Source organism: Notolepis coatsorum, assembly GCF_963971535.1.
Source record: "Notolepis coatsorum genome assembly, chromosome: 3".
NCBI lineage: Eukaryota > Metazoa > Chordata > Actinopteri > Aulopiformes > Paralepididae > Notolepis > Notolepis coatsorum.
The window spans coordinates 25,438,736-25,582,914 of NC_140167.1; the positions used below are offsets into that span (position 1 = coordinate 25,438,736).

The following is a 144,179-nucleotide window of genomic DNA, read 5'->3' on the forward strand; positions in this document are numbered from 1 at the left end:
GAGACGCGTGAGGAGAAGAGGTGGTGGAAACAAACATGTTAGAAGAAATGGAAAGTCCTTGTTCACTGACATTTTAAAGGGATTTGTGGGAAGAGCTCTTTTGGATTTGGGGGCGAGAGTTGTTAATCTTCACTAATATCTTTGTACTGTCTTAGACTATAGGAATAACATGTATAAATTCTGAAATGCGGTGTACTGTAGTTCCCCTTTTAAAGGCACACAGACACTACCTCCCAGTAGTATCATCGGAAGACACTGTCATGTTAACAGCTCAATGAAGTGATTGCAATCCCTCCTTTGCGCAACATGTCACTCGACTTGAGTGGCAGCTGTGATGTACTTAGTTGGATTAATCTGTCTATCATGCACATTAGTCACGGCAGGTGTGGAGGACTGGAAGGCTGCCGACCGCGACACGGTGTGCAATAATAATTACGTTGTACCTGCATCGTGTCAAGTACGAGTCAAATGTCTAGAGACATCTTTTTATTTTTTCCTAACAAGAAAATGGAGTGGTACTACTATTGCATCATCATCGCTGACATCTTGGCAGGCAAACAACAGGTGATACTCATTAAACGGCAACCTTGGCCAGCGAGCTGCTTACAGCATTATGCCATATTTAGGAAAGGTGTGACATGTGATGCGATTACCATGAATTCAGCACGACTAATAATTATATATATATCCGATGAGAGGGAGGCGTTTGTCAGCCCTGCCTCTGTGTGGTGTCCTTACTTAAAGACAACATGTTTTTTTTTATTATCTTTTCCCCCCCTCCTTTTTCCGATTTTTCTCCCATCCCACTGTTTAGTCGTTATGCCAATTCCCAACCCCCTTCCTGGTTGTTGCGCACTCCCCCCTACTGTTGGTCCGGGAGGCCGGCGACTGTCACATGCTTTCCTCCGACACATGTGCAGCCAGCCGGCAGCCAGCGCAGATTCTCACCGGGAGAGTGTAACGTGTGGAAGGTCACACTACCTCTCTCCAGATCCTACCCTCGCTGTGCAGGCGCCCTGACCGAACTGTAGGGGTCACTGTCCACAACGCCCAGGACCCACCCATCAGCTTTCCCACCCCTAACACTGCCAATTGTGTTAGTATGAACGACCAGCCAAGCTGATAGCAACGCCGAGAGCTGGATTCGAACCCAGCGTCTCCAGCGTTGATGGCGAGCGCCTTGCCCACTACACCACCTAGCCGCCCTAAAGACAACATGTTGATAGGGTGGCAGGTGAGGGGTGGCAGGCTCTCTCCAGTCAAATTTGATCCATTGTTTAATAATGATCTTGATTGATCACTACCCTCTCCTTCCTAGACGTGGCTATTCTATACTTCACTGGCTAGCCATTTCTTTGTGGCACGTCTAAAGCTTCCCCCCCTCTTCGATGTTTTTCAGGGCCACTGGAAGCTTGTTCGGACCTGTATTTTGAACTATCTTGTGTGTAAGACCTAATTTGATATGAATTACCCTTTTATTGACCGGACGCCAGTTTAGTTGCCTAAAGAAGGTTGGCCCTAGGTGAGTGCGTGGAGGTAGCTTAAGGACTACTCTCATTAATTTGAGCGCAGGGAGCAGTGGGGGAAAGTAACTAAAGTGTGTTGACTCAAGCACTGTACTTCAGTACAATTTTGACAATTGAATTGAATTGAATTATTATTTTGGCTTCCCACGATCAGGAAAACAAGATACAACTATTATTGTGCCGTGCCGCATGCCATGTTGCTCTAATTTTGTCCTGTGTTGTAAATGCAGCGCACCCTTCCTTCACAGCGGTGCACCACACCCCTCAAACAGTAGTTTCAGCTTGTGTTGAGAGGGAGGATGGTTTCTATATTGTTTTTGTATTATATATTGTACCTCTCGACGTCATTGTAAACGAGAGCTTGCTCTCAATGATCTTTTGAGATTAAATAAAGATTGAATTGAATATCCGACATCAGTGTAAGCAGATCTCTGCTCTGAAAGGCCCTGCATCCTGCGCTCATCCTGTGACATCAGGGCAGTGTTATGTTTGTACGCGATGTATTTTTACAATGATCACGTTGGCGGTGTAGTGAACGTGTGAGTGAATGTGAGGAACGCAAATTGTAAAAGCGCTACATAAATGCACCATTTACCGTTTAAGTAGCAATTAGGGCTAGGGTTCCAAAAATCTGAACTATCCCTTTTAAGGTAACCAAAGTGAGCAACATAAGCAATGTCTGATACACCGCGTGTGTACGTGATACATGATATGATACACCGCGTGTGTATGTGCTGTGAGTGATATTCCGCACGTGTCCCGTCACAAACAAAACAAACAGCACTGTCACTGTCTTGTCGCGTCGCCTCCTTGGAACGCCTGCCGTGCTTTGAGACAAGAGGGACGCTGCGGAGAGACTCTCAGTGAAACTCTTGGGAGTGTCTGCAGACGTGCTTTTCTCCAGGCAAACAAAGGCACTGCCGTCAACGCGGCTCCGCAAGCTTTGATCGGGCCGGGCGGCCGCGAGGCATCGGCTCCTAAGTGAACAGAAGTGTAACACGTCTCAAAGCGATTTGGAAGAAGATAAATCTCCTTTGAACATTTATAGACTCAAAAGAAACTGTATAAACGTTTCTAAAAGACTCGAGCAAATCTCTGCTATTACCCATCCCCCCCCCCCTCCCTGTACACACACACCCCTCCCCCCAAAAGAATAAGAGGGATACATGGTGAAATTAGAATATAATCTTTATTTTGTATTTTACAAATACAAATACTGTTCTTAAATGCATCACACCAAAAACCCTCACACGAAACGCACACACAATTCCAAATATACACGTGGGAAATTAACACAGGGAACTTCTTTATCCGCACAAAAACGCAGCCTCAAAATGGCATGGAGTCCCCTGCAGCGTTCCAGTGCGACTTCGAGAGCGAGAGAGAGAGAGAGAGAGAGAGAGAGCGAGAGCGATCACTCATACTGTGAAAATGACGTGGGTGTAGCTGGGTGGGGCAGGGGGCCTGTGATATGTGACCGCACTACATCTCCACTGATGTGGAATATGATGAGTGGGGGGCACTGTGATAGAAGTGCCCACAAAAAAAAGAGAAAAAAATAAATAGATCACAGAATGATATACAGCCACTATGTAAATGAGAGGATCCCTATGAAACGGGGGTGCCGTCAAAGGGAGAGAGGCGTCAGACGGAGACGTCTCAGGAAGGAGCTATGAAGACATTGATCCTATACTTTCATTGCATTCCTCTCCCCCTTTCATCTCGGAGGGGGGAAAAAAAACGGCTCAGTATATTGAGTTCTGTCTATTGGTGCTCTTCAATCACGTAGGCCCCGCGGACCAAACGGATCAATGGGCAAGGATCGCGTTGGGAATTCTGAGCCATGTTTTTTTTGGGGGGTGTACTGTTGTAGTCTGCCTCCCCTAATTGGGTGGTACATGAATGTTTTACTAAAGCACCAGGGGGGGTCCTCTTGTTTGCCACATGCACAGTCGATGGGCTGCAACCAACATTCCCCCTCCACCCTCCTCCTCCGCCACCACCACCACCACCCCACCCGCCAACAGCCATAATAAAAAAAAGTTAACTGTACCCTTGAAACTTCTTAGGGCTGCTAACCTGTTTCCGGTGAGAAATTGCTTTTATGAAGTGCTCGGCACAGTCACGCCACATCCAATTGCTTTTCGAGCTTGCCGTCTTATGTGGGTTTTGAACCAATGGGGATACCCCCGCGCTGTAGTGTCATGCCGCGCTCGGACCTCGTCGATCCTCGGCCGGTGTACTTAACACATGGATCAAAACAAACTGAAGATGCTCGCAGATCAATACGTCCTCTATTCACCGTGGCCCAACAACCAACGTGTTTCGGCTAAAAGACATCATCAGCGCTTTTTGGCAGAAACCGCATCTGCTGTTGACCACGGCGAATAGAGGACTTATTGATCTGCGAGCGCCAGGTATTCAGTTTGGTCTGATCGTTACTACAGCCGTGCACCCAATAAACGTGCACACTCCACTTTAATCACAGGAGGGCCACTTTGAGAAATTTATTGGATGTCGGGGGGGGGGGGGGGGGACCAGAGCATAGTGACACAGGGGTCTGTATACACGCTTGTTTCTGCGCTGCATCTTGTTTCTGTGCTGCATCTGGTTTCTGCGCTGCATCTGGTTTCTGCGCTGCATCTTGTTTCTGCGCTGCATCTTGTTTCTGCGCTGCATCTTGTTTCTGCTGCATCTTGTTTCTGCTGCATCTTGTTTCTGTGCTGCATCTTGTTTCTGCGCTGCATCTTGTTTCTGCATCTTGTTGCTGCATCTCGTTTCTGCACTGCATCTTGTTTCTGCGCTGCATCTTGTTTCTGCACTGCATCTCGTTTCTGTGCTACACCTTGATTCTGTGCTGCATCGTTTCTTTAAGACCCAAATTGTGACTTTATGGTGATATGGTTCGTTATATAAATGAGGGTATATGAATTGCAGTCTCGGCTTTAAGTGTGAAAACCACATATTTGTACTCCATGGTTTCTACCCTCAACTACCACCCCTTAACTGGCTACATCAGCTATGGCCGTAGCTGAAAAAACGCTACGCTTCCAATGTGCCCCGATTACATTGAAATATCTTAAGGCGAGAGGTCGTTGGAATTGGGCTCAGCGGTTTCTTTCCTCCTCAAAACTTTCCCAGTGGCTTTGAGTGGCATGTCTGGATTCCTCGAGGCCTCCAGTTTCACGCGATGCCTACAGTATATCTCCGATCTAGCCTTAAGACTCGAGATACTTCGGAAAAACGGCTCGTCTTCAGAGGGTTTCAATCGAAATGTTAAGTGATGCGATAGATGACCCAGTCCATTCAAACGGTTGCCGCGGGCCGTAGTCACGGTGATACAGTGTTCAAAGATTTGGAGCTGTGCAGCGCTTTTCTACTTTTCACCACACGTGGTACATGGAACCTTACATCTCAGGACATAATATTGTCATTATTATACACTTAGCACTGACATGTTACAACATACCACCGCCGTCTTGGAAAACGGTACCAAACCGCCACTTAAGCAGAATAGTCAAATGTTGATTCATGCGCAGTGACTACATGAACACGCAGGCTACTGATCCCTTCAAAGGACTTGTTTAAATACAATTCCAAAATGGAAATGAACACATTCCATCATATTAGAGTATAACCCTGTTACTGGCCTCAAATCCAATTGTTAGAAATTGACTGTGCTTTTCTCGCACACAAATGTGAGCATGTTAATCCCACGCTAACGGTCCGATAACTCTTTTCCAGGCGGTTTGGGGATGTATCCTGTGTAGATCCTATCGGCAGCCTGCGTGTAGACGTCATCACCCGGTTGTGATTTGGTCAAGTCGTTGCACCGCGAGTAACGCGGTGAACCCGTATACCCTGTGAAATACATCTCTCTCCTCACTCACTCGTTCCAAAGTGCTCGTCTTTTTAAAAGTCGCCTGTAAACTCAACTCCTGCTGGCTGGGGGGGATTTCTTGAACTAAGAGGGATAAGCTGCGTTCGCTGCCTGGTACGTCTCATCTGACGAAGAAAGATCTATTTCCTTAGTTACGCGCTTCTCCGCGCTCGTGTCAATGCCTCTCGTCTGTCGATGCAGACTATTAGTAGTGCAGTGCGTCTTATAAAGACTTATGATATAAAGACTTATGACATAAAGACTTATGATATACTTCTCACCACGCTCCCCGACACACTCATTTTAAGTTAGGCGGACTAGGGCTGTACGAATAATCAAAGGAAGTATGCGAATTAAGCTTTAAATATTTGCATTGTTTCATATGACAGTTGCATCACTATTACCAGTCTACTTTTACATTAAAACAAGTGCTGTTGCTCGTCTTTGTGATTATCACCTCGTTTTAAAAAGGGTCTGAATAGGATTTTTTAAGACATCAGGTTTGAGAGATGCTCGCTCTCGCTCTCTCTCTCTCTCTCTCTCTCTCTCTCTCTCTCTAATCGGAGGAAGGAGGGGCTGGATGTCAGAAGAGCAACTTGCCAAGACTGATCTGCTTGACACACACACTTAACCCAGTTGAAGATGACTTGATGAGGTGCTGTGCAGGTGCTTTCTGACTCCCTCACTGGCAAAATAATCTGTCCTAGTTCACAACAATAATGTCATTATTATTATTATTATTATTATATAATTTTTTATTATAAATTTCTAAAAGACATTTTTGTATTAGAGAAGCCTATACTTTTCACATACAGGAAGACAAATGAACATGTGCCACATCCAAATGTTAATTCAATATACAGGTTAGAAAGTATGGAGTTATGTGGACTCATTCGGTACAGCCCTGTACTTATGACCCTTCAAGGTGATTCTTTAGTAAAGTGCTTCTTAGCCTCCCAGCGCTTTGTTAATACAAATCTAGTCGTCTCATTTCAAAAACCTTAATAACAAGTGTACATTAGTGTTAACTCCAACACCGTTTACCAAGGAGCACAGAGGACAAAACAAAAATGCAAGGATGGAGGGATGCACCGCAAATACTGACAAGATAACTGATCCAATGCGCTACTTTTGACCAACAGTATAGCCTCTTGGACCATTCGCTTGGGGTCATTGGACAAAATTATGATATAATACAGTCGTCACCGATCTTACAGAAAATCAAGGTCCTTTGCTTTTGATGTCTGCCATGTTACACATGGATCTTGCTATGGGATGTCACTATGGTGGAAGGACCCTCTTTAAGCTTCTGTACAGTGCATCCCTGGTATGGAGGATGAGATAAAATGCATAATACAAAGATATGACTGAAATAGCTCCTACTTGAGATAAATCAACTGAAAACATGAACTAGTCTTGTAGATAAACTAATTTAGGTAGTCGATTTGAGGATATTCAGTAGATCAGAAATAAGGAAAGAAGCAACGCGGTGCAAATTTCCTCAGTTCAGGCCTGCTGTATCATCGCCATTACAAACCCTCCCCACTCAGCTGTTCGCTGAGCGCCACCCCTTAGCTGTTCTCGCTCGCCGAGCGCCCACACCCCTCAGCTGTCCTCGCTCACCAAGCGTGCCCCGTTGATGCCGCGGTACGTGACGCGGCTGGGCCGGACCAGCACGCCGTGGCCTGCCTTGCAGCTGAAGTAGCGCCGGCCGCCCACCGAGCCGTCGTTCTTGCCCTTGGCGCCGCGCAGCTCCAGGCCCAGCCACAGGCCCGGCGCAAACTCCGCCGCGCCCAGGTAGCGGATCAGCGCCATCTCGTTGGCGCTGCTCAGCAGGACCTGCATGCCCAGGTGGAGGCGCACCTGGCTGTCCGACCCGGAGGAGGCGGTGGTGGTGGTGCTGGGGGGGAGCGGGCCACCTCCACCTCCGCCGCTCAGGGTGCTCCACCGTCGACGGTGAGGGCTGGAACGGGTCCTTTTGGGAGGAGAATGGGCAGAGGTTAAAGGTCCAATTTATTTATTCATTCATTTATTTTTATATTTGCCAAGTCCACCAAGGTAAATTTTTTTAAACCAAGCGTAACAACTTTACGTTCCACAAAACTTGGGAAACCAAACTTCTCTCCAATGCGATGATTTAAGCGTCGATATGGAGTACAGATTGCCTCTTGAATATAAGGAAGGTCCGTGTAATAAGGAGGCAGACAGTAGGCTGATTATAGGAGGGGGCAGGAGGAGGAGGAGGAGGGAGCAGGAGGAAGAGGAGGGGGTGGGAGGAAGATGAGGAGGGGGATTAACCTTGAATTTCCTCGTCGCTTCTCATTAGAAAAACGCGGCCATGCCGTCGGTCATTTACCCCAAACGCAGCGTTTCGCTGACTAACACCATCGGGTTGTCATTGGTATCGACTGCGCTCCTGCTCTGAGGGATTAGGATACAGCTGGACAGCGGAAGCGAAGAGGGGGAGAAGCGAGAGGAGAGGCAGAGGGATGGAGAGAGAGAAGAAGAGAGAGACCACAGACCTGTTAATAGGGCTCTTTCTGCTGCTCTCCTTCGGGGGAGCGATGGCCGACGACGTGCTGAAACTGCGCCTGATGCTCCCTGTTGTGCAAGGAGCGTAAAGAGCCTTAACAGAGCGCGACAGGTGCCGCCACACACACACACACCAATGTAACCCACAAAACCACGAGCGACACACAATAGGCACTCGCAGCACGATACCGTATACACAACCCCCCCCCCCCAGACAACACATCTCAGATCACTCATCCCCGACGTCAGAGTAAACGGAGGCAGGGAGACTCACCGCTGAAAGGACGATTCAGACGAGACGAAGAGAGCTCCGAGAGGCAATCCACAGACCCATGGATCCTGTGATGTGAAGAGAAAACAAAGGAGAGAGAGAGAGAGAGAGAGAGAGAGAGAGATTATTGATCCCCTTGGGGAAATTCGGTGCGTCACAGCAGTGTGGGGGAGGGGGGTACAGTATGGGCAGGGTGTTATATGTATGGAAGACATACATATAGGAGATACATTTTTTATCCGAATGTAAAAATACGAGAAAGTAAATAGTGTAAACAAAAGGTGCAGATGAGGGTCTGTATGCCCCATCGGTTATATTATGTTACATAATAGTATAATAGCATATAATACATAGAGGCAATCAATAATTTGAATCAGAATACGTATACACAAAGTACCCTTCGTGCAGTTTTCATGAAAGCAAACCCTAGTGTGAGACCCTCGGTTGCAAAATTACAACATCACTTTTAGCTTTTATTTATATTTTTTGTCTGTAAATGTAAATATTTTATTTTTAAAGTACATTTACATAGTCAATGGGTCCTGTTAGCATAGTCTCACAATGCTATTGGATAGTAAATGTGTTTATAGGTACCACCCTCTGGCTAATGCCTTTTTAATTTGGGACTCATAATTTGTGAGCGTCAAAAGAAGATTTGTACAAAATACATTTAATTGTGAAAACCCTGTGGTTGAATCAAGCAGAATGGGCTAAATAAAGAGCTAAATTGTAGGTTTACATACTTTAAATTTTTTACTATTTGTTCAAGTTGTACAATGTTCTGCTCCTTGTCATTTTTGGTGAGAACTTTAACTGCCTTTCTAAACTACCAGCTGACGAGTAGCCACGCCATTCTGTCAAAGACAGAAAGACAAGGACAAAGACATTTCTATATGGTTTTTGGGTGCAGGACAGAAAGGGAATTCCTCTCGATCATCCAGCTGGATTTTGATGGTTGCTCGCATAAAGAAACGCTGCACCAAGTTCATGAAAATGTAAGAAAATTATTCAGATAATGCTACACTGGCTCTTCACATGCAAAGAAACAATGCAACTTGTGTTCTTCCTTCTGACAAATTCAATTATGCTGCTGTTGGGCTAAACATGGAAAGGAATCACGTCTCTACGTGATATTTCCCTCCTGTCTCTCAAACTCTGTCCGTCTCTTCTGGCCCTGGTTTTAACGCTCCTGAAAATTGTCCAATACCCAGGCTTCCCACACATCTTCACAGACAACATTTCACAAATGTTCCAGGACCTTTTTTTTATCCACTTTTTCTCCTCTTTTTCTATTTTCCTCCCATCCCAATTTCGCTGTGCCAATTCTCCCCTCCCCTGTCTTGAACGTTGCTCGCATATGCCCCCCACTGGCCGGTTGTAGGGAAGATAGAAGCCTTGCATCACGTGTCCCCTCCGATACACGAGGAGGCAGCCTGTCACATCTTTTCATCTGCCAGCGCGGACTCTCATTGGCGAGGTGTAACGTGTGGGAGGCTCACACTACCGCCTCCATTTCCTGTCTCTGCTGTGCAGGCGTCCCCCAACCGACCTGTAGGAGTCGCTGTCTACAACGTACAGATTACCACCCATCGACTTCCACCCGCTAACTCTGCCAATTGAGTTAGTATGACAGCCGGCCCAAGCCGGGGGCAACGCCGACAGCCGGATTCGAACCCGGTGTCTCTTGCGTTGGTGACGAGCGCAATATCCGACCGTTCACAATCTTGAAGTATTGATTGATTGATTGAAAAGTTTATTAACAGATTGCAGAATGGGTACAGTACAGTACAGCTCAATACATACAATTGTTAAGGGGATGCAGACCAGAGAAAGACTTTCGACTTGTTTACATCAGGGTCCCCCATTTTCAATTCATCATAACATATATGACATACATGACATACAGATAGACAGTACTGCTACATCTATACATTTATGACATGTCAGATTTGCAAATACAGTACTGTTTGTGATACAAAAGTGTCCAGAAAAGGAGTGTATATACATTTGGCATAGAAACTGTACATTGGAGGAGGTTGGTTGGGTGGGGTGGGGTTGGGTGGGTTGGGTGAGGGCTGTACATTGGAGGTGGGGGGGGGGGGGGGGGGGGGTTGGGAAGGGGACACACACACATTTTACACTGTACATTGGAATATTGACAAAGCCTTACTTGGTCATTTACTGTACAACTAGGTTAGGACATTTGTAGGGGCCAGTTTCGAATTGCAGTCTCACGTAGGTGTTTTTTGAGAGTGTTTTTGAAGGTGGGTAGTGATTCACATTCCTTTACAGCTTTAGGCAGGGCGTTCCACATTGATGTGGCATAATTGCGAAACGTGTTTAGTCCCTTGTTTGATCCGAATCTGGGTTTTACATGATTTGTGGAGCTCCCTCTGGTGTTGTGATCGTGGTATTCACTGACCTTTGGGAAGTATTTTGACATGTACATGGGTACCTTGGTCGTGTAGTGTATCTTGTAGACCAGGCCCATTGGAAGTTGCTGTACTCTGTCGTCTACTCTAAGCCATCCTAGGTTGTCAAAGTGGGCAGGGGTGAGGTGGGTTCTAGGAGTCAGGTCAAGTAGTAGTCTGACTAGCTTGTTTTGAGATGTTTGTAATTTGTTTTTTAGTGCCTTTGAGGTGCTTTGGTACCATGAGGTGCAAGCATAGTCGTAGTACCCTTGAATGAGTGCTCCTGCTAGAGTCTTCAGGGTATTCTTGTTTACCAGAGCGGAGATCCGGTACAAGAATCGCGTTCGTTGGTTGACTTTTTTTATTACATTGGATGCCATTTTGTCACAGGAAAGATTAGCCTCTAGGATGGAACCCAGGTAGGTAATTTCATCTTTCCTTGTGATAATATTGTCACCCACTGTAACCGAGAAGCCGTCGGTCTTGCTGAGTTTGTTATTTGAACCGAAGATAATGGACTCTGTTTTGCCCATGTGTAATGATAGTTTGTTGTCGGCGAGCCATATGCAGATTTTGCCTAGTTCCGAGCTGAGGGCTTTTTCAACCTGTAACTTGTTCTTGTCAGAGACCAGCAGGGCTGAGTCGTCCGCAAACAGGAACAAGTTGCAGTCACAAGCTGACGACATGTCATTTGCATAAATTAGGAATAGTAGCGGTCCTAGTATGCTTCCTTGTGGAACACCACAGCTCACTGTGAGGGGGGGGGATAGTGTACCGTTTACTTCCACCATCTGTTCCCTCCCCTCCAGGTAGGATTGTATCCAGCTCACTGATAAACTATCAAAACCAATTGCTTTTAGCTTGTCAATCAGAATGGTGTGATTGACAGTGTCGAAGGCCTTTTGTAGGTCCAGCATGACCATGCCGCAGTATTTGCCCGCGTCCACCTCTTGTTTGATGTGGTCGTTCAAGTAGAGAAGGCATGTGTCAGTGGAGTGGGATGTTCTGAAGCCAGATTGGAATTCGTAGATTAGATTTTTTTCCGCGAGGTACTTTTCGATCTGTTCGTATACTATTTTTTCCATGACTTTCGAGATGGATGTAAGGATAGAAACAGGGCGGTAGTTACCCGGGTCTAATTTGCTGCCCTTTTTGTGCAGGGGTGTTACTCTCGCAATTTTGAAGTCCTTGGGGACGTGTCCCTGTTTTATGGAGAGGTTTATTATGTGTGTGATGACTGGGGTGATGGCTGCTGCTGAGTCTCTGAGGAATTTGGAGGGGATGTTGTCATGGCCAGTGGCCTTGTTTGGTTGGAGGGCGCTCAGTTTTTTGAGTACCTCATCTGTAGTTACTATTTCCAGTTTGAAGTCGTCTTTGTGGACGCCTAGGTTCTTGTAGTATGCTACTATGTGTTCTACCCCATACTGCCCTGAGTGGGAGGGTAGTTTGTTTACCAGTGTTGTGGCTATGTTTGTGAAGAAAGTGTTTAAGTAATTGGCTACATCCAGCTTGTCTGTGATGAGCGTGTTGTCCGTCTTTATGTTTATGTTTGAGAACCTGGTTGAGTTTTTTACTGCAGCCTAGTTGATTGTTGAGTAATTTCCAAAGTTCACGTGGTTTATTTTTGTTTTCCTCGGTTTTGTCATTGATGAAATTTTTTTTAGCAGTTTTGATCATGGAGTTTACGTCATTTCTTAGTCTGTTTCTTTCTAGTTTGAGTTCAGTCACGTGGTCTTGGAGTTCACTGCTCGTGCTTTTGGTAAGCTTTGACTGACTTTTACGAAACTCAGAGCATTTTTTGTCTCTGGCTTTCATAGCGGTCAGTATTTCAGTGTGCATCCATGGCTCAGCGCGATTTTTTACCCTGGTGGTTCTTAGGGGGGCCATGTTGTTTAGTATTGATGAAAATTTGGTTTTGAAGCCAAGCCAAGTTTCTTCAACCAGTGTACCATTGAGTTCATCTGACCAGTCCAGACTCTCCAGTTCAAGGTTAAAGGCCTCGCTAGAGTAGGTTTTGAGGTCTCTAGATGTGACTGTTTTGTGACAGCCAGCCTTTAGTTTTAGCTTTTTGCGGGTACAGAATATCATATAATGATCACTTAACCCGCATGCTATAACCCCTTTATTGGATATCTTGGACTTGTCAGAGGTCAGTATGAGGTCAATGGTAGTCTGAGTTGATTCACATATCCTTGTGGGTTGGGTGATTAGTTGGCTGAGGCCGTGCAGATCACAAAACCTATTGAAGGATTTGAAGACGGTGCATCTTTTTGTTGCATATCCGTGTTCCAATCCCCAATAAGAATTTTTTCCGCATCCTCAGCTCCAGCTAAGCACACATCCATAGTATCATAAAAGCCAGTTTGATCTGGCGGTCTGTATATTGTGCCGACTAGAACAGATTTTGCCCTTTCAAATAAAATTTCCACCCATACGGTTTCAATTGTCTCATGATGAAGGTCAGTACGGGTAATGAATTTGGTGTCCTTATGTATGTACATACAAACACCACCTCCATACTGGTTTCTGTCATTACGGACTATAGTATAGTTCTCTTGAGTGCACTTGAGTTAATTAAACGGCAAGCTTTGTCATTATCTAATTATCTTTTATTTTCATATTCACTTCAAACACTCCAAACTGTCATTACATTGCCCTTTATTACAGAAATAGCTTTACGGGGAATTAGGATAACAAAGGCTGCCACTGGCTTTCCGCCATCAGGGAAAACGGAACTGACTTGCTAATACACAATTAAAATTGTATTATCAACTCAAAAAAGGGCTTCAACAGAAAATACCTCTTGCCCCACAAGATGTGACATGACTCCTCAAACATGCTACTGTATAGTGTATTTCAATAATTTACTGTACCAGCATGGCTTTCCTTTGAAGTTATGATGATCCTTTTGGCACAAGGAGGCCGCACTGCATGCACACATTTACAACAGGGACGATTTTGAGCTCCACAATGTGCTCTTAGTACACGCTTCACATGAATGGCATTTTTTTCCCCATATAAAACCATAATTGGAGATTGTCCAAATGACAATACTTCATTATTGGAATGGACCTTAAAGTGCCTAGAGTTTACACTGAACTTGGTAGATCTGCCTTTGGCTTCTGTGCTCCTGAATCATGGGTCGATTTAGAGCACTGGTGACCAAGCAGGTCGCCACAATCTGAAATAGTTTTTGGACAGTAGGGCAGACCAGGAAGGGAATTGGCAGAACGACTAAATTGGGGGATGGGAGGAAAGATAGAAAGATTGGCCCCAAAGTGCCCAATAGTGCAAATCTACACAAAGTGCCCAAAGTAACTTAGTAGTCAAAGTCACAATTGGTGCTGCTGTTGAAACGTATGCTCTGCAGCCGCAGCACCGACCATACACCGCTGGTCAGACTGGAGGCAGCCGCAGCACCGACCATACACCGCTGGTCAGACTGGAGGCAGCCGCAGCACCGACGAGTGGGCCATCTGGACGCGCTTCGCTCTCTTAGCATGACTTGTGAGCTGCCTCCCCCATTTTGCTAACATCCAAGATATTTCCGAAAAGCTTGTATGTAGCATGTCCAGCATCTTTTTCAGCCACTTGCCCGGCACGTCGCAGATCTTTGGATGCTCGTGCAGGCAAGGAAAGAACACGTTTTATATCAACAGGCTACAATCCTTTTTTTCCCCCGTCACCCCTGGTTTCTGGTACCGGCTCACAGTAACGTTAACCTGATGAGGAGGAAGGGACGTGTTTTGCCCTAAAATATGGCACAATGCCACACTTTATATATTCACAATAAAATAAATAGGTATATACTGTATATACTACATCATTTTGAACTAAACAAAGTTGTTCTTTATTAATTGTGCCAAGTGTCCCGGCGATAAAATAACTAGATAGAATTTGAATCAGCAAGTGATTATGTGCATTCATTATGCCCAGAGATGGCAATTTCCACTGGCACACGTTGAGACTGGTCTTTGTTGTATGATTCGCTGTATAAGCGTTGACGTGACGGCGGTGTAGATTGGGGTGCGTGCGGCTGAGCTTTGAAAGCCATTAACGAGGAAAGGACAGCTGAGATAGAGGAAAAAATAAGTAGACAGTCTTATCTTGTTTGCTAAGGGGTTTGTGTGTGCGGAAGGGGTAAGACAAGTGCCTGGATGTGAGAGATTCTCATTAGAGGGAATGGAGGCCTGTGCTAGGGCTGAACGTCCCCTGAATGCCCCCCGGGTTAACTGGTAAAACAAAAGGATGTTCGCGTCGAACAAGGAATAATAAAAAAAAAAAAAAAAAAAACTAAGAAAAGGTAAGGAAAGAGTGCTATCCTTTATCTGGCGGTGAGGGTAAAGAGTGTGTGGGTGGGAGATGGGGTCAGAGACGGTTGAAGCGGAGAGGTCGAGATGAGAAGGAGAGAAAAACTCTCAAGAGTGAAGAGATTCTGTCAAGCTACGCTAAAGTGCCACTACTTTCCAACACACAAACGTGCCACCTGCAGAAGTTCTCCGATGACTCTTCCCTCGTCAGCTACATCGTGGATGACGATGAGGCCGAGTACAGGGCTCTGGTGGAGAGCTTCGTAGGGTGGTCCGACAGTAACCACCTCCAACTCAACGTCAGCAAGACAAAGGAGCTGGGGTCATGAAATGTTTCGAGAGGCTGGTCAAGGACCACATTTGTGCCTCCCTCCCCAGTGATATGGACCCTATGCAATTTGCATACAGGACAAACAGGTCCACCGACGACGCGGTCTCCCAGGTACTGCACAGCACCCTCTCGCACCTTGACCGTCAGAAGGGGGGCTATGTGAGACTGTTGTTCATTGACTACAGCTCAGCGTTCAACACCATAGTCCCCACCAGACTGGTGGACAAGCTGATCGAGCTAGGTCTGAGCTCCGCCCTGAGCGCCTGGGTACTGGACTTTGAGCGAAAGACCCCAGGCGGTCAGGGTGGGGGGTCAGACCTCCAACACCATCACCCTGAGCATCGGGTCCCCCCAGGGCTGTGTTCTGAGCCCCCTGCTGTACTCACTCTACACACACGACTGTGTGGCCAAGTTCAGCTCCAACTCCATAGTGAAGTTCGCAGATGACACGGTGGTGGTGGGGCTGATCTCGGACAACGACGAGAAGGACTACCGGGAGGAGGTGGAGGTACTGGAACGCTGGTGCCAGGACAACAGCCTGCTCCTGAACATTGGCAAAACCAAGGAACTGATCGTGGATTATAGGAGAGGACAGCGGGAGACACACACACCACTGATGATAAACGGGGCTACCGTGGACAGGGTGAGCAGCTTCAAGTACCTGGGGGTCCACATCTCAGAGGACCTGACATGGTCAACACACATAGGCACAGTAGTAAATAAGGCGAAACAGCGTCTCTACCACCTGAGACAGTTAAGGAAGTTCAGAGTATCGGGGAAGATACTCCAGTCCTTCTACTCAGGAGCTGTAGAGAGCATCCTGACCGGAAACATCACTGCCTGGTATGGAAACAGCACGGCACAGGACAAGAAGGCCCTACAGAAAGTGGTGCGCTCAGCCGAGCGTACCACGGGTATTGCACTACCCCCCCTGCAGGTTCTATACAACAAGAGGTGCAAATCCAGAGCCTGCAGGATAATGAAAGACCCTCACCACCCCAATAACAGCCTGTTTCAGCTGCTGAGGTCAGGCAGACGCCTGCAAATCTCAGCTACTAGGACAGAGCGGTTTAGGCTCAGCTTCTTCCCCCAGGCCATCAGAGCCATGAACAATGTACATTGAGTGCTCAGAACATTGAACTGTCCACACACAAGCACACATGAACACACACACGACACGCACACTGTGCACGCTCACACACGAGCAGCCACTTAACACTTTAACATGAGCGGGCACACACTCATGTCGCACACACGCACACTTATGGCCAAAGGAAAGGTCACTTTAAATTAGAATAACAGGAACAGTGTATTGCACTACCAAAGCTAACTAGCATGTCACACATGCGCTGTAAATAACTATGTACAGATATCGAGATGTCACTCCATGTTACCTGCTATCTGTTACTGCACAATGTTGTTTCTTCTTTTGATTCTATTATATGTACCACTGTATTGCACATCGTTGCGGGCAAGACCACCCGCATTTCATTGTATACCTGTATGCCGTGACAATTAAAACTCTTGACTTGACTTGACTTGACTGGTGGTCCCCCTTCTCCCATAATCCTCGGAGGGGAGGAGGTAGAGATGGTGGAGTCCTACAAGTTCCTTGGAGTTCACCTGAACAAAAAACTGGACTGGTCGGACAACACTGAGGCCCACTACCGGAAGGGACAGAGCAGGCTGTTCATCCTGAGGAGACTCAGGTCGTTCGACGTGTGCAACCGACTGCTCCTGTCTTTCTAACAGTCGGTTGTAGCCAGCGTCCTCTTTTTTTGCTGTGGTGTGCTGGGAGGGGCAACATCAGCTCGATGTTGAACAAGTTGGTGAAGAAGGCTAGCTCCGTAGTGGGTGGTGAGCTGGATAATCTAGAACTCCAGAAGCCATCCTGGAGAACCCCTCCCACACCCTCTATGAGAAGCTAGCCAGAATGAAGAGCATGTTCAGCCAAAGACCCCCCCCCCCCCCCCCCCCCGACACACCACAAACTGCCTGGGCCGGTCCTTTATACCGGCAGCCATCAGGCTCTACAACCAAGGGCTCAGACGGCCGGCTCTGCGGCCAGGAGAACTATCATTGTCAGAACTTGGGACGTGAGAACTAGAGACTCATATCCATGTGCACTCACTGGACTATCTTGTACTTTTTATATTGCATTTGTATTTATTTTTTATATTGTATCTATAGTGTATATAGGCACTAGACTGTATAGGACAGTGAAGCTCTGTATCCCCCCCCCATGCTGCTTTGACACCTGAATTTCCCCAAGGGGTTTAATAAAGGATCATCTTATCTTATCTTATTCAACAGGCAGCCTTGTGGACGTAAACGAGACACACGAAGCAGTCAAAGATGTAAGGAAAATGTCAAGGTACTGGATGAATGCATTTAAGCTCACAGGGCATCAACCCATTACAAAAACAAGGTGGAAAGGATTTGTCTCCTTTGCAGAGAATAGTTGAACAACAAAAAGATCAGTTTCCTCCCCGTCCCTCCCTCCAGGCTTGTGAATATGTCAGACGCCGCTTTTTCCATATCGAGGGATTAAGACGCTGTTGACTCAGCACTTCTGTGTCTGGGTAGATATTGCACGAGACTCCCGACTCGAATCTGATGAAATAATAATAAGGCCTCCAGCGGACTTCGCCTTTGTCCTGCATACTGTTTTATTCGGGCCGGCGAGGGTGCCGTGCTGGAAACAAGCGGATGAAAGTATCTTATCGTATAAAGTGAACAATGGGGCGGAACACACTGTGGCACAGTGTACGACTAGGCCTCACTGTTGCTTCCTGCCCCGTGCAGAGCGGGGTAGAGTGTCTGTGTGCTTACAAAGTGATGGAAAGCCCTTTTGATCCGACTCCCGGATGGGAGTTGCACCGAATGCGTTTTCTTTTCTGCCCAGAATGTTTCAACAGTAAATCCTTGTATATAAAAGACCCATCCTGCTGTATCCCAGACACGGTAGCGGCGAAGAAGGAAAAACCCAGCCGTTATACCGTTCAAGGATGGCTCCTCGTTTTTCTGATGTAAATAAACACAACGTGATGGGGGAGAAGCGGAAACGTTTGGTCTTACCTGTTCAAAACTCACACACTTCATCTCTTTCCTGGATACAGATTCATAACGTCCTATCTTAGCAGGTGATGGATACAGATTCATAACGTCCTACCTTAGCAGGTGATGGACACAGATTCATAAGGTGGATTTATTATCGGGGTTCCATGTGCGCTCGTTATTGGGTTGTGGACAATGCTCCAGGGCTTCACGTCTGACGACTCTGGTTAATCACACACATGGAGAGGGGGACTATTTGCAGAGTGGAAGGGGGATCAAATATGTGTCACTGCTGCTGCTCGCACACATGACACTGTCAACCAGTTCATTACTGCCATCGCACAATATGGATGTCAGCCATGAAACGCCACAACACCAGATGGACTAACACACTGGCTTCCTCGGGCAAGTTGTTGAGGTTTTACAATTATTTTATAAAACAAACATTTTATAATGAGTGACCAGACATCCCCTGAATGGCTTATTTCATTATACATCGTTTCTGAACTGACTTTTGGATCAAACCAGGTTGTTTTTAACAATGCAGTGATTTTCTTCCCACCAAGCAACAAATATCACGTACACAGGTCGAGCTACGCTACGCTAGCTAGCAGTGTTGTTAACAGATTGTCCGAAGGTTGTTGTTAGATCAGAGATCAAATTAATTCACAAAATGGATCACCATTCAACGTTATTGAAGATTCATGTACTTATATGATTACTTCCCTGACTGTTTTTTCATGAATTTCTTTATGACCGCAGTCCCTACAAATGCAATTGGCTACATACATTTATTTTATTCTGGTTAATCGTGATTAACTCATTGACCGCCACGCTCATATGACCAAATTAGGGCTACCACGCCACCGCTTTAATCAATGGGAGGACGGGGAAATTTGCGAGTGCTTAAAATATATCTTAAATTATGGCTATGGGTCTAATACACCCGTCGCTTATCAATGACTTGCTTGCAGTAAACATGTACGAAACGGATTGTTTTTTCATCTGTACATTTCTGTTTTATACCGTTTATACCAAAACTGGTAACATAGAGTCCTTACCTCACATCAGATGTTCTGCAAAAAGATTCATCCAATTCCTGATCGCCATTCCAAATATCCAACGTTATAGTCCAAAACACATAATCCACGCTGCTCCCAGTCCCCCCAGTCAACGTGGTACAACGATACTGCATGCCCGAGAAGCAAAACCCGGACCAGACTTTTTTTCTTGATGCACATCCCCAGCCAATCCAATGATGTGCAATACCATCCGGGAGACGATAGGCTGCGGTATTTGCCCTTTTGCGAGCTCAGACCCATTCCCAACGATAACATCAGGTTGGATGGATGAAAATGAACGGATATCGCTAATAAAAGAAATAACGATTAAAACCCGACTATACTCGTGATTGGCGCTGAGCGGTTGGCTAGTTAACCCGACTATACTTGTGACTGGCATTGAATGAGTTAATCACAGCCTATCACAAGATTAACACAGTAAAACATGTGAATTATTCGACAACGCTAGAATTAAACTTGTGAGAGTTCATTAAAGGTGCTGTAAGTGGTATTTTGTTGTTTGTTAAAATATGTGGTCTACATAATAATAGTAGCTCTACACTCCGACAGCCATCACTGATATAGAGTGTGTGGTCAGTAACATGGGTCTCCCTGCTCTGCAGTAAAAACAAAATACATTTCTGGTATCGCATTTCCCACTTTATCCAATCAAGAGAGAAAGAACTCCACACTGCAAAAATTGTCTGACAAACATAAGAATTATAGACTAGTTTTAAGCAAATGTGTAAATGTTTGTAAAATTATCTCCCAGTGCAGTAAGCAAATTTGGCTTGGCAAGATTTCTTGAAATAAGTAAAACTATCTAGGGTTCTGTCTCCTGGAAGGGATACCAGAAAATGTATTTTGTGTTTACTGCAGAGCGGAGGGACTGGGAGACCCATGTTACTGACCAAACATGTTATATCAGTGATGGCTGTCTGAATTTAGAGCTATCCAACACTTACTTTAACAAAGAAATACCACTTACAGCTCCTTTAAGGACAGTGGTTCCTACAGACCAGCAATGGGTCATAACACGGAAACAAAAAGGACCATAAACGTGAGACAAACAGACTCCTAACGGGATGGCCACTCACCTCTGAACGCGCGTCGGAGGGGCGAAGACGCCGTGTTTAGGTGGGCAGGCGAAGTACCTCGCCCCTCCCACCGATCCGTCGTTCTTACCGCTGGGCATGTCCAGCTCCACGCCCAGCCAGAACCCTGGACAGACAAGAAAGGACAGACCTGGAGTAAGACAGGATAGCCAAAAAGACAGCTCAGAGGCAGCTGCTGGCAACTAGCGGCTGGTTTCAACGTGGAATGCTAACAGTGCTAAAGGAAGCCGCTTTTCACATAACTTTACTGACAGAATGACGTGTTGCAAGTAGGGATGTCCGATATTATCGGCCTACCGATAATATCGGACATATATATATATATATCATCCTGTGAGTTATATTATTATTTATTTTCTATATATTTTTTTAAGTTATTCATCCAACTTAGTCAGCTATGACAATGACATTAAAAAAACTAATTCATCCAACTTATTAAGTCTTAGTCAGCTATGACAATGACATTAAAGACTAATTCATCCAATTTATTAAAGTCTTAGTGGGCTATGACAATAACAACTACAGTAATTCATCCAGCGTATTAAAGTCTTAGTCGGCCATGACAATGATGGGGGAGCATGTCTATGTTCCCCGGGTTCTATGTTCCCCGCTTTGATTGATTGATTGATTGAAAATTTTAGACCACCAGCCCTGATTCCAAACTCTAACCATAACCAGTTCGAAAGAGGGCCTAAGCTTAACCAGTTCGAAACAAGCGGACATTAATAATTAATAAAATAATAAAAACTCTTTCATGTTAGTGGTGTGAGCTAGTTTAACAGCTGTAATACACTCAAGATGGAGCTGTCTCATGTTAGTGGTGTGAGTTAGTTTAACAGCTGTAATACTCAAGATGGAGCTGTCTCATGTTAGTGGTGTGGGTTAGTTTAACAGCTGTAATACACTCAAGATGGAGCCGTCTCATATTAGTGGTGTGAGTTAGTTTAACAGCTGTAATACACTGAAGATGGAGCTGTCTCATGTTAGTGGTGTGAGTTAGTTTAACAGCTGTAATACACTCAAGATGGAGCTGTCTCATGTTAGTGGTGTGAGTTAGTTTAACAGCTGTAATACACTGAAGATGGAGCTGTCTCGTGTTAGTGGTGTGAGCTAGTTTAACAGCTGTAATACTCAAGATGGAGCCGTCTCATGTTAGTGGAGTGAGTTAGTTTAACAGCTGTAATACTCAAGATGGAGCTCTCTCATGTTAGTGGAGTGAGTTAGTTTAACAGCTGTAAGACACTGACGATGGAGCTGTCTCATGTTAGCATTAGAGTGAGTTAGTATAACGGAACCCGTGTACTGAAGAACCATAAGTCCATTTTGAAATATTTTAGACAGCCCAAGAATTTGCGGTTGTAAAATAAATCCAAGTCACTTGGAGTGTGAATGTGACACATCACCAGAAAGTACTCTACTGTATTAAACTATGAATGAACACAATACTCTAACTTACCATCTTTAGATAATAAAGTTTGAAAACAGTGGGCTGTCCATTCCACCTTCATTATTCTCTCTCTCTGGAGACAGCAGGAAGGATAAGAGCAGGGCTGTGGTTAGATTTGAACACAGCAGGGGTACGTGTAGTTCCAGAGGGGATTGAAGCACCTCAGATCCATCTCTGTCGCATTAATCTAACAACCCTTTAGAACGACGAGAGCTTTAAAGACGGGACCCATAATGGTGTCTTTCCTCTCTCTCCATAATCATTTAGAGACATTTTACGATTGTCGTAAGAACAGAGTGCATTTACTGTGGAAAGAGAGAGGAGAACGCTACTGTACCTCGCCGTGTTCACCTTGAACAAATAAAATAAATCAATGTTGGCGAGAATTTGTTTAAGAACTGGGCACTGCACTGCACTAGTATGGGACTGAGCCAACATTGATTTAAAAGAGCGGGGGCTTAAGTACAGCATAAAGACATCGCCTTAAAAAGATCATCTCCCGATCTCTGACGTGAACCACAGACTGAACATGAACAGACGTGGACTGCGTGGCGCCGTATGGCTTTATATGGCTTCTACCTCTGTAAAACATCTCGGCTCTCTTTCATTGTAGCTCTAACGCAAGTATGAACATACTCCCATATGCCCCTCTATAAAGACCACCCTGTGCTCTCTTGCTAGTCCCAGGTTGTAATAATGTGTAACACATGCTAGGATAGTGAGATGAACAAACTTAAGATAATTTAATTTAGTCTCGTCTTGCTCAGATGCATCCTATGGTAAGGATGGGATCCGGGCCACTTACTGTATTTGTCAATCACTCACCTCACAATTGTTGAAATGGTTCTTTGTCAAATCCTCATTGGAGAGTCTGTCTACTCTCTGTACACGGACATGCTGGAATGTCACGCGGAGTGACAATAATGATTGAGTGAATATCTCAAGATCTCGCCAACCTCGTTCCTTGGCCATTTGCAATTGACACACGACACAATGTTGGTAGAAAGACCCAGTGGTGGAATTACAAAAGATGAATACATGGCATCATTCATCCTTCTGCACTAAAAGGTCCATAGGAACTTTAGAGCATGGTACATACTTAGACAGCACAAGGCCTGTGAAACGCATTATGATGTTTGATACAATACGAGCTTTGCAACCGTTTCCTCAGCAGAACATAATGAAGTCTGATTATGCTATGAGCTTCCTGTTTAGGATGAGGACATTCATCGTGGTTTCCTTGTCTTGGAGCCTGGTGAGAGGAGGCAGCACAGGGCTAAGCTTCTCAATACTAAGGCGAACAGTGAAATGATGGCCTGTACTAGTCAACATCATGCCAGACAATGTTTAAATAGGACCTGGGTTCATAATAACCCGTCCTTTAACAAGGACACATACTATAGTGTCATCGCTGCAAAGCTGAGTGAGTGAGTGAGTGAGTGTTCGTTCCCATCTAACCTGGAGCGAAGCTGGTTTTGCCATAGAATCGGACCACACCGGTTCTTTGGCCGACCACTAGCACCCTCTCCCCCAGGCGCACCTCAGGGCCCTCGCACACGGAGCTGCTGGCTGAAGGGGTCCGGCTCCGGGGCCCTGGAGCGAAGGACAGAAAGGAGAACCGCTTGAGATCAAGTCTACTGTTGTCTGAATGACCAGCCTCTGATTTTCCATTTAAACAGACAATCTTGAAACAATGAGGTGTTTAAAGGGGGCACTTCACAGAGGAACACCACGGCTTTATTTCGCACATAATCTCACACACATTCCAAGGCTCTAAACTGTTTTGCACATATTCATTTAGTTTGACAGTTATTGAGAGTTAATGAGTTTGGGTATGGCCACCAGTGATGTCACCAGAGGACACTGAGGGCGGAATCCACAAAGAATGGTTTGCGCGAAGCTAATCGCACCCCTTGGATTGTGCTCTGCGTTTACGAGCTATCCACTAAAAGCACACTGCGTGGATGATACCAGCGTTGACACGCCCCTTAATTTTTCCTGATTTGCTCGCGGGGATTCCTGACAGCAGCGATGTTGGCAGATATCCGTCCGGACTTCATTGTTTTCCGCGGGACCATTATGCATATTCTTACATTTCCCGGCGCGTTGCACCGAATACCATGGTACTCTGTTGCGTGTGTGACCTTCTCCCAGAGAAGGCTGCTTTGTGAGCGGCCCTACTATACGCTCACACAAACAGAGGAGGAAGCGCGAAGCGGACAGATCCGACCAGCATTGATTCTGCTCACAATATGCCAAAGCAAAAATGTACATTACAGATTAACTGCAGAGAAAATTCCCAATTTACCGTCCCGGTCGAGCTGTGCGAGGCGAGAGTTTGATGGCAAAGTTGACTGAAGTGCAACTATACAGAGAGATAAAGAAAATAATTTAAAACTATTTTGATGCCTCGAAATTATGTTTTGGTTTGATTTATGATGATATAAAATGCACGATACAAGGAGCATACGGGCGAACAATAAAACACTATCAGGTCAACAGTAAATATATATCTTATACAAATAAAACAATATATATATATATATATATATATATATATATATATATATATATATATATATATATATATATATATATATATATGGTATAGAAAATAATAAACGTGGACTTTAGGTGATAACCTTTTTGTTGAACTAATTCTAATTATTAATCTGGACATTCAGAACAGCTTGCATCGTTCGGTATAGACTGCTGTTCCGAAAGATGTAGCTGTCGTGCACTGACCCAGGGAACTTGGCAACCACATTAGTAATTAAATGACTGGCGTTACACACCATCTGGATATTGATGGAATAGGTTTCCTATTTAGAAAAACGTGCTCATTTTCGCCGGGTGGTATCGCGCCCACGACATTGGGGAAGCCGACAGTGTTAAGAAAAGACAGCTTTGTCACTTATAATTCTGTTGTACTATATTCTATTGTGCTATATTTAATGTAGTTTATATCCCATTTAAGTGTCGCTTATATAGAAAAGAAAAGAAATAACAAACAGACACAATTAACTTTCAAACTGAAGTGGGAAACCAACTCGGAATAAATAAATAGAGTTTATTCTGGAGCATAACATTGCCTGCTCATCATCATCCTTGATTTCATCCAGAGTGATATTCTCCTTCGAAATATTATTTCGCGGTCACGCTGTTACTGCTGCCAGATCACCTGTGAAGAGGCTCATTTACATAGACAGGGGACATGCCAATTGCACCGGACGCATGGGCCACCTTCATTTCAGCCGCTGCGCGTCCTTTGAGAGCGATATGCGTCGGGGAAAAACGCACAAACCGTTTGTGGATTCGGCCCTGAATCTTTGTGTTGTGTTAATTACAGCTCCATGAAATTATGTAAATTAAAAAAAATTTAGATAAGGATTGCATTGCAATAGGATTGCAAATGTCTTTCCTTTCATTTCATTGAGCTGTAATTAACACAACACAGGGATTCAGAGTCCTCTGATGACATCACCGGTGGCCATACTCACTCATTTACTCTCAATAACTGTCAAACTGACTTCAAACGTGTGCAAAACAGTTTAGAGCCTTGGGATATGTGCGAGATAATGTGCGGGAGTAGCTTTTCGGCTAAATGCCCCTTTTTTTTTATTAACAATAAACAACATGGTAAATAAAGGTGCACCTGCACTAGCGAGCGGGGTGATGCCGGGAGACAGGTGGGGGAGGTGCGGCGGGGGGGGCGTGGCTCTGGAGCTGGGCGAGACGCGGCCGCGGCGCTGCCTGCTGGGAGGACGCTGCCTGGGCCACGGGGGGCGCGGTCGAGGGGCCGAGCCGTGACGAGAGTCCAGCGAGGAGGAGGAGGAGGAGAGAGAGCGAGAGAGAACACCTGCGGGGGAGAGGAAGAGAGAGGGAGGTGCAAGAGAGGAATACAAAATAAATAGGTACAAAATAAGTGGTGAAAACTACGGGAATGAGAAGCGGTTGGAATGAATGAAATACGGTTTGGAGAAAAGCCGCCGGCTACGCACACGTCACACGTACAATAAGAGAGGGGCATTAAGCCCCTGCCGAGAGAGCCTAGATGTGTGCTTATCTACTCTGCTGTCAAAGATAATCACACTGCACAGACTGTGTGCTTCCTTTAATACCGAACCCTCCATCAATCCAGCCACCCATAGAAACCTACGGAGGGAACTTGGGTCATTCCCTGGAAATGATCAATCTCACCATCTTGCTTTCTCTCTCATTACAATAAACCCCACCTCCCAACCTCATGGAATAGGATGGGGGCGGTGGGGGGATGCCCCTAATTCACCTCCCAAGAAGCCATTTGGAGAAAGGACCTCATTAAGCTTTAACTTTTGCATCAGTGCCAAAGTGCTTTAAGCTCTGGGAAGTTTCAGCCACAAACAAATTAGGACCCAGAGAGGGTGCCAAACTTTGTGCCAAAAACTTGAACATAGGAAGAAGTTTGCTAATGTGCCTCTCAGAGTAGATCGATAGCAGAGAAATGATAGTTTAAGCTTCTGATTCTCTTAATTAGGTTCCACCTCTAAATCAATCCCTCATTTCCGTCAAATTGATCACTGGTTTGATGTGCTGCGGCCTTCCTGATGGATTGTTGCAGGCAGCATCTCGAGCTGAAATGCCAGGGTTGCTCAAACCTATCATAGAAGACCCACTTTTGACTGCAAGCTGTGTGTTCTTCCTGCAAGCTGTCTGTACTTCCTGCAAGCTGTGTGTACTAGGTACATTAAGTGTTTGCTGTAGATTCACTGTTGAAGCGTTTCAATTCAAACCCTGTTCGTCAGGCAGTATGAGCAGCCTAACTACCAGTCACTTAAGACAGGAGATTTGTATTGTTATTACAAAACGCCCTTTCAGTTCTGTTCTACAGACACAACTATGACATAATGGCAAGAAACTCTGGCTATTAAATTATACCACAACATTATATCTTGTTGGTCATACGTTTGCTGGTATTCTAAACATGTCCTTGTAGCAGGTTCGTGAACACACATGTGGGGCTTAAATATGGCCCTGCTCAGGGGACTTGGGCAGTAATTAGGCAATGGGTATGCTTGATGTTGAACCAGCAACCATTTGACTACTAGAGACGTATCTTATTAATGACCTGCCAGCCTACAGCCTTACATGCATAATGAGGGACTTTTACCATGGGTGGCAAATGTTCTCACAGATTCACTTAGAGACATGATGGTGGAGGGAAACACTGCTGTTCCTAGACTACACTTCTCCCTGTAGTTCTCCCTGTAGTATTGCCAATCATCACCATCCTGGTCGGGCGGGATCCGTCCTTGAATAGACCTATCTCAAGCTCCGTCCACTTTTCTTGATCCTCCAGTCAGGATCCATAAAAGAGGGTGGGGTTTGAGACTGGTCAATTGGCCTTCTGAAGTTTCTTCCTTTTTTTCTACTAAGGTTTTGTGGGAGGATTTTCTTCTTATCTTTATTAAGGGTCAAAGGTCAAGGGTCAGGGTGTTGTTCCATCATAATATGGTCTGCGAAATTCACTTAGACTTTGTGATAATGGACCATACAAATACATCTTGTGCCTACTAATCTGCATATGGATTGAATGTAGATGGAGGATTCAAGTATTAAGCTACACGGAATATCAGAGACAGTCGGGGCAGGACATGGAGTACTGAGAGAGATCCAATAAGAAAGGACTAGTCTAGTGAAGACTCTCTACTAAACACTGAAAAGAAAATTCAGTGGCACTTTGTATTACAGTACACAAATTACACAACAATTACTGTGTAATAACATATTGAAATAACCTGCAACCTGCATATATGAAATAACCTGCAATCACTCGTTTATTTTGGGGTCTGACAATGCCAAGTAAATATTTGTAAGTATGAACGAATGCTTTCTCAGGAACTCCGTAGCGAGTCCCCGGTTTACCTGCATCGGTTCATAATTAAACATTTACACATCAAAATCAAGGGCTTACCTGAAAAGCACCGGGTCATTTTGTGTTATCTCTATGTTATTACACAGTAATTACCCCCGGTTTCGTGTACCACACTGTGAAGTGCTACTGAAAGCCCCTCCGGACCGTCTCTGCCCATCCCGTGCGTAAGCCTAGTCGGGGCGTTAGCGCGGTACCTGCTTTCATCGTTCGGGCGTCTCCTCCTGTGCCCTCGGTGGGGGCGGGCAGGCTTTTTAGCTTATCAGGTGTTTTTTTGACAGACGGAGGACCTTTCCACCCACACGCACACAGAAGAAGGGAAGACACGTTGACTACTACTAATCAAGTACAGAACACTCTTGATCATGATCTGATGACTCGAGATGGCGCATTATATATAAAAACGCCGTTCCGCGCGATCTGAGGCAAGGCTTTCATGGGAAGGGCGACCATGGTAAGAGAAGCATATGGTTTGAAGAAAATAAAAGAGGAAAACACAATTGTTTGCACAAACAAACAAACGCAGAATGAGTGAGGTACTTTAAGAACAAAAATCTGTGAGAAGACTGGAATGTAAAAAGTGGTGCATGCGGCCAACAGAGAGAGGGGGGAAAATAACGGATGAAAGAAGACAGACAATGAGAGGATGAGAGAGAGAGGGATGAGATAGGGAGAGGAAGCGGGTGGAGGCGACAGTGACAAAGACGCAAAGGAAGGACACCATGACATTGCAGCAGAGAGAGAGCGAGAGAGGGCGGTAGAGAGAGAGAGAGATAGAAAGAGAGAGGCAATGAAATAAAAATGTCAAAGGGAACAGCAATATTTCTCGATTGAGCCATGAATGGGTTTAGATGAGCTCACAGAGTCCCCAATCACACCGAGACCCCATTAAAGAAGCTGTCACTAATGAAACCGCACGTGGAAAACAAGAGAACGACCACGAAATCTTTGTGTTGTGTTCACCCTCATCACCGCGTCCGCCACAGCAGATCCTCCGTGTGAACGCGATAGCTCCAATAGTTTACTTTTCAATCCTTTTCATGACCTCTAGAAGAAAATCACTATTGATTTTGGTGACCCCGTGACCTTTCCTCTAGCGCCACCATCAGGACAAACATAACGTTTTCAAAAATGTCATATTGGGGGTATATACCCTTTGCTGTCAGCATAAAGTCTGTTATGTTCATTGCATTTTCTTTTTTTTTTTACTTCTCATAATTTTTATTTTATTTTAATCAAATCATTTTTGTCAACTCGCATCACAAGTTCTGCCACCATTGCTGTTGCGATAAGTTATCTTCACTGGGCTTTTTAAGGACATTGTAATAAACGCCCACCATGAGGAAAATATACATGTTGGTCTAGCAAGTGTTAAGGTGTTAGTGTTGAGTGTTAAGTGTTAACTATTGGTGTTAGTGTTAAGTGTTAAGGTGTTAGTGTTAAGTGGTACGTGTTAAGTGTTACGTGTAGGGTTGGGTACCGTTCACATTTGAACCGATACCGTTACCCGACGGTACCTTTTTTCGGTATTTTATTATAACAAAAAGAATTCTGTTGTAAAACTAAACTAAAGTCTAAACTTCTCAATTTCAACATTGTTATCACACCACACAAACTAAAACCCCTCCCTACCTCCCTCTCCCAAACTGTTTATACAACGATTTATTTTTTATGTTGCATGATCATGTATACATTTATTATGTATTATTAAGTTTAAATATCAACATCTGGCCATCCTCAGTAAATACTATCAAACTCCTCTGACCTCATCTGGTCTTTCCAAAGACCAGCGATGGGACGTGCGGGGATAATGGCTTATAGCAGACTTTTTCCTTACTTTCGCATGGGGTATGGCTGGGAGTGTTGCATTCATTTATTTTATTTATAAAAAAAAAATTGGACTTCATGGTGTTTTTGTTTTGTTCTTGATTTATTGTGATGTTACTTCTTGACTTGTTTAACACATTCACGACCAGGGGTCGCTGTTTACCTTCTGGGTAGAACGCCAGCGCTTTGTTCAATGGGGCGCTTTGTTCACTTGCGAGTGCTTAAAATATATGAAATATTATAGCTATGGATCTAATACACCCGTCGATTGTCAGTGAGTTGCTTCCAGTCAACATGCACAAAACAGATTGTTTTTTCATCCGTACATTTCCGTTTTATACCGTTTTGAATATGAGTATAGTTTGGGTGCTTCGGAGTAATCCCAGGAAAAGACGCGATAATAGCGTTTTAGTGAAATCCACTTATCACGTTGTCATTTTTCGCCTGATTATCTAATCATCCTGAAATCAACGCTAGATTATAGTTATTATCCTTCCTCATGCAAGAATGAAATGTGGTTTAGACCGGCACACCCCCCCCCCCCCCCCCCCCACACAAACACACACACACACACACACACACACACACACACACACACACACACACACACACACACACACACACACACACACACACACACACACACACACACACACACACACACACACACACACACACACACACACACACACACACACACACACAAACACACACACACACACACACACACACACAATCGCGGGAGAAAGAATTATCAGATCAACGCAAGATTTGATATATAGTGTTCTTACCTTTTCTCTGATGTAATGCAACAAAAATAATCCAATTATCTGATCGCCATTTGAAGTACTGGGCACGGAGGTCCGTGCCACGTTCTCCAGCATTGCATATGAAGGAGGGGTGGGGGCAGCCTCATAGATGTATGGTGGTGACCGGTTACCTCGCCGGAGTATTTAAACCCCGCCCACACGGCTCAGCTCGGCCCAGAAAAAAAATACATGGTTTCTAATGGAGTGCAATAGAGGCCACAATGCGTTAGGGGGCGGTATTGACCGTCTGCAATCGCAGACACACTCAGAACAGCATGCACAAGGTGCCTCGGTGAATTATGAATGGCAATAGCTAATAAAATAAATAACGAGTTAAAAACTTATATATACGTGATTGGCCGTCAAGCGCCGTCAAGAAGACGTGTCCTGCCAATGGGGACATTAACGCCTTCTGTGCCATTCACGTACTGTATATATACATGTTTGAACGCCAATCACGTATATATACGTTATTTGGTTGATTTTAATAATCTATGCAGTCTCACGGACCTCTATGTTACAGTTGAAAACCATACTGAGACCCCGAGAGTGGAATACCGGCCAGATCCTGCAAGGTGGCAGTATCGCCCACCCTTTGAAACCCTGTTCCAGACTGTGTGTCACATCTAATGTCGTCCGGGTGGAGAACTTTGGCCCAGGCAAGTCTAGCAGTTCATCCGAGCACATTGGAACGCGTCCAGGACACTCGATGTGTTGTGCCAGATCAATACTGGAAATCCCGATCAGACAATTGAAATATTCTTTTTGGAATAACCCCGATCAAAGGTAAGGACTATCTGACGTCAATTCCACCTTGATCCTACAATGATTTCATATCGATCCAGCCGATCAACGCACGTAGTATTCAAAACGAATGCCGTTGCTGGCAATCAGAGCATCAAAAAACAACCCCCCCCCCCCTTTGATGCATTAATGATGAAACATAATACCTATTATATACCTTTGATTTGGAAATAGTAACGTGTCCAGGCGAGCAAGGCGAACGCCATTAGCTAAATTCACATATCGCTCCATAACGTAGTTTCCAGGAATTAGCCAGGATCACTCCGAAACTATACAATATTCACCACGGGTTAACACGTGAACGTATACATGAAATTATTTTTTCTTTTTTACATGTTGGACGAGGGATAGTTACTGTCAAATGAGCCATAGTATTGTCTCCATAGCTATAATATAGAATATAGATATAGCCCTGCAAACACTGCGACACACAGTGAAAATGCCTATCTTCTAGCGTGGCCCAGTGAGAACGGGATAAGGATAATAGCTGGCAGTGACTTAACGTGTGTTGTCTGGCCTTACAAATAAATTTGATTCGATTTGATTTAGAATATTTCAGATCATGAAATTAAATGTTTATATCATCAACTATCCAGTCAGTATTTATAGTGTAACGTTTGGCTACTTTAAATCATTGAACGGAGAGAGAGAGAGAGAGAGAGAGAGAGAGAGAGAGAGAGAGAGAGAGAGAGAGAGAGAGAGAGAGAGAGAGGGGGAAAGAGGCTCAGTTTCCAGGGTTAGCGGCTAACGTTAGTTAGCATAGCTTAGTTAGTGGCTAAAGTTTTAACGCGATGTGGAAGGAATGGCGAGGATGCCAAGCATGTTAGACACATTGGACCCGTTGCTCGCGCTGGTCTGTGTCTTATGAAATGACAATCGCATGTCATTGAAGGTCCGCGCTCGCTGGTCTGTGTCTATAATGAAATGACAATTGCGCATCATTGGAATTCAGATTATTTTCTAACAGGGCGGGTCTTAGGTACCAAAATGTGGCACCGATTGATCTAACGTGAATCGATACTCGAGTGTTCGGTACCCAACCCTAGTTAAGTGTTACTGTAAGTGTTAGTGTTATTGTTAAGGGCACCGAGAGTATGAGTATCAATACTGCAAATAGACTGCATGCAGCGGAAGCCAGAAGAACCCAAAGCGGCAGCTCTACTCTGGTCTGTGTCGTCAGCAACTAGGTCTACAACAGGCTCCACATTAGAGCTGCTTCTTTACCTCTGCTCCTGCTCCCATTCAGAGCTTGGTGTCTTCAGCACCATGTTGGACTCATTTGAGAGGTTTCATGCACAGTTGGGAAATAAACTGAGCTATTGAGCTATTTCTGTTTGCTTGTTTTCCCCCCCAAGGTAAAGTTCACTGTTAAAAAACTGAATATTTTTCTTTCTCTACCATCTTCCTTATGAGGGAGGACTGGCTGACGTGCTGCTGCAACTTTATCTCTAAGTGAAATTACTGTTTCTTAATTAGACGCACACTCTATAACACACGCTCTAATACACACACTTTGGCTCCCGCACATCTGAAATGAATCCAGCGCCCCTGGCAAGTCACATGAAGATCTAATACATCTGTCATACTCCAATAATTCAAAAGTAAAAATGTCTCATGAAATCCGACGGGGACCCGAAATTTATTAATAATAAATCTTCCAGATAACTTGCTCAGAGATTAACACTGACTCATTAATTTGCCATTTAAGCTGATGCAATATATTGCACACCAAAAAGAGCTGACCGAATAGAAAAAACAAAGGAAACCTTCAAGTCCACCCGGCGATTATTGATTGGCATTTCAGTTAACACTTAGAGGACTCTGGGAATTTGGCCTCGTCGCTTGCCTCAAAAGGGGGAGACGGCGTTCGAACACCGAATGCCAAAACACTTCCATCCGCTTGACCTTTAGCTTGAGAAGAACCTCCAACCCCCCCCCCCCCCCCCCCCCCCCCCCCACGTCTTTCCGTGTGCGCCGGCTGAAGCTTACTTGAATTGACAGGCTGCGGTAACAATGGCAGCTTTAAGGCACCGGGCGCTCGTGAGCATTTAGTGAGCGTGGTCTCATGTCCGCACGGCCCTTTTGAGGCCGGCGCTCTCGCTACCGGGCCGAGATGTATTTCACATCATAAATAGATCAATACAGTCCGTATTAATTAACGTTGCGTTTCTTTGTCAAATGTAGCCAAGAGTAAAGACCCTGTCAAAACAGCAGTCAACGTGTATATTTTCAGCACTACGTTTGTTTGGCAATGATTTTAAGTGTTATTAGCAAAATATGTGCTTGTGAAAATCTCTGCGCATTGCATCGGAAACCGGATGATTTAGACCCGAGGAAATGAAGGCGTCATGAAATCGTTGTAGTCCTAAGAAAGAGGAGTCCCCAGGGCTTTAGATGGATGTCGAAATATTTTCGTGATTATATCTCACGGGTCATTCATAGGCCTGATATTCTATATTCATATTTCAAATTGCATGTGTCCGGATGGCAAAATTCAGTACTGTATCTACAAAACCCCCTGTAAATCATCTGTCCTTCATTAATTTGCTTAGATCTTTAGTACACTTGATCTCAATAAGGTGCTGAATGAGCTCAGTGGCAACTTATCACGTCTGGTCAATGTTAGCATGGTGTTATTCACTGTCAAAGATTAAAAAAAATTAAAAAATAAATAAAAAATAAGAATAATAATAATAATTTATATTCTCCTTTGGTTCATTACAATTTACTCAAGCACAGTAACAGACACACTATTCATGACACTAGGAATACATTCCCTGAGGTCCATAGATGTCCCTAGCTACCAATAACATGCAAATGGACCTTGTAGAAGTGGAGAAATCTTCCATTTACTTAGGGTATGCACTTTTAGGCACATTTTCAGAAAATATGGCTAGGGCTTAATAGGTTAATAGGGGCCAGCGCGGTGTCCGGCCGCATCCGTCTCTTCTGGTTAGCGGGATGTGAGCCGCTTCCGAGAGAACACCGCCGAGTGTCGCTTGTCTGCCGCGCCAGTCCAATGAAATGCTGAAACATAGGCGACTGGGAAAGTTTGGGGGACAGAGAAAATGCTTGACAAGGGCCCTGAAAAGTGGTCAGCCATAAATTACCGGTAGTCTGCACCGAGGTTGAATGGGAGGTTCTGAAACACACACACACACACATACACACCTGGTGATGAATGACCACAGGGCTGTTCAGGCTGTCTATGGCCCAGTTATTAAGCCTGCTTAATTGGACTATCAATCACGGGGGGGGGGGGGGGGGGGGTGGAATTCCACAGTTTCCACAGTGGACCACAATTCCCTGTGGTCCACTATTCCTGTCACGTCAGATCAGATCAATTGGCCTTCAGAGGCACTGAATAATACACCACAATAAAGTTATAAAGCCTCTGAGTAAAAAAAATAAATAAATATATCAAGACAGGTCTTCTAAAATGTATGGAGCTTTAGTGGGCACTCCTGTTCCCCAGCATCAGTCAGAAGTTGAGGAACTATCCGAAAAAGCACGATAACTCGGTAAGTCATCCTCCGGTTCTGGGTCAAGGATCCGCCGAAGCTCTGAAGCCGCGGAGTGACTCGCACACAGCTTCACGAGGCTTTAGGGAAATCTCTGGAATTTGATACAAATGACGAGACCATCCGTGGGAGTCGTGACTTGAGCTTCTCTGAGCCGGGGCTTTATCGAAGCCGTGACGATGGAGACCCCCTCCCGAGTTAACGCCACGACTCCGTCCGCCGAATCCCCGCCGCGAGTGCCGAGTCAGCGAGGAAGTTTCGCTCTGCAATTAAAACCCTTTTTTCTTTAATGCTTTCCCTCCGACGATAAATGTTTACGACCAATCACAAAAGTCCATTCATGCAACACGTGAGGAGTTATTCTAATTATTTCAGATGAATTAACACTGAACATGTCTAAAGATAGAATTTGGATTTTTATCAACGCAGTAATGGAGACAGAGGGAGAGAGTGTTTCATTTTTTGTTTGGTTTTTAGTTACTTGTTTTTGTCTTATATCTGTTTTTGTCTTGTGATCAGACATTTGGGGAGGAGACATGGCACAAAGAGAAACAGAAATAATATGTATAACCGTGCAACCGTATCGTCCTTTGTAAAGCCAGAAGCATGTGTGGGCTATATAAAGTATATCTGTGGACATTTACAGAGCTGGCTGTGAGGTAATTTCACTAGCAGTAAAGCAATTTCTCTAAAGAAAACAATGGAAAAAGATTCTCAATATTATCACTACCTTAGGGCTGGCAAAGAGTTTTAGATTTGCATTTAAGCAGCTCAAGTGGTCCATAGTTCATGCATGACAAATGCAATTAACACAATGGGGGAGGGGAAAAAAAGGACTCGTGCCCCAAAGAATTCTACTATGTGGACAAAATCATCAAGTCACTCCCAGGTGCTGTTTAGAACACATCTGCAACCTTCCCGTCGGGCGGCCTGGTAATCCGATTTGTGTCGAACGGGGGCCCTAATGCCAACCAACCCCAGAGCGCAGAGGGGAAGATGGAGAAGCGCAGAATACCATTATCATTACTGTTAATGCTGTAGAGCCCGTGTCCCAAACCCCCTCAAGTGAGCCGGCGCAGAGACTTATTCCTCCTGCCGTTAGTGAAAGGGGGGGGGGGGGGGGGTATTGATGGGGAAGGAGGCCTCAGATGCCGTTTCTTAAGACTAATGTCGTTATCCCTGAATGTTTGTGGCGGGACGGCGAGACGGCAGCGCTCCTCTGGTGTGGTTTATTTTTTTTCTCCGGGTGATGTGTGGCTTCTAATAACGCATTAACGTCCTGTGTTCTCCTGGAGTCGGGTCCTTGAGGGGATTGTGTAATGAAATAAACGGTGACACCGGGAAAACACGCTTGCCACCCGCCCCGATGACACTTTATTCTTCCCATCTCTAGCCCCGGCAAGGCCGTGGTCAGGGTTCTTGCTTTCGCGAAAGGAAGATGTTTTTTTCCACCGTGGTGGTTGGATTCTATACATGAGATACATTTGAATTCAGCCGGCTTGCCGACGCCGATGAGGTCCTGGGTCACTTTGTATATTCATGAATGTCATTCTTATCTGATCCAACGCAAACCCAAACACTGCGTTGATCAGGCGGTTCTGTGCGCAGGCCGGATCATTGTGTTTGTGTCTAATCATTTGTGTTTTACTCAGGTCTGGGTCCCCCCCCCCCCCAAGTAGAGAGGTGCTAGTTAGACACTTGGTATAGTAATTTTAGGGACACATGAAAACACAACTGTGTGCCTACGGTTATCTATAATTGATCCACAGGAGGTGAATGCTAACATAGTGCTTTACCTGTGTTAATCTTGCAGGTGACACGGGACAGGTCGATGTGACGAGGGGGCCGTACAGGCGGCGAGCTCCTTGCAGCTTTGGTTTTGCGCCGTTCCGAGGGTTTGCTGATCTTAGAGAGAGGAGCGAAGATGCCTGTTGGGAAGAGGTGTGGAAATGTGAAGGAAATGGGATTCAGGACGAGGGGGAAAGACGGCGATAAGATAAATGATTGACAGATGGTGGACGGGAAGGGAATTACATGAGAGGACCGTGAAATTACAGGGTCAGCAAAGGAGCGAACACCGGATTTGGCAGTCATTTGAAAATGTCAACTTCGCTCACGAGTGACAAAAAGGAAATGGAGGATTGCGAGGGGCAGGTCAGACACCGCCGAGCACCCGATGTGTCCAATAACGTGCTAACCGGCACGGGTGGAGGAAAGAGACTGGGTAAGTGGGGCTGATGTACATTAACGTTCCACAGGTTTCTACGGGATACCTTTCAAAAAGGAGCGTCCTTCTCTGCGGGTGTTTCCCAGAGTATTCATGAACGGTTCCCTAAGGGACAGCATCAAAGGTACATCGTAAGGTGGAGCTGTCCTTCACTGTGGTGCTGAAAAGTGGATCAATCGATGCCCAGCGAATCCATTGTCTCACTTGTATAGGCTTATGACATAATCATAATCATTTTACATCTAATATTGCAGAAGAGGAATCTATGCATTGCCTACTAATGGTCATCTGCTAGTCTCTTTAAGAGGCAAGATGAGACCTTGTGATAGTTTCAACAAATAAATATCATGCTACAAAAAATGGTATAAAGAACGATGAGGCTGTGATCACATTGGACACCTTTTTAAATGCACCTTTTTTCTATTGTTTTCAATGGTTCTGTTCTATTTCCTCCAAACTACCCGCCTCGCACACCAATGCCAATGTCACCTTCTTGTCGACGGACCAATCAAATCCCCAGAGGGGAGGGATTACAAATCTGAGGTTTGTAAACGGAAATCGACAGCAAAACAAATCAATCGATAATAGAGGAGAACCTCCTTTTGGCAGTTTCCGACAAAGGCAGAAATATGAACAGCAACACCTGGAGGGCTGTGAGTAGCAATGTATGTAACGTTAGCTGAGGTAGCAACGGTAATCAGTGGTATCACAAGCCCTGTGCACTTTCTAGGGCTGTCCCCGACTAAGGATTTGGATAGTCGACTTTTATTGGCCGAAATTTGCTGCTGAATGCAATCTTTTTTATAAATATATATATATCCATTTGGGCTGTGGGGGGGATGCTTATATTCTGAACATTCTGTGAAAGCATGCAATTGGTCCACTGATGGATACATCTTGATATCTGTCTAGTCTAGTGTGTTCATTAGATGGGTGAAATCCTCTTTCAGTGCCTTCAGTGTTTTCTTAGGCAGTTAGCCTCGCTGATATGTGCACCATTATCGTTAGCCACACTTCTAGGCCTCTTTGCTTTTGGAAAGAATGATACATTTTTTTTTATAAAAAATTCAAATATTGTAATGATTATTATTATAATTTTTTTTGCATTCGACTAAGAGGTTGGCAGTCGACTACGGCTCCTTTCGATCGATTAGTCGACTAATCGGGGTCAGCCCTAGCACTTTCAATTATCTATGTACACTGCTGCGCAAAGAAAAGGCATCCAATGTGATCAATAGGCTACGGGTGAATTATTTAGTTCTTATTAAAACAAAGGTTTAATGTTAATCTGTTTCGGTCATACGAGAGAATTTATCATGATTAATTCAATACCAGGTATGCAACAGCATTTCAACCTTGGTCAATAGTGTAAAGTAGGGTATTAAATTAAATATCACCAAAGTATTTGATAGCCTAGCCTGCCCAGCACATAAAGTGGTGGCAGATATTCTCCGCTCCATCAACAGATATGACTGAGGTGTGTTCCCTCAATCACTTGCCCTCAGAGTAACAGAAGACCTTATCAATCACTATTGCTCATTTAACACAAGCCAGGACAAGAAGGGGACAAGGAATACAAAAGAAGCAAACAAAACATACCCCAGTTTGCCTGCTCGCAAACAATGGCAAGTGCCAGCAGAGGGAGTAATATAACGTAGCCTCCTGTTATTTCAGTTCTAGACGGACATTTATGGATGGCTTTTATGATTTGCACAGGCTAATTGGGACAAGCAATGTACATAGGCCGAATGTATTATCATCATCATCATCATCATCATCATATTGGGATTAGACATAAGTGAAAAGACATCAGGATGTGCTATGCTTTGTTTTGATCATTCATTTTCATTAATTTAATATTAAACTAATGATGTCATGTGTGCATGCAGTAGGCTAGTAGATGCGCACTGTAGTGCCACTGTCAATTTGAAAAGCAAAATGTTGGCCTAATAAGGCTAGAACTGTGACAGGATGAGCGGCGCAGAGGGTGCTTTTGACTTCTCAGAAGGCATGCCTTTGCTATGGCTGAGGCTCTGGGAAACAGCTCGACAACTAAAGGAAAGTACCTTACGAAGTACGTAGCGCTAAGGAGGCTCTGGGAAACTGAGGCCCAAAGCATTTGGACTGCTAAGTACCTATATGGGTTATAGACGGGTTAACAGACAGGGCTGTCCATCCTTGGTCAATTTGGTCTTAATCAACCAAACATCTATTGCATGCTTCAGCCAATGAAGCATATAAATCCCTTTTAGGTTTTCAGAGGAAACGTTTTTTTTTTTTCAAACTTTATTATCTAACAATGGTAAGTTAAGAGTGTTGTGTGCATTCATAGTTAAAGACAGAAGAAGTTGAGTTCTTGTGATATATCACATTCACACTTTTGATCGACTTTACAATAGCAAATACATGGGCTGTCCAAAATGATTTCGAAACAAAGTTACCGTACTTTTCGGACTATAAGCCGCGGCTTTTCCCCCCATTTTTCGACCCTGCGGCTTATATAACGGTGCGGCTTATATGTAGACCAAACCCGAATTTTTTTTAATCGAAATATTGCTTTTTTTTAGTATACTATTGCACTAAATGGTAACACTTGTTATGCAAATATGCAACTTGTTTGTTGAAATGTTAATAAATGGGAGCTTCCTCAAACAGCCATCTCTTTCCCGACAATCCCCTCTGTGCACGAACCCTTACATATGGTAATTAAACATTAAAACACCTGCGGCTTATAGTCCAGTGCGGCTTATATATGTACACATCATTCAATTTAGCTGCTGCGGCTTATAGTCAGGTGCGGCTTATAGTGCGAAAAGTACGGTATATGGTTCTTCAGTGCAAGGGTTAAATTGTGCTTTTTCCATGAGTGAGTTATACATTCTGGCCCCAGTGGTACCTGTTCGTTTGGGGGGAAATATATGATTAATGACAGTAATTTTTCCCTTTGCCCTTATTATGTCCTACCCTGGTAGTGACAGAACATACCATGTTTGATCGGGCAGGTGAAATACTGAACTCCTGCTACTGCTCCATTGTTCTTGCCCTCCGGTTGGTCCAGCTCCACCCCGGCCCAGAGCCCTGCGGAGAACTCTGTGCTTCCACAAAATCGCAGGGTGCCCACCTGTATGTAAACACAAACATACACCACACAGGGGGCAAACACAAGATGATGTAAACGATGTTGTAAATGGTGTTTACAAACCATCCCCCAAGCGAGAAATGATAAAACGACACAACTCGGGGAATGCAGCGGAATTAATCCACAAATAATACACTGAATAATAACACAGCAATAATACACTTTCAATATGCACAGTCCTTCATGTCCTTATCCCTCTGTCCTCGGGATGACAGCACAAAGTAATTATGTCTCCATTCAAGACGCTGCAAGGGCAGGGCTGCTCTATCAGAATCTCAAACATGTTTTGATGCATCTACATTCATAAAAGGTCGCAGAAGAGAGAAATAATTAAAAAGGAAAATAGAGATTAAAGCGGGGGGCTGTGCCAGAGAGCGAAGGGACGATAATAGGGTTTTGATTAGCCGCTTGGTAGAACTCCACACAATTTATTTTGCGATAATTCATTAATCTGCCCAATTGGGTCGAGTTGTGAGTATGTTGTTGAGTCTGTCTGCATCTATTCCTGAGTGTGTGTGTGTGCGTGTGCGTGTGCGTGTGTGTGTGTGTGTGCATATCCAAAGGAGCAGAGAGCGGAGCTGTCAATAACACAAGGTCACACTGCAGACCACACCTCACTGAAAGTGATGAATAAAGTAAAATGGAAGACCCGACTTCCGGTTTGCGACGTTCTGGGGAGCAGCCACATGAAAGAGCTCCCGGTCAATGAATATCAAAAAAAGGAAGTAAAACAATTCAAAACGAAATATAAAGTGAAGATTCGAGGACAAAAGAAAGAAGGAAGAATGAACACGAGGACAAATTAAAGAAAAGCAACCCCAAATGAAGTAAATACACAGATGGAAAAGACTCAACACGAGGGAATGATGCAACAGGTAGAACAAGCTAGCGGGACGCTGAATGTCAATGCAGAGAAGCTACAGGCTAACATACAAGACCGACGGCTTCTCAGTTACAGTGGGTGACAATATTGTCACAAGGAAAGATGAAATTACATCCCTAGGTTCCATCCTAGAGGCAAATCTTTCCTGTGACAAAATGGCATCCAATGTAATAAAAAAAAGTCAACAAACAAACTCGATTCTTGTACCGGATCTCCTCACTGGTAAACAAGAATACCCTGAAGACTCTGGCAGGAGCACTCATTCAAGGGTACTACGACTATGCTTGCACCTCATGGTACCAAAGCATGCACCTCAAAGGCGCTAAAAACTAAATTACAAACATCTCAAAACAAACTGGTCAGACTACTGCTTGACCTTACTCCTAGAACCCACCTCACCCCTGCCCACTTTGACAACCTAGGATGGCTTAGAGTAGACGACAGAGTACAGCAACTTGCAATGGGCCTGGTCTACAAGATACACTACACGACTAAGATACCCATGTACATGTCAAAATACTTCCCAAAGGTCAGTGAATACCACAACCACAACACCAGAGGGAGCTCCACAAATCATGTTAAACCCAGATTCGGCTCAAACAAGGGACTAAACACGTTTCACAATTATGCCACATCAATGTGGAACGCCCTATCCAAAGCTATAAAGGAATGTGAATCAGCTTAGGGAAAAAAAATATGACGAAAGATAAAACGAAAATATTTCATATTCATAACGCTGTCAGGCGATTAAAAAAATGTATCTAATTAATTACAGGATTTGTAATTAATTAATCTAATTAATCACATTTTAATCACATAACCATTTTAGGCCTGATATTCTATAATCATATTTCAAATGGCATGTGTCCGGATGGCAGAATTCAGTACTGTATCTACAAAACCTTCTGTTTAATCATCTTCCCTTTATTAATTTGCTTAGATTTTTCAGGTCTGGTCAATTTTAGCATGGTGTTATTCACAGTCAAAGATAAAAACTATTTAATTGATATTCTCATTTGGTACATTGACTCAAGCCTAGTAACAGACACAGTATTTCTGACACTGGGAATACATTCCCTGAGATCCATAGATGTCCCTAGAATCAGATACCAAGAACATGCAAATGGACCATTTAAAAAAAAGTCTGTAAATGTGTATTCTACGTTCTTATGGAATGAATGAGATTTAAAAAAAGATTTATAAAAAAATATATATATATTATTATTATTAATTAATTTCGAGTACATTTTTATAACGCGATAATTTGCTGTGTAATTAATTAATCTAATTAACGCGATAAACTGACAGCCCTATTCATATCACATCGTAATTTGTACTGGAAACCTAAATACCATCAAATATAGCCAATATATATATATATATATATATATATAGCTAAGAAAAACCTCATGACCATATATTTGGCCATATCGCCCAGCCGCACTCCCAACACACCACCCCGGCATCCTGTTTGATTCAGAAACAGAACGCCATTCCATGGAGTCTTTCACGGCCCCTGCCACTATGCCCTGCGATGGGCGCACACACAGCCAATCACACTCACATACCTTCTGAGCGGCGATGACGACGCGATCGCCGAGTCGGACGCCCATGGTGGCGAGCTGCACGCGGGCCTTCTCCGAGAGGCCGGGGCGAGTGTTGGCCGCTGGGGTCATGGCCGGGGGGGAACGGGGCCTGGGCAGAGCGTCTCTCAGCAGGGCCCGTAGCTCCTTGGCCACGGCGGCAGCGTCCGCCATCTCCAGGGGCATGTCCAGGGGCTCCGGCACCGCGTCTGCCGGGCACTGCCCTCTCTCATTCTGGCAAAGGGAAACAAAGGAAATTGATGAATATAGAGACTTGAATAAAAACATATAACGTATTTACAAGGACGATGACAGGATGGCCACCACAAACGTGAGAATGATTCGACTTCGATTGACTGGTTCACTTTATTTCAATGAAGAAGAAAAAAAGCTGAAACTACTGTATCTTTTCTTAAGACAGGGGACACAGGAAAGGGACTTTACTCATATTTTTGCCTACAGCACAAAATCCCCTCCTCCCCCAGTGGATTTGAGAGTGGCTGCTCAGCGGCAGGGAGCGCGTCATGAGAGTGCCAGAGAGAGAGAGACAGAGAGAGGGAGCCAGAGAGAGAGCGAGAGCGAGAGAGCCAGAGAGAGGGAGCCAGAGAGAGAGAGAGAGAGCCAAAGAGAGATGAGTGTCAGGGGAGAGAGAGAGAGAGAGAGATACAGACTAATACTAAAAATACAAAAAAGAGCAATTCACTTTTGGACGCACCTAAAACAAAGTGACCCCCTCTCGCACCATTATCAAGCCCTGCAGTGCCAAGAGCTGAGGAGCATCAGGAACCCCCTTACCCAGCTGGTCCTGAGGCTCAGGAACAGAACACATCACCAATCAGAATAAAACAAATTACTACACAGCTAAAACAAAACTACATCACCTATTGGAAAACACAAACAAAAGCACAGAGCAAAATGCAGTGCTAGCTGGCTCTAAATCGACAGTACACCATAGCAGATTATTTGAGCATGGTGACTGATCAACAACTAAAAAGAACCTTGACAAAATACAGACTGAGTGAGCACAGCCTTGCTATTGAAAAGGGGAGGCACAGGAAAATCTGGCTTCCTGCAGAGCAAAGGCTGTGCTGGCATTGCATCCTCAATGAGCCTGAAACAGAGATACACTTCCTCACCAAATGTGAAAAATATAAATATATTAGAGAAACGCATTTAAAAAGAAATTGAATTAATAACAAAAGATTTTCTTAAAGGCCCTGTGTCTTATAAATGGCATTTTCCAGTGTTTAGCATTGTTTCCTAGCAATGGGGGATTATATCAATGTGGTCTGTGTCTCTAATTATCATATTGACTCATCAGTCTAGTCGAGTTCACGAGATCTTCCCTCACTCAACTAAGCCATTCTGATTTGACTGTTTTGACTTACTTGACTTAAACCCTTTTGCTCTTTGGGGAGCATAGGCATTTGACTGTTTTGCTGACGTGAATAAGGCACAGGGGAGTTTTTTGGCACAGGGATTATAGTAGACATTTTGAAGAGCCAGAGAGAGAGAGAGAGATTTTCTTGCTGTGATTGTTGTATAGTATAGTTAGTAACAGCAAGTATAGCATAGGGACATAGAAGAAAAACTGCACATTGTATAGGTATGTACATAGGATCCAGTGCCTTTAAGTGATTTATATGTCTATTTACCATGTCTATTCTAGTTATCCTGCTTATTATTATTACTATTGTTTTTATTGCACAAATCGAAGCGGGCATGGCCAACCACATTTCACTGTATGCCCTGGTATGTATGTGATGAATAAAACTCTTGAATCTTGAGTGAGAGTGAGAGTGAGAGTGAGAGAGAGAGAGAGAGAGAGAGAGAGAGAGAGAGAGAGAGAGAGAGAGAGAGAGAGAGAGAGAGAGAGAGAGAGCCAGAGAGAGGAGTGTCAGGGGAGAGAGAGAGAGAGAGCCAGAAAGAGAGAGGAGTGTCAGGGGAGATAGAGAGAGCCAAAGAGAGAGAGGAGTGTCAGGGGAGAGAGAGAGAGCCAGAGAGAGAGGAGTGTCAGGGGAGAGAGAGAGAGCCAGAGGAGTGTCAGGGGAGAGAGACAGGGACGGGCCGTGGAGTCATACGGAACGGCAATGGGAGTAATTGGGGCTCGCTCGTCATCAGCCAGCACGCCCCCCGGGGTAAGACGACCAATGGCTCTTCGTGGCTGTAAACCAGACACTGTGTGCCCGTCCTTCACACGTTAATTGACATTAGAGGGACACACCGATTTGTGGTCAGGATGATCGATCGGTTTTGATTTCAACTTGATTTATTTACCGCTGATCATTAGTAGCAGAGTGTAGAATTACCATTTTGCTAACCTTTTACCAGTGGTGGTATAAAAAAAAACTACATTTCAAAGGAAATATTGTACTTTTTACTCCCTACATGTATCTGAACCCATCAGTTACTAGTTACATTGAAGATAAGGATTTTGCATAGAAAACATGGCAAAAATGTATGAAGATTATATACTTTCACATTTGAAGCCTGCAAACCTCAAGAGGACGTAATCAGAACAGCGGAACTGGATCACATACCACTTTAACATAACCTTTAATCAGAGAAGCATAACTGGACCACATCCCACTTCAACATGACCTTAAGAGGTCAATGGATCGAGGGTTGAACGCTCCCACGCACTTCGGACTCCTTCACCGTCCTACGAGCGGATCGCACGGCAGCCTCCGGCAAGAGCGTCGGCGGGGGGGTCTGTCTCCTTACCAACAACGGTTGGGTTAATCCCAAGGAGGTGCATGTTCTCTCACGCTCATGCTCCCCGGACATGGAACATCTCTCAATTCTGTGCCGTCCGTTCCACCTCCCCCGAGAGTTTACTGCGGTCATCATGACTGCTGTATATATCCCTCCACAAGCGAACACCGTCAGAGCCCTGGCAGAGCTACAAGATCATCTCAACAAACATCAAATTAAACATCCGGACGCAGCGATGATCGTAGCTGGTGATTTCAATCAGGCCAATTTGAAAAAAGTGATGCCGTCCTTTTTTCAACACATCGCCTGCTCCACAAGGCTTATGGCAGGGACTGAGGACAATAACTGACTACAAAGTCAGCGGCCCCTCAATGGGGAGCGACGACGCCTCTCTCGTGGACAAACTCAACTCTTTCTACGCTCGGTTTGGTGTAGACAGTGGCGCCACTAGCTCAACGGCTAGTGACGTCACTGGCGCGCCGGCTGTTGTGGAGGGGGGGGGGGGGGCAACCGCAGGGGGGCGGGGACACTCTCTCGTTGTCGGAACACAGTGTGAGAAGAGCATTTATGCAGGTGAACACCAGAAAAGCTGCTGGCCCAGATGGTATAACAGGACGCATACTTAAGTCCTGTGCCAACCAGCTAGCCCCTGTGTTCACCGCCATATTTAATCAATCCCTGGCGGAGTCATTGGTCCCTGCCTGCTTCAAGATGTCTACCATCATCCCTGTACCAAAGAAACCCTCCCCAACATGTCTCAACGACTACAGACCGGTGGCACTCACCTCTGTGGCCATGAAATGTTTCGAGAGGCTGGTCAAGGATCACATTTGTGCCTCCCTCCCCAGTGATATGGACCCCATGCAATTTGCATACAGGCCAAACAGGTCCACTGACGATGCGGTCTCCCAGGTACTGCACAGCACCCTCTCTCACCTTGACCGCCAGAAGGGGGGCTATGTGAGACTGTTGTTCATTGACTATAGCTCAGCGTTCAACACCATAGTCCCCACCAGACTGGTGGACAAGCTGATCGAGCTGGGTCTGAGCTCCGCTCTGAGCGCCTGGATACTGGACTTTCTGAGCGAAAGGCCCCAGGCGGTCAGGGTGGGGGGTCAGACCTCCAACACCATCACCCTGAGCATCGGGTCCCCCCAGGGCTGTGTTCTGAGCCCCCTGCTGTACTCACTATACACACGACTGTGTGGCCAAGTTCAGCTCCAACTCCATAGTGAAGTTTGCGGACGACACATTGGTGGTGGGGCTGATCTCGGACAACGACGAGAAGGCCTACCGGGAGGAGGTTGAGGTACTGGAACGCTGGTGCCAGGACAACAGCCTGCTCCTGAACATTGGTAAAACAAAATCTGGGAAGATACTCCAGTCCTTCTACTCCGGAGCTGTAGAGAGCATCTTGACTGGAAACATCACTGCCTGGTATGGAAACAGCACGGCACAGGACAAGAAGGCCCTACAGAGAGTGGTGCGCTCAGCCGAGCGTACCACGGGTATTGCACTACCACCCCTGCAGGTTCTAGACAACAAGAGGTGCAAATCCAGAGCCTGCAGAATAATTAAAGACCCACACCACCCCAACAACAGCCTGTTCATGCTGCGAACCCCAGCTACTAGGACAGAGAGGCTTCGGCTCAGCTTCTTCCCCCAGGCCATCAGAGCCTTGAACACTGAACTCTCCACACTCAAGCACACATGAGCACACACACGATACGCACACTGTACACGCTCACACACTAGCAGCCACTTTAACATGAGCAAGCACACACTCATGCTGCACACGCCCACACTTATGGCCACTAAGGAAAGGTCACTTTAAAAATAGTATAGTATAACCTGAGACTGTATAAAATAGCAATGTACAGAAAGACACAGTGCCTCATCCGTAGCTAACAGTGTATGCACTACCACAGGACCTAGCATGTCTTCCATGCTCTGTAAATAACTTATGTACAAATACCGATATGCCTTACTATGTTACTGTTTATTGCACAATGTTGTTTTATTGGATTCTATTATATGTTGTTACTACTGTATTGCACATTGTTGCGGGCAAGACCACCCGCATTTCATTGTATACTTGTATGCCGTGACAAATAAAACTCTTGACTTGACTTGACTATACACAAACATCATGTAGAATGCATACTTTTACGTTAGATACTTAAGTACATTCAATAGCAAATACTTCTCTACTTTTACTTGAGTCAAATTTGAAGAGGACTTTTACCAGAATACTCATTTATCTGGGTATGTCTACTTTTACTGTGCACTTCTTCCACCGTTGCATTTTACTGTTGCTTATTGATAGTGCTTGATAATGCTTATTGATGTTGCGTTGACGATAACAAATACATTATAGTTAATTTCTCCTTTTAATGAATGTTATGTTCTTTATTCCATCATGTGAAGTGTTGCCCTGCGCTACGGCTTGATTCTCTTAAGACGTGTGTTTAACTGACCAGTATCAGCCTAAAAATACCTTATCAGTGCGTCCCTAGTGGACATGTAATCTGCTGGCCGGCTGTCTGTGTCTCTCTGTGTGGTGGAGAAGAGAACGCTGAAAGCACATGTGACAAGATTGGGGGAAGAAAAGGTTGAAACGGCATTTTCATTAGTCCTCGCACCATTCAACCGGTTGCTTCTGTGAACACATGAATTGTGTCAATGTGGTCGTTCCCTAGAGTCTCCATCTTGTTAATTTGACGGGTTATTCGTGCCGCACATGCAAGCACCTTCTTCGGCGACCGCAGAGGCGTTTAACGACACCCGGGAACCCATTTTCTTCTCCTCCGTCTCTCCTCATCGCGACTCAAATCTGTCAATTATCTCAAAACTGTGACCCTGTCAATGAAGTACTTCCCTCCCTACCCCACCCAAATTTCAGCGGGGCGCCCCATCACCTCGCCGCTTCTACTGCAGACAGGTGTTAAAGAGATTCACTCTCATTTAAGTGCTCTGAGGAAGACGTCGCAGACACCGGCTCTCACATTAAGCGGGGCTGATAATGACCGTCAAAACACAGAGACCCGCCCACCCCCCCCCCCCCCTAAAAAGCGAGACCTCGTTAAAGATGGTTTATGCCCCCCCGCGGTGCAGTGGTCGCATATAGCGCCGCGTTGCTACAAGAACACCCATGCATGAAAGTCCCTTGGAAGACTCGAAGGACCTTTTGTACTTCTCTCAAAACGAGAGTTGTAACGGGAGTTCAGGGGAAGGGATGGTGATGGCCTTGCGCCAGCTCTTAATAGCTAGATAACACACAGTTCCCGCTTGCAGGGGGGCTGTGGGAATTTTCTGTGGATAGCAGATACCAGCAGGCGGGTGGAGAAAGCTGACCCCAAAGACCATCAGCGCGTTTGATCGAGCGAGTAACAAACCCCACTGGAGCAGGCTTCAAATAACGATGAGCGCGGGGAGCTGGGATAGTAGAAAGAGTTTGTTTTTCCAGTTTTTTAACAGGAGGTATGTTGAGGTGAAATTACCCGACATGTTAGAACTGTTGTTGTGAAAATGACGACTAAAGCCTTTCTGATCTCTATCCCCCTGGATATCAACTAAATCAAACAGATTGGCACATCAGTCACGTCTATCTCAACTGAGAGTCGGCTGTGCTCAGATATAGTGATAAAAGTTATATTAAAACAAATGACACTTCTGAGGCTGAAAAGAATCATAGTTATGACATCAACATTCCACAATAAGCTAATTATGACTGAATTAAAACATAATTGTACTGGATCTTTAAGGAGCGGTTTCAAATGTACTGTGTCTCAGGGGAAGAAGAAGAGACATTGGGCTGTTTTTCAACTGAGTAGAGTTTAGTTGTGCTTTTTGAATGATTTTGAAGAATGACACCCTACTACGTCCACTGAACACTCGTCGTTGCAATTTGACAATTGAGAACTTTTTTTGTATTTTATTTTTTTATTATTTTTTAAACATACCGGTAACATAAAATTAGACACACAAGCATTAACAGTAAACATCCAATGTAAATCACAGGACTATACATTCCATTTGAATCAATATAAATGTAGTTTACGAGATATATACCTAATACTTGCTTTTTTTTTAGCAGCTGTGAGACCGGATAAAACGAGTCTCTTTAGCTGTATAGGGGCTGCAAACTGAAAAACATCATTCAACAGCAATACAGAGGGGTGTACAGGTATGTTCAGAAATAAGAATTCTGATAATTGCTGGGTCACTTCTTCCCAGAATATCTTAACCGGTGGGCAATCCCAATACATGTGCATAAATGTACCCTCATCCCCATTTGTACATAAGGAACATAGAGAATCTTGTCTAAGTCCCATTCTGTTCAATCTTATAGGAGTCAGGTATGTCCTATGAATATAATTAAGATTAATTTGTTGATGGTCCGGGTTGCGTGACGCAATTCGAACGTTTGCCCAGACTTCTTGCCAATCAAAATCTATTTCCAAGTCTGGTATATCCCTCCTCCAGACTGAGTCTAGGGGAAGGATTTCATACGAAGACGTTAGTAAGTGATGATAAAAATCAGATATGAAGCCTCTCGATGTCTCTCTTTCATAGAAGAATGTGATATCTGTGGTGCTCAGCAATTGAGAACTTTCATGAAGTGACGCTACTCTGTCTGTAGTGATGCTGTCTTGTCGCACAGAACTTGTAAGTCGCTTTGGATAAAAGCGTCAGCTAAATGACTAAATGTAAATGTACTCTATTCAGAAATTTTTTAACTTCTAGCATCACTCATCACTCTGGCAGCTAAAAGCGCACTTTAGCTCTCAGCGCTGTCGGGAACGGACAATAACATGTCAAGATGCCGGCGCAGCCAGCCCGCTTAAATTCTCAGTCACAATACCGGGTGAACAATACAAGGCCACAGAGTGGAGCAATTCAAAGGAGTATGTCAATTAAAATATGCACTAGACTAGAAGGTTGTCTTAACAAAGGATAACTTAAAACTGCCGGTACAAATTAACATCGTTCTTATCTACTTTTCTTTTTTTTTTATCCACTTTTTCTCCTTATTTTTCTCCCATCCCAATTTCGTAATTCCAAGTCTTGAACGTTTCTAGACTATGCCTCCCACTGGTCGGCTGTAGTGAGGATAGAAGCCTTGCATCACGTGTCCCCTCCGGTACATGAGGAGGCAGCCTGTCGCATCTTTTCACCAGACAGCTCGAACTCTCAGTGGCGAGGAGTGGCGCGTGTGAGGCTCACGCTGCCCCAGATACTTCCTGTTTCTGCTGTACAGGCGTCACCCAACCGACCTGTAGGAGTCGCTGTCCACAACGTCCAATCCCCACCCACCGGCTTTCTCACCCTCTAACATTGCCAATTGTGTTAGTATGACCGACCGGCCAAGCCGGAAGCAACGCAGAGAGCTGGGCTTGATACCAGCATATCCTGCGTTAGTGGCAAGCGCATTGCCCACTGCGCCACCCAGCTGCCTCTTATCTACTTTTCATGTTTCTTTTACCATCACTGAAGTTATTTTCTGCCGATTCATAGGCTTCCATTATCAGAAAATGTGTCTTAAACGCAGCATAAACCAACAAAAGCCACCACATCTGACTAAAAAACACCCAGGGTGCATTCATTATCCTGAAAAGTGCATTTTCCTCCCCTGAAAATGTGCTCTATTGTGCCTTAATATGGTGTCTAAAGTGGAATTCTTCCTCAGAACAAGTGACACCTACAGTGGGAAGTAGATCACTTTACTCCACTGGGGGGCGCTGTATTATCTGAGCCAGCTCTAACCAGACCGTCCTTGTTACATGTGGTTACATGTCAGCTTGCGCTTTGACCAAAACAGAGGGAGGGTTTGGAGCTTTTCATGCATTTAGCAATTAAGTCAATAAAATAACTTTGATTGTATGCTTGTCTTGTTTCTTAGAGGTATAATTTTAAATGCTTTGTGTCCGTTTTGGTATTAGATATGTTAGATATGGGCGGCTACGTGGTGCAGTGGGCAAGGCGCTCACCATGAATACTGGAGACTGGGCTCTAACAGGTTCGCCTCCCTGTTCGAGCCCAGCGCTCCACATTGCTTTCAGTTTAGCTGGTCGTCCGCACTAATACACATTGGCAGTATTAGGGGGAGGGAAACTGATGGGTGGGGATCGGGCGTTGTGGACAGCGACTCCTACAGGTCGGTTGGGGCGCCTGCACAGTAGAATCAGGAAGAGACGGGGGCGGGGCCCCTCCAAAGCCCAGACCCCTGACGCTGAAAGATCGAGCCGCGCAGGTGGAAAGATGCGACTGCTGTTACCTCGAGTATCGGAGGGGACTCGTGCTATGTATGACTTAGTCCACATTGCAGCCGGCTTGTGGGAGGCATGAAACAGCGTTCAAAGACAGGGGAGGGTTGAATTGGATGATACGAAAATTGGGATGGGAAAAAAATAGAAAATGGGAGAAAAAGTTGATCAAAAAAAATATATATATGTTAGATATGACAAAGATAAAGCCAGGTATCCAGACGCCACCAATCGAGGGTTTTATGTAAACATGACAACATACAAATAAAAGTTAGCAGCACCTTTCTTTGCTTTTGAAAATAAATATGGATGAATAGATCTAATGAGCCCCACCTGGTTTGAAAGATCTACTAATAACCTACTGTATCTAGCAGATGGGGTTAGTCCACTCAAGTCTGCTGAATGGAAAATGACAAAAATACAACTCTATTCTACATACCCCCACCACCTCCGTTTTAAACTAGCGTTAGAGTTGGTATGTGACGTACCTGGGTACGTGGGTTGGTCATTACCATTATTACTGTATTTATGACACCTTTTGAACATCAGGTTAGTATATTTAATGTGTTATGTTTTGTATATGATGTGTGTGTGTTGAACATGAGAGTTAATGCTGTCTCTTCTCTCCCTGTCAGGTGCTGCCCATCCCTACTGAAGAGTGCTGATTGCCTAATGAATAACAGCTGATGGCAGTCACATCAAGAGGGATGGGTAGTCAAATACCTGACAGCACACACACGTCTAGTAGTCGTTGCTGGAGTCACTTGCCTTGTGGTATAGTGGGGAGGCTGCTGTCTCGCTTACCTATGGCCTGAGCACAACACTGGGTGGCACGGTGCTATCTTATTTGCATGGAGTGTGGGTTAGACTCCACAGCTGTGGTGGCCGGGGATAGGTAGTATTGTGTAGTAGGTAGTATTGTGAATACTAAGTGTTTGTTGAGTTATCTCATATGTATGTCTTGTTTGTCCTCCCATACCTTTTCCCCTTTGTATGTGTGTGGGTTGAAATCCCCACCGACAACATCCCCTTTTCCCTTTGGGAAAAGGCAGTGGGTTGAAACCCCCACTATACAATAAAACCTAATTTACCATTTGAAAACGTCTTTGTTTACTATCTGCCTACCCGGGACTGTTTGAGAAGCATTTTTCTACTGAGGGGGTTGTTTCTGCTCATGTACCACCTGCCCAGTTACTATCTTGTATGGTCGATAGACCTCTGTACATGACATGGGGGCTCGTTAAGTTTGCGCAATTGTATGGTTCCTTGTTGGTAAAATAAAGGGGTGACTTGTCGATTGAAGCATATCAGGTGTAATAAGATAGCGTTTTCTAAATTGGTAAGTTAGTGGGTTCCATTGTCCGTGCACAGTTGATTGATGTAAACCAATTATTGTTGTGATGCTCTTAACCATTCTATTTTTCTGCCACATAGGTAACAGGGGGGGGGGGGTCACCTGCTTGGCTAGAGGGTGGGGGGCACGAGTCGTGATTCCGGTGGAGCGCACAATGAAATCGGTAAGCGACTGAAGATATGTGTAGCCTTTCATCCAGGTAGTGGAGTAGTTTATCTGGGATAGGCTAGAGTGACACAGGTGACTCCTAGTTGAGTGGTTAGGACCATTTGTTATTATTTTCATTTAGTAGATGTGGTCAGTTGGATTGTTTTGGTTAAGAGGTATAAAAGCAGAATGTGTCTATTATTATTGTGCACGGTCATGGTTAATTAAGTGAGGACGTGATATATATGTATTTTTTTTTACGCATGCATAAAAACATAATATGGTTGCGTCTGCGTTTGTTTTTGAAGTCTTCGTGGCGGATCCGACAGAGGATCAGGTGGAAGGTTGCACTAAGGCGGAGTTAGGCCTTATTGCTAGGCATTATATTACTGTGCAAAATTCCCAATCCAAGGCGGATATGAAGGCAGCTGTAATAGCGGGGTTGGTGGAGCAACAGGTGTTTAGCACGGCTCAGGGAGTAGTGAGTCATAGTGATCAGGAGGTTGCACACACTGGCGAATGGGTTGACTCTCCCTTGCGTGATCTTACCCCGGATGGTGGTGCTATTAGGAAGAATGGTAGTACGGCCGGAGCTGAAAGTGAGGGCGCGGGCAATTCGGATAAAGGCTCCACGTCTTCTGGTCATGCGCGCTCTAGTCTGCGTTTTGCCCGTCTCCAGATGGAGGAGAGAGCGCTGTTGCGCAGAGAGGACAGAGAGGACAAAGCAGCTGTACGAGACAGAGAGGACAAAGCTGTACGAGACAGAGAGGACAAAGCGGCTGTACGAGACAGAGGACAGAGCAGCTGTACGAGACAGAGAGGACAGAGCAGCTGAGAGAGACAGGGAAGAGCGAGGAAGGGAGAAGGAGAGAGATAGAGAGCTCCAGATTACACTGAAGAGGATGGAGCTGGAGAGTGTTGGTTCTTCTTCGCCCTCATCTGAAGGTTGCCAGGGCAGTTTTAATGTTGGGCAACATATTGCTATGGTTCCTGTTTTTCGAGAATCTGAGGTGGAGGCATTTTTTGTTAATTTTGAGCAGGTAGCGGGGGCTGCGAATTGGCCGGAGGCTCAGTGGGCACTATTAGTGCAATATAAGCTCACGGGTAGGGCTCAGGACGCATGCCAGTTTTTATCAAAGGAGGACAGCATGGTATATGAGAAAGTGAAGGGTGCTGTCTTGCGCGTATATGAACTGGTGCCGGAGGCGTATAGGCAGCGGTTTAGGGGACTAAGTAAAGCTCCCTCGCAAACACATGTGGCATTTTCCCATGAACAACGGATGGTGTTCACTCGTTGGTGTGAAGCATGTAAGGTGGATGGGGTCGAGGCTTTGAGCGAGTTAATCCTCATGGAACAGTTTAAAAAATGTGTGCCCGAACACATGATAATACAGTTGGAGGAGCGAAAGGTTTCTACCCTCCAGGAAGCTGCAGTTTTGTGTGACGAGTTGGCAATGATCCACAAAAATGTTTCTGCATCACATGTTTCTGTGCGAAATGATGTGTATGTAGGAGGCGACGAGCGATCATTTCGACCACGCTCGCCTCCGTCTGAAAATCGACATTGTAATTATTGTAGCAAGCCAGGTCATTTGGCGGCGGACTGTTATGCATTTGTGCGCGATCGGCAAAATACTGACAGGCCAGCTCAGGAACCAAAGGTGGTGGGGTTGGTTAGCACTGTCTCACGCCCTGGGCGGGGGAAACCGGACAGTTGTTTTGATCCTTTTATATCTTCTGGTTTTGTGTCACTGTCGGGTAAGGTCTGTGACCAGCGCGAGGTGCGGATCCTTCGTGATACAGGTGGTTCACAGTCCTTTATGCTGGCGGATGTATTGCCGTTAAGTGTGGAGTCGTCTTGTAATACAAGTGCTATTGTGTGCGGGATAGAGATGGGCTACACGCCCGCTCCGCTACATATGATACATGTGAGGTCAAAACTAGTCACAGGTTGTTTTCCCGTGGCGGTTCGTTCCTCTTTTCCGGTAGCCGGAATTGATTTTATCATGGGAAATGATATAGCTGGGGGGAAAGTTCTGTGCGATGCGTTGATTGAGTCAGCAATCCGGCCACGCTCGTCTAGGAGAACGGTGGTGTGCAATTATTGTAAAGAGACAGGCCATGTGGTAAAAGGATGTCGTACGCTGAGGAAGCGACAGGACAAAGTCACGAAGTCAGCCCAGAAACCAAAAGGTGTGAGGGTTGATTTTGTCATGGGGAACAAGTTCGCTGGGGAGAGTGTGATTCCTGTAGTGGAGGTTGAAAAGGCTCCACTGACTGACTTGTGTTGTGATGAATTGCTTGATAATCACCCCAATGTGTTTTCTGCTTGTGTTGTCACCAAGGCACAGGGCGGGGAGCGAACTCAAGTTTTGACGTTGAGTGAATCTGTCGGGGGCGAGGCTCTCGCCGAGGACAAGGGGCCATCTGTTGGCGAGATGGAAGAGGTTGCTGTATGTAGCGTTCAGGGGCAGCTGGTAATTCCCGAACCATCTATTGGAGAGATGAGGATGAAAGACATATCACCTGGATCGTATCCACCTCATTTTTACATTCGTGAAGCAGTGTCGCCCGAGCAATTGCTCGCTCTAAAGCGGTGGAGGCTGGGTGTGTAGCTGACCATGTGCGTTTGACATGATTATTTGTGAGTTAGATCTCACCACGTTTTGAGACCGGTTTGCATACGGTGGCCGGTGTGTGCTACATGCACTGACGTCACAGTTTTCACATGCGCGTCTATTTTGCATACATGCATTGTTGTGCGTAGTGTTGTACGTGGGCGTGAGTCAAATGTTATGTTGTCTAGGCCGGTGTGGTGCTGGTGTGCCCATTGGTGGGTGATTGTGGGAGGAGAATTTTTTTGTTGTTGTTTCTGTTTTCCCTGGTGTGTGGTACTAATCGGATGTTGGGTAATAAGTAATAATGTTTTGCTAACCCTACAGGTTCGCTCTTATGGGGGGAGGTGTGACGTACCTGGGTACGTGGGTTGGTCATTACCATTATTACTGTATTTATGACACCTTTTGAACATCAGGTTAGTATATTTAATGTGTTATGTTTTGTATATGATGTGTGTGTGTTGAACATGAGAGTTAATGCTGTCTCTTCTCTCCCTGTCAGGTGCTGCCCATCCCTACTGAAGAATGCTGATTGCCTAATGAATAACAGCTGATGGCAGTCACATCAAGAGGGATGGGTAGTCAAATACCTGACAGCACACACACGTCTAGTAGTCGTTGCTGGAGTCACTTGCCTTGTGGTATAGTGGGGAGGCTGCTGTCTCGCTTACCTATGGCCTGAGCACAACACTGGGTGGCACGGTGCTATCTTATTTGCATGGAGTGTGGGTTAGACTCCACAGCTGTGGTGGCCGGGGATGGGCCTAAGGTAGTATTGTGAATACTAAGTGTTTGTTGAGTTATCTCATATGTATGTCTTGTTTGTCCTCCCATACCTTTTCCCCTTTGTATGTGTGTGGGTTGAAATCCCCACCGACGACATCCCCTTTTCCCTTTGGGAAAAGGCCGTGGGTTGAAACCCCCACTATACAATAAAACCTAATTTACCATTTGAAAACGTCTTTGTTTACTATCTGCCTACCCGGGACTGTTTGAGAAGCATTTTTCTACTGAGGGGGTTGTTTCTGCTCATGTACCACCTGCCCAGTTACTATCTTGTATGGTCGATAGACCTCTGTACATGACATGGTAAAAGAGTTGTTTTATATTAGCCGTGTTCTGAGCATTGTGTTCTGTGAGCGTGTTCTGTGCATTGAGGCACTAGTGTAACCAAAGTCAAATTTACTAAAAACTAGGGCTGTCAAAAGTAATGCTCTCTGGAGATTAATTTAAATTCTTTAAAGCATTACATTTTTTTAATTTTAATCTAGATTAATTACAGGAAATTGTGAGATTAATTAGTTAATATTTTTTTTAATCTATTGACAGCACTACTAAAACATATTAAGCCGGTATTGACACATTTAAATGATTTATCTTACCAAAGTAAATGTTAATTATAAATATCACAGCATTATCATAGGGGTCCTGTTGTGATTTTTATATGGAAGTCATGCAGTTGGCGAGAAGATTTAATGGTACAGTATAGGTTTAATGGTACAGTATAGATTTAATGGTACAGTATAGATGTACAGTAATAGTACATTATAGATGTAATGGTACATGATAGCTGTAATGATACAGTATAGATGTAATGGTACAGTATAGATGTAATGGTACAGTACAGGGAAGAGAGAAGCCCCAGACTGAGTGCTGTTGTTTGGTAGATTAAAGTTAATAGAATGTGACTGTCAGCCCTTATGGAATCATGAGCTGTGGTGGTGAGTATTTAACCCGCATTATTTAAAATGTGTGGAATGGAATAATACTATGGAATGAAGTGACCCTGTGACCTTTGTGGAATGAAAGTGTGCTGTTGTGACTATTAGGCCTATAAAGGATATTGATTTTAACCCTCAGATGCATAGCATCGATCAAAAGTGAACCGGGCGAATGATTTAGTTTGATAACTGTGGAGAACTCCCTTTGCCTTTGGTTTTATCCCAACAATAGTTTAAATATCCAAGCCAAGGGGGCTAAAAGGCCCACCCCCGTACTCCCTTTCTTAAGCGCAGTGTCCCCATTCTTCTCCCTCAGTGTTCCTCCAGAAGACCACTGGAAAACACTCATCTTAGCCCAAGCTCATTTCATCTATATGTACTATTGTGTTTCACTATTAAACCTATATTGATCATGAAGATCCGTCTACGATCCTAATAGATGAATCCAGTTCCACCACAATACCTTTGCATGTTATGCATTTTATTATTGTAAAACTTGATTTAAAAGCAATTAGGTTCCAATTAACACATTGGGCGCCGGGGGTTGTGCCCATCATTGTACCCAGTCTGCCACCGTTGAAAGCCTATGGAGATGTTTACCTTCTTTGCAGGGCTATAACTTTTTAAATTGTATTGCTATATTGACATTACTATGGCCCATTCAACATCGATTATCTATCGTTCAGGATGTGGGAACGTTATATTTTTTCATTCATACATTGTTGTGTTCTGTATCGTTAGTGGCTTAGCTTGGCATCGCTACTGCACTATCTCGCGTACGTGCACGCGTACTGAATAAACCACAAATGTACCTCTAATACCAGTATTAGTCTGACCACACCCCTCATCAGCTTACCTTCATAAGCAGGTGTGTGGTCACCTGCTCTCCTCCTTCTCGCTTTCACCACAAGGAAGAGGTGCCTCGGTAGATCCCCACACTTGACACCATGATGGAAGAAATTGGATTAGGAACAGCTTGGGAAACAAGGATACGTTGACATCATATCTTTATTTTCTCTCTCACTATTTTCGAGAAAATACGGCGATATTGTCTTCGTACTGGAGTGTCTAGAAGATGATGATCATTCTAAAAACCCTCCACCGGTTTTCGTATTGGGAGCACGCCGCTGCATGCTTCTCAACTGCAGTTCCTTGCTGTGTTTGTTGGGGTGAAACCTGTCAGGCCACAGCTGAACTGTCGGACATGCCGCTGTTGTGAGGAGCGGTGCGTTCCAGGTTGGGTGAGTAGTGTTTGCTGGCGGGCTCCACTTGTCTGTTAGTGCTATGGGGGCTACTTGACAAAGTTTATGGGAACCGGCCCCAGGCTAGGGTCCTTTGTTTAGCCGCCTAGGCGACAGAAGGCCTTGGTCTGGCGACCATTATAGTTTTAACTAGTGGGCCGCGACCATTGACACTGGTGATCCCTGTGTGTTCTGGACGAGTGGATTCTCTCTGTCACCGTGTTAAGACCCCATCTTTCATATCCAAATGAGAGTATTCCTTCACGAGGGGATATGTGCATGTAATGTGCGATAGCGGCAGATTCATGTTCAAAGTCAGCTATACAGGCCAGTTGGTACTGTGCTGATTCCGCCGGACGTGGTAATGTCACCGTTGTGAAGCGGTGTTGACGTCTTGTTTTCTCTTTTCTCTTAAAAAGTGAGGAGGGGTTCAGAACGGCGGCCTGTCTGGGTGAGTGTTATGTCATTGTTTACATGTTCATAGCTTACGGTTAGCCGGTCAGTGGCCTGGCGCGGGGTAGCTTAGCTTCTCGCGCGCCGCCGGAAGCTCGCTTCTGATCGCGTGCGTCGTTAGATCGGCGTCTCGCGAGCGGAAGCAATAGCACCCGAACGGTTGGAGCAGCCGTTAGCTTGATGCTATTCTGTTGAACGTGCTTTGATTTTAACATGTTTTACACTCTTGACCACGACGTCATCCTTGACAGGGGATGTTCGTCGACCCTGCCTGAGCCTAGACGGGGATTGCGTCAACAAAGAGGACTGTAGCGACTGGTGGAGCGGCGACGCTGCCCGGATCGAACAACACAGGACGGCTGTGTTCTACGGTGTCTTGTGACTGCACTTCGCTGATCTGCGTTCCGGGTAGGTACGGGGTTGGCCAGACCTCATAACACGTCTTCTGGTTTTACTTTGCTAAATGTATTGTGAATAACGGTGTTTTTTCCCAAAACGTGTGTTGTTGCAATGCATTTGGGATACGTTGCGGGTTGTGTGTGAGCTGTTTTTGTCACTGGCAGTTAGCTTCTCCGTGCAGATCGTGATGTATTGATCTGGTTGTTGTGTGAGAAACATCATGGTGTTTATGTGTACCGTGTACTCACTACTAAGGCAACTAACCTATGAAGCTATGCTTGGTGACAAGTGAGTAAAAGAATGTTCTTTCTCAGACTGTGATGACAATGAACAGTGAGTTCACACATTAACAGGTTTTCCTGTTTTAACTGGCCGTATTGAGGGTAAAATAGGAGGATTGTGTTCTTTCCCCCCCGGTTCCCTGGGGACTTTATCACCTCCTATCAGACATGTTGTGCATTAATTGTGTCTTTTGTGTGGTAGGGATACGATGTAACTCTTAGCTTGATTGCTGAGGTTGTGCTGAATCTGCTGGAGAAACTTATTTCCTAAAAGGAAATTGGTTTGGTTGCTGTCATGTGTGCTTAGCAAGGCCTGTGGTCGATACTAATCAAGAATGATGTATTCTCTCATTGTGAAAAAAACGGCGTTCCTCTGTTGAGTGTTTTTGCCATTTTTTGTAGGTGATGATGGGTTGTGTGTGTCATGTGACCTACAACTGGGTTGTACTGGCCACAGAAGCACATGTGTATGTTGGACCGGGGTTCTTAGAGCCTTCTCTATTCTGTGTTTTTCCTTAGTAAAAATCAGATAGCAGGTTAGCTCATGCGCTGTGTGGAGCTGTGAAACGCTTCATAGAGCTGACTATGACTGTGTCATATTCTCTTTTTGTCGTTACGTCGTATCATGGGTGTGGGGTCGTAAAGGGGTGAACTGGTAACCTTTCCTCTCCCCATTGTTCTGTCGGTCAGGGGTACACCCCCTGTCCTTCAAGGTTCCCGTCACGTGGTGGTTCGGCACGTTACGGGGGGGGGGGGGGGGGGAGGGAGTTCCTGGTCCCACGGCCTGGTATATTGGGCGTGTGCACCGCAGGAATTCCCCCGCCATAGAGTACGTCACCGTGCGCGTCTCTGTTGGTAGGACTTCCGTGTGCTGTTCAGGTCCATGTGATGGATCTGTTTTCAGGGGGGGTGGTCAGGGCTCCTCCTCACCAAGCGCCTATTCAGGCCTTCTGTGAGTTCGGACTCCTTCTTCCATGTGAGGAAGCCTCCATCAGAGTACAGAGCCTTCCTCCTCAGATTGTCAAAGTGAGTGGACCCTCTAGAAGGGTCCTTTTCTATTGTATGTATATTCGATTCAATTCGTTTATTGAGTGTGTATGGGTTCAGTGCCTCTTCCCCGGAGGCCCTAAAACCAGTTTTTTACATGGCTCGAGGTGCAATATATTCTTTTCAATCTGTACAGCTCGCGTGGGAAGTCTCTCTGGGGATCCCCGTCTCTTTCCTATGGGAGGGTGGTGGGATGTAAAAATGTGAACATTTTTTACCCCGGCTGTGTAGACTGGGATACATACTGTTGATGCTTCCTTCTTTCTATTCCAGAAGTGTTGGAGTTAGGGAGTGTCACACCCCTCTTGTCGTTCCCCTGGGCGCCTTGGGGATTCAATGACAGGTCTAAATAGCCTGTTCATTGATGGGGGTGTGTCCCGACGCACGTATAGTGCTAGCTCGCTGTAAACAGGCGATTGACTGGCACGCCTTGGTTGCTTGTGGTTGAAACAGCGTTTTTATAAAGCAACTGAGATGGGGGTTTTTCCTCTTCCGGCGACCACATCCCATGACCTGGGTGGGTTGTCGACGGATTCTCGTTCATGTCTGGGGGATGATGACGGGATGGATCTGAACATATGTAGTGGGGTCTCACGCCCTTGGGGTGGGCCACCAGGCGCGGTTCGTCCGAACGTCTGGGTGGCGCCTTCTTTTCATGTTAAGATCAACACGCATATCTGCCCTTCTCCTGGAGTAGGCATGTCGGCGTGGTTAGGGCACGGGACTGGTTCTGGTCACGCTGGTCCAGATCAGTTGAACCCGTTGTCCGCCGGGGATGCAGATCTGCTGTTCTGGTACCCTGAGGGACTTGGGCTTTTTTCAGGGGGAAAAATGCCAGGTCGGTCTGGGTGTCACAGGGTTAAGCGCTATGGAGACCCTGGTTGGGTATGTTTTTACTCAGCACTGTCGTCATGGCTTACAGCCATGCCATTCTGTACGCTCTCGATCTCGTCGGATCTCGGCCGCTACACAGGTTGGTCCTGGTTAGTACTTGGTTGGGAGACCGCCGGGGAATACCAGGTACGGTGTGCTTAGGGGCTGGTTCTCCATTATTTTTCGCTCCTCTCTCACGCATGGCGAAGAGGGGCCTGTGGGGGTGGTTTTTTGACCTCCTCTGGTGACCCTGTGCTTCCCGTACCGCCAGGCCCGGTCCGAAGTGATGTTTGCGACCCGTAGGCCTGGGTTAACCCTTTTTGGAAACTGAAACACTTGTACTGCGGTATAGCCGGTGTATACCCGCAGGTGTGTTTTGGAGTTTTTTCTTGAGGGGTTATAGGATCAACCACCGCATTGGGTAACACCGAGGTGGTTGATTCCCTGGTGTGTTGGAGCAGTGTCAACTCCCGGGTTCACCGTTTGAGGGTGCCCCTGCACGTTCATGACGTCTGCCAATCGTGTCAGCCTTCTCTGCCTCGACCCCTCTGGGTGGGGGTTGTTAAATGGAGGCTTGGTCATGCAACACCGCCAGCTTACGCTCCTTCCGCCGGGGCGGCTGTGTTCAGCTGTCCCCTCTGGCGCCTGTCTCGTCCGCAGTCTCCAGGCTAGGGTTAACAGCCTGTTGCCTGGTTTTTCCCCGGTGCGCTGCCTGCTTCCGTTGGTTAACCTTTTTTGTGTGCTTACGGCCATGCTGACTGCCTATTCTGCAGGGTCAGTGTGCCAGGCGGTGTACTATTGGGGGGACGGGGCCCGCTCGGCTTACGGCCATACCGACCTGAACACGCCCGATCTCGTCCGATCTCGGAAGCTGGGCAGGTTCTGGCCTGGTTGGTTCCGCCTGGGAATACCAGGTGCAGTAACTGAGGGGCCTTTGTCCGAATACGCTGGCGATGTGGGGGGCGGGGCACTACGTGCCCACCTGGTGGGGTCTTGATGCTGGCATCATGGACTTCTCCGGGCCCCCATTCTAGGGAGTCCAGTCCTTTTGGTGGGTCTGGGTCTTCCTTCGTGCTCCGCTGCTACGGCCTTGCCACGGGGTTGGGTTTGCCCTTGACCCCGTGATTCTGGGGGCAGTAACGAGGTTGTTCCTCCGTTCGTTCCCGGGTGGCATGCGGGTTGTGCGCGTGTGTAGTCGTGGGGTCAAGCCACGGTCTGCTCACCCTGTGCGTTGAGTTGCTTGAGTGCCTCTTCGCACGGTCGGGTCCGTCGCCCTCCCGTGACGTCCCTAATAGGGGGGCTACCCTCCATTAGGGGGGGTCGGGGGGGCTCGGCCCTCCCTGTTCTGATGGTTTTGGGGGGCTGTCAGCGGGGTGTATTTGTCAGCCAAGTGGCTCCGCTTGGCCTCCCTTGTGCAGTAGCGATGCCAAGCTAAGCCACTAACGATACAGAACGTTAGGTTATGACTATAACCAAGTTCTGTTAGTTAGGGGCGATGCTTGGCATCGGACGGCCGCTGCAGCCCTTGTCCTCACCTTGTGGTGAAAGCTTGGGAAGGAGGAGAGCAGGTGACCACACACCTGCTTATGAAGGTAAGCTGATGAGGGGTGTGGTCAGACTAATACTGGTATTAGAGGTACATTTGTGGTTTATTCAGTACGCGTGCACGTACGCGAGATAGTGCAGTAGCGATGCCAAGCATCGCCCCTAACTAACAGAACTTGGTTATAGTCATAACCTAACGTTAATACTGTCTAGAATATAAGTATGTTTTAAGGTTTTCTGCTGTAATTCCAAAAACGAGAGTTATAGGCCCTGACGCATATGATAGATTATCGATTGCCGTTTCTTTCCTATACGCGCTATATAAAAAAATTCAAATGTATATGATCGGTATACATTATGCTTCATCATGCGTGAAGGAAAGGGGGGGGGGGGGGGTCGTTTATAATTCCTTGATCGTCAGTAACGGCTTTATTTAGTATGGGTTGATATGTTGAGCAGATGGTTTGCAGTGAAATGAATAAACAATCGGGCTGAAAATAACATTATATTCCTCTTACCGTTCGCCGATGAGACTGGAGGAAAAAGATCCCAATTATTTGACGTCGATCTCCTACATCCATTTCCGGTTTGTATGGCGCAATAAACGCCGAAATCATATCGATTATTGCGTTTCGAAAGCGATCGAAATGCACTAGAGTGTTTGTCTGGATCCACGTAACAAGATATGACTGCCGGAGGGATTTCCTCGATGCACCGATCGCCACTTCCGGTTTTGGCGAGAGTGTAACTCGCCAGACCATCCACCAGGCGGCGGTATTGAGGCGTTGCAATCTCATACAGGGTGCCGCTGCAGTCCGGAGGGAGGCTGGATGAATTATGCCATGGCGAAAAAATGAAATATTGATCCCAAAAACTATTTACGCCGTTGTTGGCGTTCAACGCATGGCGGGCAATAATGACTTACGCCGTTCTTGGCGACCAACGTGTTAAAGGCAGAGTCCCTTTTACTGGACAGGTATATCTACACGTTTTGACAAATAAAGGCTGGTCTCAATTAGAATAAATTCTAATAGAATCAATTAGGTCTAAATCTAAATTCATTGTTTTTTGTGGTCACGACGGATGCAGTTTGGTTTTTCTTTGTAGCATAATTTGCAATCATAAGTCGGTAATGAGAAAAAATTGGCAAAACGCAGCAGCAAGACATATCTGCATTATATCTCACCAGACACCCACACAACGATCGTCCACGATTTAGCACTTCTCCTCGTCATCCCAACAAGCTTGCTAGTACATAATGTTAGCCAACACAACAACTGCAATTGACTCACCATTAGTGGAGACACTTGTGAAACTGAGTGAAACTGAGTGAAACTCCATCATCGCTCCATTCCTCCCAACTCTTCTCTCTCGGTATGCGAGGTCAGTGCTAGAGCGGGAGCGCGCCGTCTCTCAAAGCGCGATCAAATGATTCACATGAATATATCTGCATATATTCCTGTTTACATACGTGTAGTATACATACCCACTCTGTGCACTGTACATACTAGGGCTGCAACGATTAGTCGACGACGTCGATCATAAAAACTCGTCGACGCCGAATTTTTGCGTTGATGCGTTGTATACAAAAAATACAAAAAATTCTTTGTGAAAGTGGCTTCTCAGCTCTGGTCCAGCTGAAGACAAAGCAGAGGAACAGATTGGACATTGAGCATGACCTCAGAGTTGCTTTGTCTACCATCACCCCAGACTTTGAGACTCTTGTCAGGAACAAACAGCATCCCCAGTTATCCCATTAGTTCCCTGGGATGTTAAGCTAAGAAGTCTGCTAAGAAGGATATATTATTTATTATTATTATTATTTTATTTCATTGTGTTTTTAGCCCTAGTTGCACTTTTGTCGCAACCCCAGTTATCCCATTAGTTCCCCCAAACGTACTGTCGGTCTGTTATGTTAAGAAGTCTGCTAAGAGCCCGGAAAAGGAGCCGCGCCCACAGGAAGCAGAGATGGAGGGTGTGACAGAAATAATCATTAGATTAGTCGACTAATCGAAAAAATAATCGACAGATTAGTCGACTACCAAAATAATAGTTAGTTGCAGCCCTAGTACATACAGTACTATATCTGTATATATCCCTAATGTTATTAGTTATACCGCTGGCCAGTATGGCTTACTACCATCGTATATTCATACTTGTATCACTGTACATAATAATACTGTACCATCTTCAATGGGGCCCCTTGATCTCTTACGTCACGACATCTGAATGTAAATGTTACACACATGCCCACTTTACGTCAATCCGATGCAATCGTGGACAACAACCATGCAGTATGCAGTACAAATGTGTTATTTTTGCCCATTCTAAAAATGGTGCATTTTAATTTAAACAGCCTTGGAATTGTATAAACATGGCTATGAGACTTCTGTGGATCCAATGAGCCCAATTGTATGCATGATGTGTGACGATGAATAAAGCCTAATTAATTAACACGGTTAAGTTTGGACCCATGCTGCGTAATTTGAATACGGTATGCGTCCGAGGAAAGGACGTTTAGTCGGCCTGGGTGGCGGTATAACTCACGGGCCTGATCCTGACCGGAAGACAATGGCCGTGGTGAATCGGCAGAAAATAACTACTACTTTTAACTTTTGCGAACAGCAAGAATGACTTGGAATCCACTTTTCTTCTTTTTTTTTACATGAGAAATGGGGCAAAGAAAGACAGTTATATTTTCATTCAAACAGCTCATTTCTCCTCATTATACATGTTAATACACCACTGGAGCACGGCCATTTGACAATTACAGGAGATAATGTTATCATCCAGTATTTCCACAATCTCAGCTTAGTTAACTCTCTCCAGCAAAACGTGATGACTATTTTCAGTTCAAACCCATTACTGTACATGTATGACTCTCTCCTCAACCACGAGCCAAAGGGCGATTTGAAACGGAGGTTCTCGGCTGGTGTGGCAGGCAGCAGGCGTTCCACCGTTCCGCTGTCGAGCTTCCTGTATACGTTTCACATTCAAGCGGCACAATTTCCTAGGCGACAGTCAAGTACGACAAAATCTAGACTCCCGTCCCCTAGCGACAGAAAGGAAATAAGAGAGCGAGGACTGTGACTTGAGAGAGCACCTTGATACGCGGCCGAGTGAGATGTCCCGATCTCTCACACGGCGGCATACGTGGCCAAACGCCAAACCCTAAGATAACTTCTAAGTGATGGATTGCCGAGACCCGAACGGAGAGAGTGGGGAAGTGCTGACCGAGGTTGCTGACATGGAGCCTGGGCGCCCTTTTGACATCAGTGTTAACAGACGACGACGTCCACCGTGTAAATACTGTTTGACTAAACCACTTTGTCACCAGAAGTGGGACAGGATCCAAGAGGTGTCTTTTTAACCTAAGATCAGCGAGCCGTGCTAAATAAACAAGGTGACCGAGTGTGATTCCAGCTTCTTGTGAGTAACCCTATCTATGAGATGTCACTGCTCTATTTAACATAGTAGGATATGTATGTGGCTTTGGATGACATACACATTTACATGCATGTGTTGTGAAAAATAAACACTGTAGGATCGATCTGATTTGAAACCAGTACTACTAGAGGAGGTAAGGAAACGTCTCCAGTCGATAAAAAAATATTACAGTCTGGACTAGAGAATATTGATGGAAAGAATGGTGGCTGAATACATTGCTAAACTAGTGTGCCATATTTTAATCTGAGCTTTGGGGGGAGTGTTTGCCCAAATCATTCCTATACGGGAGGGCTACAAGAGCACTTTCCGGCTCGGGGAAACCGCAGATCTCAGCATACTTCCACTTCTAAGTAAACATACAGTATGTCAATTCTGAACTGTTTCAACATTCCTACAAGAAGGACACTCAACCTGTAGGCTACTGATTTTGACACAGATCTTAGACAAGTGGCTGTATCAACGCCATGGTAAAAAGACTGTTGGTCCTGTGTTGGTCCCGGAAATTTGTTTAAAGATGAATTGACTGCACGTTGTTGGAGATAAAACTCCCTTCCCCCACCTCTATTTGCACATCCAGAGCCTGCAGAATAATGAAAGACCCTCACCACCACAACAACAGCTTGTTCAAGCTGCTGCGGTCAGGCAAGCACCTCTGTATACATGCAACAAGAACAGAGAGACTAAGGCTCAGCTTCTTCCCTCAGGCCATCTGAACACTGATCTCTCCACACATAAGCACACATGAACACACATACACACGCACACACACAACACAACATTCTGCACTAGATCACACACAAACGCACCATAGATCCCTTTAAACAAAGGGAAAAAGGACACTTTTAGAAAATTACTTGTTGTGATTGTTGCATAGTATAGTTAGTAACAGCAAGTATAGCATAGGGACATAGAAGTAAAACTGCACATTGTATAGGAGTGTATATAGGATCCAGTAGGGCTGGGCGATAAAACGATAACGATAACTATCGCGATAAATTATTTCCTCGAAATAAACATGAAACGTGGTCGCAAAGTTTCGATATATCGATTTCCAAGCTTGGCTCCGTTCAGCCTCGGCTCAGCACACTCACTAACAACAACCAACGTTACGTGATGACGTGACGTGCATACGCACAACAGCTAACAACCAATCAGTGAAGGAGATGGCCGAAAGCGAACGAGATCCGGAAGGAGACCCAGAGGTACTAGGACTCACTCAACAACAAGGCTTGCTAGGCTAATTAGCTTGCACGGCGTTGTTTTATATATTTACGTGCCGAGTATGTGTGTGTTTTGAATTCTGAGGCCACGTTTAAGTAGTGTGGGGTATACAGTGGACGTCGTTTCAATATATTGTGGCGGAAGAGAGTATTTTAGTGTCATATTTAGCACATTGTCGTGGAATACACCGCTTAGAAGCAACAGGCTGGCTAGGATACCTAGCTTGCACGGCACTGTTTTATATATTTACGTGCCGAGTATGTGTGTGTTTTGAATTCTGAGGCCACGTTTATAGTAGTGTGGGAGTGGACGTCGTTTCAATATATTGTGGCGGAAGAGAGTATTTTAGTGTCATATTTATTGTCATGAGATACTCTGCTTGTCGGCTAACTGTTAACGTGCGCGGACTGATGACGACATCAACTCGACTTGAGACATTCGCAGCAGCATATTAGAAGTTAATTAAACTTGACAGACATTATATCGACGATAATTATCGATATCGAATTATATTAAAATAATTGTATAATTTTATCGCGATAACGTTTTTGGTCATATCGCCCAGCCCTAGGATCCAGTGCCTTTAAGTGATTTATTAACATGTCTATTTATCATGTCTATTCTAGTTTCTTATTATTATTACTACTATTGTTTTATTGCACAATTGTAGCAGGCATGGCCAACTGCATTTCACTGTATGCCCTGGTATGTATGTGATGAATAAACTCTTGACTTGACTATTTGATCTCCCTCACCCATCTTCCCTTCCTACCCTCATCCCTCATTCTTAACCCCAACGAACCCTCCCCCACCTTTCCCCAAAATGTCATGATACCCTTATACCTATGGCCATAGATATATAGAAAACACTAGGATAGCTTACCCGCGCTGCCGGCCAATGGAGAGCGACGTCGTCGTAGGGCGGCCATCTTGCCCCAGGCAGCTCAGCTACTGATAACATTAATGTCTATGGTGCATGTACTATTTAAATAACCATAGATTGCTCAATTCTTTACTGATTTTCAAACGGGTTGGTTTGCTATAAACATCAAAGATGTAGTTATGAGGGCAGCTACGTGGCGTAGTGGGCAAGGCGCTCGCCACAAAATCTGGAGACGCTGGGCTCGCCTGTTCAGATTTGCGAGTTATGAGTATTTTTGTCTATGCAGATCACTCACCCTCACTCAAGGCTGACTGGGGCAAGATGGCGGCGGTTCAGCGACGCTGGTGACTCCGCCTTAAGCTATCTAGTGTTCTATATATATCTATGCCTATGGCCCCCACCCCTGTCAGTGTTGTAGGCATAACGATGTCGAAGATCCGGTGGGGGCGCTCTCACTCCGGGGGTCCCAGCTAGTCACCTCGCTGAGAGTCATCCAGCCGTTCTCTGACTCTTTTTGTATTGATACTTTGGACTGAGTTAATAAACTGTATTAACCAGGTCTCTTCTGACCGAGTAAGTTATTCAGCTTCGGCTATTACAGTGGCCTACTGTAATCTGCATATGAAGTAGGCAACACGGTGGAAAACTGGTGAAATATAAAACGTTTATTTGTTGAGCTTTTCAAAATAGTCGGACATTTGCAGGCAGAAAAATGAACAGACTGGCGATTGTCAAAGGACTGGCTAGTCGTGCTGGCCGGACATACAATACTGGGAATAACGTTATGAAGCGGAACGAGGCCGACGGCTCCGTGGCTGTTCTGTATGCCGTCTCAGACGGATGAACAAAGTGGTCTGCATGTAAATGGTAAACGGTGCATTTATATAGGGCTTTTATCTAAAAGCACTTTACAATTTTGTTCCTCACATTCACCGGGAACCTCCGGATTGCCAGACGACTGCTCTCTACCTCCCGAGCCACTGTCGCATGGTTCTTTATTGTCATTCTCCGAGTAGTGTTGATGATCAAGGATGATCGACGACGATCATGTAAGCTCCATAGATAGTGGGCTTTGTGGTGGTGCTTGTGTGGTGAAATGATTATGGTCAATTGTAAGTTGTGGGGCATGACAGTGTTTACATGGCTCCATTGTCACGTCGGAAGCTGCAACAATATGTTCTGCACATAGCGGTGTTCGTCTTGGAAGCAAGAGTGGGTGTCTGCGTCATCGTTTTCACAATCTCCATCTCCACCTGTTCAATCAAAGACGGGGTCTGTACTGCGGACATGAGTTTCAGTCAGTTTGACAAGTGTTAATGATGAGTAAATTACAGTCATCATCACTCAGGCTCGCTGCATTTTTGTAGTTAGCTAACATTATGCATCAGCAAGCGTCGTCGTGTGATGATGAGCAACAGTGTTCTCGTGGATGATCTCTGTGTGGAGCCTAAGTTGTAGAGAGAGAGAGAGAGAGAGAGAGAGAGAGCCTAAGTTGTAGAGAGGGAGAGAGAGAGGGAGAGAGAGAGAGAGAGAGAGAGAGAGAGAGAGAGAGCCTAAGTTGTAGAGAGAGAGAGAGAGAGAGAGAGAGAGAGAGAGAGAGAGAGAGAGAGAGAGAGAGAGAGAGAGAGAGAGAGAGAGAGAGAGAGAGAGAGAGAGAGAGAGAGAGAGAGAGAGATGAATATAATGTGAAATGGGTAGATTGTGCGCACGGCATACCACCACTTGGAACAAGGCTAAGTGAAAACCACGGCTAAGTGGTTCTCATCCGGTTAGTGACAGCTGATAGCCGCCTCTCAAAATAACCGCTATGCGCGTCCCCATCAAGTGCAGTGACTGGCACAGGGCAAAACCGCACATATGGCTCTCCAATCTCCACCGTCCAGAGTGATGAGAGAATGCATGCTGGTCTCTCCAATCTCCACCGTCCAGAGTGATGAGAGAATGCATGCTGGTCTCTCCAATCTCCACCGTCCAGAGTGATGAGAGAATGCATGCTGGTCTCTCCAGTCTCCACCGTCCAGAGTGATGAGAGAATGCATGCTGGTCTCTCCAGTCTCCACCGTCCAGAGTGATGAGAGAATGCATGCTGGTCTCTCCAGTCTCCACCGTCCAGAGTGATGAGAGAATGCATGCTGGTCTCTCTTGGCTCACAGTTGAAGGACAGATTTGCATGCAATCTCACAACATTCTTTAGAAACATCTATATTCTATCTTGGCCAAGAAGCTTGTACTAGAATATTTCATTAATATATATATATATTAATAACATTTATGTTAATGACAACGAGTCACGTGGAAGTTCCACCGCCTACAATGTGTACAATGCAGATTACATTTTTTCTTTTTTTTAATGACATTTTAAAAAAGCAATTACTTTTGAAGAAGGTACCGTGATTATGCCTGTATGTCCATTCATTCAAGGTCCTTGACCTGGCACACCGTGCAGTGAGGGGAACGGCTCCCGCCTTCCTCTGGTCAATGGTCTCTAACTACACCCCCTCAAGACCCCTATGCTCTGCATGTTCTGGCCACCTCAGACCCACTCCGATCTGAGGTCCTGAGGGGTCATCAAAGAGAAGCCGGCTATTATCGGTCCTCACTCCACAACGGTGGAACGAACTTCCCACCACAGTCGGGACAGCTGAAACCCGGCCAATTTCCACCGTTGACTAAAAACACACCTCTTCAATCAATATATATATTTATTTATTTGTAACTAACCTTACTGTCTTTTTTTTTTACCTTACTACATTACTACTTGTCATTGTACCTTTACATTTACATTTAGTCATTTAGCTGACGCTTTTATCCAAAGCGACTTACAAGTTCTGTACGACAAGCCATCAGGAAGGGCACAGCTCTATCAGCTGAGCAACAATGTTCATCAAAGTGTTGAGTGCTACAGTGTAGGTTAGTTTATTAGGACAAGTGCATGACAGTATGGTTAGTTAGGGTTAGATTTACCTTACTACTATACTATCATGCTAATATGTCTATACTACAGTACTATGCACTCAACACTCAAGTTCAATACTATTTGACGAACAACGCCACTGACCCTTAGCTGCTAGAGGTGTACCCCTCCTGCTGACTTGTTCACAATTTGTAAGTTGCTTTGGACAAAAGCGACAGCTAAATGACTAAATGTAATAATGTCTGATATATTACTGTACAGTGTGTTTTTCTTTAATTGACTTTACTGTATTTGTCGTTAGTTTTTTGTAATGGGACGTTCATCTCAAATATGAACGATGGAAATTGCAATCCCTGTCTGAGGGACTTTCTACATTGTTTTTGTTCCCAAAGTCCGAACAGAAATGGCAAAGAAAGCTTTTAGGTTTTCCGCACCTACTGCTTGGAACAATCTTCAGTCTGATCTTAAAATGCAAAGCTTGGTACAGTAGCCATTTAAGGCTGATGGTGAAGCCTATTGTAACCAGTGTTTTATCTGATTATTTTGTGATGTTATACTTTTATCTGTAATGTGTTTATTTGTGAAACTCTGTGTTGCTGCTATTCTTGGCCAGGTCTCGCATGTAAAAGAGATCCTGGATCCCAATGGGACAAACCTGGTTAAATAAAGTGGTAGGCCTGGTTAGCCTATTTATTTCCAGGACTGAGGAGGCTAAGAACATTGAGTGTAAGCTAATCTTGCGTAGCCAGACCATTTCATCAAGCTTCACGGTCGGTCCGGGGGGGGGGGGGGGGGGCATCTCGTAAAAAGAAAACTCGGTTAACAAGACATTGGAAATCCTGAGGCAGAAAGTCTGAGTTTGCAAAGCGCCCGCCTCCGGAAACGTAAGGCTGCGCCATCATGGGTAGTGTGATGGAACTGGATTCAGCTCTCATGGGTACTAGTGTGGAGGAACTGGATTCAGCGCTCATGGGTAGTGTGGTGGCACAGGATTCAGCTCTCATGGGTACTAGTGTGGAGGAACTGGATTCAGCTCTCATGGGTAGTGTGGAGGAACTGGATTCAGCTCTCATGGGTAGTGTGGTGGCACAGGATTCAGCTCTCATGGGTAGTGTGGAGGAACTGGATTCAGCTCTCATGGGTAGTGTGGAGGAACTGGATTCAGCTCTCATGGGTAGTGTGGAGGAACTGGATTCAGCTCTCATGGGTAGTGTGGAGGAACTGGATTCAGCTCTCATGGGTAGTGTGGAGGAACTGGATTCAGCTCTCATGGGTAGTGTGGAGGAACTGGATTCATCCATTATGTACGTGGGCAGAACTTCATGATCAATATAGATTTAATAGTGATTTAATAGGTTTAACTCTGGGATTCTTCCACAGTGTCGTAGATTACCGTAGTAGTGTGACAACAGCCAACTGTATCGCCGCCCTTTTTTCGAACGCACTTTTAGTGCTAGTGTGAAGCTTGATATAGGCCTATCTATCGTTACTATAGTTTTAGTCAATTTATACATTTACATTTCACATTTTGTCATTTAGCTGAAGGTTTTTATCCAAAGCGACTTACAAGTTCTGTACGGCAAGTCAGCAGGAAGGGTACAACTCAATCAGCTGAGTAACAATGTTCATCAAAGTGTTGAAACTTTGAGTGCAGCAGTGTTGAGTGCATAGTAGTAGAGACATATTAGTATATTAGGAAGAGTGCATGATAGAAGAAGTCCGTAAGAGGGTTAGTATTTCATTAATACATTTTTTTATTTCAGATATTGATCGAAGGAGTGTGTTTTTAGTCAAGGGCGAAAGATTGCTCGTGTTTCGGCTGTGCTGACCGTGGTGGGAAGTTCGTTCCACCATTGGATCCCAGGAAGAGTAGTGGCTACACTACTCAACAGGACTAGGACAACAACACGCCACACACACCCACACACACACACAAACACACAGCTGACTCAGAAGTCATTCACTTTGTGAGCCAGCAAAAAAAAAACTCCTCACTTATTCATGACAGGCTGACTCATGGCAGGTGCCAAATACAGACCTGATGAGGGACAGGGAACATCAAAAGTGATCGCTGACGGGGCGATAACAGAACCGCTAAAAAACAAGCGGGCCGTATCTCCCGGGCCAGTGGTCGCGGGCCAACAGCCGATAAGCCCCGAAGACAAGCAGGCAGAAAATAATCTCAGCTCAACAGCGCTTTTTGGCATTCGGTGAGATGGTGAGATGAGGAGATATCTTTTTTTCCGCTGAGTCAGTAAATAGAAATGGGCTGAGAAAAGAAGATGGTGATTCATGTTTTTAAGCCGTCCGCCATTGACCTGCTCACGGAACCTTTTGGATTCTCACACACACATCAATGCTTCGGGAGGCAAAAGTGTATGCACTGGGCTCTGAGAGAGTGGTGTGCAGCGCTGTGCAGCACTTTGCTGCCCTCCGGTGGTCAAATATAAGAAGAGCATGTTCCGTGGAGGAGGGTAGAATCTCTGAACAGATGAGCCTATATGACACATCTGGTGGAATGCGGGGGTGGAAAAAAGACTGCCGTGTTGGATGGAAGAATATCACCTGTAAGACACGCAAACTTCTACAAGTAATAATATCTGAAAATATTATTATTATATATTATACATTATCCTCAAACACGACGGTAGATGCCTGCAGCAGGTAAAGCGGACTCTGTGTCGGGTGTCCGAGAAGGTAGAGGGTCATTCAAAGCATGTCTGGGGAATTGATATTCCAAGCATAAACGCCTGCTCATATTATAGCATTTCATACCAACTGAGTTGGAAGAAAAATAAAAACACCCAAATGTGAGCAAACAGACAAACAAACCAACCAACCAACCACAGAATATCATTATGAATTGAAAATGGGGGACCCTGATGTAAACAAGACGAAAGTCTTTCTCTGGTCTGCATCCCCTTAACAATTGTGTGTATTGAGCCGTACTGTATTGTACCCATTCTGCAATCTGCTAATGAAGTTTTCAATCAATGAAATGACTACTACCCTACTCTTACAACTCTGTACTGTACATACAGCTGATTAGCTTCTCTCTCTCTCGCTCTCTCTCTGCCTCTCTCTCTCTCTCTCTCTCTCTCTCTCTCTATATGCCTCTCTCTCTGCCTCTCTTTCTGCCTCTCTCTCTGCCTCTCTCTCTCTCAACACTAAACCTCTCTCTCAACACTAAACATGTTTGCCACTCCTCTCAAAGGTCTCCCGTCAGGATCGATGGAACGCCCTCTTGGGCCGCTTGAGTTTTACTGCAGCGAATAAAAGGGAACGACAGAGGACTACATTCAGTAAAAAAATAAAAAAAATAAATGTAAAGCTCTGGGAAGGTTAATGGTGGAGAGAGAAGATGTGGCCGCTGGAACGGAACTAGAGCAGCACGGCAGTGAGATTCCAAATGGCCCCGTTCCAGCGGAGCGTGGCGTGGTGATACGTATGAAAAGAGACGCACGTGGTCCAGACTTTTTGCCTATATTGCTGCTTCGCATAAGTTCCCTCAGGATGGATATCATTAAATCCCAGAAAAAGGGATTGGAGAGAGATGGAGGACAAATATAAGAGCCTGGCTTGATGAACAGATAAAAGGGACAGAGGCGTGGGCCTCAAACTAATTACAACTGTGCACGCCTACAGACGGGGAGAGAAACCTCGCATCAGCGCCGGAGATAAATGACAGAGGTTATCGTGTGAAATGGCTCCTGCACCGCTGATATCCGGACCCTTCAGTCATTAGCTCCGTGAACCAAAACACCTCCATTAGTCCTCTTTTTCACATTGCATTCACGGAGGAGGGAGGGGGAAAGAGAACGCAGAGGAACTCGAGCGCCGTTGCTGAAGTGATGTTCTGAGAAATATATTGTACGTTTTCTGAATTGTATGTTTATATATGCAAATGAGATTTTCCATTAAATATGCCCACATTTGCATATATCGCAGAGACACTAATCACCAACATGGATAATGCCAGATTCAAAAACTTGGTTTAATTTAGTTGATATTCAAAACAAAACTTTTTCCAGAAGGGATTGTGGCTATGTCCTCTTATCAGCCCATACATCAGGAAATACTGTCTACGGTAATAAAAAAAAATCTATTTCCGCCTAGTTTTTGTATAAAATGTACTATAAACCCAGCTATGAATGATATATCAACAAACCTTTCTGTAATTAGAAGCAGGATATGGATGCGAAGAAATGTGGAAAGTGTGGTGTGTGTAGGTACTAGGGAAATGGAGTTCCATGTCTTTGTGTGTAAGTAAAATGCATAAAAACTAGTTTTTGACACCCTCAAAGTTCTGTATTGTAATTGTGATCTATGGACACAATCAGACAAAAAGTAAAATAAACAACTAATTGTCTGTTTTCTATATTTTATTGCCACTAGTTTGAAATAAGACATGTTAACACTTTCAGCGCCAGCCCCAATGATAGTCGGGTTATCTCGCCAGCGTTTGAGCGCCATACCCGAGTATAGTTGGGTTTTCATTGTTCTTTCTTTTATAAAATTTCTATTCTATGCAATGACACAGACCTCGGTGTTACCAAAGGAAATCATCCTGAGATCCCAAAAGTGCAATACCGGCCGCGTCCTGCTAGGTGGCAGTATCGCACACCCTTTGAAACCTTATTTCACACTGTGTGTTACATCGTATATGGTTCGGGCGAAGAATTTAGACATCTAACTGGCTGTGACTGAAATGTCAAGGATGCCTATTTTTACGACTCATTAGTCAACATCAGAGAGCTTCAACAGAGTCAACAGCCTATGTAGAACAGTTTAACAGGGCAACAATAACTAATTGGAATGCGAGCGTGTGCGCGAGCGTATGTTGCTGTCTGACAGCCATCTCTAGGCAAAAGAGCCCCACTTGGCATTGCACTCAAAGTACATTTATTTAAATATTTTTTTATTTGGGTCCCACGTGTGGGTTGGAGTCGAGTGGGGACAGGAGACGGGTCGCTGATGCTGGCCGTGCCTCAATTTGGACTTCCGACCAGTCTATTCTGCCTATACTGTTTTTGGTTCGTGATGTGGTGTTTTTACAGCAAAGTTTTAACACTGAAGTGAACGGCCACTTCCGCATTCCGTACCTGCTGCCGCATCAAACTCCATCAGCATCCATCAGAATCAGACCAGCTGTCACAATAGACCGCTGCACTTACGCGTTACATTGAGCTCATGGAGGAGAGAGCGGGGGGGGGGGGGGGGGGATTAATGAATGTGGATGAGAGCCTTGACATTAAGTGGTTGTAGCTACGGCTGTGGGGGTGCTGGAGACACGATCCAATAGACTTGTATACGCCTGAGTCTCCTAAACACGGAGAGACCAATCCCAAGTCGATCGGCACTCTCTTGGCCGAGCTATAGTCACTTTTCCGAACCTACTCCCGAACCCTGCATGCGCAGAGTGCCCACGGAGTCTCTCTGGATTGTCCAGAGATCTAGGTTTATCAATCTGCGCATGCAGAGTTTGGGAGTAGGTGCGGAAAAGTGACTATAGCTCGGCCGAGAAAGTGGGATTGGTCTCTCCGTGTTCAGGAGACTCAGGTCGTGTATAAAGGTCTATTGGATCGTGTCTCCAGCACCCCCACAGCCGTAGCTACAACCACTTAATGTCAAGGCTCTCATCCACATTCATTCATTGTCTCCCCCTGCTCTCTCTCCCATGATTTCAGAATACCGGAAGTGTTGTGGTGGTCTATAGGCTGTGTGTGTGTGTGCGTGTGCGTGTGCATGCGTGTGTGTGTGTGCATGCGTGTGTGTGTGTGTGTGTGTGTGTGTGTGTGTGTGTGTGTGTGTGTGTGTGTGTGTGTGTGTGTGTGTGTGTGTGTGTGTGTGTGTGTGTGTGTGTGTGTGTGTGTGTGTGTGTGTGTGTGTGTGTGTGTGTGTGTGTGTGTGTGTGTGTGTGCGCGTGTGTGTGAGAGACAAACACAACGTACCCTGAACGCAGGGTTGGCTCCCATCTCCAGCAGACACCTGACAGCTGAGCCACACAGGTTGGAGGCGGCGATGTGAAGAGCCGTGCCGAAGTCAAAATCACTGCACGTGGCGTCCACCTCTGTAGGAGTCGACACACAGAGAGATGCTATAGGTGGGCATGTTTGGGGAATGATTCAAAAGGTGGAACATTTCCATGGGAATTAAAAGGGAATATAATGTGAATTAAGGGGAATCAAATATAAATATTTGACCACATCATAAGCAGACGTCATTCCAAACGCCTCATTTAGTTATGAGTTGAACTTGGCTGATTTATTTTGCACATAATCGCACACAAATCGCAAACTGTAAACAGTTTTTCACATATTCATTTAGTCAGTATTATTAGTGTAGTATTGAATATGACACTGAATCCCTGTGTTGCTCAATTAGATTATGGACAAAAAATAAAAATAGCAATCCCTATTGGCTTAATATATACAGGTATGTATTTTCCCACAAAATAATGAATATGTTTTTATTGAAATAAAATTTCATAAGTGAATTTACCGGAAAGCATTCGATCCTTTGCGACCTTAACACTTTGAATGCCATCCACGAGTTTTCTCGTGTTTACCCCCCGCGGGTTGAATGCCCACTCACGAGAATATTCGTTTGTTCTCTTTTTTTTTTTTTTTTGCGATCTGAAATCATATTTCATCAACCGAGTCTAGCGTTGGAAATTCAGCTCAGATGTGAAAAAGTGCCCCCTATCGTCTCCCTGATGGTAATTCACCCTTTTGGATTGAACTAAATGAAAATGAATGAGAAAAAAAAAACCCGCACTTCACATTTTACTTCTCACTCATGCAACCGGCATCTACCAGCTTCATGCTGGACTCTAAGAGCAGCGGGGAATATGTGTTTTACAGTATACACGGTCGATCAATAAAAGGAGCGATTTTTTCGAATGGCGATCAGGAATTGGAATAATCCATTTGGATACCATCTGATCTCAGGTAAGGAATCTATGTTACCAGTCTAAGGATAATCAGACCCGTGTTCACGGATATATAAGCTTTTATGTGATTATGTGATAGGCTGTTTGACTGTGCGCGCCGTCAGGAAATAGGAGAAGCGATTTTCAGCGTGCGCCACGAGCGTGCATGCGTACACATAATATACTATAGATAATCTAGCGTTTATTTGAAAACGATTCATAAATAGGCCGAACAATGACAACGTTCTAGAATATTCCAGTAAAAGGCGATTATCATGGAAACCTCTTTTTTCTCCGTGAAAACGAGGGGTTTTCTAAATGCTATGAAACAGAAATGAACCGATAAAAAAACAATCTGCTTCGACAATGTTGACTGGAAATAGGTCATTGATAATGCGACGGGCAGATTAGACACATAGCCATAATTTAAAACATAGATTAGGCGATATTAACGTTAACATTGGAGTGGATGTGGGCATTCAAGGGGGTAAAAAGGAAAACACGGCCGGCTCTGAAAGTGTTAAGAGACGGCATGTCATGAATACACCCGTAGCATCATGTCATGAATACACCCGTAGCATCATGTCATGAATACACCCGTAGCATCATGTCATGAATACACCCGTAGCATCATGTCATGAATACACCCGTAGCATCATGTCATGAATACACCCGTAGCATCATGTCATGAATACACCAGTAGCATCATGTCATGAATACACCCGTAGCATCATGTCATGAATACACCAGTAGCATCATGTCATGAATACACCAGTAGCATCATGTCATGAATACACCCGTAGCATCATGTCATGAATACACCCGTAGCATCATGTCATGAATACAGCCGTAGCATCATGTCATGAATACACCCGTAGCATCATGTCATGAATACACCCGTAGCATCATGTCATGAATACACCCGTAGCTTCTCAGAAAGAACAGACACGCAGGATCCAGAGCAACACTATAAAATAGTTGATTATTGATCCTTAGTTGATCATACATTTTCCATCGACTAGTCGAACAATCCATTTTAACGCATATGTCGATAGTTTCATAGTATATTTGACTTACCTTGGCAATTATTAAAAGTCCCATATTGTGAAAAACTTTTTCAGTGCATTTGGCTCTCTGATAAAGCAAGCCAGTAAACCTTCTCTTTTCTACCTAAAGCTGAACCTAAATGATGCGTTTCTGAAAAAGATTCTAGTGGTAAGTTTGATATGATATTGCTGGATCTCGAGTCATTATTTGATCTGCAATGCCTACTTTAACAGTTTGATCTGAATTCTATTTGACGGTACAGGCTCGTCGTACAGCATTGCTCGATGTACGATAACTATCGTATTTCAGTGTGTGTGTGTGTGTGACATGTTTAAGGGGCATCAAAGACCCAATTAACTTGTTGAAAATTACAACAATATGGGACCTTTAAAAAAAAACATACCGTAATTTCACTGCATCTTGTATTAAGTGCTATGAATTGCGTGTAATGTACTTACTGTACTGTACCTCTGCCCTGCATGTAGATAACATAGTTTGTTAGACTACACTGCTCGTCTCAGTCTCTCTCTGCGCCCGGCTCCTGTCGCATCACATTGGAGCCCAATTATATCTCCCTGACCGTCCGTGTCATGGTGTCATATTACTGGAATAAAAACTCCCACCCTTTTAAATGTTCACTCATGCACTACAACTCTAACTGTGTCTTTTTTTTTTAACCACACACAATTTACTCAAGAGCCCCCTTTCCTCCAAGATACGTTACAGGTTACAGGAGAGGGAAGATGAAGGGGGAGTTTTAATCTCTCCAACTTTCCTAATAAGAGATGTTTCACTTTGGTAAAACGTTTAAAACATTCTCCCGTGTTTTACAAATAGCGCTCACACCTCTATAGTAGTTCATGGGTGATTTTGGCGACCCGTAGCAGTCACCAGCAATCACCTTTTTATTTGCTTTGAAAGACTGGTCTCACAATCATATTCGAACATGGCCATTTTCCTGTCTGACTTCGGTTTGGAATAGGGATGCACCGATACTGCATACTGGTATCGGATAAATCCGACAAATGTATAACGTGCCAGAAATCAGACCAAAGTGACTTGCTTGCATCTTTAACACACAGAAGAATGTTCCATCACTCTAATGGTGAGAAATTCAATCATCTTTATCCAATTACCTCAAATCGATGGTCTATACTGGTAGACTATGGTAAATGGATTGCATTTATATAATGCTTTTATCCAAAGCGCTTTACAACTTACGCCTCACAGTCACACACAGATGGTATACCAGTCCCGACTCAGGCTGCAGTAGTTGCGTCAATCTAGATCCGATCTCGAAAATGATTGTGGAGGGTTGTAGCCAATGAGTGTGGCTTTCCAATGATACCCCACATGGGTATCTAAATAAAAAATGTAAATAAAAAATAAAACACGAAAACAGGAAGAGAAAAACAGCCGAATGAATTGAAGTCTATGAGAAAACTGAGTTCTTCTTTGTACACAGTTTACCAAAATCACTCCTAATCACTCATTTCTGAATGGATCTTTATGAATTTGGATATGTACTACCCAAGGCTTCAGGCTATGGATTTTTAAGCCATTCCACCTTCTGGGGAAATACTACCTCTGGACTACTAACTACTACAGAAAAACTTGAGTAACAAGTTTTTCTACAACTCAAGTTCAGACCTATGTTACTCTATTACGTTAGCACTAAAAGTAATTTTTTTCTTCTGGAATAAGAAACTTCAGAATGTCATCTTTTAAAAGAGACCAGGCTCATGCATGTGCTATAAGTATAAAGTATGTTGTTTTGGTTTGCAAAAAAAGTATGTAGTCCTCAAGTTAAAGTGCAAAAATTGCCACTTTTCTGCCCGCTTGATAAGAGGTTGTATATCTTGCTCAAGGACACTTTGACACGCTGCCTGGGAGGAGCCGGGAATCTAACCCGAGAACCTTCCAATTACCAGACAACCGCCACTGACGCCCCCCCATCGACCGATACTGAAAGTTCAGGACTCTGATTCGGTATCTGCAGTGGGAAGAAAATGTTGTAGGCACATTTGGAATAGTAACAATAGGGGAACAACCTATTGCTGCGGGTATCGGGTCACCTGTCAGAAAAAGGTAGGCATCCCCTGGTCCACACACTCTCCACCACCACCCAGAGGCTGGACTGGACAACTGCATCCCCTGGTCCACACACTCTCCACCACCACCCAGAGGCTGGACTGGACAACTGCATCCCCTGGTCCACACACACACTCCACCACCACCCAGAGGCTGGACTGGACGACTGCATCCCTTGGTCCACACACACACACACACACACACACACACACACACCACCACCACCCAGAGGCTGGACTGGACGACTGCATCCCCTGGTCCACACACACACTCCACCACCACCCAGAGGCTGGACTGGACGACTGCATCCCCTGGTCCACACACACACTCCACCACCACCCAGAGGCTGGACTGGACGACTGCATCCCTTGGTCCACACACACACACACACACACACACACACACACACACACACACACACACACCACCACCACCACCCAGAGGCTCGACTGGACGACTGCACCCCCTGGTCCACACACACTCCACCACCACCACCCAGAGGCTGGACTGGACGACTGCACCCCCTGGTCCACACACACACTCCACCACCACCCAGAGGCTGGACTGGACGACTGCACCCCCTGGTCCACACACACTCCACCACCACCCAGAGGCTCGACAGGACGACTGCAGAGACTCAAACGAGACACTGAACCATGTCCTTCAACACCGTGTCCCAGTTGGGGCTGTTCTGCAATCTATCACGGTTTGTATATGTTCCTACAACAGGGGTCTGTGTTGCATCAGGGGCCATGATGATCTTCCCCTTCATGTCTTCACGTCCACATGAATACCACGACACGCCGCCATGCTGCACTAATGCACATGTACTCGTGTGGAATCATGAACCGCTTCGGGATTTCACCAGCCAGCCAATCTGGTGAATTTCATGGCAGTCAAAGATAGATTTAGTACAGAACAAGCACGAAATGGACCAGACCCGCGGCACGACTATAATCTACAAGAACCCCCCCCCCCCCCTCTCTCTCTCTTACGCAGAGGTGTGCATGTTAACAGGAAATAAACGTGCTCTACGGTTCAAGAAACATGAGTAGATTCACTCACGCGCGGGAATAACAAGAGTGAATTTGAAGAGTGAGGCTGCCTCTGGCGACGCGCGGCAATCCCCACGCTTTCGTGTCGTTACTATTACCTCGCAACTGCGTTTGGGAGGATGAAGAGGGTGACGAGGACGCAGATGAAGGGTGCAGAGGAAAGGCGTCGCTCGTCTGACCTCTTTCCACGCCGCGTTAGCGCCCCGTGTGCCCCCGAGCGGGAGGACGACGCTACTGCTACTATATGTCCCCTGACTAAATGTCCCCGACGGCACGTCCCTGCTGCCAGATCGTCTGCGACTAAGTGACCACAATTTTTCCCCCGTGGCACGCGGGGACCGATTCAAATGCAAGGTTGGTTACCTGCCAAAGTGGCTAATAGAAATGACGGACTTCCCGGCAGCCGTAACCAAACATTTGCCGGCAATTTGGTGGTGGCTGGCGGTGACATTTCAAGCCCTGTGGGCGCGTTATGCGATACACACCGGAGGAGCGGTGAGTGATATCTCTGCTGTTCTGCTGATTAAACTCCCGATGCCAAAGTTCATTTGATTCGCCAGCAGGAAATGTAACGGACCGTGAGCTTCAGTGCGGCTGTTTAAATAGAAGTCTTTGACCCTCTGCTGCACCGAGAGGACGCCTTCTTCCCTCCTCGCTCTCTCTCTCTCTCTCTGCAATCATTTCATATTCGTTTGCAGTTATGGTTATAGATCAAATGAACACAACTGTTGCTTTGCTCAGATAAACAAAGTTCTCTCTCTCTCTCTCTCTCTCTCTCTCTAGTCTCACAGAGTTAAAAGGTTTTCCATTTTCAGGAAGGTGCTAGGACTGGAGACTGAGGCCATTAGATGAATCAGTAAGCCCACCGCAAAACAACGAATGAAGTCTATGTATTTATTCTCTCTCTCTCTCCCTCTCTCCCTTTCTCTCCCTCCCTCCCTCTCTCCCTCCCTCCCTCCCTCCCTCCCTCCCTCCCTCTCTTCCTCTCTTCCTCTCTCCCTCTCTCCCTCTCTCCCTCTCTCCCTCCCTCCCTCCCTCCCTCCCTCCCTCTCTCTCTCTCTCTCTCTCTCTCTCTCTCTCTCTCTCTCTCCCCCTCCCTCCCTCCCTCCCTCCCTCCCTCCCTCCCTCCCTCCCTCCCTCCCTCTCTCCCTCTCCCTCCCTCCCTCTCACCTCCAGGCTGGGAGGCCTGCAGCACCACCTGGATGAGCTGGGGAACGTCAAAGTAGGCGGCGTAGTGCAGGGCTCTCATGTTGGTCCAGCGGGAGCGCAGGCCCGGTTCGGCGCCCAGGGAGAGCAGCTGGCGGGCGAAGCCGGCTGCCGTGTCTGCATCGCCTGAGGGGTGGCAGAGGGGTGAGGTGGGTGGGGATAGAGAGACAGGCTTGGGTGTTGTAGACATCATGGTGGAGGAATAGTGACAAGCTAATCCACACCAGACACTATAGATGTACAGAACACACACTTTTACAAGCCTACCATGTTGGGTAGTACAGACACCGGGATCAGGCCAAATACATGCTAATAACAAGGGATACTGGTACCAGGTAATAACAAGGGATACTGATATCAGGCTAGTAACAGGTTAATAACAAGGGATACTGATATCAGGCTAGTAACGGCTTAATAACAAGGGATACTGATATCAGGCTAGTAACGGCTTAATAACAAGGGATACTGATATCAGGCTAGTAACAGGTTAATAACAAGGGATACTGATATCAGGCTAGTAACGGCTTAATAGCAAGGGATACTGATATCAGGCTAATAACGGGTTAATAACAAGGGATACTGATATCAGGCTAGTAACAGGTTAATAACAAGGGATACCGGTATCATGCTAATACCAGGTTAAAGCAGGGGATATCAGCATCAGGTCGGTGTCGACATAAAAGCAACACAACTTGATTTTCTGTATTTTTGGCACATAGAAGGGTGTCATTACTGTACATCGCTCTACTGGAGGAAAATAACATCTCAATCCTTTTTGGCCAATGATGACCAAAGTCTATACTGTGGAGTAAAAGCAATGCATTAGGTCAGTACTTAGCATCGGTGGTATTGGGGCATACCTTCAACCACGGCTAGCTAAGTCAGTGTTGGTTAATGTGATTATAGTTACTGTTAATTCATGTGATTATAGTTAGTTAGTTCATGTGATTAGAGTTACTGTTAGTTCATGTGATTATAGTTAGTGTTAGTTCATGTGATTATAGTTCATGTTAGTTCATGTGATTATAGTTAGTGTTAGTTGATGTGATTATAGTTACTGTTAGTTGATGTGATTAGAGTTACTGTTAGTTCATGTGATTATAGTTACAGTTAGTTCATGTGCTTAGTTAGTGTTAGTTCATGTGCTTATAGTTCGTGTTAGTTCATGTGATTATAGTTAGTGTTAGTTCATGTGATTAGAGTTACTGTTAGTTCATGTGATTATAGTTAGTGTTAGTTCATGTGATTATAGTTACTGTTAGTTCATGTGATTATAGTTAGTGTTAGTTGATGTGATTATAGTTACTGTTAGTTGATGTGCTTAGTTAGTGTTAGTTCATGTGATTATAGTTCGTGTTAGTTCATGTGATTATAGTTACTGTTAGTTCATGTGCTTATAGTTAGTGTTAGTTCATGTGCTTATAGTTAGTGTTAGTTCATGTGCTTATAGTTAGTGTTAGTTCATGTGCTTATAGTTAGTGTTAGTTCATGTGCTTATAGTTAGAGTTAGTTCATGTGCTTATAGTTACTGTTAGTTCATGTGATTATAGTTACTGTTAGTTCATGTGATTATAGTTAGTGTTAGTTCATGTGATTATAGTTAGTTAGTTCATGTGATTAGAGTTACTGTTAGTTCATGTGATTATAGTTACTGTTAGTTGATGTGATTAGAGTTACTGTTAGTTCATGTGATTAGAGTTACTGTTAGTTCATGTGATTAGAGTTACTGTTCGTTCATGTGATTATAGTTACTGTTAGTTCATGTGATTAGAGTTACTGTTAGTTCATGTGATTAGAGTTACTGTTAGTTCATGTGATTAGAGTTAGTGTTAGTTCATGTGATTAGAGTTAGTGTTAGTTCATGTGATTAGAGTTACTGTTAGTTCATGTGATTAGAGTTAGTGTTAGTTCATGTGATTAGAGTTACTGTTAGTTCATGTGATTATAGTTAGTTAGTTCATGTGATTAGAGTTACTGTTAGTTCATGTGATTAGAGTTACTGTTAGTTCATGTGATTAGAGTCACAGTCTTGTCAGTTAGTACTAACCGATACCTGGGGCTCCGGCCTTGCAGCAGTAGTGCAGGAGGCTCATGTCCGTCAGGCCGTCGCGGTCGTTCACTCCGCAGCCTCTCTTGAGGATCTGTACAAGGATAATCAACGTCACCGCCGCGCTTAAACCTACACGCTTATGACCTGCGACTGGAGGCGGAGGGTCTAGGAGAGGAGGAGGGGCTAGGAGAGGAGGAGGGGCTAGGAGCGGAGGAGGGGCTTGGAGAGGAGGAGGGGCTAGGAGAAGATAGCCCCGCCAGCCTTAATCACGCCACAGCGCATCTTTAATAGTGATGGAGGAGCGGCAGAACCACGTCGACTCCCGCGCTGCGGCTGCTACGTATTCCATTAAAACAGATGGCTGTTCTAGCGTCAAAATTATCGAAAATGACAAGTGGAAATCATTTTCATAACTATGCCTCCATGACTCACATTATTCACTATGAACACATTTCACTGAGCAGACGACTCATTCCCTCCTATACATCAAATAAGAAAACACAAGAACAAATCAGAGTAATCATAAATCAAAGTAATTAAATTTGTGTATCCCATCTGCCGTTTTGATTATTTCTGTTCTTGACATAGTATTTTTTTTATATACAGTGTAGTTTTAGTTTTGAGGTAAACGGGAACTGCCACTTCAACCAGTATGGTGGTCATGTGATCATACTGTACATCAACCAGTATGGTGGTCATGTGATCATACTGTACATCAACCAGTATGGTGGTCATGTGATCATACTGTACATCAACCAGTATGGTGGCCATGTGATCATACTGTACATCAACCAGTATGGTGGCCATGTGATCATACTGTACATCAACCAGTATGGTGGCCATGTGATCATACATCAACCAACCAGTTTACAGAAGAATACTCTCACAAAACTGATCAGGACACGTATCTCTTATCTTATATCTTATCTCTCAAGGGCAACAGAATCACACTCTGTTATTACACTTAAGTGGCTCAGCCCTGTGCGCCGCCTCCGCACCAGACGGTGACTTCCACTGCAACGTAGCAGTTAATATACTTGAAGAAGAACAGACCAAACAAAACAACTTTTAGTTTCCTCAAGAGACAGCAGTGACTGTGCAGGCGGCTGTGTTGGCTTTTTTTTCTTGATTGTAATAAAGAATGAAAACTTCTGTAATATATTTCCTTATACATTTCTGAATGTCAGCTCCGGTTACATGAGCAGAACCATCAAATGTATATTGGAATTGCAATACGAGAGAACTCAATATCTAAAATTGCAGAAGGCTGCCCACATGGGATTTATTTTTTCTACATTAATTTTAGTAACACACACAGTACATTTAATTAGTGTGCGTGAGGCGCATCTGATAGACACGTGTCCCACAGTCCCAGAAATACTATATCATAAGAGGAGAGAGTGGTTATTAGTAGTTAATACTAAATAATAAGAGAGTGGTTATTAGTAGGAAATACTATATAAGAGGAGAGAGTGGTTATAAGTAAGTGGTTAAGAGTGGTTATTAGTAGGAAATACTAAATAATAAGAGAGTGGTTATTAGTAGGAAATACTATATAAGAGGAGAGAGTGGTTATAAGTAAGTGGTTAAGAGTGGTTATTAGTAGGAAATACTTTATAAGAGAGTGGTTATTAGTAGAGATGTTCCGATACCATTTTTTCCTTTCCGATCCGATTCCGATACCTAAGCTTTGGGTATCGGCCGATACCGATACTTATCCGATACCAGTGCATACATATATATAAAAAAAAAAAAAAAAAACGTATATAAATTAAAATTATATATATATATATATATTTTTTTACAGATACTGTTTTATATATACTGTTTTTTTTAGTAATAACTAGAAAGTAATGGTATTTATTCAACAGGTGATTGTATAGATTTGTATTAGTATCATTAATCAATGAGTATGGGGCTGCAGCACTGCAGATATACCCTACTCCAATGATCCACTCGCTTTGCACTCGCTACCCAGTGGCTCTGCAGATATACCCTACTCAGTCTACAAGGCTCCGTTGAAGTAGCAGAGGAATTGTTGTGATTTTTGCACAATAAATATTCAACATTCTCTTTTGAGACTCCGCCTCAGACTCTTATCATTTGGCACTAAAAGCTAAACATTGTCGCCGATATGGCTGTCCGCAACATGTCATTAATTGTGTACGCGACGTGCAATTGTGCAATGACGACGTTACCGTGAGCTAGGTTAGCTAGCAGGAGCTACCGGTATATGGAAAGACCATAGAAGACTGTAACGTTACTGGTGACATTGTGATTTAACTTGGAATACTCCTTTGCCAACTTGCTGTACTTTGCTTGCAGGTCTGCAGCCATTATTGTTGGATTATGAATAGCCCCAACTTTAGCCAAGGTAACGTCAAGTTCAAGTTCTTTAATAGTTGTCATACAGAAGTACAGAATACTTTCATACAAATGTGCTAGCTAGCTTTCGGTTAGCTGTTCAATGCTAATAACACCAGCCACCAAGCGAACTCATCAGAGCTCCCTGTCAACAGCGCTCTGTCGGGACGATGGCATTTTAAGAAAGTATCTGCTCTGCTGTTAAAATGACAAATGGCAATTGACACTTTAATTCACGGTCGATTAAGCACACGTTTGTTTTATAATGCTCACTCAGCGAGTAGGGTATATCTACAGAGCCCAACGTCCGCAGTGTTGTTGATAAATTACGTCATATGGTATCGGAGCGCAACATTAGAGGGTACTCGCCGATACCGATACCAGCATTTTAGGCAGTATCGGCGGCATTTCCGATACTGGTATCGGTATCGGAACAACTCTAGTTATTAGTAGGAAATACTATATAAGAGAGTGGTTATTAGTAGGAAATACTATATAAGAGAGTGGTTATTAGTAGGAAATACTATATAAGAGAGTGGTTATTAGTAGGAAATACTATATAATAAGAGGAGACAGTGGTTATTAGTAGGACATACTATATAATAAGAGTGTTTATTAGAAGGAAATACTATATAATAAGAGGAGAGAGTGGGTATTAGTAGTTAATACTATATAATAATAGTGGTTATTAGTAGGAAACACTATATAATAAGAGAGTGGTTATTAGTAGGAAATACTATATAGTGAGAGTGGTTATTAGTAGGAAATACTATATAATAAGAGGAGACAGTGGTTATTAGTAGGACATACTATATAATAAGAGTGGTTATTAGTAGGAAATACTATATAATAAGAGTGTTTATTAGAAGGAAATACTATATAATAAGAGGAGAGAGTGGTTATTAGTAGTTATTACATGGCGTTTTCACATTCGCCGAAATGCTTGCTTGTGATTGGTCAATAGCGCGCGTCAGAGGTCAGTTATCAGACAATAATGACCGCTGTGGGACAATAATGACCGCTGTGCGCAGCTGTTCGCAATCAAGCCCACAATAATGACCGCTGTGCGCAGCTGTTCGCAATCAAGCCCACTGACATCAGTGCAAACTGCCGGCTGCCGGGGAAGCTGCTGGGGGGGCGGAGCGACGAGCACTCAGCGGAGCCAGAACCAGTGTTACTGTTGCGAGTCGATGTAAAATGAATTAGGTATAATGTTAGTAAGTTAGCCATGTAATAAGTGGGATAATGTATAGCTATACTCGATCATTGTCGCAAAATAATTGACCTTCACTGACGTTTAAAACACCTCGCCGAGGCGGCTCGGTATTTTAAACTCTGTGTCGGTCAATTATTTTGCGACAATGACCTCGTAGCTATACATTATCCCTTACTTAATATACTATATAATTAGTAATTAGTAGGACATCTGATTGGGAGGATTTTCCAACATTCATTGTTCAGCTACTGAATGTTTTTCACCCAAAATTCTAAAAATAAAACACACTTTTCCTCTGACCCGTTATCTATCCTCGCAGATCGTTTCGGTGTGATTTGAGTTCTGGATGAATCAGCTGTAGAGACGTCAGCCGTCGCTCCGGCACAATGGAGCTGAACGGCTCGGCTTGTAGAAGACGTTTGGAAAAGCTCAACAGTCGGCGACGTCTCTTTCCAGAAATCATGAAACCTCAAGATAATCCACAGTCGTCGTTGTGAACGGTTTCATTCAAAGCTATTACGGCAGATATCTTTGAAACTCTGCAAGTCACACCGAAACTATCTGGGATGGATGAGGCAGATACAAAAATTATCTGTAACCAACGACAGTGTGAGGTGGAACATGGCGGATGGCGGGGGTCACCTCGTTGCCGATGAGGTCGATGTTCCTCTGGACCTGGGGCACCCATTGCCTGAGCACGGCGAACAGCTCTGGGACGGTGGTGCTGGGGTCAAACAGGACCTCCCTGCACTGGGGCTCGCTGGGATCAAAGAAGGAGAACTCTGGTGACGGGGGAGGGACAACAGAATGACAAACAATGGGTTATTTTCACTAGCGACATTTGGGGTCCCAGGTCGCTGGGTGGGATGCAAAATGGCTGACGCAAAAAAAAATTGTTGTCGACAGCCACGAACAGAGAGGAGACTTTCTGTGAAAATGGCAGAGGGAACTGACATCCCAGCCTCATATGTGGCAAAAAAGCACCTTAAATCGGCAGCGTGAGGGCATTTTGGATATCTAAAAAAAATACAAAAAAGTGACCCGGGGGTTCCAACTTGCAAAACATGCAACGAAAGGTGATTGCCAAAGGGTCCAGTGCATCTAACACTGTGCACCTTTGAGATCATGCCTGTTTACCAATTCAAGGTAAAAAATTACAAATTGAAATACTAATCACCCTGGAGCAGTTCACAGCAGAGCAATCATCTGTCCAAGTTTTTACTTTTACTTTCATTTGAGTTGATTTTGGCAGAAATTAATGAGACAGGCTGTCTCTCTCTCTCTCTTTTTCCCCTCCCTGTACGTTCCTGTATATTCCCATTTAACCAACCATTATAAATTATTTTTAAGTAGCCCAACATTAACTATAAAAACGAACTGGATAGTTGATAATGATAGTAGTTCAGTGTGGGGACCAGGGCCCTCATGCATCAACGTGTTCTACGCACAGATCTGTGCTTACCCTGTGCGTACGATCATTTCTAAGCAAAGAGTGGGATTCATCAACTTCAACTTGAACTTGACTTTGTGCGTACATCTACGCACATTTCAGACCTGGCGTACCTAGCGCCCAGTGGTAGAATATATTATTACAACAAGGAAATGAGCTTCTGTGCATAATAACACTGGCACGTTCTGTACGAACCGTAGTTCATTATAGTTCATTGTAAAATAGCAACAGTAGTGTAATTATGGTCAAAACCCTATAAATAGCATTTGGAATAATAGATCTTTCTCTCAGAATGAATGCAGCATGGTTTATATAGCGTTATCGGAATATACGGGGTGTAGGCTACTGACTGACTGCGCTCCGCGTAGCTTGATTGATTGATTGATTGAAAAGTTTATTAACAGATTGCAGAATGGGTACAGTACAGTACAGCTCAGTACATACAATTGTTAATTGGGGATGCAGACCAACTTTCGTCTTGTTTACATCAGGGTCCCCCATTTTCAATTCATCATAAATCATAAAGCTCAACTCGTTATTATTCTGCGCAGACCGCAGAAACACGGGAACGTTTTGATTATATTTAAAAGGCTTTACGTTAAACGAAACAAGTGGAACTTCGAAGCTGTAAGCAGAATACAAGTCATATTAATATAGTGTTCTTCCCCCTTTTTACTGTATAAGAAAGAATAGAAAACGCATTGCAATGACACTATAGTGGACAGACTATGTATATGATGGGATTCAAGTTCATGTATTGAAAGGCAGGCTATCATACATGCAGTGAGATTCATTGTTCTTGTATATGCTCTCGTATTATATTGTTTATATAGGCTACCCAATACTGACGTCAAAATAGATTGTAGTATGCCTCTAGAAATCATATGCAGCAGGTAGAAAATTGACGGGAGATCCATCGCGATTTGGGATAAAATTGAGGAGAACTTTAATCCATGTGGTATTAATCAAACAACACGGGAAAAGGCAGTCATATTCCAGCGCGGTCTTTATTAGCCGACAACAAAATAGATGCATCTAAAAATCATATAGCCAATCGAACACAACTAATAAAGGCATTCATATTACAAGCACGGTTATAATGACACACAACCCAACGAACGGTCTTTATTAGTATTTTGAGCTGTCCAGGCAGAATTGCAGCAATGGTCTTAGGGAGCCGTTTATATCTGACATCACCGTTTACAAGTCCGCCTTTTATTTATCCCATAAATCATAATACGCGATAGTGTCTTCTTGGTTCGACAGCAGTGAATTCTCCGTGGAGTTTCTCGGAGTCCCGCTCGGGTCGGTCCATTATTTCACATCCCATGGGGGGTGTTTCCTCATTTTCATGACCATATATGGATAATCATGCACGAGCATTGACGGTAGAACAAAGTGGTATTCATCAACACGGAGGACCATAGAGCCTGCGTACGCACGTGTGATGAATGCCGACTTCCCTGTGCGTACGCTAGTTCTACATTCCGTGCTTACGTGTGGAAGTAGGTCAAGTTCAAAGTCCACGTTGATGCATGAGGGCCCAGGAGTGAGAGTGGTGATTAGAGTTACTGTTAGTTCATGTGATTAGAGTTACTGTTAGTTCATGTGATTATAGTTACTGTTAGTTCATGTGATTATAGTTACTGTTAGTTCATGTGATTATAGTTACTGTTAGTTCATGTGATTATAGTTACTGTTAGTTCATGTGATTATAGTTACTGTTAGTTCATGTGATTATAGTTACTGTTAGTTCATGTGATTATAGTTACTGTTAGTTCATGTGATTATAGTTACTGTTAGTTCATGTGATTATAGTTAATGTTAGTTCATGTGATTATAGTTACTGTTAGTTCATGTGCTTATAGTTAGTGTTAGTTCATGTGATTAGAGTTACTGTTAGTTCATGTGATTAGAGTTACTGTTAGTTCATGTGATTAGAGTTACTGTTAGTTCATGTGATTAGAGTTACTGTTAGTTCATGTGATTAGAGTTACTGTTAGTTCATGTGATTATAGTTACTGTTAGTTCATGTGATTATAGTTACTGTTAGTTCATGTGATTATAGTTACTGTTAGTTCATGTGATTATAGTTACTGTTAGTTCATGTGATTATAGGGGGCAAGGGCAAGGCTAAGAGAATCATTAAAGACTCCAGTCACCCGAACAACTGCCTCTTTGAACTGCTGCGGTCAGGCAAGCGATACCGGAGTCTCAAGGCGAGCACAGAAAGACTCAGAAGAAGCTTCTATCCCCAGGCCATCAGGCTGCTAAACGAACAATGAATGAACACTACACAACAACAACCACCATAGATCCTCCCCTACACAACAACAACCACCAAACGCACATAGCACACACATCCACACGCACACACTCACTTTAAACAAACACACTGTAGCACCCACTCCACACACTTTATAGCACACACCCACTTTAAACAAACACACTGTAGCACCCACTCCCCACACTTTATATTTATTGATGAAGGATTGCACTACAACTCGTACACCTTACTGTAAATTGTACCTAAATTGTACCTCATCCCATTTCTGCTTTGCACTATATAGTACTGTACATTAGTACACTGCATAGTATTGTATATTATATGGTAACTCAGAACATTGTACATATGTCTATACCGAACACTGTGACCTCATTTTCTTCTTCTAAACTACATGCTATACTATGTTATTTGATACTATCTTGTCTAGCACAGTCTCTGGAGCGTAACAGTAAGAAGCATTTTGTATGAAAGTATTCTGTACTTCTGTATGACAACTATTAAAGAAACTTGAAACTTGAACTATAGTTACTGTTAGTTCATGTGATTAGAGTTACTGTTAGTTCATGTGATTAGAGTTAGTGTTAGTTCATGTGCTTATAGTTAGTGTTAGTTCATGTGATTAGAGTTACTGTTAGTTCATGTGATTAGAGTTAATGTTAATTCATGTGATTAGTTACTGTTAGTTCATGTGATTAGAGTTACTGTTCGTTCATGTGATGAGAGTTACTGTTAGTTCATGTTATTAGAGTTACTGTTAGTTCATGGTTTGTTTTGTTCTTTATCAGAAGTAGATGTTATGGCATTTTTGTAAGTTTGGGTCCCGGGGAGACACCAGCTGAAAATGTTTAGGAACCCCTGCTCTAGCACAGTGATACTCAGGAGCCATATTGACAAAAAGGTTTTTGAAAGAGCTACATTACAGAAACCACCCCGTTCCTCAACCAAACCAACATCAGGCTACTAATAGGTACAAGGCAAGCTATGGAAAAGCATGATCATGTGGTAAGTGCTGTACGGGTCGGCTACTGAAATGTATTACCATGGCAACCACAGGTCCATAACTGGAGGGAGAGGGAGAGGGAGAGGGAGAGAGAGAGAGAGAGAGAGAGAGAGAGAGAGAGAGAGAGAGAGAACACGTTCCGTGATGCCGTTGTAAATTAGGCCTTCTGAATTGCAAGACGATAGTCACAAAGCAGACAAACACACTTTCCTCCACAACGAAAAGAAAAACTCCAGTCCCCCATCTTAGAATGCCCTGTAGTCGACTCCTCTTCCCGCTTGTATTTTATAATGTCTTTCAACATTTTAGCTTCATGTAACATTCCACTGACACGCACAGGTGCAGAACACGCGACCCCAAGACACATTCTAATGGGTGGTTCAGGGGGAGAGGAGAGGGTGTGTCAGATTGTTGTAACTAATGGGAAATTATAATGACCATTACCAGCAATTATCCATGCCTTTAACACATTTTGTGTGCATAGGTGTATAAAGTGTATGTTTTGGTAGATCTCAGCCTATCTTTCACACTGCCGTTGATGTTGAAAAGGGGTGGAAACATACTCCATGAAAGTTTAAAGTCGCCAGACACAGGTAATTCACCCTTGTGAAAAGCACTGTGCCTTTACATTCGCTAAATGTTACTGTATTGATTGATTTATTGATTGAACATTTTATTAACAGATTGCAGAATGGGTACAATACAGTACGGCTCAATACACACAATTGTTAACTCATTCAGCGCCAGAGGGCACCGTTTACTGTTACTGTTGAAAGGCCAGCGCTTTAAAGTATACGAATACGTGGCGGTGTTTGCAGGGCTAAAACTATATTATATATCATAGCTATGGATATAATACTATTGCCCATTTGACATCGAGTATCTATCGTTCAATTTGTGAAAAATAAATCTTTTCATCGATACATTCCCGTTTTATACCGTGGTGAATATGAGTATAGTTTTAGAGTAATCCTGTCTAATCCCAGAAAACGACGCTATGCAGAAATACGTGCATTTCACTAAAAACTTGCCGTTTCTCACCTGTATACGCTACTATTTCGAAATCGTTTTTCTATGCTTTGATCGTCACCAACGGAATACGTTACACACACACATTACACACATACGCTCGGATCGCAGTGAAGGAATTCTTGGATCAACGCAAGATTGATACCATATAGCCCTTACCTTGACTAGGATGTACTCCAAAAAGAATATTCCAATTATCTGATCGCCATTCCAAGTATTGATGTCATAATCCAACATAATCCACCAAAGAACAGAACCGGGAGTGCTTGATTCTCCTCAATCCATGCCCGACAAGGAAAACTCCGCCCGGACACTTTAGATTGACGCACAGTCCAAGACAGAGAGTTTCAAAGGATGTGCAATACCGGCCGCAAGGCGGTAGGCGGCGGTATTGGACGTTTGAGATCTCAGACTCATTCCCAATGATAACACAGGCTCCCTCGATGGATTATGAATGGAAATATCGAATAAAAGAAATAACGACCAAAACCAGAGAAATCTCGGGTCTGGCGCCCAACCGCTGGCGAGTTAACCCAATTTATCTCGGGTTTGGCCTCCATTGTGTTAAGGGGATGCAGACCAGAGAAAGACTTCCGTCTTGTTTACATCAGGGTCCCCCATTTTCAATTCATCATAACATTTATGACATACAGATACACAGTACTGTTACATCCAGACATTTATGACATACAAATATACAGTACTGTTGCAGTATTGCTCTACTGCAAGCCATTCAAGTTAGCGCAGCAACCAGGAGCATGCAGGAGATAATCAAACGTGCACCCAACTGAATGCAGAAATAGCAGTATAGAGTTAGTGAAAGTAAAGTGATGCAGTGGTTTTCAGAAGGGTGAGTTACCCCTTTTCAACATCAATGGCAGTGTGAATGTCGTTTAACACTAGGGTTGGGTACCATTCACATTTCAACCGATACCAGAACCTGCACCAGTTCCTGGAAATCAGTACAGGTACCCAATTAATTACCTTTTTTCAGTACTTAACTCTCTCTCCCAAGTCCAAACTTCTCAATTTCAACATTGTCATTTATATAGAACATTTGGTTATTTATTGTTGTGTAACACACCACACAAAATGAATCACATGATCATGTATTATGTTTTTAAATGTTTAAATATCAACATCTGGCCATCCTCAGTAAATATTATCAAACTCCAAGCCAGTAATATACGTATATATTTGTGGAAAAGGCTCCCTCTTGTCTGGAATATTAAATTGGTATATTAAATTTTTATACTAAACATGTAAAGGTACCGTAATTTGATACCGATTGATCAAGCGTGAATCGGTACTCGGTAGTACCAAGCCACATTTACCACCTACTGTACGAATACAAAAATAGTTTCTAAAATAGAGTCTCTGGTAACGGTGAGAAGTCCAAATTAGACTGCTACGGTAAAATACCAGTTTAAAAACATCTTTGTAAATGGAGATCTTTTTGGAGATTAGTTAAAGAGCTGCAACATAATCGTCGAAGAGCTGCATGTGACTCATGAACCACAGTTTGAGTATCACTGCACCACCATCAGGCCAAGGGTTTTGACACCTATTGATTATGGTGACCCCATGGCCTTTCCTCAAGCTCCCTCATCAGGCCAAACCTTCCATTTTTAAATGAGCACATTACTGTATGTTATCCGAATCCTTGATAGTACCGTGGTCTCACATCCCTAATTGCTAGGGCTCGGAGGTATATCGAACATGAAGGTAATACCATCATCGATCCGTGCAAACGTGTCTTTTTACAACCCCCACAGAGCACAGTGCAAACCCAGCTCGCTGTGGCATTTAAGCAGCCTCTCCCTGCTAAGTCGGACCAGGCTAGGGGAATAACAAACACCATGGGTTTCTACCGCAACAGATCTGCGACCCTACAGGTCTTAGACTTAAAGATATGTTGAACGTGACTGAGCCCCAGTGCCAAGTTCCCTCTCATCTGCATTTCAGCCAACAAGTCATATCAGCCCTAACACAAGCTGTATGTGTCCATGACTCATCCAAGGCATCAGGTATTGCTCTCACCACCAATGGGTGGATATCTGGGGCTACAGAGAGCTATTCAACAGTAACTGCCTACTTCATCACCTCGAGTGGGACATGAAAAGTCACGTCCTGCAAACTCGGCCCGTTTATGAACAGCACACACCTGGCAGAGGAGCTGAAGGAGGCAGTGTCAGGATGGAAGAGGCCCGGGGGCACAAGTCCTGCCACAACAGACAACGCTAGAAATATTGTGAATGCAATCAGTGCAGCTGGACCGGTCCCCCAAATTGGATGCAATTGAAAAGCATTTATGTTTTGCATTTATTTGCATAAACCATGATTTCAAAACCGAGGTACATATCCAACCATGACTTCAAAACCGAGGTACATACCGAACCAAGTTTTTTGTGTATCGTTACCCTCCTATCCATGTATACACATCGTAAAGACTACACATACTGTATATTTTCAGGTTATCAAAAGAAAATCCCAGCAGCAGTATTAACAAACCTAAAGAATAAAAAAAAGTATAAAAAACGGTATAAAACGGAAATGTACCGATGAAAAAACAATCCGTTTCGTACATGTTGACTGCAAGCAAGTCATTGATAAGCGACGGCTGTATTAGACCCATAGCCATAATTTAAGATATATTTTAAGCACTCGCAAATTTCCCCGTCCTCCCATTGATTAAAGCGGTGGCGTGCTAGCCCTAATTTGGTCATATAGGCGTGGCGGTCAATGAGGTAAGGGTATCGAGACGACTAGGGGTGTAAAGGTACACGTATCCATACCAAACCGTTTCAGTGTGTACCGTACCGTACCGAACGGCTGTGTACCGAACGAATACACCGGTATGTTAACACTTTAACCGCCGAAAACGCAAAAATCTGTCATCGAAATCATATTTCCTTTCCGGAGCTCTGAGACACAGTGCTGATCTCCTCTCAACTCTCTAGCGGTTCAAGAGCGCCATCTGGTGGCCGATCGGCAGATCGCCAACCGGATATTAACCTTTGAACCAGTAGTACTCATGCAAATGTGGTCCGGCCACTCTATAGCTCCCGCGACTCCATCTTGAAACACTGGATAATAGATCGCTCGCCCTAACTCAATAAACAACGTTATTTGGACGTATATACTATTATACAACCTGGAAATGGATCGGGCATTTCTACATCCCATAATCGAAAAGGGTCTACTCCACGCTGATCGTCCAACGGCGTTAGGAACATACGGTAAGATTCAGCGTTATATTCTAACGTGTTCAATATAAACTGCTATGATGAACATATAGATATGACCCACTCTGGATGAATCATCTAACTCTGCCCACGGAATTATAAACGATCCCCCGCCCATCCGGTCATCATCAGATCATACGTAGATCATTCTAGAAGTACGTCCAGTTGAAATTTTTCATCTCGCGCCGATCGCTACCAAACTGTATTTCATCATCAATATAATGCATTTAGGGCTATAAATCACGTTCTGAAGAAAGCTGCAGAAAACGATAAAAACATACTTATACTTTAGACCATATTTTAGTATGAATATGTGAATGAAAAACTTTAACGTTGCTACACCCTGAACAATACATATAGGACATTGAATGGGCCATAATAATGGCAATGTAGCAATAGAATTTAAAAAGTTATAGCCCTGCAAAGAAGGGGAACTTCTCCATAGACAAATAGAGCTGGCGAGGGATGGTAAATTATGAATTTAACCCATGGCGATCAAAGTGTTAACCACTAACGACCGCCCACCGGGAGCTGTTTTTTTTCACAATCTAATATAATTATTATAATTTTTTTTTTTACAAGTCGATTATTAATTTCAATATAGAACATTCGTTGACAGCCCTACAAGTACAATTAGTTACTGCACACTACATCACCCCTGAGTGGAACATGGAAAGCCAAACTTTCCCCCACTGTACCGAAAACCCGTACCGAACCTTGACTTCAAAACCGAGGTACGTACCGTACCGTGGTTTTTGTGTACGGTTACACCCCTAGTACTACAGAGTACTGATTCACGTGAGATCCACCGGTGCCACATTTCGGTAATGCAAAAACAAAACAAAAAGAAATCTTTTTTTTCAGTCCGATGACGTCAATGTATCGTTTACCGCGAAACTAAGCGTATGAAGTCTGCCGTTAGTTCACGTCAACGTTCACGTGCACAATACACGTTTACCTAGGATTTTACTTGATTCAACAACGCTTGCTGCAATATTATACATTATATATATATTAACAAATTGTTCTAAATAAATGATAATGATAATAAATCATTTGAAGCTTGGACACATTTTCTACAACTGAGGTAGGTAGATTAAATTTTTAGACACTAAAGTACCGATATCGATTCACAGGCACGGTTCAAATGTGAACGGTACCCAACCCTAGATACGATTCTAGCTCTACTACTTCCCCCCAGACTGACACATAAACACATTAACATTTCTACTCGTGTGTGATGTACATGTACAGTCTTTCCAGTGGTGATTCATGTGCATGTTACCTGCCACCTCCGCAAACAGCCGCTGGGAACCACTGGAGCGCTGGACGATAGACCACTGCAACACCTCCGGTATTCTGAAATCATGGGAGAGAGAGAGCGGGGGAGAGAATTAAGGAATGTGAATGAGAGCCTTGACATTAAGTGGTTGTAGCTACGGCTGTGGGGGTGCTGGAGACACGATCCAATAGACTTTTATACACGGCCTGAGTCTCCTGAACACGGAGAGACCAATCCCAAGTGGATCTGCACTCTCTTGGCCGAGCTATAGTCACTTTTCCGCACCTACTCCCGAACTCCGCAGGCACAGAGTGCCCACGGAGTCTCTCTGGATTGCCCAGAGATCTAGGTTTATCAATCTGCGCATGCAGAGTTGAGGAGTAGGTGCGGAAAAGTGACTATAGCTCGGCCAAGAAAGTGGCGATCGACTTGGGATTGGTCTCTCCGTGTTCAGGAGACTCAGGCGTATACAAGTCTATTGGATCATGTCTCCAGCACCACCACAGCCGTAGCTACAACCACTTAATGTCAAGGCTCTCATCCACATTCATTCATTTTCTCCCCCAGCTCTCACCCAGCTCTCCCATGAGCTCAATGTAACGCGGAAGTGCAGTAGTCTATATATTGAATAACGTCCATACTGCAATCTACCAATGATAATAGATATGGGCAACTCTTTTTGGGAAGTAAGTACTCTATGTCTCCGAGAGAGACAAACGTCACTCTAGTGCAGAAATACTAGGTCCATGTGTGACACAAAGAGATTGGCCGTCACTGAGAGACGTGTGTGAGGCCCTGGGGCGATGGTAGCACAGCGGTGAATGTATGCCCCCAGACTAGAGGCTACCACTGTAGTAGAGCTACTGAAAGGGCTTTGAACTACAGTACATGAAAAGGAAATCTAAATTCTAGACTCGACTTCAAAATAGGATATTTGAAATCGTATCACAGTTGCAATATCTGATGAAAATAATCGCAATATGATCATCTAAAGCTGTCTGACCTCCTTTTCACCTCTGCGTACGTGTGTGTGTGTGTATGTATGTGTCCGTGTGTGTATGCGTCTGTGTCTGTAATGTCTGTGTATGTGTCTGTGTCTGTGTCTGTGTGTGTGTGTGTGTGTGCGTGCGTGCATGTGTGCGTGCGTGCGTGCACCTGGGCATGCGGAACGCAGATGTTTGGGTAGAGTGTGTTGAAACGTAACGTCTCCGGCGTAGACATCTATTAGCGACCCCTTGCGCAAGACTGCTTGTTCCATTCATTCAAACAACTTGGTTTTATGTAATCCCCTGGTCTTAAGTAACCCCCTGGTCTTATGTAACCCCCTGGCCACGCCGGCGGCACAGCGCCGAGAATGAAATGAGATCTAGATGGCATGCCGTGAATCAAATGAGGCAGTTTGAAAATGCCTACCGAGGCTGGAAGGCAAACGCCTGCCTCTCAGGATGAGTAGCATTCTCCCCCTCTGAGACTCTGGAACTTCTGAATCGAAACTCACCTCAAAGACTTTCTGGGTGTCCTTTGCTGAACCCACCCGCCCTGCCTTTTATTTACCCAGAAAACGTTTACCGAGCTGAGCTCTCAGCCTTTTCTATTGGAGCCACTGCTTCATGCTTCACAGATTCAATTCAATTCAGTTCCACACATTGACACCTGGGAGCTGCTCTGTGCCGAACACAGTACCCACAGTACCCACAGTACCCACAGACCACAGTACCCACAGAACCCACTGACCACAGTACCCACTGACCACAGCACCCACAGACCACAGCACCCACAGACCACAGCACCCACAACCACAGTACCCACAGAACCCAGACCACAGTACCCACAGAACCCAGACCACAGTACCCACAGAACCCAGACCACAGTACCCACTCACCACAGCACCCACAGACCACAGTACCCACAGTACCCACTCACCACAGCACCCACAGACCACAGCACCCACAGACCACAGTACCCACAGTACCCACAGAACCCACAGACCACAGTACCCACAGTACCCAGACCACACAGCACCCACAGACCACAGCACCCACAGACCACAGCAGCACCCACAGAACCCACAAAACCCACAGACCACAGTACCCACAGACCACAGTACCCACAGACCACAGTACCCACAGACCACAGTACCCACAGCACCCACTGACCACAGCACCCACTGACCACAGCACCCACTGACCACAGTACCCACAGACCACAGCACCCACTGACCACAGCACCCACTGACCACAGCACCCACTGACCACAGCACCCACTGACCACAGCACCCACTGACCACAGCACCCACAGACCACAGCACCCACTGACCACAGCACCCACAGACCACAGCACCCACTGACCACAGCACCCACTGACCACAGCACCCACTGACCACAGCACCCACTGACCACAGCACCCACTGACCACAGCACCCACTGACCACATCACCCACTGACCACAGCACCCACTGACCATAGCACCCACAGACCACAGCACCCACTGACCACAGCACCCACAGACCACAGCACCCACTGACCACAGCACCCACTGACCACAGCACCCACTGACCACAGCACCCACTGACCACAGCACCCACTGACCACAGCACCCACAGACCACAGCACCCACTGACCACAGCACCCACTGACCACAGCACCCACTGACCACAGCACCCACAGCAGCTCCACTGGAGCCGTTTGGGTTTAACTGCCTCCATCTACAACATGTCTAGAGTTGTTGTTGTTGACTCCTTCACTTTCTGGGCCACCCGAGATATTTCCAGCCAGCCAGGGGATTCAAACCAGCAACCGTTCAGTCACAAGCCCACTTCTCTTACAATTACCAGTCTAATAGAGATTGTCCCTGTCATGTTGTGTTCATTAGTGTTAGGGGGGGGTGGACATTTCTCGATTCTAAGATGCATCGCGATGCGGACGTGGACGATTCTGCTTTTTCATTTTCGCTAATGTTACTGTATTCCTCTACTACAAGCTATTAGAATTCACGCAGCATCTGGGAGATAATAACAAGCGCACTCGACTGAATGTGGAAGTGTGACGTGCGGAGCTTCTAGTAGAGTGGAGCGAAAATAAAAACCGTACAGTGGTTTTCAGAAGGCTGAGTTACGTACGACTAGCAACTTTCAAACAACGTTCAAGTCTCATGGAGTATTTCCCGCCCATTTTCAACATCAATGGCGGTTTGAATGGCGTTTAGTAAAGTTAGCCGGTATCAGCTAAAACACACGTATACACCTACAGTACAAAACACAACATTTGTTAAAGACTGGGGAGATCAACAGTAATGGCAAGAAGACCGGTATGGTCCTTTAACTGTTTGAGAAATTGTGTTCAACATCGCAATCCACCACTCAGATACTGGTTCCAAAACATCAGCGCTCTGATACCACGCTGAAAAAGAGATTCCATTACGACATAAAAAGGAGTAGGAAAAGGAAAAGGAGTCGGTATTCAGTACTTGAGAACATGAAGTAACACGCCAACATTTTGGGAAAATGAGAGAGACAAGAAGATAGATACCAGTTTCCTCTCTGTGCGTTCAGTAGAAAGCTATCTGGCTGCACGTTAGCCTAGCTTAGCACAATGAATGGAAGCGGACATGGCCGGTTAGCTATAGGCATTGTCCAACTAACACCTCTCCCGAAGGCTAACCAGTCATGTCCGCTTCCATTAATTGTGCTAAGCTAAGTTAGGCTACGGCCGTGCCTTAGAACGGTACATGGTGTGTTGGTGTGTGTGTGCGTGTGCATGCGTGTGTGTGTGCATGTGTGTGTGTGTGTGTGTGTGTGTGCGTCCTCACCACAGTCGGTAGGCATGGGTGCCGAAGCCACCTGGTGGATGACGGGCCTCTCCGGGCTGGGACCCTGGTGGTGATGGGAGGAGAGCTGGCTGTGGCGGGCCAGGACGGAGTCCCCTGCAGTGGGCTGAGGAACATCCTCCTTGGTCATGTCCCCCTCAGGGCCTGGAGGCAGGACACGCACAGAGGCAGGAATAGCAGTAGAGCGGTTATTTTCGGCCCAGAAAGTAGGGTCCGTCTCAAAGGGGACATTGTCGCCCGTTTTTAACGGTTCACATGATGTCACTGCTGTGCAGCACCCCGAGACTGTTTAGTCTGTATTCGTGGACATTATTACATCACTCTCACACTACACAGCCTCGCAAGCCAGACATATTTTCCTGCAATATTTCACAAATATACGTGAAATAATGCACAATTTTCTTCTGGCTCGCGAAGCCGTCACCCTTACCCTAAAGCTAGAAATAAGAGAAGCCCTGGATTTCTGATTGAGAAAATCTGGGGCTTCTCCATACACAGTGAAGGGGGCCGTTGACTACTTTGTGGGCCTATAAAATGTTAGTGTACGCTCTTATACCTAAAAAAATAAATCTGATTATATCGTAAAATGTGGTGTCTTAAAATTGATTTCCATCTTTAAGAGAGGGTGGTGAGTGTTTTCAAATGTGGTCTGAACCGTCCTGGAGCAGTCAGGGTAAATGTGAATCAACATTGCCTCTAAAGCAAAGGAGCAGAACGGCCCCCCGTTAAAGAGAACATAACATTTACATAGCATTTATTTTAAAATGTTTGGACTTTATGGTGTTTTGTTCTTGACCTATTGTGATGTCTCTGATTGACTTGTTTAAAGAAGACGTGTCCGGCCCATGGGGACATTAACGTGTGTTGTCGGGCCTTACAAATACATTTGATTTGATAACCTACAGGTTGTTGTCTGGTACCGGCAATGTGCCTTTTATTTACTCCCAGGGGTATAGCCAGCAATTCTGGGCCCTGTAGAACATGCCCCCTCCCACTTCCAGACAATCTAGCAAATTAATTGACTTAAGGAGAATTATACAGGCACGTCCACAGTTCAAATAAAGGCAGCACAAATCGGTTGATATTACCCACACGTTTTTTAAGAGGACAATTTCACGCTGCAATAGGCACAGGAAGAACACACATTTCTGAACCATTAAAAAACAAATCCTTTTAGTCCAGACCGGCTTTGGGCCCTGCATCGTCAGTTCCACTGTCCCCCACACTTGCGATGCCCTCCGTCTGCTCTTCTAAAAAAGGGCAGTTATATCACACAATACAACTCACGGCTGATCAAGGGTACATAATATCATTCAGGCTGTGGCTAATTGCAAAACAGCAGTGGTCCGATGGTATCTTGGCCGTCTGTATTAAAGAGGCGTCGCTGTCTGCGAGACATGAAGCAGCATTTATCAGCGCGCCGCTGTCTGAAGTGCGATGTGCCTCCGGCATTTTAAATGGCTCCAACTGTGACTGTTATCACTTCGCAGGTCCAATCCGTGCACCTGTTGAGCTCCACGCTGCTCGGTGGCTGCTAGAAGTGCACTAGAAGCTTCTGAACTTTCTGTACTGCGTCAGCCCTCGCTACGTGAGAGGAGCATGTGAAATAGTTCAAAGACACACCCGGGCTGCAACACATGAATAGGAATATTCCCTTTGATGTGGAGCCGGGCTGCGTATGAAACCATAGGGCTGGGTGTCAAATCGTTTCGATTGACAAGGTCCTGATTCTATTCTAATCGACGTTGATTCGGTTAGGGATGTTTCAGTTACAATACCAATTTTGCATGGATATGAAAAGGATTCTCAGATAACTAATGCTGTAGATTGTACAAGGAACCCTGGTGCGTTATTAAACATATTTGACATGACCAACACAGAACACACTACAGCCAGTCAACACAATATATATTATAAAATATATATAAATATAGCATACTGTATGTATATATACAGTATATATACTTTTGTGTAAAGAATGATCTGGAATTGTATGAATCGATATCAGATTACTCAAATGAAGATTGGTTAGAATCGGGAAAATCTTCTTTTTTAACCCAGCCCTATAAAACTCTAAAGCAAGTTGAAGTCCGAGGGAAAACGTTTCAACTGGCACAGGAAAACAGGGCTTGAGTATTGGTCCAATAATCTACCAACAGAGGACACAAAAACTAGAGTAGTGGTAGGTCTAACGTTACAATGTGAAACACACTATGGTTAACAGGCTAAACAGTGATGTTGTGACAGGGATACAGAGAAACAATGAAAGAGAGAGCGAGAGAGACAGGGAGAGAGCGGCAGAAAAAGAGGGCATGCGAGAACAACTTGGGGAGACAAGAAAGCGACCAGCAGCACACAGCAAAGCATGCAGGCCTAAGCCTGGACGACCACTACGTCTCCCAGTACACCACAAGCGGCCTCCGACCGAGCAACACTCACAAGCCTCCACTCCATTCTTATCCTCTTCCTTGTTCACCTCCATCAGCGTCTGCCCAGTCCAAGCTAAGCTAAGATCAACCACAACAACAACAAAAGACACAAACTGTCTGGGCTCTGACATGGAGTGTGACGAGGCCACATCCCAAAATAACTCATAAGCACAGAGGGTGGCAATAGTCTGCCCCCAATCCCAGCTACCTACCACCATGCACACCCCTCTCTCTCTCTCTCTCTGCTGATATCCTGTTGATCTCTTCGCCACCAGGTTCAGGGGCTATTTACAGCCGGTACACTCTCGAGGGACAGCGCAGTTCCCCTCGCACCATGACTCTAGTCCGATGGAATGTCACTCTCACTGGTGGCCGCTGACCCCGGCGGATGCCCGGGCCCTCCCCAATTCCAGCTAGCTACAAGAGATGCCGCTCGCCACGCAGAGAATGTGGATGTGAGTTGAGAGTACAAACAAACACCATGGAAAGGGGGAACAGGAACATGTGGGGCTGCGTAAACAATGAGCGTGTGTTGTTTACATGCACGTTATATATATATCCATTCCAGATAATAGCTTGTTTACCGGTCAGGTAGCCATGGTGCCCGAGATCAGACCATGCAAATCCAACCAACATTTCAACTCCACTCCTAACGTCATGACGGCTGGATCTCTGTCCATTCTAAACATGCACAGGTGTTCATCATGTTACTTTGTACAGATTTCCAAAGTGTTTTTAAGCACCAAAATGCAACAATCTTCAAAAATAGTTAATTGGAATACTTTTCAAGGACACACGCTCAGGGAATCTGTGGTAAGTAACGTTATGAAAGTCAGTACATTTAGAATGGACATAGATGCAGTCATTGTGACGTCAGGTGTAGACTTAAAATCTTAATTGACGAATGAATGGTCCCCCACCATGACTGAGATCCTGCAAGTTTGCACGGTCTGATCTCGGGACAACATGGCTACCGGTACCGGTTATGTTTAAACTGGGATTAGTCTCAAGAGTCTTGCATTAACCTGCACACTACATAATTTGACTGTGCGACCCAGATAGTTTTTGTGTTTCTTGAAACTAGCTGGGATGAGGTTGTTTCTTGAGACCAAATTGCACCAACAACATGTCGTCCACTTTGCGATACAGACATGCCTTTCCATGGGCAGAGAGACCTGCTGCCGACAGTGGAGGTAATTACTACAAATGATAACTGATTGTTTTGTCTGACACTAAGCATTAAGCATCAGGTACTGTATATTGCTGTGTATTGTTATGTCCAAAAACCTACAGTTAACAGGATATGGATCTCCCATAATGGGGATATGAAGTTATGTAAACTATGTAAATTGGATATTGCATTTGCATGCACCAACTGAAAGACAGACAACTCTTATCTCAAACACATTATCAAACACATTTCGTAATTATGCCACAACAATGTGGAACGCCCTACCCACACAGCCGTAAAAATAATGTGAATCCCTACCCTCCTTCATAACCGCTCTCAAAGAGCACCTACGGGGGGCTGAAATTATAAACTGGCCCCGGTAGTCCCCCCCCCCCACCCCCCTCCAATGTACAGTTTCTTCCCTTCGAATGTATATATTGTTTGTATGATCTCTTTCTCTTAAACAGTACTGTATATTTGCATGTCAAATGTCTGGATGAAACAGTACAGTGTATCTGTATGTCATAAATGTCTTGATGAATTGAAAATCAATCAATCAATCATAAAGTGAAACACACACACACACACTCAATGTGGTAGTGTGTTGTATTGGGGGGCACAAAGTGAAAAGCCTATTTGGCCAGTTGAAGGGTAGAAGTGGCAACAGGTTGAATAGTGCCTGGTTGCTAAAGATTGCAGAGATGACAACCAGGGGGCCACAGGCTTTACTAAGTACAGTAGCTGTCCAGCATACCGGTACTGTACACTACACACACATCTACTTGCATGCTTACTAACCTATCTGCATCATCAGGCTCTGTTGCACATGCTGACCTGACCAGAGCCATGTTCATTCATTGGCCAGCTTTGCCAATGAATTAGCCTCTCTTCTTGACAGTGTGTGATTACTAGCCAATTGCCTACTTTCTAAATACACCCAACTAAACAATCACTTTAATCTTGATCATTCATTACAAAATGAAGTCGATTGGATGATTCTGTACCTGGCCATAGTGTGGCCCCTCCGGTGGGACTGACTGGCTAACGAGTGACAGGTCAGCTGACGAGAACCGGCGGACTGGACATTCGTATGTAACTGGTCCTAATAACCTGTCAGACACTCTCTCATGTGTCGGTCAACGTTAACTACGGTTAGCTATACAGTGCTCTGCCGGTAACGTTAACTAGCCAATGTTAGCTTCTCACTGCATAGCTAGCTAGATAGCACATATATATCTACACCGTACGCGCACAAATGATATTAGACCCAAGCCTCCTAGCTGCATCGATGCTGCACGAATCCCATTTCTTCTTCCACAAAAGCGGCGTTACCTCGAACTCACTGATCGTTTAAAAGTACTTGGAAGAATCATGGGGAAGCAGTAGATGCTCTCCGTAAAGTTAGCAGCAGGTCGCTGTTGTCATAACAAATATACTTCCGGTGTGGGGATTTCGCATTCAAAGTAAAAACCCGGGGTCTTCAAAATAAAAGTGATACTGAATGGAAACCCGCGGAACTATAATTAATAAAAACCAAATTTAAAAGTTCTGAATTTGAGTCTAATGTGTACAGTGTATGGAGATGTGCTACTCACCAGTGACAATGAGTCCTCTCAGCTCACTTTATGCTGTGCTTTTATAGACCATTAATCACATGATATGGAACATATATTTTGGTTAACACTCTGTACATTTACATTTAGTCATTTAGCTGACGCTTTCATCCAAAGTGATTTACGAAGTTCTGTAATTTAGCCTAGACGTCTATGGGCCATTTAGACGTCTTTTAAACGTCTATTCAACGTAAAATTGCTCAGAGGGTTGTTAAGGGGATGCAGACCATAGAAAGACGTTTGTCTTTACATCAGGGTCCCCCATTTTCAATTCACAGTGACATTTATGACATACGCAACATACATGACATCATGACATTTATGGCATAGGGACATACATGACATACAGGTATATAGTACTGTTACATTTGTGACATATATACGATATGCAAATATACAGTACTGTTACCCATAGATCCTAACAGAGAATATACATATGATGGGGAGGAGACTGTACATTAGGAGGTCTATTGGATGGGGGGGGGGGTTGGACATTTACGGTGGCCAATTTCGTATTGCAGCCTCCCGTAGGTGCTCTTTAAGAGCGGTTTTGAATGTGGGTAGGGATTCACATCTTTTTACGGCTGTGGGTAGGGCGTTCCACATTGTTGTCAACCATTCAGTGACCGGTGTCATCACCGCTGTTAACTTGTTTGCAGCTTGCTGCTTGGTTGCTGCATGAACATAAATTACCGTATCATCCGCATACATCTGGATGTCAGACTCATCATACAGCTGGAAGATCATTAACACTTTGAGTGCCACGCCGGGTTTTCCTTTTTACCCCCTCGATGCCACGGACCACTTCAATGTTAACGTTAATATCGCCTAATCTATGTTTTAAATTATGGCTATGTGTCTAATCTGCCCGTCGCTTATCAAAGACTATTTTCCAGTCAGTGCTGTCAAGGCAGATTGTTTTTTTATCGCTTCATTTCCGTTTCAGAGCATTTTGAAAAGCACCCGTTTTGAAATATAAAACAGTTCATTCTAGACCATTCTGTGATAATCGTCTTTTACTGGAATATTCCAGAACGTCGATATTCGTCTGCCTATTTATGAATCGTTTTCAAATAAACGCTAGATGATCAATATTATACGTGCACGCAAGCACATTCGCGCCGCGCACGGATAATCGGCGTGTTAATTTCCTCTTGGACTTTTCCAGTGAAACCGAAAGAGCCCATTTCACAAAACAGCCCATATCTTCATCAAAATTAGTCTGATTATCCTAACACTGATAACATAGATTCCTTACCTGACATCAGATGGTATCCAACTGGTATATTCCAATTCCTGATCACCATTCGAAAAAATCGATAAGTGTATGGATCCAACGTGTATACAGTGCAGTACATGATTCCGCGGGGCTGAGAGGCTCCAGAATGAACTGTGGTAACCCCGGCTGGATCAGTGGACTGGAAAATGTGGAGTACCGGATTTTTTTCCCCATCCATTTTCATTGAGTCCATTCCAAAATCCCTTATGTCATCTGGGAGACGATAGGGGGCGCTTTTTTCCACATATGATCGCCGGCGGTGCTCGGGTATACTCGGGTAGGCTCGCGTGATGCAATATGATTTCAGATCGCTAAAAAAAAAAAAAAAAAAAAAAGATTCCGAGAAATCTCGTGAGTGGCTTTCAACATAACTATTGGAAACCCGAGATATCTCGATAGACTAAACAACAGCGGTCCCAATATAGATCCCTGGGGGACACCAAAACCACAGCTAAGGGCAGAGGATAGCTCACCATTTTCCCTTACTCTGAGTTCTACAGATGCAGCTCTTAGGACTCTGAGCTCTGCTCTGCACTGCTACTGCGGTAATCATGCACCATTAACCTGGCAGTGCTGTTAACGAGGCGTTAACGACGCTGCGCCCTTGCAAGATACGACTTTGTGTATGTGATGGTATTAGGGGAGAAGTTGTACCGAGAAAGCTTGGTGAGCAGGACACCATGATCCACAGTGGCAAAGGCTTTCTATAGATCTAAAAATGCGGCTGCAACAACTCCCCCCTTATCAAGCTTAGATTTAATATTCTCCAGGAGGAAGCAGATTGCAGTCTCTCTGTTGAATGTTTCGACCTAAAACCAAACTGCATGGGGTGCAATCCGACAGAGCTGGTGCTAAGTTGACTTTTCAGTTATTCTGCTACAGTAGGCCTATGTGTTTCTCTGCTATTTTGGAAATAACAGGTAGAATGCTAATTGACCTATAATTAGCTACCTCAGGATTTACCTGCTTTGTAGATGGGGGTTATTATAGCTTCCTTCTATGCTCCTGGAAAAATGCCTTCATTATAGGGTCTTGAGGGTGTGTAGTTAGAGACCATTGACTGGAGGTACTGTAGGCAGGAGTCGTTCCCTTCACTGTGCGATATGCCAGGTCAAGGACCTTGAAGCGGTTTTGCAATGGGGAGCCAGTGCAGCTTTCTAAGAAGTGGGGTAACATGGGCTTGGTAGGTCTGACTTTGGTAGGTTGGAGATCAGGCGGGCCGCTGGGTTCTGAATGAGTTGATCGATCAAATGGTTTGACTTGCATAAGCCTACCATACATTACCAGTCTCTTGTTAAATTTGATGCTACATTTAAATGCATGTTAAAACAGTTAGGTAGCTATATGTGTAGAAGCCAAAACCGACGTATTGGAAATTGTATTATTTATGGTAATGGTGTTGTATTTATGTTTCGAACACTAGGGGGCACACCACCTCTTAATATAATAGGCTCTGTAATCAGAGCAACGTTATGCACCTGCTGAGAGACACATCTTCCTAACTGAGCAACGAAGTCACAGAGTTGTGGAGCCACGAAGCAATAGAGATAAAATGTTCTGTTCTCAAATTATAATTTTCTTTTGGACAATAAACCCTGCAAACTACATCAGCTGCAGCCTGGACATTCAAACTCTGTCAACATCCACAACTGTTGTTACCCGAGTAGAAAACATCTTAAGTAGGTGCATCGTGGCGCATTGTCAAAATGTTTAGGGAATGACAAGCGGCCACTACAATAGGGTTGCGAGAGATGGGAATAGTTATAATAGTGTGTTACAACAACCACTCTTTATGAAGATCCAAAATGTATTTTGTAATGTAGGCTACAGTCTTCTTGTTCTTCATCCTTGTCCCTTTCACAGGGTCGGACGGGGTGTAGCTTCTGTCTCCACTGTTTCCGTCCTCCATCGTCATCCCCAATGCTTTCATGTCTTGTCTGATACAGCCGCTCCACATCTTCGCCGGTCTGCCCTGCTTTCTTTTTCCAGGGATGGGCAGGTCAATCACTATTCTCAGTGGGTGCTCTTTCCCCCTTTCTTTACACGACCAGACAATATTATGCTGCTTCCCTCACCTTTGTTTCAATCCCATCCACTCCTGCCATCTGTTTTTACTTCCTTGTTGGTCCTTTTTTCTTTTGAGGGGGATGCCTTGTGCCTTAACCTTAACATTCTCCTCTCTGCCCTTGTGCCTTAACCTTAACATTCTCCTCTCTGCCCTTGTGCCTTAACCTTAACATTCTCCACTCTGCCCTTGTGCCTTAACCTTAACATTCTCCACTCTGCCATTGTGTCTTAACCTTAACATTCTCCACTCTGCCCTTGTGTCTTAACCTTAACATTCTCCACTCTGCCCTTGTGTCTTAACCTTAACATTCTCCTCTCTGCCCTTGTGTCTTAACCTTAACCTTCTCCACTCTGCCCTTGTGTCTTAACCTTAACATTCTCCACTCTGCCCTTGTGTCTTAACCTTAACATTATCCTCTCTGCCCTTGTGTGTCTTAACATTAACATTCTCCACTCTGCCCTTGTGTCTTAACCTTAACATTCTCCACTCTGCCCTTGTGTCTTAACCTTAACATTCTCCACTCTGCCCTTGTGTCTTAACCTTAACATTCTCCACTCTGCCCTTGTGTCTTAACCTTAACATTCTCCACTCTGCCCTTGTGTCTTAACCTTAACATTCTCCACTCTGCCCTTGTGTCTTAACCTTAACATTCTCCTCTCTGCCCTTGTGTCTTAACCTTAACATTCTCCTCTCTGCCCTTGTGTCTTAACCTTAACATTCTCCACTCTGCCCTTGTGTCCTTAACATTCTCCTCTCTGCCCTTGTGTCTTAACCTTAACATTCTCCTCTCTGCCCTTGTGTCTTAACCTTAACATTCTCCACTCTGCCCTTGTGTCCTTAACATTCTCCACTCTGCCCTTGTGTCCTTAACATTCTCCTCTCTGCCCTTGCCAACTGTTGTTCTTCCTTCTTTCGTAGGCCCCAAGATCTGCACCGTACAGCAAAACAGGTCGTACCACGGTCTTGTATATCTTTACTTTCAGTGTAACTGGTAACTTTGGTAACGCTTTATATTAAGGTCCTTGTAATAAGCGTTAGTTAATAGGTAATAAGCATCTCGTCCACTTTCACGACACTCCTCACTCTCTTGACCTTCAGCAGCTGTTCTAGCAGCTTGATCCCTCTGTGATTCCCAGTTTCTAACACATCCCTTATGTTTGTAAATAGGTATGAGTGAACCATTCTTCAGGGGTCTGCTCCCTCTCACAGACCAGTTGAAGAAGTCTGTAGACATACTCCTCTCCTTCCTCCTCTAGAGAGATGTGACTTGTTGCACTATGGCATCTGTTTCTGTATGAAGCCATTATTGGTGATCTTCCTCCCTACATCACTTCATTGCTGGATTGGAGCTCATACTCGCTCTGGTGATTGGCTTATGTTTAAGGTCCCCAGAGTTTGCACTGAATTAGGAAAATCTGCTTTTAGCTTCTGTGCGGCCGACACGTGGAATGTTTCGCAAAGCACTTTAAAACTCAATACTTTAGTATAAATTGGTCAGTTTAAAGTATTATAGCCAACCATTTCACCTCAGTCTATAGTTGTTTTAATTCATTACAATTGTTTAATTTTCTGTTTCTATATTGTTTTTGTATCATGTATTGTTGCCTGTAGGCTACAGTGTTTAATATTTTTTTTTATCTGAGATTTTAAGTTGTTTAGAAAATAGAAAAAGGGAATATTTTAAGTTTAAACAAGAAATGTTTGTGACATATAACATTGAATGTATTATTATATAAAGGCCCAATCAGTGATCCAAACATAAACAAATCAGTACCCACCACTACAAATAAAAATGTCGAGTTAAGCGTTTTTAAATTGTATTTGCTGTATTTTGTGGCTGTGAAAGGACTGTTTCTAGTGTTATAGTGTTTGTAAACACTGAAGTGAAATAGAGGGTTACAAAAGGGTATCATGGTAGTCTGATGGTCATTTCAGTTTTACCATGGTGCAGACCATTTTAAAAATAATTTATTATGATACCACCATGGTATGATACTACTTTTGCATACAAAAATGTATACTATATATAGTATTATACTAAAGGGTAAGAACATTCCAGAAATCTAATCTTCCATCTACAGATCAAACTCTACATACCAAATATTGTTTGCACTATTAGCACTTTAAAATGTGTTTAATTTAAACATTCGTCATTATTTTGTATAAACTATACAGCTGTAATAGTGTAATGTTTTCTATTATTTGTTTCATATATGTTATGGTTTGACACCGACCCCAAACGCACGACACAAGAGAGTAGGAATTCAGAGTTGCCAAAAACAAGGGCTTGTTTATTGAGACTAATTAATGAGCACAGAATAGGCAAGTCTAACAAGACAGGTACACAAGCAAGGGGGGAAATGTTCTGCTGCTCTGCAGCTTCTCCCGTGGTGGTAGTAGGGGGTAGCGGATGCTGACGTCTGAACCGCTCTGCAGACTTCTCTCGGCAGAATCTCCGAGGTGTTGCGGAACCGAGAGAGAGAGAGAGGGAGTGAGTCAACAAGGGTGCAGGTAGAACGAGCAGGAGAACAGGAGAGGTGACTTGTACCCAAATACAAAGTTATCCAAGTGAACTAATCTTTGTGTAAATACACACAGTGAGCAAAATTCCAAAACACAATCCCAAGTGAATATCTTCGTGTAAATACACACAGTGAGCACTGTTCCAAAACACAATCCCACGTGAATATCTTCGGTGCAAAAATAGACACTGAGAGTGAAGTCCAAAAAACAATCCAATGTGAATAATATCTTCGGTGTGAAACAACACACAGTGGGAGATGTAAAGTCCCAAAATATTATCCCAGTGAGAACAACAAAAAGGCGATCGCTGGGTGAGTGACTGTCTGATAAAAAAGGTGGTAATCTTCAGTGTTATAGAAACACACGAAAACGGAATTTGATCAAGACAGTCAGTAAAAAACTCACCCAGACGTAGTGCGTAATGAGTGCTGGAACAGCAGCGGAGCGAGCTCGTCGCCACGGGGAAAAGGTGTCCAAGAGGAAGGCTTCTTGGAATATCCTGGAGGTAAAGCACAGAGAGCAAACAGCAGCAGCAGCAGGAACGGAGAATGCAAACAGAGAAATATCAAAACGATCCAACAAAACTAGAGTGGAGAAACGGGGTATAAATAATACGGGATTGATTGATTGACAAGCAGTGACAGCTGGGGAATGTGATTGAAAAGCGTGCGGACGGGAGAGAACCAATCAACGACGTCTCTGACGACGTCACTGGGAAGAAGCGTGTGAATGGGGAATTGAAATGATTAACAGAAACAAATGAAAACAGAGCGAGGTGGTTTAAAGGAACAGAACGAGTGAGTGAGCAAGGACAGAAACCTCACAATATATGCTACAGTGTGTCAAAACTGACATGAGAGTGCTGCAAAGTTTTTTTCTTAACCTTAATCGTTTGACTTCTGTCAGTATTGTTACTTTGTGGAGTGACACATTCTACATTATCTCGCCACCGTATATATATTTCTCTCCCACCCACCCACCCCCTCCTACAGTCTCCTCCCCATCATATGTATATACTCTGTCAGGATCTATGGGTAACAGTACTGTATATTTGCATATCGTATATGTCACAAATGTAACAGTACCTGTATGTCATGTATGTCCCTATGCCATAAATGTCATGATGTCATGTATGTCATAAATGTCACTATGAATTGAAAATGGGGGACCCTGATGTAAACAAGACAAACGTCTTTCTCTGGTCTGCATCCCCTTAACAATGGTGTGTATTGAGCCGTACTGTATTGTACCCATTCTGCAATCTGTTAAATAAAGTTTTCATTCATTCATTCATACAGTATATCGAACTTCTTCATAGTTGTTGGTAATACATCCCATTGTTATGATCCCCTATACAGGTGCAGCTCGATAAATTAGAATAACGTGGAAAAGTTATTTTATTTCAGTAATTCAATTCAAAAAGTGAAACTCTCGTAGATTATAGATTCATTACACATAAAGTGAAATATTTCAAGCCTTTATTTGTTTTAATTTAGATGATTATGACTTACAGCTCATGAAAGCCCCAAAGTCTGTATCACCAATACAAAATTTTAAATAGATGTATTTTCACTCAGTACTTGGTTGGGGCTCCTTTTGCACAAATGACTGCATCAATACAGCTAAATATATCTAGACTTTTCCACGATATTATAATTTATTGAGCTGCACCTGTATTGTAGCCGACAGTGATTTGTTTTTATTTGCCCCCATGTGGTTGAAGAGGGCCTGGCCTCACCTCTGTTATACTGCCGTTTCCCGGGGAGACGTCAACAAAAAGTGCCTTTGTTTAGGCAACAGTGATTTCGCACTTGGCACAACAATGTTCGCTCGCGCGTAATACGGGTTTTTAGGATTCTTTGGCGTACATTTATCACTCGCCTGTCTGCTTTTTTTGTTTTGTTTAAAGCTTTGCCATTTCGTTTTATACGGGCAGAATGGATTTAAACGAAGTAAGGCGTGTGTCTTCAGCAGGCTACCGGTTGCCAGAACGACCCACCAGCGCGACCACCAGGCCAATGAGCCAGTCGGTGTCTCTGCAGAAGCCGCCAGACAAAGCGCGCCGCGACACGAGAAGAAACAACTCCCCGCACTGCAACACCGTCGCACGGGACCAACTGTGGCGTGACTACGTGCGGACGGAGATGAGGGGGCTAAAGGAATGGTGAGAATGAGTTCAATCAAACGTGTTACAACATAAAGTGCATCAATTATTAGCGCCGCTAGGATCCTGATGACTCATGAGAGTGCGTAAGTACGACCACATGATCCACATCACACCCATCCTCCACTCACTTCCCTATCATTCACCACCCGGACTGAATACAAAATATCCCTTCTGACCCACCAATGCAGGGCCCCTTCTAGGCATAGGCAGTATAGGCAAATTCTAAGGGCGCCACCACCCAGAGGGGGCAACACATTTTTTTTATTTTTTTTATTATTATTATTATTATATATATATTTTTTACTAATACTACTAGTTATTTCGAAATACTGAAGTATTATCTATAGTACAGTTCCAACATTTATAACAATCCCATGGAAATGAGTGTTTTACAATGGCTCATTCATTTGGACGGTGAGTGAGAAATTCTCCAAACAAACAACTTCTGCTTCTTCTTCTCTCCCTTTACCGTATGGAACAGAATAAACTGTGATGCAAGGGGGCAACAGATAAAATCCTGCCTAGGGCAGCCAATTGGTCAGAGCCAGCCAATGCATCCACGGAAACGCTCCCCCTACCCTATACCTCAAAGATCTCCTCACCCCAGAACCCTCCACCTGTAACCTTCGCTCCGCCAACACAAACCGCCTCCTTCCCCCCAGGACCAAGCTCCGCACCATGGGCGACTGGGCCTTCTGCTCGGCTGCTCATCGCCTATGGAATGCCCTCCCTGACTACCTCAGAGCACCACAGAACAGACCACTGCTTCCTTTAAAAGAGAACTTAAAACATACCTCTTCACGAAAGCCTTCCCTTATAGTTTTAACCTTTTTATACATGCCTAGTGTGTTTTATCCCTTTTTTATGCTTTATGTCTTGTTTCTTTAATTGCCTAATGTTTTTAAAGTCTGTTTTTAGTCTGTTTTTACTCTGCAGCACTCTGAGACTTGGTTTCCAGAGTGCATTATAAATCGAATGTATTATTATTATTATTATTATTATTATTATTATTATTATTATTATTATTATTATTATTATTATTATTATTATTATTATTATTATTATCATCGTGTAAACTACTTGTGAGTCGGTCGCAGTCAGTGCTAACGGGCCTGACCCTTAGCTCAGCTCAACTGGTTAGTGCGGCCGCCTGTAGGTGAATGAATGAATGAATGAATGAATGAATGAATGAATGAATGAATGAATGAATGAAAACTTTATTTAACAGATTGCAGAATGGGTACAATACAGTAGGCTCAATAATTGTTAAGGGGATGCAGACCAGAGAAAGACGTTTGTCTTGTTTACATCAGGGTCCCCCATTTTCAATATGACATTTATGACATACACAACATATATACAGTACTGTTTAAGAAAAATATATACATTCGACGGGGAAGAAACAGTAGTGTATCTTGTAGACCAGGCCCATTGAAAATTGCTGTACTCTGTCGTCTACTCTAAGCCATCCTAGTTTGTCAAAGTGGGCAGCGGTGAGGTGGGTTCTAAGAGTAAGGTCAAGCAGTAGTCTGACCAGTTTGTTTTGTGATGTTTGTAATCTTGTTTTTAGCGCCTTTGAGGTGCTTTGGTACCATGAGGTGCAAGCATAGTCGTAGTACCCTTGAATGAGTGCTCATGTCAGAGTCTTCAGGGTATTCTTGTTTACCAGAGAGGAGATCCTGTACAAGAATCTTGTTCGTTGGTTGACTTTTTGGATTACATTGGATGCCATTTTGTCACAGGAAAGATTTGCCTCTAGGATGGAACCCAGGTAATTTCATCTTTCCTTGTGACAAAATTGTCACCCACTGTAACTGCGAAGCCGTTGGCCTTGCTGAGTTTGTTATTTGATCCAAAGAGAATGGACTCTGTTTTACCCAGGTGTAATGATAGTTTGTTATCAGTGCGCCAGGTGCAGATTCTGCCGAGTTTGAGATGCCGAGATGCCAACTTATTTTCGGTTGACTGTACTTGTGCTGTACGATGACATTTGAATTTAATACAATTACCACATGTCCTCCTCACAACAGAACGATACGATTCAGGTTAAAAATAAGCTAAATTACTCTTTAAATAGGGGCGGCTATGTGGCGTAGTGGGCAAGGCGCTCGCCACGAATGCGGAGACGCTGGGCTCGCCTGTTCGAGCCCAGCGCTCCACATTGCTTTCAGTTTAGCTGGTCGTTCATACTAATACACATTGGCCGTATTATGGGGTGGGAAACTGATGGGTGGGGATCGGGCGTTGTGGACAGCGACTCCTACAGGTCGGTTGGTGCGCCTGCGCAGTAGAATCAGGAAGTGTTGGGGGCATCGTAAGCCTCCCACGCGTTACTCCTCGCCACTGAGAGATCGAGCTGCGCAGGTGAAAAGATGCGACTGCTGTTACCTCAAGTACCGGAGGGGACTTGTGCTATGTATGACTTAGTCCACATTGCAGCCGGCTTGTGGGAGGCAAGAAACAGCGTTCGTGACAGGGGAGGGTTTAATTGGATGATACGAAATTGGGATGGGAGAAAATATAGAAAATGGGAGAAAAAGTGGATACAAAAAAAATTACTCTTTAAATAGCTACACACATTCATTTAGATTATAATTTTTTTTTACAGATCGATTCGATAGCTATTGGATTTCCACATTGCCATTGATTGGCCTATAGAAATATTATACATAATTGTGAAATTCGGCAAAAGAAAGCTTTGAAGACGGGGAGGATGGTACGGAAGAAATTAGAAGGTGGGAGAGAGAGAGCCATGCGGGTTATATGGTGTTTGTGCCGATTTATCTGAGACAAAGATAAAGGACAATATCCAGGGAGGGGGAGTGACGGGAGGTGAAGAGATTCCAAGTGAGGTATGGTGGAATGTCCCATCAAATCAGGAATACAGTACACAGTAGTTGATATATGAATAGAAATAACAATATACTAAAAAATACAAAGATAATTTGCTGTGAAAAGAAATTGATTAAGTTAGATAAAATAATAAACAAAACAATCTTTTGTCCGAAAATGAATAGGAAGAAGCAATATGCTTATCAGGTCCTATACCACTTATTGCAATATACCCTTAACAATTTTTCCAAACAGTGTTCATGTTTCTTCCAACAGAATCATCTTCAAACAGAATCACTTGTCCATCGATCAAGTTAATATAATAATGACTGTTAATACATAATAGTTATTTTACAATCAATAGGACTGTTGAGAGTTACAACCTCCCTCTTCTTTACTGTACATTTCTAGAATCACTATTTTATATTAATAAGAGTTACAACATCCCTCCTCTTTACTGTACCTTTCTAAAGTCGCTCTTTTGTAATTCATTTTGAACTATATGACGTTTTTGCTCAGTTTAATTTTGTCATCCAATCCATTCCAGATCCATATGTGTTCAGATCCTGAGTGTGTTAGTTATACTGTAGCTGAGATATGGAGTTCACAAGGTAAAAGTAATTTATACAATCCATGCAAGCCATTATCCATGTGGTAGCTGGATGAAATTATGGAGAATGGAGTAACTATTTCCTCAGCAGGATTGGCTAGGGTTGTGGGATTCATTGGATATAACACTATTTGTACAGATCATTTCCCTACACTGATTAGGTTTGCTAGAACTTTAATTGAAGAAAGTATTGGATTTTGCCCGTGCATGCTTGGAGGGAAACGTTTGAGGAGGAGAAAGAAGCTGCAGTGGGAGAAGTAAACGGTGTTGCTCAACGATTGACAGCTTATTTGTCCCTTGGTGGAATAAGGTTGCAGAGTAAAAAAAACACAGCCTATCGAAAATGTAGAAAATAGAGTAGAAAAGGTTGAGAGCAGGTGCAAGGAAGGTTATCAGGGAAGCCAAAATAAAGCACCGGAGGAAGTATTGCAGTACAAGAGGGCCTGATTCTCCTCTTAAACTGTTATGATCGAGAGTACACGGCATGTCAGGTTGATGTGTTGGGTCTGGAATGCCAGTCCTGAATGATGGAGTGTTTGAGGCTGTAAGCAATAGAGAGAAAGCAAGTATGTGCGTAAAAGTGTTTCAAGCTGTTCATAGCTCCACCGTGCCGGGAAGCAGAAGGCTCGAGGAGGAGAGAGGTGAGGTGTTTGAGAGGAAAGAACAATGGACGCTTGATTGTTATGTATAGCGAAGAGAAGCGCGATCCGATAAATGTGTTCTTTTCACGCAAATAACCGAAACACGCGACTCAGGCCACCGCTCCTGGTGGAGATGGATTGGGTTCTGACTGAGCCGACATTTTTAAGTGATATGGTGTCGGATGAGATGTTGGCTTTATTCAACACGGTGTGGGAGACGGGGTGGTCGGCCCGGCGGAGTGGAAACATGCCACGGTGACTCCCAATTCTGAAGCCAGGGAGAAATGCATCGAGCCCAGATTCATATCGTCCTGTAGCTCTGACATCTACTGTGTAAAACTGTCAGTGGTGGAAGAAGTACACAGTTCCTTTACTTAAGTTAGAAATACCCAGATAAATGAGTACTCTGGTCAAAGTAAAAGTCTACTTAAGTAAAAGTAGATGACCTAGTATTTGCTATTGCATGTACGTATCTAAAGTAAAAGTATGCATTATATGTGACGTTTGTGTATTCCAGTGCTTGGGAGCATTCAAACCTCAATCCATTGACCTCTAAATGTTATGCTGCTCTGATTTAAAATGTTATGTTAAAGTGGTACATGGTCCAGTTCTGCTAAATAATTGTCTTCGAAGTAACCAGTAACTGATGGCTTCAGATAAATGTAGTGGAGTAAAAGTATAAAGTTCCCTAAAATGAAAATACTCACATAAAGTACTGGTAGCTCGAAATGTTACTCGAGTACAGTACTTGAGTAAAAATACTTAGTTACTCTCCACCACTGAAAAGTATGGAACTTATAGTAACCAATAGTCTTGTTTATTTTCTAGAAACTAGAGGTTTTTGTTAGTAGAATACCAGAATGGTTTCAGGACAGGACACATGGAGGCTGTAGCTAGTGTGTTTTTTGCATATTGAGAAGGCTCGTTGGGATTGTGAATCAGGGGTTATTAATTAAACCACAGAGTGCAGAAGTAAAGGGGAGAATGTTTAACTGGATTAAGGACTTTCTTCTTAAAGAAAGAACAATTCAAGTGAGAGTTGGAGGATCACGCTCTGAAACCGTGAACATAGAAAACGGTACTACTCCTCAAGGAGCAGTTATTAGTCCAGTCTTATTCAGTATTATGATAAATTGTATTTTTCTAAATGTAGGGCAAGGGTTTTGGTTTGTTCCTTTTCGCATATGATTGTGCCCTCTGGGGGAGAGGAAGAAACAATGAGTTCTCATTTAAGAACATTCAGAAACAGTTAAATCAAGTTGAAGAGTGGACAAATAAGTGGGTCACACACATACTTCTTTGGATCAAAGAAAAGTATTGCTGCTATAGCGCTGTCTGTGGCTGGGGCTCCGCTGGAGGGAGGCAACTCATTTACATTCCTTGGAGTTTGGTTCGATGGAAAACCTACCTGGAAAGTCCATATTGAAAAAGTGTTAAATGTTCTACATAGTCTGGCTGGATGTGATTGGGGAGCAGAGAGGAGTCTGGCTGGATGTGATTGGGGAGCAGAGAGGAGTCTGGCTGGATGTGATTGGGGAGCAGAGAGGAGTCTGGCTGGATGTGATTGGGGATCAGAGAGAGTCAGAGTGTGATTGGGGAGCAGAGAGAGAGAGTCAGTGTGATTGGGGAGCAGAGAGAGAGAGTCAGTGTGATTGGGGAGCAGAGAGAGAGTCAGAGTGATTGGGGAGCAGAGAGAGTCAGAGTGATTGGGGAGCAGAGAGAGAGTCAGAGTGTGATTGGGGAGCAGAGAGAGAGTCAGTGTGATTGGGGAGCAGAGAGAGAGAGAGTCAGTGTGATTGGGGAGCAGAGAGAGAGTCAGAGTGATTGGGGAGCAGAGAGAGAGAGTCAGAGTGTGATTGGGGAGCAGAGAGAGAGAGTCAGTGTGATTGGGGAGCAGAGAGAGAGTCAGAGTGATTGGGGAGCAGAGAGAGAGTCAGTGTGATTGGGGAGCAGAGAGAGTCAGAGTGATTGGGGAGCAGAGAGAGAGACAGAGTGATTGGGGAGCAGAGAGAGAGTCAGAGTGTGATTGGGGAGCAGAGAGAGAGAGTCAGTGTGATTGGGGAGCAGAGAGAGAGTCAGAGTGATTGGGGAGCAGAGAGAGAGTCAGAGTGATTGGGGAGCAGAGAGAGAGTCAGAGTGTGATTGGGGAGCAGAGAGAGAGTCAGAGTGTGATTGGGGAGCAGAGAGAGAGTCAGTGTGATTGGGGAGCAGAGAGAGAGTCAGAGTGTGATTGGGGAGCAGAGAGGGAGAGTTAGGGTGTGATTGGGGAGCAGAGGGAGTGGGTGTGATTGGGGAGCAGAGAGAGAGTCAGTGTGATTGGGGAGCAGAGAGGGAGTCAGTGTGATTGGGGAGCAGAGAGAGTCAGGGTGATTGGGGAGCAGAGAGAGAGTCAGGGTGTGATTGGGGAGCAGAGAGGGAGTCAGTGTGATTGGGGAGCAGAGAGAGTCAGGGTGATTGGGGAGCAGAGAGAGAGTCAGGGTGTGATTGGGGAGCAGAGAGGGAGACGGCTCATGATATATCAAGCAATGATCAGATCCGTGTTTGTTTTATTTGTGGATCTTCTGCAAAGTCTGTATTAGATGAACTAGATTCCATTTAAGCAAGGGTCTTAAGAATCTGCTGCTTTTAGAACAACACAGAAGAAAGGCAAAGGAAGTTAGGATTACATTATTGGATGAGGCTAAACGGAGTCTCTCAGTGTCTTCTCAAAGAAAGTTAGGATTACATGATTGGATGAGGCTAAACGGAGTCTCTAAGGGTCTTCTCAAAGAAAATTGGGAGTTTACTGAAGGGAGGGAAAAGGGAAATGGGCTTGTTAATGAAACTCTGGTATGCTTATACAAAACTGAGAAATGTGTTCTTGTGGGTCCCAGTGCATTCAGGGGTTGGGGGAAATTAAATTGTGGATAAGATCACTACAGACTCTCTTCAAAAATAGTATATAGGTTTGGGCTTGTGGGCTGTCTAGTTGACTGAGGTTAAGGCTTGTGGGCTGTCTAGTTGACTGAGGTTAAGGCTTGTGGGCTGTCTAGTTGACTGAGGTTAAGGCGTGTGGGCTGTCTAGTTGACTGAGGTTAAGGCTTGTGGGCTGTCTAGTTGACTGAGGTTAAGGCTTGTGGGCTGTCTAGTTGACTGAGGTTTGGGCCCCTGTACCGTCAAACAAAATTCAGATCAAACTTTCAGACTACGTTGCAGATCAAATAAGTCTCAAGATCCAGCAATGGGAGACCACTGGGTAATTGCGCGACATAAACAAGGGAGTAGAGAACCAACTATTGTGGAGAGAAGCTACAATCCCAGCGTGGGTGCGCAAGCTGATTTTAAATGGGTTGTGCAGACATGTGCTGTGGTGTTACCACACTGTAAATTTCACAGAGTAAATTCTACTCAAACTGAGTACAATTTTACTCAGTTTGAGTAAAATTTACTCTGCGAAATGTACTGTGCAGTCAGAGGCTTTGGAGATCTGAGTATCAAGGGCCAATACTAGGGATGGGTACCGAATTCGGTACTTTTGAGGCACCGAACCGAAACACGTCGGTACTACCGAGTATCGAATCAAGTGAGAAACCGGATTTTTTTTTTTTTTTTTTTTTTTTTTTTTTTTTTTTGCTTTTTTCTTTTCGTGTCAACGTTCACACGCACAATATATGCTTACCTAGGATTTGACTTGATTCAACAACAAAGCAGTCGGAGCAATGACAAGCCGAAAACTGTCGAAATTGTAGTTATTTGAAGTTTGGATTTTTTTTTTTTGCGACTGAGGTAGGTAAATTACATTTCTTGAGACTAAAGTACCGAAAAAAGGTACCGTTGGGTACCGGTATCGATTCACAGGTACCGGTACCGGTATCGGTTCAAATGTGAAAGGTACCCATCCCTAGCCAATACTCACTGTGAGGTGTGCCTGGTCTGCACCTTTGTTTAACATTAGCTATTTTAGTATTTTTTTGATTGTCACCTACCTTTGTCAGTAGCTCATAACGGATAGTTGGACATTTTATATAGCACTTTTATCCAAAGCACTTTACAACTTGTACCTCACATTCACCCATTCCTTCACACACCGACGGCAGAGGCGACCATGCAAGGTGCCAACCTGCTCATCGGGAGCAGTTAGAGGTTAAGTGTCTTGCTCCAGGACACATCAACACGCTGCTGGGAGGAGTACCTCCTGAGTCCCGTAGGATAGTGAGTTGATCAGATGAGTACCAGATTTCCCAAGAATAAAATTCAAGACGTTCTCAAATAATGAATGCTGCGCTCATACTTTCTAGAGTCAATATTAAAGAACCCCAAATATAGTTTGTGTCCTGTGCTGATTCTAATTGTATCTGACATCACAACAGAATTAGCTTATCATCACAATCGTGAAACCCATAACATATGACCCGGGGTCATGACAGAATGGAAAATCTGGAACTTGAATTGAATTGAATGACCCTACCAAGTAGGGTCAAATACACTGTAGTGGAGTAACAAGCAGACTATTGTCTTTGTAATTCAGCGGGGTAAAGGGAAATACTCACGTAGGCTATGTCAAAGCTGTGGTTATTAATAGTACAGTAATTCCTAGTTACACATTCCTAGTTATTTCAGACATTAACGTTACTGTATTTGCCTACATTTGCATGTTGGCCTATGAAGCCCTACTATATTATTATTTGACATTGTTTTCCACAGGGAGAAGAATTGGAGTTTTCTCAAGGACTACGATCAACTGGTAAGAGGATAAACACACGGTAGCCTAAAATTCAGATTTAACCGCAAACAACCTAATCCATTTCCAAGAGCATGGCGATAAGACGCCCCAAATAATGTAGCTACTTATGGTGTGCGTTTCTTACCTTTTACCGGCGTTGCCAAGGAAGCTAATCCTGACTCCTCCAACCAGGCTCGGCTGGTCCCCCCCCCCGCACCAGACTAAAAAAGAGAGGCGATCGCTCCTTCAAGGCCGTAGCCCCCAAAGCCGTAGCCCCCAAACTATGGAACCAGCTTCCCCTGGAGATTCGATCTGCCCCTACGCTTGAGACATTTAAGGCCCGTTTAAAAACCCACTTTTATTCCCTAGCCTTCGATTAATCCTGATTCTCCCACACCCTAACCCACACACTCCCATGCAATTTTATCCTGCCCCCTCCCTCTTGTATCTCTTCTTGTGCTCTTCTGTCCCTGGTGTGCTATACTGTACTTTGTGCTCCCCTTTCCGCTTGTCCTATTTTTTTAATGTACTGTCCTGTCCTGTTGTGCCTTTTTGTATTTGTGTATTTTATAGGACATTGATTTTATGCTTTGACTGTACTGTACAGCACTTTGGTTGGCTCTCGAGCTTTTAAATGTGCTCTATAAATAAATTACTTGACTTGACTTGACTTGACTCGACCACATGTGCTCGCAGGGCCAGCCGAAGCCACAGAGGTCTTTACCCGACCACGTGCCCGTCTCCTCTGAGCGCCCGCCCAACACCACCAACCACACGGTGGGCAGCAGAGTGGCCACACCTCTGGGCGTGGAGCTGATCAGGCTGGACAGGCTGCTGCTGTGGACGGGCACGCATCACAGGTGCAAGAAGCAAGACGCGGAGATGTTGCCGTGGTAGAGTCCTCTCCTCGTGGTCGGCCGCGTGCTCGGGAATAAAGCCAATATTATTATTTAGCCTCGATAGGAGATGGTGTCTTTTTATTATTCGGACGGACACTATCAAAAGCCCCAAAGAGTGAAATGGTCTAAAAAACGTCTAGCAATGTTCATATACACAGTTGTTCCGTGGTTTTCCATAAACTAATGTTAAACTTGTATTGGGGTGAGGGTGTGGCAGCAATATCTAGGCTAAATATATAATATAGTAAATGATCATTCATACAGAAAACATATTTTCAATTAGACATATATATATATATTATTCAATATTTATATACTGTGTATGTTTATATAATATATTTATATTCTGTATTTTTCTCAAATGAAATCAAAGAAATACAACAGAGGTATCTGTCAATAATCAATCCAAAATATAGGCATTAATTGCAACCAACTCATCTGTAATTAAACAGTAGGATGAACAAGGGGAACATACAGTAGGACCTTTTTTTTTCGGGAGGGGGAACATAGGACACGGGGAACATAGGGATGACCCAGCTGATACAAGCTAGCCGGTGACCTCACACCCCACGCACAGACATGGGCAGACATGAACTGTCAAATCAGAAAAGTTTGTAGCACATGTTATTTTAACACTACCGGCAACCATAAACAAAGTAGTCGAAGCACAACAGCCAGTTCAGAGCCACCAATGGAACAACTGTATGGCCGCGGCTAATAAAGAGACAAGAAATGCATCAGTGAGCCATATCAGTCTTTAGGGCTCTCCAATGGTGTCCATCTAAATACAAAACGCTATCAAAAGGCCCATTTATGGGGTTGATTCAGGTAGAGATAGGGTCCAAATGTTGACTCAAGCCCCCTACCCTTTTGCCCTGTCACTTACTAAGTTAAGATAAGATGAGATGTTCCTTTATTAATCCCTGTGGGAAAATGCAGGCGTCATAGCAGCAATATCAGAGTAGAGGTAAAGAACAAGATACAATATGAATACAAAAGATAAAGGTGAGGGTCTGGTCAGTCGGACAGGTGAGACATACAGTATGTTACTCTATCAATAATAATAACACACTGACAGATGAGACATACAGTATGTACACTCCATCAATAATAATATCACACTATGCCAGAGTCTGTGCTGGGTCCCAATCCCACCCTGTATACATCTTTGCCATAGTCGCATTATATAGGTAAGGGATAATGTATAGCTACGAGCCTACGAGGTCATTGTCGCAAAATAATTGACCGACACAGAGTTTAAAATACAGAGGCGCCTCGACGAGGTGTTTTAAATGTAGTGAAGGTCAATTATTTTGCGACATTGACCGAGTATAGGCTATACATTATCCCGCTTATTACATGGCTAACTTAATAACAATATACCTAATTCATTTTACACCATCGACAAGACGAGATCAAATGCAGACGCAGTTCTGTTCTGTCGCTCGCAGCCGGCAGGTCTGTGGTCTGATTGCACTGATGACAGCTGTGCATATGTTGAGCAGCTTTCATGACTGCGATCTAAATGCTTGATTGCTCCCTGCTTAGATGTAGTGTGTGTCAGTGGGCTTGATTGCGAACAGCTGCGCACAGTGGTCATTATTGCTCGGCAGAGGTCCGTTATCGAGTAATAACGGACCTCTGACGAGCGCTATTGACCAATCACAATCAAGCATTTCGGCGAATGTGAAAATGCCATGTAATAAGACAGGATAATCATGAACAAATGTATAATCATGAAAAAAGTGGATAAGTATGGGAGTTTTTTACTGTCAAATTCCAGTGTTCTTTATTATTTTGGTTCAAAATGTGGATATTAAAAGATATTCCGAGCACATTGCTCATCATACCAACGCAAAGTCAATGCCTATCTAAAACTGATTTCTTGAAGATCTATAACCTATTTTATTTGATTTAGGTGATGGATCAGTCTTAACAGAAGGAGACAAGCACATTAATAGTCAGGTCCAAACAACTATCATGATAGCAAGACAGATTCTTCTAAGAGGGAGTGCCTCCAGTCTAAGAACGGGCTGCAGAGATTACAAGAGTAGCTGCATTTTTAAAGATATCCTAGAAACCGTTGAGATTGGAAGCATATATTAGAAAATGGAGCAAATATATAACCTTTTTGGAGGCACCTGACATGGGGTTATACTCAGTGGGGAGATGTGGGTGTTGTATCTCAATATAAGCATGGACAAAAACATGTATTTGTTTCATACTTACCTGTCTCAGAACTGGTCTGTTTGTTAAGATATGTCTTGTTCCAAATATCTGAGTCCAGTGTATATGAGGCAGTGTATCTCTCATGACAACCAAGGCTAATTGTGTATGTCGTGATGATGAGTGGGTGGGATTAGGGGGGGGGGGGGGGGGGGGGGGTTGTATGTATAATGTGTCATTTCTGGAGCATAAATATGTGATGTACATTATGTGATATTTTGTTTAATAAGTCATTTTAAAAATGTTAATCGGGAAGATCTATAACCCAATTGAACGTTATTTTTCCAAGGGTTATGTTTCTTGAACCAGACCAGATTCTTGAACACCTCGTTCTTTCAATAAAATAAGGAGTTTCCTGAGTGTGGAAGCATATTTTATGACGGCCGTATTGTGTAAGTAAAGTATATTGTGGAATTCTAGGCTTACCTTGATTATTGCCCTGAATGGATGATGGGGAGAGACAACACCAACAGTCTTAACAGCAGTGGAGCCAGCCAGCAATCAATATATCTAATGGCCTCCTCTATCAAATCAGCATGTCTCACAGCAAGAGCTATATGGTTCAGTAAGACTTGGACTATGGGTGCTTTATGCCAGTGCAGCTAAGACTACTCTTACAAAAAACTGAATGTAGTGCCGGACAAGGCGTTGTGGGGCATTCTGCACAACCCCAATTCTGGCCCTGCTGGTTGAGGTGGGAGAGACCACATTAGACTAAGAAGAACAAAGTTAGCTTTAGTTAGCTGTGAAACCTATTTTATCTTTTTTCGTTGATAAAATCACCTACGTTCATTGTAATTCTAACACTGCTGCTGGCTCCCCTGTTTTACCAGCTCACTGTCCAACTCTTTTACCTCAATTATCTCCTATTTCTCTACACAATCCCATTGATACTGTATCTCACATGTGCATGTGCCATGTCTGTCGGATATAATCCCCCCCAAATTCCTTAAAGAGGTCCTGCCTACTGTCTATAATCAACCTCTCACTCTCTTCTAGATCGTCCCTGATATCTTTAAACTGCCGACCGTCCAACCCATTCTCAGAAAACCTGAGAACCAACGTTATCTTATTTCCATTCCATACGATGAATGCAAAAAGAGGAGGTGCTCAAGGAACTACGCCGTGCCAGACCCCCCTGGTCTGTTTAATTAATGGCCATGTCTGGCCCATGTACGTCAAACACAAGAACATCCTAGATCCAACCCAACCAATTGATTACAGACCCATTTCAAAACTACCATTCATCTCCAAAATCCATCAAAAGATTGCTGCCCAGCAGCTCCTGGAGGTAATTGAAAATCACAACATTTTCAATAAATTCCAATCCGGTTTCCGTCACCAACATAGCACAGAAACAGCACTCTCTAAACGTAACCGATGACATCCTCATGCGGGCGGACCACGGCGAACACTCCATTATTGTTCCTACTTGACTTAACTGCTGCTTTCGACACTATCGACCATACCATCATGATTGAGCGGCTACATACGTAAGTGGGTTGGCATTTCTAGCTCCTGTTTAACATTTTACATTTAGTCATTTAGCTGACGCTTTTATGTTTAAACTGGTTCTCATCATATTTGACTAATAGTACATTCAAAGTTGCTATCTTCTACTGCCTCTATTCTCTTTGGAGTTCCGCAGGATTTATTCCTCTGCTCCATCATCTTCTCACTCTTATCTGTTACCCCTTGAACATCTATTGAACCAGTTCAACTGTATTTCTCACCACTGTTATGCTGACGATCTCCAACTGTACATGTCTGTCAAACCCAATGACACAGGTAATATTAACACCCTTAATGTCTGCGGTGAAAGAATGGATGTCATCAAACGTCCTATTAAATCCAGACAAAATAGAGCTCATTGGTTCGGACAGATTAATCTCTCAAGTAAAACCTCATATCGGTCCTCCATCCATCAACATTACATCCTCCGCTAGAAATTTGGGAGTAATCCTTGACCATAATCTTAATCTTTAATCACACTATCAAACTTGTTAGGGTTTGACACCGACCCCAAACGCAACGACACAAGAGAGTAGGATTCAGAGTTGCCAAAAACAAGGGCTTGTTTATTAAGACTAAATAAACAGCACAGACTGGGAAGAGTTCAAACAAAGACTGGAATACAAGCAAGGATGAATGTTGCTGCTCTGCAGCCTCTCCCGGGATGGTAGTCAGGGGAAGCAGACGCTGACGTCAGAGCCGCTCTGCAGACCTCTCTCGGCAGAATCTCCGAGGTGGTTGCGGGACCGAGAGAGAGAGAGAGGGAGCGAGTTAACTCAGAGTGCAGGTGGAACAGAGCAGGTGAACAGGAGAGGTGACTTGTACCCGAAAACAGAGTTATCCAAGTGACTGAATCTTCGGTGTAAATACACACTGTGAGTAACGTTCCAAACACAATCCCAAGTGATAGATATCTTCGGTGCAAAATAAACACTGAGCGAAGTCCCAAAATACAATTCCAATGTGATAATATCTTCGGTGTGTAAACACACAGTGGGAGATGTTAGGCCAAAATATTATCCCAATGAAACAATCCAAAAAAGGCTAAACGCTGGGTGAGTGACTGTCTGATAAAAAGCTGGAAATCTTCAGTGTTATGAAAACACACGAAAACGGAATTTGATCAAAGACAGTCATAAAAAACTCACCCAGGCGTTGTGCGTAAAGAGCGTTGGAACAGAATGGAGCGAGCGCGTCGCCTCGGGGAAAGGGTGTCCAAGAGGAATGCTTCTTGAATATCCTGGAGGCAAAGCACAGGGAAACAACAGCAGGCAGCAGGAACGGCGAATGCAACTGAAATATCAAAACGATCCCAACAAAACTTGAATGGGGAAACGGGGTATAAATAATACGGGAATGCTTAATTGACAAGCAGTGACAGCTGAGGGATGTGATTGATAAGCGTGTGGACGGGGGAGAACCAATCAACGACGTCTCTGGGAAGAAGCGTGTGAAATGGGGAAATGCAATGATTAACAGAAAACAATTGGAAACAGAGCGAGTAGGCTTAAAGGAACAGAGCGAGTGGGTGAGCAGCAGACCAATCATCACAGTACTTCAAGAAGCCTGTGGTGGGGAAAGAACCAAACCTTACAAAACTAGTACAAACCTGCTTCTTCCAACTCCGGAACATTGCCTAAATCAAACCTATGCTTTCAATCAGAGATTGTGAAACACTTATCAACACACCGATATTTTCTCACTCAGATTACTGTAATGCTCTCTTCTCCTGTCTCAGCGAATCAGCCATGTCCCGCCTACAACTCGTGCAAAACACAGCAGCCAGGCTGCTCACTGGAACCAGCCGTAGATCCCGCATCACACCCATCCTCACATCCCTTCACTGGCTCACCGTAAGGTATAGGATTGACTTCAAAATGGCCCTACATGGGCGGCTGGGTAGCGCAGTAGACTAAGCACTTGCCTACCACCGCAGAGACTCTGGGATCGAATCCAGCTGTCAGCGGTACCTCCGGCTTGGTCAGTCGTCCCTACTAACACAATTGGCAGTGTTAGCGGGTGGGAAGCCGGTGGGGTATGTGTCCTGGTCGTTGTACAACAGCGACTCCTACTGGTCGGTCGGGGCGCCTCCCACGCGTTACATTTCCCCAGTGAGAGTCCTCGCTGTCAGGTGAAAAGAAGCGGCTGGCTGACTCCACATGTATCGGAGGAGACATGTGATAGTCTTCACCCTCCCTAGGCCGACAGTGGGGGGGAAATGCGTGCAACGACCAGGGAGGGAATTGGCATAACGACTAAATTGGGATGGGAGAAAAATACGGGGAAAAAGTGAGGACAAAAAATAGATTTAGGCCATTCAGATCCTCCAACCAAGGTCTCCTATCTATAGGCCTCTCAAATCCTCCAACCAAGGTATCCTACACTCCCTACAGTATCTATACCCCACTCCCTCCGTAAATTAAAAGGTGATTGCTCTTTTGCCGTTGGGGCCCCATCCCTCTGGAACTCCCTCTCACTCTCTGTTAGATCAGCAGAATCTAAACGGCTTTAAAAAATAAAACTACTCAAAACACATCTCTACCAACTTGCCTTCCCTGTTTTGTGCTTTTTTTAATATTCTTATGTGATGTGTTGCACCTTGTTTTAATTATTGTGTTATGTGATGTACTTTGTGTTATTTCTGTCATGCGAAGCACTTTGCAACATCGTTGGAAACGGTGCTATATGAATAAAAACATACTTATTTACTTACTTTACATTGTGTGGCAAAACATGTATGGGCTTGAGCAGGTTCACCCAGGAAAACAGCTGTGAGAGGAGAGCTGGGGGTGGAGAGGAAGTAGAGAGAACAAGACAACAACATTTTGTTCAGTACAATGAAAATCTCTTTTTTCAAACAGAAGGTGTTGACATAAAATGACCCCAAATGTTAAATGTTGTTGTGAAAATGATGACTAAAGCCATTTTGATCTCTATCCCCCTGGATATAAACTAAATTAAGCCATTTCAGATATCCAATCTGCTTCTTCTGAAATATTGCATAATACACACAGGCTACCCTGATTGCCCCCTCTGTCAGTTGTCAGTAGTTGTAAAGGATATCAGCTAGCTAACCCACATGCAAATAATGAAACCAATTTGCTAGAATTCAGTACATTTTAGTGGTTCAGAAACATAATAATAATAATAATAATAATAATAATAATAATAATAAATTCAATTTGTACCGCACTTTATATTTGTGAAAATCTCAAAGTGCTACAGGAGATAAAGATAAAAAGTTAAATGAATAAAAATAATAGAAGTAAAATTTAAAGTAAAAGAATAATTCAGGTAAATGCCTTGTTAAAAAGAAATGTTTTTAGGCCCTTTTAAAAACTTCAACGGACTGTGGTGCTCTCAGATGGTCGGGGAGGGCATTCCACAGCCGAGGAGCAGCATCGCGTAACGTCTAGTTCTATCACTGATTAAGCTTGGCGACTCTTTCGAAGTTGGTTAAGGTTAGAGTTTGTCTTAGAGCAGGGCGATAGACCACCAGCCCTGATTGTTTGAGTGTCCAGAGCGGAGGGAGCGGGTGGAGGTCGGGGGAGCGATGAGCTCTTTTAGATAGGAGGGGGTGTTGCTGTGGATGCACTGATGGGTGAGGAGGGAGACCTTGTATTCAATCCTGGAGGAGACAGGGAGCCAGTGTAGGGAATGGAGTATGGGTGTGATGTGATCATATTTCCGCACTCTCATCAGGATCCTAGCAGCACAGCAACTGTGACAATTTATCACCTGCACAGTTAGCCAATGTTAACCTCCCATAGCAATCAATCATATTGGGCATATGAATTTGTTTACATTTGGAAACATGTATTATGCTACAATCTCCTTTCATCTGCCGCTGAAGTGCCCTTGAGCAAGGCACTTAACCCCCAACTGCTCCAGTGGAGTTGCTCAGTGGCCAACGGTGTCAGACTGTGGTTGTACTGGGCAGCTCCCAGGTATGAATGGAACTGTGTGAATGTGAAGCAGGGCGTAGCTGAAAAGAGCATCTGTGCTCAGCGAACCTACCCTGGGTAAATAAATGTTAAACAAACAATGAACACAAGGCCACGCCCCCTTGGCTGTGCTCAGAGAGGATGCACTAAAAACAATTATAACAAATCAAATGCGACATTCCACAAGTTTACAAATAGCCTACATATCTTAATGCATCTTAACATGAACATAAACTGGAAACACATCTTTAGGCCATCCTATATAACAAAATAAATAGGCCTAACAATAATAGCCTATACACAACTAGGCTATACTCATTCACTATCTGAGTTACAGTGATGGCAAATGTAGGGTCTGGGCACTCCAACTAAGCAGAACTTATGTGCCCACTGGTTGCACATCCAACACTTCTCCCATACCTCCCCTGAATGGCTGTGGGAGAAAGTTTCCATACAAACTAGGGATGCTCGATATTGGCTTTTTTACCGATACCGATATACCGATATTGTCCAACTCTTAATTTCCGATACCGATATCAACCGATACCGATATATGCAGGGTTTCCCCCCCCCCCAAAATGGAATAATTTCAGGTAATTAACATTACATATCTCTTGTTGTGGAATTAACACGCAATAAATAAAATTTGAATGTGTTCTTACTTGCTTGCCTGGGTAAATAAAGGTTATAGAAATGTAAAAAAAAATTATAAAATTAAATTTGAAAACCGATACCGATATTTTCCGATATCAGATTTTAATGCCGATATTGGCCGATAGTCGATAATATCGGACATCCCTAATACAAACCAAACAAAAACAATCATCTTCATCTTCATTTTCTGTTTCTTCTTCTTGCTAGCTGCCTTTTCCAGCTGGGTTGGAGTGCACTGGGGTGTACTATAGGCTTGGCAGGTGGTCTAAGCTGGGATGTATAGGCTTGGTATGTGGTCTAGACTGGGATGTATAGGCTTGGTACTTTAGGTGGTCTAGGCTGGATAGGCTTGGTAGGTGGGCTGGAGTGCATTGGGCTCTGCTCGGTCTGTCCTCAGCTCATCCATCACCTCCTCCAAGTTGGTGAAGAAATGGCCCACGTTGTGCTCATTAAAAGCACTGGCATGTGCTTGTCACATGTGACAACCAACCCCAAAGAGAATGTGATGACCAACCCCAACTGGAATGTCTTGTTAGTATCAAGGCTAACAACCATCTAAAAACTAGTTAGTTAACCAACAACAATCTAAACTATAGCTTTCCCTTCACACTGTTTAAGGGTAATAATTGTTTCATTATAATATAAACCCATTGTGTAAAAGCCTAGAAGAAAAATACTGAGGAGCTGAATATTTACAATTTCACATGAAAAACACTAAAAGTCCTCTCACCTCAAGTTCCGCTGTCTTACTCCAAAGAAGACTATGTAGGTGAGCTCTGATCCCAATTCTGGAAATGTCCATACCAAAATATGGGAGACAGCGCATTTTGGTGGCGAAATATAATGAATATGACAACAAACCCTGTTCTCCGCTACTATTGCATTTTACTGTTACATTTGCACTTTGGTTGGATGCCAAACTTCTTTTCACTGTACTGTGCTGTATAATGACAATATACATTGAATATAATCTAATGATAATGAGGAGGATAGTGGAAACGCTGAGGATAGTGGAGAGAGAAAAGTTACGGGTGAATTGGGCTGATCACTTGCAGATTGTCGCTGATGGTTCCATCGACCCCAAGAGCAAAAGGGCAGGATCTACAATGCTCATCCCCCGAACTGCAGATCACTCGAGGCGGACAGCTGTCAGAAGGGGCATCAGTATTCCCCTCAGAGGCACTGGCTATGGTGTGGGCGCTGGGATGGGTAGAGAGTATACTCTATACCAGGGGTAGGCAACCCTAGGCACGCGTGCCTGCATAGGCACGCGGGGGCATTTGCATAGGCACAGGGGGCAGCATTAAAAAAAAAATGAAAACTATATTTTTTTTTTTTTTTTTTTTTTTTTTATAAATATTATAGTGAAATATTTTGCACTGTTGTCGCATTTATCTTGTTGAAATCCTCCCACAGGTTCTTTTTACTACCACATATTTAATTGAGACCCTTTATTTGTTTATTATTTCAATTTAGCTGGAAATTGCTACATCATTCAGTAACATTTGCAGAGCCTTATAACAAAAACATTATTACGGTCACCATTGTGACCAGTGGGATTAATCAACAAATTGTATTATTTATTTTTCTATTTCATTGAACATTGCACATGTTAAAAGCAATTTTCTTTACTCAAAATGTGAGTATTACCAAGTCAACTTGTGTTCTTAAAACAATGACAATAAACATAGTTTTATTAGGTTGAAATAATGTGGTTGTGTACTTATTTTTCTGTTAACTTATTATGGATTGAAAACTGAAAACCTTAATGCACAGTAACTGAACTCAATATTTTTAAGTTCTGGTAACTTATTATTATATATTTTTTTACAGTGTAGTCTTGCGATCAATCAAAACTTATTTACACGATATACCTCACATTCACCCTCCATTCACATCCTGGTGTTCTCCATTAGGCCTGTAGGTGGAGCTATGACAGCACACGTACAGTACACACACCAATGGTGTGTGATGTGTCCAAAAATGAATGGGCAAATGTGAGTGAAATGGTCGCACTGTATGCAGCTGTTTGTCTGCATTGCACCCCCCCCCCCAACTCAGATTTAGGGTTGATACAACCATCATAATAATATTGTTAATAATAACAATAACAATAATGATGTAATAATGTAAAAAAAATCATTAAAAAGACCTGATTATGAGAAAAGAAAATTACGATGCATGGAATATTGTTGAGGCACACTAGTTACAACTATATTTCAAACAGGCACTCCATGTCAAAAAGGTTGCTGACCCCTGGATGTTCGATATTGCCTTTTTTACCGATATCCGATATACCGATATTGTCCAACTCTTAATTTCCGATACCGATATCAACCGATATCGATATATGCAGCGTTTCCCCCCCCCCCCCAAAAACACAACATTATGCATACTTTTCACAATAAATAAAATTAGAATAGAATAAATAGAAATAATAATAGAATTTGTTCTTACTTGCTTGCCTGGGTAAATAAAGGTTAAATAAATGTAAAAGAAAATATATATATATATATATTTTTTTTTAAACCAATACCGATCATTTCTGATATTACATTTTAATGCCAATATCGGCCGATAATATCGGTAGGCCGATAATATCGGTAGGCCGATAATATCGGTAGGCCGATAATATCGGGGACATCGCTAGTAGAGACTAGAGGAAGTTGAGGCTGCAGCAGGTAGTTATTTGCTCAGACTCGGCTGGCTGCACTGATGATGCGGGTCACGGGTCAGACCGGACCTCGTCTCAGAACTGTTATTAGCGCTATACCGAGTGGATTCGGCTGGAAGTAGGGTGTGCTTTCCATGGTTCGCAACTCACGTGGGTGTCGAAGACTTGATTGATTGAAAACTTTATTAACAGATTGCAGAATGGGTACAATACAGTACAGCTCAATACACACAATTGTTAAGGGGATGCAGACCAGAGAAAGACTTTCGTCTTGTTTACATCAGGGTCCACCATTTTCAATTCATCAGGAGACTGAGGCTGGTATAGCAGCAGCCATGGAGGCATTGAAACGGAAGGAGGTACTTGAGAGTGGCCTTGGGGGGTGTCTGACTGTAGCAGTCTTATAAAGGAGCAAGTGGGAGACTGAGAAGGGAGGAAGACATTAAAAAGTTAGAGGAGGGGACATTTAGCAGAATTAAGACTCACTGTGTGGACTGGCATGGGAACTGGCTCGTATTGGGAAACATGAGGGTGGGTGGCCTATGTGAGAGCTGTGGAAAGGAAGAGACCATACAACATGTTCTGTTCAAAGTATAAAGAGGAGCGAAATCCACTATTTTATGACGATTGCATAATATGTATCTTCTGTTATGAAAAACAGAAGATACATCACATGTTTGCGGACGACTCAGCCCTGCTGGTCTCTGACAAGAACAAGTTACAGGTTGAAAAAACCCTCAGCTCGGAACTAGGCAGAATCTGCATATGGCTCGCTGATAACAAACTATCATTACACATGGGCAAAACAGAGTCCATTCTCTTCGGTTCAAATAACAAACTCAGCAAGACCGACGGCTTCTCAGTTACAGTGGGTGACAATATTGTCACAAGGAAAGATGAAATTACCTACCTGGGTTCCATCCTAGAGGCTAATCTCTCCTGTGACAAAATGGCATCCAATGTAATAAAAAAAGTCAACCAACGAACTCGATTCTTGTACCGGATCTCCTCTCTGGTAAACAAGAATACCCTGAAGACTCTGGCAGGAGCACTCATTCAGGGGTACTACGACTATGCTTGCACCTCATGGTACCAAAGCACCTCAAAGGCGCTAAAAACAAAATTACAAACATCTCAAAACAAACTGGTCAGACTACTGCTTGACCTTACTCCTAGAACCCACCTCACCCCTGCCCACTTTGACAACCTAGGATGGCTTAGAGTAGATGACAGAGTACAGCAACTTGCAATGGGCCTGGTCTACAAGATACACTACACGACCAAGGTACCCATGTACATGGCAAAATACTTCCCAAAGGTCAGTGAATACCACGATCACAACACCAGAGGGAGCTCCACAAATCATGTTAAACCCAGATTCGGCTCAAATAAGGGACTAAACACGTTTCGCAATTATGCCACATCAATGTGGAACGCCCTACCCAAAGCTGTAAAGGAATGTGGATCACTACCCACTTTCAAAACCTCTCTCAAGAGACACCTACGGGAGACTGCAATTCAACACTGGCCCCTGTAAATATCCTAACCCAACCCCCTCCAATGTACAGTCATTTACCTAGTATGGTTTTGTCAATAGTCCAATGTACAATTTTGTTTGTTTGTACAGAGTCTCCCCCCCCTCAATGTACAGTTTTGCTTGTTTATACAGTGTGCCCCCCCCCCCCCCCCCCAACCACCTCCAATGTAAATTACCCAGTATGGTTGTCAATATCCCAGTGTACCCAACCCCCCCCACCCAACCTCCTCCAATGTACAGTTTCTACGTCAAATGTATATACTCCCTTTTCTTGACTCCTTCTGTATCACAAACAGTACTGTATTTGCAAATCTGGTATGTCACAAATGTATAGATGTAGCAGTACTGACTATCTGTATGTCATGTATGTCATATATGTCCTGATGAATTGAAAATGGGGGACCCTGGTGGAAACAAGACGAAAGTCTTTCTCTGGTCTGCATCCCCTTAACAATTGTGTGTATTGAGCTGTACTGTATTGTACCCATTCTGCAATCTGTTAATAAAGTTTTCAATCAATCAATCAATCAGTCACGACGGATTGTGAGGCCCGAGCATGAACATTGTGCAGTACTCAAGGCTGAACAGTAAGCGGCAGCAATACCCCCAACAGCCTGCTGGAAATCAAGAGAAGAAGAAGAACGAAGGATTGTGGGAAATCAGTCAGCTGTCCGTCGGTGTCCTTGTGCGTCTCACCTCTCAGCTCGTTTAAGTTTACCAACATGTACAGACAAGTCACGGTAAGGTGTACTTTTAGTGTATTTAATTGACAATAACGTGTCCCTTCATGCTTTTTGAATGTGTCGTGAATGGCTGTGTGTTGAGTACTTCAACATGTTCTCAATGTCAAGAGTTAGCGATACTGTACTAGCTAGTAGCTAGCCTTCATAAAAAAATGCTATCAAATACAATGAAGGTTATTATAAACTCTATTTCGCTATAAACAATAATGATAACGTAGTACGTGCCGGTGTTTCTAAATGACATGTATTCCAGATGTCTTATAATCTTGTGTCATGACTCATGCATTACCACTGGACATTGTTTTACACAGGGTTGATTTGTTGTGATGTCATTGGTGTGATGTCATTGGTGTGATGTCAGGCAAGCCAAGATAGATTCATAATTATTAATAATCAGTCAAAAGCCTATTTGATCACATATAACCAGGTTTGTTGACCACACGTTAAGATACTGTAAGTGTAAATAGGACAGTCCTGTCGTCACGACTCTTAACCCATCTCTATGACCAGTCATACTTAATAACTCCAAACTCCTGCCCAGAGGGCCCTTTGCAAGGCTAGTATTATCAGTCAAAACAAAATGTCTTGTGGTGTATGTGTTTTGCCATAAGGTACTGCTGGCTGAAGTCATCGTGGCTATTTATAGGATAATGTTCACCCTATTTGACCCTCTTTAAGTTAAGCACCCTATAGACGTGTGGTTCTCAGCCTTTTCAGTTGGTGGCTCGTATGCGTGTGTATGACCTCCCAAGGGAGGTCAAGCGTTTTACAGTAACGTCACATGACCCGGCTATAATCCAGCCATTTTATAATAATAATAGCAGCGTGAGAGGATTGTAAATATCATAGATTCCTGGTGACGGCACACCCATCGCCCTTTGGTTAAAAACTCAAAAGTCCCAAACCGAAAGAATAATCATATTGCACAAGGTTGTGTAGTCGAGACTTGGGCAAAGATTTGGAGGCAAAAACCTTGTTGTTGACTCCTATTTATTGCATCTGATCATGTGCTGACCCCAGTATTCAACAGGTCGCTGTGGAAGCGATTTAGCGTCGGATCAAAATTAGACTAGATTCAAATGTATTGCCGTCATACAGCTGCTATAGTGGAATAATAGACTATTCATATTCCATATTTATACCGTCTTGTTGCGTGCTCCTGCCTCAGTGGACTGGACGCACACACGCGTAATGTATAGCCTACGTGTGTGTAATGAATGAACAGTAGGCTTATATTATTCGAATGACTTGTTTTATTAGTATAGTAGTAAAGGTGCCCAGAGTCAGGCTGGCGTGTAATTCTGCGTGGACCTCTGTGGCGCGGAAGCCTTTACTACTATAGGGCAGCGCATACAGTATCTGCAATCTCCTAATAAAACTAGTTATTAGAATCATATAAGCTTAGCCTACTGTTCATTCATTACGCACATAGGCTATACAGTACACTGTACACATGTGTGTGCGTGCTAAGGCAGGTGGCCAAGAGCGTGCAACACTATAGCTAATATCTACGCGATGGGGTTTAGTTCTTATTTATGTATCCACACTGTCATTTGCAGTGTCGGTGTAGTGCTTGTATTTATTTTCGGACATGATGCGACGTTGAGGCATGACTATAAATGTAAAACGTAATTGGTATATCCAATGTTCTTGTCTGACTCTGGATAAGACGGTAAGCGCATTTCCCATAATGTTGACGTGTTCCTTTTAAGTTAATTCAGTAGTAAGCTGTATGGCCGCCGGTCATATCATCATAATAGAATCCTGGATTGTTTGTCAACAGAGTCTTCGCCAGCTGTCCCAGCGGACGTTCAGCAGCAGCGTCCGTCGACAAATAGACAACAGGATCAAGGAGAAACAGAAGCTGTTCCAGGTAAACTCTACCGAGGACACTGGCAGTACAGTGACCCTCTGCATTGACCCTTCTGGAATAGTGCAGTGACCCTCTGCATTGACCCTTCTGGAATAGTGCAGTGACCCTCTCTGCATTGACCCTTCTGGAATAGTGCAGTGACCCTCTCTGCATTGACCCTTCTGCAATAGTGCAGTGACCCTCTCTGCATTGACCCTTCTGCAATAGTGCAGTGACCCTCTCTGCATTGACCCTTCTGCAATAGTGCAGTGACCCTCTCTGCATTGACCCTTCTGCAATAGTGCAGTGACCCTCTGTGCATTGACCCTTCTGGAATAGTGCAGTGACCCTCTCTGCATTGACCCTTCTGGAATAGTGCAGTGATATTCTGGTTTTACGCCTTTGATGGGATGAAGTGTGATGGGGAAATTTACCAACACACACTATCCCCCCCCCCCCCCCCCTCCCTCTCTCTCTATCCCACACACATGCACAATTGCTCTACGTCATTCCCAGTAATCTTATCTACACACACTTATCTCTCCCCCCTCTCTTTCGCTTTCTCACTCTCTATTACACACAAATGCATATACACATGACCTTCACGGTCTTCACCTCGTACACACGGGTATTGCTCACACAGCCTTCCATTTACGTAACATATCTATAACTCATTATGTATGTACAGACAGATGTAGATATGTATGTGTGTGTATACAGCACATACCATACAGAGTTATATGGGTTATATGTAGGTGTGGTTAAGTATGAGGTTAAGAGGCTATCGGCTGGTTTTCCGTAACTATTTTGAGCTTGTCTGTTCCGTTCTGAGCTCGTTTTCACAGTTCTGTTGATTTGGAGGTTAGAGTTACGCACAGCCTTTTGTAGCTTCCACCAACATAATGTAGCACATTTTACTTTGGAAACAGAACTTACACCAATGCCCAACAGTGAATGGGATATCAGTGGCTAATATTAGCATATCCCAGCAAATTTTCTTTTAGTTGACATATGTGCTGCTTAACCTGGATGTTGTAAACAAGATGTTGCGTTGAGCATGAGCCGTCTCAAAGATGGAGTGCTCTCATATCCTGAATAATATCAGAATATTAATGTGAATGTAATAATACACTCAGTGACATGTTTGGGTTGTGGGAGCTGGTTCATAAAAGCCTTGATGAGAAATAACGGATAATGGGTAATTAATTGCTCATATCGACTACAAACTAGTGATCAAGAATGCAGTCAGTTGATACGGTTAGCCTTTCTCATGTTATTAAGTACAGTACATTTGTCCTGACTTCAGAGTGGTAATATGTTACAAATGTCTTCTTTGACTAGACCTGTCATTGAATAGCTTATAGTTTCCACCGGTAAGTATTCAAAACGAGAAACGACGTGTGATTTTTCAAAGTAATGGTTAATGTTAACGGTTAAAGTTTGTACTTTATTCCCAGGTTCTGGAGACAGAATCTTTTTGTATGGCCTTGTAGCCTGAAAAGATAAGTATGCGTCATGTTGTCCCCTAGGTTTTTACCTGTAGCCTGTAGTTTGGGGGGGGGGGGGGGGGGGGGGGTGGCTGGACTAATTGTGCATGTAGTGTGACAAGCAAAAAAATGCCAACGCCAAATCATCTATTCCAGGCTTTGCCGATTCCTGCATAATAGAGATGACTGTATCTGTAGTGAGCTCATACCCTACCCCTTGCTTTTTGAATCTTGGCGCCATAGGTAACTGCTGCTTCTCTGCATAATGTTCTGTTCATTTGTGAATCACATCCGCAACCGTCAGAAATTAGCTCAGTTTTTAATTATCGGATTAACGGTAAGTGTAAAGATAGTGTTAGTCGACGCTTGGTTGGAGAACAACCGAGTCATAATGTACAGGGAAAAGTCGTGCTCTTTCTTTTCTTCTGTAACACACAAAACATCTTCAATCTCTGGATTTCTAGTGACATTGATGATTTTAAACCTGCACTATTTTACAGTATTTTACAGTACTCTTACCACCACAAGTCAGACCATTATTATTAGAACCTAAAGCCTTGACAAGCCACTCGGTATCAATAGCATCAGTCAGGACCGTTCTTTGACTCGTGTGTGACTTGCTTTTTCTCTGTTCGGCCAGACGGACAACGGCATGCCCGTTCACCTGAAGGGCGGCACGAAGGATGCCATCCTGTACAGGGGCACCATGGCTCTCACAGTATTTGGTAGGCCAACCATTCATTTGAAACTGAGGAATATGAAAACTAA

The 144,179-nt window shown here is 44.1% G+C and overlaps 3 protein-coding genes across 5 annotated transcripts in view; 2 read left to right on the forward strand and 1 right to left on the reverse strand.

Moving 5' to 3' along the window:
• Positions 1 to 3,550: 3,550 nt before the first annotated feature.
• On the reverse strand, positions 3,551 to 108,827 carry LOC311224548 (CAP-Gly domain-containing linker protein 4). 3 transcript variants are annotated; one of them, XM_084309579.1, is made up of 15 exons: positions 108,453 to 108,827; positions 103,831 to 103,992; positions 90,373 to 90,512; positions 86,154 to 86,241; positions 84,065 to 84,226; positions 77,722 to 77,840; positions 42,631 to 42,879; positions 40,026 to 40,161; positions 36,610 to 36,741; positions 25,597 to 25,800; positions 23,400 to 23,534; positions 20,477 to 20,600; positions 8,213 to 8,277; positions 7,929 to 8,007; positions 3,551 to 7,381 (listed from the first exon to the last, which is right to left on the reverse strand). In XM_084309579.1, exons 2-15 carry the CDS (start codon positions 103,976 to 103,978, stop codon positions 7,012 to 7,014), a joined length of 2,151 nt encoding a protein of 716 aa, XP_084165705.1. In that variant the 5' UTR covers positions 103,979 to 103,992; positions 108,453 to 108,827; the 3' UTR covers positions 3,551 to 7,011. The 3 variants fall into 3 exon arrangements, with proteins under 3 accessions (XP_084165705.1, XP_084165703.1, XP_084165704.1); XM_084309577.1 differs by having other exon boundaries at positions 86,148 to 86,241; XM_084309578.1 differs by lacking the exon at positions 108,453 to 108,827 and adding an exon at positions 106,490 to 106,606 and having other exon boundaries at positions 86,148 to 86,241.
• Positions 108,828 to 116,868: 8,041 nt separating this feature from the next.
• cimip5 (ciliary microtubule inner protein 5) lies at positions 116,869 to 127,129 on the forward strand (the record flags this gene model as incomplete). Its single annotated transcript, XM_084309943.1, has 3 exons — positions 116,869 to 117,095; positions 125,865 to 125,904; positions 126,580 to 127,129. The coding sequence occupies 3 exons, from the start codon at positions 116,869 to 116,871 to the stop codon at positions 126,778 to 126,780; spliced, it is 468 nt and encodes a 155-aa protein (XP_084166069.1). The 3' UTR covers positions 126,781 to 127,129.
• Positions 127,130 to 139,941: 12,812 nt separating this feature from the next.
• The window catches only part of LOC311225442 (cytochrome c oxidase subunit 7A2, mitochondrial-like), a 5,111-nt gene continuing 873 nt past the window's right edge, over positions 139,942 to 144,179 (forward strand). The window contains exons 1-3 of the mRNA XM_084310722.1: positions 139,942 to 140,069; positions 141,856 to 141,945; positions 144,052 to 144,136. Coding sequence (XP_084166848.1) covers positions 140,052 to 140,069; positions 141,856 to 141,945; positions 144,052 to 144,136 — 193 coding nt within the window. The 5' untranslated portion in view covers positions 139,942 to 140,051. The remainder of the gene's footprint in view (positions 140,070 to 141,855; positions 141,946 to 144,051; positions 144,137 to 144,179) is intronic.

Excerpts from the sequence above, each read along its gene's own strand:
- LOC311224548 (XM_084309577.1), bottom strand. The coding sequence starts at position 103,978 with ATGACCAAGGAGGATGTTCCTCAGCCCACTGCAGGGGACTCCGTCCTG. Across the intron at positions 77,841-84,064 it reads GCAGGCCTCCCAGCCTGGAG|AGGTGGACGCCACGTGCAGT; the intron begins GTGAGAGGGAGG and ends CGACTCCTACAG. Across the intron at positions 40,162-42,630 it reads TCGTCATCGCCGCTCAGAAG|GTGGGCACCCTGCGATTTTG; the intron begins GTATGTGAGTGT and ends GTTTACATACAG.